The sequence below is a fragment of the Oncorhynchus clarkii genome, chromosome 12, assembly GCF_045791955.1.
Source record: "Oncorhynchus clarkii lewisi isolate Uvic-CL-2024 chromosome 12, UVic_Ocla_1.0, whole genome shotgun sequence".
In the NCBI taxonomy this organism is placed as follows: Eukaryota; Metazoa; Chordata; class Actinopteri; order Salmoniformes; family Salmonidae; genus Oncorhynchus; species Oncorhynchus clarkii.
In genome coordinates this window covers 69,508,504-69,611,391 of record NC_092158.1, presented here as the reverse complement: position 1 = coordinate 69,611,391, position 102,888 = coordinate 69,508,504, and the positions used below count along the sequence as shown (strand labels likewise).

The following is a 102,888-nucleotide window of genomic DNA, read 5'->3' as shown; positions in this document are numbered from 1 at the left end:
ATTTACTGAAAATGCATGGCGTATGGGTCAGTGTGTGTCTACTGTTTTACTATGATGTATCTGTGTGCTGGTAAGGTATGTGGGTCCACTCCTGTCTGACCCCTCCCCTCTCCTGTCTGTCTGCCCTCCCAGTTTATCCCTATGATCGTGGAGATCTGCTGTGGGCTGGTGGAGGACATGGGTCTGGAGTACACCGGCATCTACAGGGTCCCAGGGAACAACGCAGTGGTGTCCAGCCTTCAGGACCAGCTCAACAAGGGGTCGGACATCAACCCTGCAGAGGAGGTGAGCAGAGCAGGACCCCAGTCGCAGGCACGGGCACACACACACATACACACACAACCTAACGTACAGTAAGCAATAGGCACAGTAATCCATGACTGGATTAGATAGACACAGTATATCTAGTCATCTGTGGGATGGTGTTAAACAGCATCAGTGGGGTTTACAAGTGTTCAGCAAAGGGAAAGCATGACATGACCATCAACTATTCTACCCAACCGTGTCTCTGACGGTTGGCCCTTTAGTATTGCCTTTGACCTCTCTCTCCCTGTTCTTACCGCTTCACAGAAATGGCAGGACCTGAACGTGATCAGCAGCTTGCTCAAGTCTTTCTTCAGGAAACTTCCGGAGCCCCTCTTCACAGATGGTGAGTCCCCGTTTCGTTAGATGAACCATCAGCAGAGGCAGGAATAAACTCTCCTTCATCCTCCTTTTAACAGTTACAGTTGAATGTTACTTTTTATTTCAATGTACTGTAACTATTCATATTACTCTCATCCTCACAGATAAGTACAATGACTTCATCGACGCTAACCGGATGGAGAATGCCGGGGACCGGCTAAAGACCATGAAAAAACTGGTATGTGAACGTTGTCTGAACATGTTCTTCTATTTGCATATCCGGTATAGTCTTTCCCTGGAAGGATGATATGTTCAAGGGCTAACAGATTACACAGGATACTCAGAAGTGTTGACATATATCTCTCTCTCTCTCTTTCTCTCTTTCTCTCTTTCTCTCTCTCTCTTTCTCTCTCTCGCTCTTCTCTCTCTCTTTCACTCTCTCTCTCTTTCTCTCTCTCTTTCTCTTTCTCTCTCTTTTTTTCTCTCTCTCTCTCTCTTTTTCTCTCTCTCTCTTTTTCTCTCTCTGTCTCTCTGTGTGTGTGTGTGTGTGTGTGTGTGTGTGTGTGTGTGTGTGTGTTAGATCCGTGACTTACCAGACCATTACTACCACACTCTCAAGTTCCTGGTTGGCCATCTGAAGACGGTAGCTGACCACTGTGAGAAAAACAAGGTCTGGATACTGTTATCGTAGTATTTTAACGTGAACATATTATTATAGGCTTGTGTCCTAAATGGCACCCTATTCCCTATGTAGTGCCCAACGTTTGTCCCGGACCCAATGGCACTTCCTTCCCTATGTAAAGTGCCCTACTTTTTACAGAGTCACAGTTCAGATGTGTTAAACGCGTGGTCGCCACAGTAACAGTCGATTAAGGGAGACTGATTTATAAGGAGGTGTATTGTTTCTGTGCGTGTAGATGGAACCTCGTAACTTGGCCCTGGTGTTCGGGCCCACGCTGGTGCGGACGTCTGAAGACAACATGACAGACATGGTGACTCACATGCCTGACCGCTACAAGATAGTCGAGACGCTCATCCAACACGTGAGTGAGCCTCTAATCCCAACCAATGACAAACCTGTTTACTGGCTTCATGTTAGCTCTCCTCCAATGAGCTGGCGCTACCCTGTCGGAATATCTTCTCACAGATCTCTTCTTTCTCTCTGCCTCCTCTCTCTCTCTCTCTCTCTCTGTTTCCTCCCACAGTATCTCTGGTTTTTCAGTGAGGACCTGGACAAGGATGAGAAGGTACAGTGGGACTTACTCTGCAAACTGTGGAAACTGTGTGGGGACGGCTGTTCAGTTCACACGGTCATGTTGGAGCTCACAGTGTAATCTGCTATGATACCGTACATCTTACCTATGCGTCATTGCCTGCGTCTCATATTGCACCCTATTCCCTTCGTAGTGCACTACTTTTTTTTACCAGAGCCCTATGGGCCGTGAAAAAATAGCGCATTATATAGAGAATAGGGTGCCTTTTGGGACACAGTCACGGATTCTGATGCAGGACTTAAATCCAGTGTTCATGTGTTGTTTATGACTCGATGCCTTTCTCCCCTTCAGACTCCAGTAGACACAAAGGACCTGGTGCCTGCCCCCAATATCGACCACTTGCTCTCCAACATCGGCAGGACCGCTCTGCTAGGGGAGGCGTCAGGTGAGGGCCCGCCCACCACTGCCCAAATGCATCCAATCACAACCTGCACTGATCTACTGACAGCCTGTGCAGACCAATCACGGTTCACACTGTGGCCAAACTGGCCAATCAGTGACTGTCAACAATCATTGACAGCCACACAGTTGAACCAATCCCATACAATCAGGAAATAGGCATGACATACATTTGAAATGATTTGCCCTTGCTGAGTTTCTCTCCTTCCTGATTTGATCACTAGACTGTGTGCTTCTTTCCTCTCACCTGGTTTTCTTTTCTCCTTTATTACTCATCCTTCACTGTCTCTTCTACATCGCTGCATCCCTCTCTTAGCTGAGCCTGTGGAGCAGCCACTGCGGTAGGATGGGACTTCCCCTGCCAATTCCTGTGTGTGTGTGTGTTTGTGTGCGTGAGAAATAGTGAGTTTGGGTGTGATGGTGTTCTGTTAGTAAAAACGTGGGTGGGTGTGTTTGGTATGTGTCACCATCTTCAGAGGAAGTTGCTCTCGGCTTCCTCTCAGTGTCCGTCTGACTAAGGCAGGAGTTGTGTGTGAGGATGACCCTGTACTGTCACCCAGTCTGACTAATGGATTAATGACTTTGTGTTCTCTGTCACTGAGAGAGAAAGCCCCTCTATACTGATCTCTCCATCTGTCTGTCCTGTCTACCTCACCTGCTCCACTCATTCTGTATAGGCCCTCTCGTGTGCTACTCTGGGGTTTTAGTGTGTGTGTGTGGTAAACAAACAAAGAATAGTAAATAGTAAACTAACAAAATATTTGGCCAACTGGGACATTTTGTTGGTCAATGGGGTCAAATGGGGTTTAGGGTTAAGGTTAGAATTAAGTTTAGGAGCTAGGGTTAAGGTTAGGGTTTTGGAAAATAGGATTTCGAATGGGACTGAATTGTCTCCCCACAAGGTTAGTTATACAAGACTGTGTGTGTATTTTGAGTGAGAGCATGTATGAGTGAGACCATTTTAGTGAGAGCGTGTGAGTGAGCGAGTGTGAGTGAGCATGTGTAAGTGAGAGCGAGAGCTAGTGAGTGTGAGCTATTGTGAGTGAGTGAGTGCTAGTGAGAGCTAGTGAGTGAGAACTAGTGAGTGAGAGCTAGTGCGTGTGAGTGAGAGCTAGTGAGTGTGAGTGAGTGAGTGTGAGTGAGAGCTAGTGAGTGTGAGTGAATGAAAGTGAGAGCTAGTGAGTGAGCGGTAGTGAGTGTGAGTGAGAGCTAGTGAGTGTGAGTGAGTGAGCGAGACCGTGTGATCACGACCATGTGAGGGAGACAATGTCAGCTAGTGAGTGAGAGCGAGAGTGCGAGCTAGTGAGTGAGAGCTAGTGAGTGAGAGCGAGTGAGTGAGAGCTAGTGAGTGAGAGCGAGTGAGTGAGAGCTAGTGAGTGAGAGCTAGTGAGTGAGAGCTAGTGAGTGAGAGCTAGTGAGTGAGAGCGAGTGAGTGAGAAAAGTGAGTGAGAGCTAGTGAGTGAGAGCTAGTGAGTGAGAGCAAGGGCGTGAGTGTGTGTGTGGTGATTGAAAAACCCTTTACTCAACCTTGTTTTCTGCCTTCCCTCCTCCCGACTCCTCCTTCACCAGTTGATGTCATCAGTGTTTGCCGTGATGTCATCAGTGTGTGCTGTGATTCCTTAATGCTGTTGTTTTTCCCCACCCTCGCCCCTCTCTCCAACAACCCTTGTCACATACCAGTCAGTTTGATCAACTCCATGACAATCAGTGGTTAGTGATGACACGTTGTTCTGTGTGTTAATGGTGTGTGACCAGTGTCTGTATGGTTCTGTTCCCCAGGGGAAGGTGACGGGTAGAGGGTGGGCACAGAGGATTCACAACTCTCTCCTAATTGGATTGGTGTTGCATTAGAGCAGTCCCTAATATTTCCTGTGTTATAACAGTGTCAAAATGGTGTGTTTTTAAAGCTCTAGCTAGCTAGATATAGCAGAAAGGTTTGTTTTCTGAGCAGCAGCTCTGTGCCCCCCCATCACAGCCATTCACGCTCCTCCTCTCCTCCCATGTAACACAAACCAGCTTTACAGTGTACCTTCCCCTCTGACCCTCTCTCTTTGTCCTCTCTTAGACTCGACCAACAGTGACTCAGCTAAATCTAAGGTAAGGCCTCAGATAGCCAACTATGCTGTTTTACACCTTTAAAAAAAAGCTTCACAGACACAAAACAATCTTCTTCACTACCACAAAAAAAACATTCAAAGAGCTGAAGCAAGTAACAACATTTTTCTTCACACCATCTAGTTATGGTTGATGTTGTGTAAATCCTCCGACCTTTGACCTATGTGACTTTGTTTTGCCTCAGGGCTCGTGGGGGTCAAAGCGAGACCTCACTGCCAAGGACTTTCTGACCCTGTCCATCATGTCCGCCGTCACCGGACGCAAGCGCAGGAATCGCCACAACGGCCGCCTCGTGGGCAGCAGCACAGACGACGACTCGGAGCACGAGCCGATCAAAGCCAGCCACCTGGGGGCGGAGGAGGGAGAAGAGGCGGGGCTGGTGGTGGCAGGAACAGACACCGCCCCACGAGCAGAGGAAGAGGAGGAGGAAGATGAGGAGGAAGAAGAAGAGTCTGTAGTAGAGAGAGTGAGAGAGAAGGTAGAGGAGGTGATAGTTCCCAGCATGCCATGCAGTAGTGAGAAAGAGAAAGCAGGGCAGACGGTGATGCTGCTCTCTGAGGAAGAGGCGGTGACAGCGGAGGTGAAGGGCAGGGTGTGGCGGGGGCCAGAGGATGCTCGCTCTATCGTCTCCGGTTACTCCACCCTTTCCACACTGGGGCGGAGCCTGGCGTCTGAGGGCCGGTGCGATGAAGCTGACGACGAGCGCAGCGAGCTGGTGAGCGAGACGGACAATGAGAGCGGATTCGCCTCACGCTCCCTTACCCAGGAGAGACCTGAGAAACACCCCCCTGCATCTATTACACCCACCCTCACACCCCCAACCCCCACACATCCCCCCACAGCAGCACAACGAAGCTTCCTCTACACACACTACAAACCCCACCCTGTCTCCCCTACGACCCAGCATACCACCCCCACCCCCTCCACACATACTCAGGACCCTGGGGAGAGGAGCGAGGGTGGTGCACGATCCACCACCCCCTCCTCCTCCTCCTCCTCCACCACCCACAGACTACACCCCCGACCCTCCTTCAACTCCCACAAGCTGATCCAGTGTGACACGCTGGCCAGGAAGAAGCTAAAGGACAGAGGGAAGACCAAGACTCATTCTCTGGACCTCCCTGGGCCTTCAGGAGAGGAGGGAGCTGGGGCGCCAGGGGCCCAGAGGAACCGATCCAGGACCAACCCTTCCTCAGGGAGCAGCCAGGAGAGCCTACGTCCACCCCGGCCAAAAGAAGCCCTGCCCCCCAGTGAGGCTGCCTCTTTCACCCCCAGCGGGACAGGGCAGGGTCAGGGGCGAGGGTCTCTGGCTGACCAGGTGCGTGCACGCCTGCTGGGCTCGGCTGATGACCTGCGCATCGTGGGACTGAGGAAGCCACTCTCCCCGGAGACGAGGAGGAAGAGACGGGCCTGGAGAAGACACACTGTGGTGGTCTCACCTACCGAGTCGGGCGACAAGAGGCCTGCGCTAGCCACCAACAAGTTCCCCATGTCGCTGGCCACTTCCAACCAGGGCAAACCACAGGGATCACCCCTCGACCACCAGGAGCTTGACCCAAGACACCCTCTTCCCCTGGGCCAGAATCCCCCCGTCACACGCCGAGTACCCGCCTCCAGGTTCCATCAGTACCTGTAAGTATGGACAAAGACTCATAGGCCTGTAAGTTACAAGGCCCCTGGCCTCCCTCTCAAATTCTCCCTCCCCTGAGCTGCTGAGCCAGGGCTGCTGTGTTAGAGGGTCAGATAGTGCTGACCCTGAGTCAGTTGCATGATGGCAGTGGGTAGTGGACAGCAGAGCCACAGACAGACACAAGGGGTCTTGTGACAGGTCTGAGAACAGTTTCCGGCCTCCAGTCTACTCCGTTTGCATGGCAAGGGGCATTCCAGTATTTGCCAAAGCTTATTTATTTTGTGTGTTTTAAAAATAAAATAAAATAATGCAAAATTGCAATGGGGCAGCAGACGCACAGACAGACAGACATTGATATGACGTTGATATTAAAGCCAAGAACTCTCCCTCATGCAGGCAGCAGACAGACGGTGTGTTACTGAATAATAGGATCCTTCCTGTCCTCTCGGTTGCTTCCTGTCTGACACAGGAAGTGGGTTGTCCTCTCCCAATGCACAGGGAAGAGCATGCCAAACCAAGCCTACCCAGGGTTCCTCACAGAGTGAAACTTTCAACAGGACTGTGAGCTCTCTCTCTCTGTCTTTCACACTCACACACACATACAGACACAAACACACACACACTAGCTGAGAGATCTGCACATACACTATAAGAAGAGTACAAGCAGTATTGGAATGTGAGTTTTAAGGGAGAACTCTGTCTAACCTTTGGCCCCAGCACTGACTTCTATATCAGTCTTCCTTAATATTCTGTTACTATGATGACCACAGAACAACTGGCTCTAACACTCAACTAGTTGCCAACACACAGAAATAACATAACTCTCTCACACACACACACACACACACACACACACACTGTCTTCGTTAATGTTTGTCTGTCTGTACATATGTGTGTTTGCCTGACAATACTTGTGAGTATGTTTGAGTGTGCAGGTGTTTGTGTGTTGAACTATTTTGTAACATTTGTAAAAAGCCTTGTTAAGTTAACCTTGTAAATATATATATTACATGATCTTTATTTTTTTTATTGTTTTATGGTTTACATAAGTGCACACAGGTGCACCATAATTTCCTTCAAGATGTTACTTGAAATGTTTCCCTTAATATATATTTTTTTTGTTTTATATACAGTAAATATTATATATATATATTTTTTGTATGAAAAGAATAAGTACTTTTTATTGTGTTTTGACTTCTCGGATGTACCTGTTTTTAAAACAAACAAAAAAGAAAAATCCTGAACCTGACTTAAAGCCTGTTCCTTGTTTCCTCGTAGACGGCCTTTCTCTGTGACTCACAGTACTATGCAGAAATACTTTCTCTCATTTAGCAAAGATAGAATAACTCATCCAACATTAACACTCTCCAGTCAAAATTCTGGCCGTTGAAATGCCTCTCCGTTTCATGGCTGGATTGGCATCCATTTCCGCATTTGAAGAAGGCAATGGACTCTCCCCTTGCCGACACTACTATCTACCTTATGCTGACAATGCTTATCTTATTTGGCAGCAAACAGGGCTTTATCTACCATAACCTAATTTAAGTCAGAATAATGTGTGTATGCATCTCAGCTCTCTTATCAAATAACGATCATATACTGTCCTTGCATCAACTCTATCATAACTGTCTTTTCAATTGGATGAAGTATTAGTTGGTAATAATTTGCTTGACCAAACCTGCCTACGTGTACCAGAGGAAACATTTGTTTTCATTTTATGGGTGACCGAGAAACCTCGAAATATTGACAACATCAAGGATTATAAATGCAACCTGCATGTATACACAAAGTTACATTTTGTAAAGTCTGTCAATTATATTATATTTGTTATATTATCAGGAATATTTCAAGTATTAAGCCATCTACACATGATTTTTCATGTCATATATTACATTTCCATAAGGTTAGTCTCAATTGAATAACCACTGTGAGTGGGGTGCTTCAGAATTCCTGGATACAAATGACTGATTGCAGAAATCTGGTTACCATAAGTAGCCATTTTTGGGTCTGCTGTGTTTCTAGACTGACATACCATTCTCTTGGCCATGGTCCAAGATGAGTTTCCATTTCCCAAAACTCTTTATTAACTGTCCCTCGACCAATGTCATATGGGAGTTATTCTTTGGTTTCCCCCTTTGCCTGACAGGATTTTTGTCATCATAAAATGTCATTGACTTTTAGTTAGTCTTGTCTTACCTCAAGAGTTGCCCTACAAGTGCCTGATTTCTAGAGTGTTTTTGTTCTGCCGTGCCATGGCCAGTCCTCACCTCCCCATTAACCCTCATTATTCCAGACTCTCAACGCCAGAAGCCTCAACCTTCACATCTAGTTATAAGCCAGACTGAATCCATTCTCTTCTCGTTGCTGTGCTGACATCTTATCCTCTGACCCAAAGACGTGTATCATACATACGAGCAGCCTCTCTGGGAGGCCATTAAAAGCACACTGTGTCTGGCCAAGGACTTGTCTATGCAGTCGGTTTGCATCTAACAAACAGCAGAACACCTGATGCTGCAAGGGGAGGGAAGGTATGGTGCTCTCACCTGCTTTTCTCACACAGAGGTTCTTTCATGAAGACAGTGTTTTGTATGGTTCACATAACAAGCCCTAAGTAAGGGTAATCAATACCTAGAACAAGGTAATATGGTACCAACTCATTTTCATTAGATTTTGTTTGATGAACTAACTGTATACATTTAAACTGTCAGCCAATAGGAGACATGCAGCTGAGCTTAACAGAGCTGAACCAAACTGCTCATGCCTTCATCAAAATGATAAATAAAAAACATTTCTAGAAAATTCTGACAACACTCAATGTGTGTTTAGCTGTCCATTTCTTGAAGTGTGATATACCTTATGTTTGTTATTATGTCTGATAATATTTTGTACATATTGTCTTGATATGTAACATATTGTATTGTGTAAAGTACATTTTGAATTGCTTTGAGTAAACAATCTTATAAGAAAATGGACTGACTAAAGGTTATCCACCTGGAACCATTTCATTTGATGGCATTTTGCTTCAAAGCAAGGTTATATGATGTAAATAAACAGAATTAAGTTTTAAAAATGTTTTGCAGTTGCTTGATAATTTTGGAAATGTTTAATGTCAATAGTATTCTGTGATCATTGCTGACATGTCATTCCAGGCAATAGTTTCAGATATTTCATTGAAATTGGGAAGGATGTCAGTCCACATGAACAAAATGAATTCACAAACAAAAAAAGTGGAACCAGGTTTGTGACACCACTGATTGGTATCCACCCAATGCATCCTGCACCACAATAAAAAATGCTGTAAAAAAAATTCCATCACGGATGAATCTTGGAACTACATTACCCACAACTATTATGCTGTAGAGCACTGTCTTGCACCACACTTCCCTGAATGCATCCAGAGAGGACCTGACAACTCGAAATCGGTGCAAATTATATCAGTAGATTCAATTAAGATTCCTGAAGTTTTGTATACATTTGTTTCAGTGTATTGTATGTCGGTAAACCTCGTTTGATTGGGAGAATTTAAGTGTGTAAATCTGCGTAAAACCTAGCTAGCTAACAAGTTAGCAAAGCCCTGCTAAAAACAAGGAAGTCGTTAGCTGGCCTAGCATGGTAAATATATGCATATTTTGACCAGCCATAAAGCTAGTTACCAAACCTGCGTTTGAGACAGAGGTATGTTAACAATTAGCTAGCAATCTAAGTACAAACAACTCTAGTTGGTAAGCGATTTCATTTGCTCTGCCCACAGCCCACAAAATGTACCATTTTGGAATATATTGACACAGAAGTGTATTTCCAACTTTGTGTCAATGTTCTTGACAACATTGTATCTCTGAGTCTGAAACCAGGCTAAATGGGTCAGCGTTACTTATCTATTTTTATTATTAGCTTTCCTCTCTTTAAAGGGATAGTTCACCCAAATGATATATTGGTTTCCTTACCCTGTAAGTCTATGGACAAGGTATGACAGCAATCCATGCATTGGTTTGTTTTACCTGGCCAGTTTCATACATAAGTAACTTAATTGAGCAACACTCAATGTTGGATACTTTAGAATGATTTGGACCTGAAGAACAAAAATGACTAATTTCATTGACCTGCATTGGTTTTGTTTTTGAATGAATTCAATGTGAATGTTAAGCCTACCAATCTCATTTTATGAGTAATATCAAAATGTAATGAAAAAGTGACAAAGTTCTTCCCTGACATGCGTTGATTACCCTTGGCCCAATAAGTTCCATATCCCAAATTATACCATGGAAGTAGGGCAATGCAACTCCAATAGGACCCTTGCCTTGTTTAGAAAGACTATTTTAGCAAGTCGGAGTCATCTGCTCGATGAGCTTTAGCCTGCAACATTAGGTCCATTTCGCATACCACTGAGACAGGTCAAGAGGTGACCTATTGAGAGTTGGAGTACAAAATAGCTTTTGTAAGGAAATGTCGTGAGACCTCACAAAACCAACAGCTACAGACATATCCAGGGTTGGGTACAGACCCTGATTCGATTCCAGGCTATATCACAACCAGCTGTGGTTGGGAGTCCCTTAGGGCGGCACACAATTGGCCCAGTATCGTCAGGGTTTGGCCGAGGTAGGCAGTCATGGTAAATAAGAATTTGTTCTTAACTGACTTGCCTAGTTAAAATAAAAAATAATTTCTAAATGTCATCCTTTACTAGTTTACCTGTCCAACATTGTAATCAACGTTAACTTTTGGATTACCCAAACTAACGTAATCAGATTACTTCCTAATCAGTTACTCCCCAACCCTGCATATCTAAATATATGGCTGTGTACAGCCTACTGTAGATTCTTGACAGTTGTTTACCAATGGTTGCATTATGCAACCTGCATATCATTTCTATAGTGGTAATGAGTGATGCAGTCACAACTTACCTGATTTGGTAGTGGTTCATCTAAGGATAGTAAGGACATTTGAATGAATCTGAAAAACTAGGCATATTCCATCACTTTACATCTGCCTAAATAGTGAAAAGAAATTGATGTAAGTCGATAGCTGTAAAATGGCTTGCAGATAATAGACAAATACTTTGTTGGTATCAGGCAAAATCTTTATTTACCCCCTACGGAAAAAAAAACAATTGTTTGTGTACATGTTAATTTGCACATTTAATTTTGGGAAAGTTATTTGAAATTCTCAAAAGAAGCATTTTTATTAAACAAATGTTACATTTGGACAAACAGTCCTGCTGATTTAACAAATTGTGGGATAGAGTATTTTAATGCATGCATACCTGGGAAACAAAAACAACGTATTTCCAAATACATTCTCTTTATAAAAAAGAAAATAATTTTAAGTATATACATTACTTATTGAAAAACTTTAAACAGGCGCCTTACAGTCCAAATAGAAAAGAATGCTCAAATTTTGCAACGCAATTTACGGACCGTCACTGAACCTTCCAGAGTTAACAAACCGATTTCATAAAACTGGTGACACTTTTTTAAAGTCCTGTTTAGTCCCCTCGTTTCCATATTTTACCTGGTTCTATCCATTTCTAGTCACCTAATGTGACAATCTGCTCCTTGCTCTGCGGACGTTGCTCACTGTTATGCGCCCTCAGTCTCTCCAATTCACCCTCCAATTCTCTGATCCGCGCCGAATTCGACTGGGGCACCTGGCTATCATCTGTGATGTCCGGGTTGGTTACGCGCCGCAAGCGGGTGTTCTCTTCCTCCAGACGGGACATGCACTTCTCCAGCTCCAGGTATTCTTGAACCAGCTCTTGCTTGGACATGTTTTGAAGACTCTCGATGTGGTATTTCTCGTAGGTCTCGGAAAAGTCTCTCTGAAGAAACTCCCCACCTGCGTTTCCAGGCCTCCCGATGCCGTCGCTGCCACCACCGCTGCCATAGTCCTCCTCCTCCTCCACATCGAAAAGCTCGTCCTCACTTGCGGTGTCCTCTGGGCGAGCACCAGTCCCCAACTGACGTCGGGGACCACTTTCGGTATTCAGATCCGGTTCCTCTCGGTCGTGTTCATCCATAAGGAACTGCGTTGTATTGTAGGGGGCAACGGGCAACCCCTTCGCGAACATCTCTGCTCTCACTCGGGACGCTCGTTCGGTCTCTCGCTCGTCAAGCTTTTTCTTTTCTTCCCAAGAAAGTTTAAAATAGGGCTTCCATTGACGCTTCTTTTTGGATGGTCGACGCCTGTGTTTCTTCTTGCCCTGACGTGCATCTACAGCTGCCCCGGCGCCTGGAGAGCCAGAGTCGGTTCTCTTCCCACACTCGCCTTGCACTTGACTCAGGGTCTCCTCGTGCGGTCCATCTCCACTATTTCCGTGGGCTACGAGGCCACCCTCTCCGGCTGCATCTGCTCCGGGTTCCTGGCAGGGCTGTGTTGCTGCTGGGCACTTAGGAAGTGCATTTCCGGCAACGAATCTTGGGCACACCTCCCTCTGCCCGCCTTGCATTTGCCACAACTTGTCTGCAGGGATAACCCCGCCGTCACTCTCTGCTTGCTGCTGTTTATCTCCATATCGCCCCCTACCGCCAGTCTCAAGTCCACGGCTCTCATTGGTTTGGGGATGCTCCACAACTCTTCCTCTCCCACTTGATGGGGTATCTGAAGTTTTCAGGTGATGGGTCTTCTCAATGCTCGGTTCTGTCATCCTGATGTATGCTGTTGGGCTGTTCGCCTTACCACATGTCAACCGTTGTCTCTGTGCGAATTAAACTAAATGTTAATTAAAATATATTTTGCAAACTTTTGCTAAGTATACTGTTTCTGTGTCTTAATATGAGCAACATTTACTTGACAAGAAATGTTTAGCTAACTTTCGAAACGGTCACTATCGCTACTCTTTAAAAACAAAGTTATGAATGGTAACACTTGTTACTTCTCGAATGATTCGTCAGAGCTACTGTAGCTAGCTAACGAACTAAGGTTAACTATTTCGGTGCCGCTAGTAATCCTTCTCAGGTTCGTATTTCATCTCCACAACAGTGACTGTCTAGTATGCTACCACAGAATGAGTTCGCGGTTTTATATCAACTCTACCACCGCCAGTGCGCATGCTGCTTTTCTTGACTATACTTGTTTTGTGGGATATGTAGTTCCAATGTAGGTAAATTACTAGCGAGACCGTCCATGACCAACTACCTGACCCACAATTCTAGGGCATTTATCGAAAGTTTAAGCCAATCAAGTTTTAGGATATAGGACCACCCTCTCATTGCTGCTATTGGACAACATTGCATATTCACTGTTGCTAAGCTTAAATCATATTATTATTGGTTATCCCGAGAGTCAATCAAGTGCACATTGGGTCCAAGAGGAAAGTAGTCCGAGGCATTCTTTCAGACGCTACCATGTATAAATGGAGGGGGGAATTAGTTCACGTTTTGAAGAGTCTGCCAATTAATCTTCATTAATCGATATTCCACTTATACTGTATGCCACTAATAAATTATGACATAGGAGTATGTCGTGTCTTTTATCTATTAATGATTGTTTTGCTTTGTATCACTCCCACAAACATTGAGACAATCCTTTCTTTCTAAAGGTAATGAACCCGTCATCCTGAACAAACTAGTCCTTTTTTACAGACCGTGTAGAAAAACGATTAACTAACGGCTATGCACTATGTTCATTTTGTTAATATTTAAACATTTATACAGTTATTTTATGTGGTTTTAAATAGTGTAGGGTTTAACTTTATTCGTTTTTTTTATTATTCTCTCTGGTGCGGAGCGATATTTCCCTCGCCTCCCACTAATGCGCAAGGATAAGAGTGTGGAACGACGCGTAAAGACGCGACATTTTATTTATCGAGACCTAGCTAGCCAGTAGCAAGTCCCACTCAATTTTACAGAACAACAAACAATGGTGAAATGTTAAAATAACACAATTGCCCACTTTTTAGAGTTACGTTTAAGCTTATTGTCAACGATTAGTTATCAGTTGATTAAACGTGCCTCTCTTTGACCCAGTTTCTACTTCTATAAAGGCTTGCCGACTGAGGTTAGCTGGCTAGCTAATGTGCTAACTAGTGTCACACATGCATGTGCAGTGAAATATACAACTTTAGATCCAAATATTGTATTGTCTTGGCAAGCGCTTTCATACTCGTATACATTAGCATATTGTAAAGTGTAAGCCTATTGCAAGCTGGTTGAAATCATTAATTAGCATGTGAGCTTGCTCGACCAGTAGCTAGGTACCAAGACCAATAATAACTAGTTAGCTAGCCAATTCCTTATTTTTATGGATGTTACCATAACCAAGTTCTAACTAAGCAAACATCCTGCACTAAAGTGGGAGTATCGATGGACACAGTGTTGTAATATAGCTAGCTGGCTAACAACGTTCAAAACATGCAATCAAACTAAATGTTGAGCTAGCACTGATTTGCTAGTTAGTTAGTAGCATACAGCTACTAGCTAGGATAGCTGGTAGTTAGGTCTCTACTGTGGTTGAAATAGCTAGTCTTTTAAATTACCTAATTATATCTGCATTAATGTAAGCAGCATATATAATTTCAAACTCATAATTGAGTAATTACCTCTTCAAACACGGCATTTGTTTGCATAACAAATACACAGTTGAATGCATTATTTGAAAATCTCACTGAAGGTATGCACACAAGACAGAAATGACAGTGTCTGTATATTTTGACTGATATGCAATGCCCTTATTCTCTGCAGGCTAAAGATTCCTCCCACATGGAGAGGGCACATCTCAGTGGCATTTTACATGGTTCCCACTTTGTGTGTGATGGCTGCTGTAGGCTATATGCATGTAGGTCTACTTTTCGGTGGGTAGGCATCCCCTCCCCCTCATACCATAGACCTTTCTCTCAATCACATTCACTCTTATCCTGATTTTCTCCTAAATTGTCATCTTCAATCATTCCCCCACTCACAACCCCTTGCTCTCTCACATTCTTTTGTCCTCTCTTTCATCTATTATTTTTGCTCCATTGCTTTCTCTTATTGAGCATCTCTCCCTTCTGTCCTCTTTTTTTTCTTGGTCCTTTCATCATCATTTTTCTTGGAGCAGTTGACGCAAGAGTAGGCTATGCCCGAATGTATAGGCCCAAACTAGGAGGAACTTACGCTATGAGGCGCTATTCCTGTAATGTGTTCTCTCAGTCAACCTGGTTAAATAAGGGTTAACTAGTTTGGTGTGAGGTGCTTGCCAGTTATAACTCTCAGAATTAAAGAGACTAATATATAGTACATATGCCCTTGTAAGTTGTGCTAAATACATTTCTACATATGTAGCAAGCTCACAAATACAAAAATGTACCACACACACTCAAAGTAGGCTGACCAGACATTAGTCAGTCCAAGGCAAACTTTTGGCAATTGACAGATACCAGCCAAACTTGTGTATCTATCAGCTGTCATATAACCTATTGTTTACTGAAATGGGAGTGATTGCTGGGGGGACCAGGAGGGAGGGTAGGGTTTGTCAAATGGGGTAGTGGGTGTTTACAGAGGCAGTGGCGTTCGGTGGAAGCTCTAGATGCCTGGGCAGAAGCACAGCAGCTCCTGGATCAGAGCCTCAGAGAGGATTATTGGACATGAGTTAATCTCTCACCCTATATATACTGCAACACGGCTGGGTACAATTGAGAATGGGTCAAAAGATCTATTCTATAGCCATTTGGGACTTTCCCATAACATATCAGAGCCATATACTGTATTTAGATAAATATATGGATGTGCATTATATTGTTCTAACCTTTGTCTCTGTTTTGATATTACACATCAAAGCTTACAGAGCCTGAATGGTTGTTCTAAAATGGATGCCTTTGGATCAGGTGTCATTAGTTATTAGGGGACCCAGTGCCGTTCTGTGAGAGAGAGAGAGCGATAGAGAGAGTGAAGAAGCTTGCATCTATGCTGTAGGGATAGGTCTGTAGATGGTCTGTGAAACATGCCTCTCTCCCCTAGGCCTGGAACCTACAGCTGAGCTCGCTCCTTCTCCTAATTATCCTCTTTATACCCTTATTGAAACCTAATTAAGTCCCGACCCCACGGGTTTGCCACTGCAGTATCGCAGACCAAGACCTATTCATCTAATCCACAGTTAGTGTTCCCCCCCGGCTTACGTACAATGACATATAGCACATATTAACCCAAGTGCCCTTCAAAAGCATTTCTCTTTGCACAAATTGACTTTGTATGTTAATAATATATGGATGTAGAAGTAGTAATACATCAGAACTTGGGCTCAGAGCTATTTGATCATGTTCATCACCACTGCAGCCTGGCTTTGAACAGAACAGCAGGATAGGCTGTAGAAATAGCTTTATCTTCAGAATTAGGCCAGGCTACTTGCAGCCTCTGCGATATTATGAAACCGTTTAGTCAATGTGTTAGAGGCATAGTCAAAGTATACAGTTTATGCGTTTTGGCACTTTACTTGAATGATTTCACTGAATTTGGTTGTAATAAAGCGATAGCCAGATTATCCATTATTCTCATGACAGCGGCTTTCTTACTTTAGTAATTCCGCCTACACCCCACCCACCCGCTAGGCGGCGCCAAATGATAAGACTTTGAACGTGGGTTGCAGGTGGGTGGCGCTGTGTGTATCAGTGAATGTTGTAATGCAAAACAATGCAGTGTGAATGGAGCCTGTGTTTGGAGTGCGAAACTCTGCTTTATGCCACCCGTCATTTTGAACGGAGGAACTGCGCTAAAGAACACTAAATAAATGCAGCTTGTAGGCTGTATATGATTCATTGCAACTCTTCATGAACCATGAAGTGTAGGCTCACGCTATTAGATCGATTCAAATACCATAATAATAGACCCTACCTATGAAATAGGTCAGTGAGATTGTGAAACTTTCTTTTGGCCATGACCACGATGCCCCTGATAGGCTGCTATGTTAGAAGAAAGTAGGCTATACCCTGATAGGCTGCTATGTTAAAAGAAAGTAAGCTATATGAACGTCTGTCTGTGTGACTGTGGGTACAGGTGATTTGATTTGCGTCTGTGGGTATAGTTTTCTAGAGTTTCTGTGCCCCTTGCTGGACTCAGATTACGTACTGCTATGGGAGGGACTTCACATGGAAAGGGAATGAATTACTGTAGTGCGCTATCCTGGTGACGCAACGGAGAAACACACAACTCAAGACTTGCTGAAGAGTTAAAAAACGGCACCTGCACTGGGAATTTGCGCTTCCCCCAATTACATACCCCTGACTTTTTCATATCAGTCAAGAGAACCACAGACAGAAAACTACAACGAAGACGGCATTGGAACTTGCATCATGTTGGGCAGGAGCAAGAAACCTCCTACCGCCGTGCATCATGAACCCAAGGCAGTGGAATCCCAACCCAAGACGCAGGACCCACTTAGGAAACTGGGTAAGAGAATTGCGACTCTCATCGGTTTAAAAACGTTTCTTCTTCTGTCATTATTACTAATTTGCTTCCTTGAATCTTGTTGAACCTGTCTTCTGTCAGTATTACTCTCTTTTATTTCCTTGAATCATGTTTAATTTTGCTACAACAGATATAAGAGCACATAGTTCAGTTTTGCCTGTTGATTGTTTGACAAGTTGTTACTATTATTGTCCGGTGTATATGTGTGTTGCTCTGGTCCATAAGGGGAAAGAAATCAGTGCAGGGTAAGGTTAATGACAGTTAGGCTATTGCGTTCCACATCCATTGGCATTGTTTATTTTTATTTTTCCAAGTTATCAGGAGGCATTGAATGTTTACATATGGACTTTAAGACTTCTTCTGATTGACAACTTATAATGCAAGGAAGATAAATGGAGAACAATATGCCTTGGCGGTAATCAGTTTTGCTAAACGAAATAAACTATTGCTTGAAATCCGCTTATGCAATGGTCTTTGTAAACATACACACGCTACCTGTGTGTGTGTGTGTGTGTGTGTGTGTGTGTGTGTGTGTGTGTGTGTGTGTGTGTGTGTGTGTGTGTGTGTGTGTGTGTGTGTGAAAAGAGAGCTCAACTCAAGTGGAGAGTGTGCGTGGGAGCTGACAAGTGGGCATGTGTTTGTGCGGTGTCCAACAGCTCACTGACCCCCAGGCTCTCCACCCCACTCCCACAGATCCTCACTCACCAACGAACAACTCTGACCCAGTGCCTAGCTCTCCCACCACACACTCACCATGGCCACCACACCCCCCTTCTTCATCCAACCCCCCCCTCCCCCCCCTCCCCCATCTCACGGTCACACCTCAACTAAAATAGAGAACTGCTGAGGATGGACAGAGCACCTGTCAAAGCCTCTGGATATCTGTCAATCTAGACGACAGAACCATGTCATCCTATGTGAGTGTGTGTGTGTATTTATATGTCACACACAAGCTCCCTCTTCTTGTTTTGTGTATATGCTGTATATATTTATTAGCATGTGTAAGTACCATTTCACCACAATACATGATAGTTAAATGATACCTATTACGGTACAGCAATTCAGACAAACAAAAAACAAGCACATCAACACCATTTTTTACAAATGAATAAACATGTCACTCATTATTTATTCGCTCTTATTGCCATGGATGGAATGTGGGAAGGTTATAAAAAAAATTGTCCAAAGGGATGTAGCTAGATATAAAATGTAGCCAGTGTGTTAAAGTAGGAGGAATATCGGATTTAAGAAAAATGTTATGGATTTCTTTGCCGCGAGCACAGACCGATCAATATATTTGTTGATTGTTCCGTGGATCTAGTTCATTAGTCCCAAACAGACAAGCTAGGCATGAGGGCTAGAAATCTGTAAACCTTTTGAAATTGTGTTGATTACTGATTCCCAAAACATTAGAATAAGATTGAATGTGCTTGCTAACCAAAACATGTGATAAAAAGTACTCTTTTGCCTCTCCTTGCACCAACAAGGGAAAGACATTTCAGCATTCATTTTGTGGCACAGTAAACACTGAATGGTTGTAGGAACATGTGTGTGCTTTCAAACAGATTAACACCATTCTCTGCTTATTTCACCCTGCAAATCTTGTTCCCATTTCAATCTAGTAACGTCTGTCTACTAGCATATGATCTAACAACTTTTATAAACTTTAGAAATATACTTGAGTTTTCACGATCATTCAGTAAGACATCAAGCTGAGACCCTTGTTTCAATTGACACATGTCAGACTTGGTTCTATGACCTCTTGTTCTGAAAGCCTCTGAGATTAGCACACTGACCTGTGCTATCACAGAATGTGACTACGCTAAATGTAGAAATATTTAAATGTTCATCCTGATGGGCATATGCCTTTGCCATGGAATGATTTGTGGGGTACTCGGGTACTGTACATGTGAGTATTTGTGTATGCAACACATGGGTGGGTGAAAAACATATTATTTAATGAACTGTGTCATGCACCATAAACTCTCCATGCACAAGGTCCTGTTTGTCATGACAGACCAAACTAACAGTATCAGGTGGGTGTGTCTAACTGGATGGAATGCAGGAGGTCAGAAGTTCTGCTTAGGAGAACCTAAGTCACTCCAAAGGAGAACCTGCATTTTAAAAACGATTTGCTTTGTATTACAATGTCTCTATTAACTTGTACCTTTTGCCAGCATGTGAAATAGCATTCAGTAGAAGTATGAACTCTTTAAGGGAGGGTGATTTGTTTGGGGTGTGTGAAGACACATTTCCAAAGTAAAGTCTCCATAGACTTAGTTCCCAGTGGCCCTGTGTTTATCAAATGTTAAGGGTCAAAGGTTGTCTCCAAATATCATTAACCCAGCAGGTGCATACTGTCTGACTGCAGAGAGACTGCAATATCAGTGTCATGAACCGGCTCGTAACCCGTAACAAATAAGGGAGAGAACGTGGAGATCAAGAAATAACAAATATATGTATTAACTGAAGTAAACTATAAACGAGTAAACAATGGTGTGTGTAAGTGAGGGGTTTCGTGCATAGATGTGATAATGAGGTGTGTTGAAATGTGCCAGAACAACAAAAGAAAAGCCACAAAAATGCCACAATCAGAAATAACTGTCTGCGTTGAGAGAGTCTGCTCAAAGAATGTGGGGGGACACCCGAGCCCAGGTGTGTCCCATTTTGCTGACGACCCTCCCGGCTCCGCCCACCGACATCTTATTAAGGAAAACAAGAGCAAAGAGAGAGCATTCGGGCAGACAGAGTGGGAGGGTCATCACATTTTTATTTTATTTTTTTATTTCACCTTTATTTAACCAGGTAGGCTAGTTGAGAACAAGTTCTCATGTGCAACTGCAACCTGGCCAAGATAAAGCAAAGCAGTGCGACACAAACAACAACACAGAGTTACACATGGAATAAACACATATACAGTCAATAACACAATAGAAAAAGTCTATATACAGTGTGTGCAAATGAGGTGAGATAAGGGAGGTAAGGCAATAAATAGGCCATAGTGGCGAAATAATTACAATATAGCAATTGAACACTGGAGTGATAGATGTGCAGAAGATGAATGTGCAAGTAGAGATTCTGGGGTGCAAAGGAGCCAAATAAATAAATAACAGTATGGGGAGGAGGTAGTTGGATGGGCTATTTACAAATGGGCTATGTACAGGTGCAGTGATCTGACAGCTGGTGCTTAAAGCTAGTGAGGGAGATATGAGTCTCCAGCTTCAGTGATTTTTGCAGTTTTTTCCAGTCATTGGCAGCAGAGAACTGGAAGGAAAGGCGGCCAATGTAGGAATTGGCTTTGGGGGTGACCAGTGAAATATACCTGCTGGAGCGCGTGCTACGGGTGGGTGCTGCTATGGTGAGCTAAGGCGTGGCTTTACCTAGTAAAGACTTATAGATAACCTGGAGCCAGTGGTTTTGGCAACAAATATGAAGCAAGGGCCAGCCAACGAGAGCATACAGATCGCAGTGGTGGATAGTATATGGGGAGCTTTGGTGACAAAACAGATGGCACTGTGATAGACTGCATCCAATTTGCTGAGTACAGTGTTGGAAGCTATTTTGTAAATTACATTGCCAAAGTCAAGGATCGATAGGACGGTCAGTTTTACAAGTATGTTTGGCAGCATGAGTGAAGGAGGCTTTGTTGCAAAATAGGAAGCCGATTCTAAATTAAATTTTGGATTGGAGATGCTTAATGTGAGTCTGGAAGGTGAGTTTACAGTCAGACCAGACACCTAGAATATGTGGACAACTACAAATACCTAAGTCAGAACCGTCCAGAGTAGTGATGCTGGACGGGCAGGCAGGTGCGGGCAGCAATCGGGTGAAGAGCATGCATTTAGTTTTACTTGCATTTAAGAGCAGTTGGAGTCCACGGAAGGAGAGTTGTAAGGCATTGAAGCTCGTCTGGAGGTTAGTTAACACAGTGTCCAAAGAAGGGCCAGAAATATACAGCATGGTGTCGTCTGCGTAGAGGTGGATCAGAGAATCCCCAGCAGTAAGAGCGACATCATTGATGTATACAGAGAAGAGAGTCGGCCCGAGAATTGAACCCTGTGGCACCCCCATAGAGACTGCCAGAGGTCCGGACAACAGGCCCTCCGATTTGACACCCTGAACTCTGTCTGAGAAGTAGTTGGTGAACCAGGCGAGGCAGTCATTTGAGAAACCAAGGCTGTTGAGTCTGCCGATGAGAATGTGGTGATTGACAGAGTCGAAAGCCTTGGCCAGGTCGATGACATCAGCCACACATGTATTAACACATATCGATGCCGGTGTTTGCCAATTGTTGCAGTTTGGTGTATTTTAGTTAGTACATAGCCTATATATTTATTTATTTTTTTAAATTGTTGGACATAAAATACTGTAAAAAGACTGGCAAATTAGCTCCAAGTGATTTTGATTTTGGAAATCTGTTTGGGCTTCTTGTGGTCAGTTTACAGTCTATAAATTATTTGTAATTATGTTCCAGCCCCCTGACCATCCGCTCAAGAAAAAATCGTCTCGCAGATGAATCTAGTTGATGATCTCTAGCCAACATGATCACATGAGAATTGAATGATCGGTTTTGGTTTGGGTGACATCATATGACGTGACCTGCTTTTTAACAAGCTACACACCACAGTAACACCTGCTAAATATGTGTATGCGACCAATAACATGTGATTTGATAGGATCAATGTTTTCTTGCGTGGTCTGTGGCATTTTTCCCTTAGCTCAAAGTTAAACATCACTCACTTTATGCGGTATAACTATGAGGTAAAAAATGTCAATTAAAGTTGTGATCATTCTACAGTGGGTAAGTTGCAATTTATGGTTGTGTATTGGGGATTGGATTTGCTGTGGTAGATATGAAAAGTGTATTTCCAAAACTCTATACCTACCAATTTTTCACATTTTGTGTTTTTACATCATAAATGATTGCTTATAGGTATCTTCATATGTGTGTAAAATAGATCTTAGATATTTTATTCATAAATTTTAGATGTGTATGATAATGTTATTTTTTTTGCCAATCACTATATCCGTTGTTTAGCTAGAATGGAATGCTCGTATATGTGATTATATAGACAGTGGCAAGAAAAAGTGTGTGAACCCTTTGGAATTACCTGGATTTCTGCATAAATTTGACATAACATTTTATCTGGTCTTCATCTAAGTCACAACAATAGACAAACACAGTGTGCTTAAACTAATAACACACAAATTATTGTATTTTTCTTGTCTATATTGAATACATCATTTAAACATTCACAGTGTAGGTTGGAAAAAGTATGTGAACCCCTAGGCTAATGACTTCTCCAAAAGCTAATTGGAGTCAGGAGTCAACTAACCTGGAGTCGAATCAATGAGACAAGATTTTGGTTAGAGCCACCCTGTCCCATAAAAAACACTCACAAAATTTGAGTTGTCTATTCACAATAAGCATTGCCTGATGTGAACCATGCTTCGAACAAAAGAGATGTCAGAAGATCTAAGATTAAGAATTGTTGCCTTGCATAAAGCTGGAAAGAGTAACAGAAGTATCTCTGAAAGTCAGTCCACGGTAAGACAAACTGCCTATAGATGGAGAAAGTTCAGCACTGTTGCTACTCTACTATGAGTGGCCATCCTGCAAAGATGACTGCAAGAGCTCAGCGCCGAATGCTCAATGAGGTTTTAAGAAGAATCCTAGAGTGTCAGCTAAAGACTTACAGGAATCTCTGAAAGACGCTAACATCTCTGTTTACGAGTCTACAATACGTAAAACACTAAACAAGAATGGTGTTCATGAGAGGACTCCATGGAAGAAGCCACTGCTATCCAAAATAAACATTGCTGCACGTCTGAATTTCGCAAAAGAGCACCTGGATGTTCCACAGCGCTACTGCCAAAATATTCTGTGGACAGATGAAACAAAGTTGTTGTTTGGAAGGAACACACAACACTATGTGTGGAGGAAAAAAAGGCACAGCACCAACATCAAAACCTCATCCCAACTGTAAAGTATGGTGGAGGGAGCATCATGGTTTGGGGCTGCTTGGCTGCCTCAGGGCTTGGACAGCTTGCTATCATCGACTGGAAAATGTATTCCCTAGTTTATCAAGACATTTTGCAGGAGAATGTAAGGCTATCTGTCTGCCAATGGAAGCTCAACAGAAGTTAGGCCATGCAACAGGACAACAACCCAAAAGACAGAAGTAAATCAACAACAGAATGGCTTGAACAGAAGAAAATACGCCTTCTGGAGTGGCCCAGACAGTCCTGACCTCAACCCGAATGAGATGCTGTGGCATGACTTCAAGAGAGCAGTTCACACCAGATATCCCAAGAACATTGTGGAACTGAAACAGTTTTGTAAAGAGGAATGGTCCAAAATTCTTTCTGACTGTTGTGCAGGTCTGATCAGCAACTACAGAAAACATTTGGTTGAGGTTATTGCTACGAAAGGAGGGTCAACCTGTTATTAAATCCAAGGGTTCACATACATTTCCCAACCTGCACTGTGAATGCTTACACAGTGGGTTCAGTAAAGAAAAGAAAAGGTATAATTGCTTGTGTGTTATTAGTTTAAGCAGACTGTGTTTGTCTATTGTTGTGACTTAGATGAAGATCAGATGCCAATTTATGCAGAAATCCAGGTAATTCTAAAGGGTTCACATACCTTTTCTTCCCACTGTACACAGTGCCTTCGGAAAGTATTCAGACTCCTTCTCTTTTTCTACATTTTGTTACGTTACAGCCTTATTCTAAAATGGATTAAATAAAAGAAATCTATCTACACACACTACCCCATATTGAGAAAGCAAAAGCAGGTTTTTAGACATTTTTGCAAATAAATTAAAAACAAAAATACCTTCTTCACATAAGTCACATATGTCAGAGTCAAGGCCCGCGGGCCACATCCGGCCCGCAAGAAGGTTTTTTACGGCCCCTGGGATGATCTTGATTTATTATTAGAACCGGCCCGCAGCAAGCCGGCAGCCCGCAGATCTTTTACACGCACCAATACTACATTTCCCACAATGCAAAGGTGACGCACCGAGCAGTAGGCTGCTTCATTTCAATATTTATTGGCACAGCAGTCGTCAGCATCACAGTAAAATTAACTTTCAGATACCCATCAAAAATGGCAAAACGGAAGGTGGATACTGAGAACCGGGGGTTTCAAACAAGGTGGGAGTCGGAGTATATGTTCACGAAGGTAGCTGGAAAACCTGTGTGTCTTCTGTGTGGAGAAAGTGTGGCGGTACTGAAAGAGTATAATCTGAGACGACATTATGAAACGAAACACGCGGACAAAAACAAGAATATGGACATGGAACAAAGGCTACAAAAGGCAGAGGAATTAAAACGAGGCCTCAAATCTCGACAGGCTCTGTTCAAAAAAGCCAAATCACAAGGCCAGGCTGCTGTCAAGGCCAGTTTTATTTTGGCAGAAGAGATCGCTAAATCAGCCCGGCCATTTACGGAGGGGGATTTCATCAAAAACTGCATGATTAAAGTTTGTGACGAAGTTTGCCCAGAAAAAAGGCAACTCTTTTTAAATGTGAGTCTGAGCAGAAACACCATTGCCGAGAGAGTAGACCAGTTGTCCATCAATCTAAAAGAGCAGCTTGTGAAAAAGGGAAAAGATTTTATTGCATATTCCTTGGCTGTGGATGAGAGCACCGACATTTCTGACATTGCCCAGTTGTCAATTTTCATCCGCGGAGTGGACTCCAACCTAAGCGTGACAGAGGAGTTTTTGGCTTTACGTCCTATGCATGGCACAACTACGGGGCATGATTTGTATGAAGAGGTGTCAAGATGTGTAAATGAGATGGAGCTGCCTTGGGAAAAACTCGTGGGTTTGACAACCGACGGAGCACCTGCGATGTGTGGACACAGGAGCGGACTGGTGGCGAAGATACGGGAAAAGATGCAAGAGGAAAACGCGACAGGTGAGCTGACAGCTTATCATTGTATCATACACCAGGAAGCGTTGTGCGGTAAAGCCTTGAAAATGGAGCATGTAATGAGCATCATCACGCGCACAGTTAACTTTATCAGAGCCAAAGGTTTGAATCACCGCCAGTTCAAGGCATTTCTGACGGAGTTAGAAACGGAGCATGGTGATTTGCCTTATCACACAGAGGTGCGATGGCTAAGCCAGGGAAAGGTGCTTCAAAGATGTTTCGAGCTTCGTGAGGAGATTTGTCTGTTCTTGGACAGCAAAGGGAAAGACACAACACAACTCCGAGACGAAATGTTTCTGTGTGAAATGGCTTTTCTGTGTGACATTACGAGTCATCTGAATGCAATAAACTTGCAGCTGCAGGGTCGGGATCGTGTCATCTCTGATATGTACAGTACAGTGAAGGCATTTAAAACCAAACTGACTCTGTGGGAGACGCAGATGCGGAAAGAAAATTTGAGCCACTTTCCCAGCTGCCAGACCATGAAAGAGAAGCTCTCTACCAGTGCGTTCCCGAGCACACAGTTGGCTGATAAAATAGGTATGCTTGCCGCTGACTTTCGACGCCGATTTGCTGACTTTGAAGCACAAAAAAGCAGGTTGGAACTGCTCGGTAACCCATTTGCTGTTGACGTGGAAAGCTCACCACCAAACCTCCAAATGGAGTTGATTGACCTCCAATGCAATGATGCACTGAGGGCAAAATATGCGGCAGTGGGTGCTGCGGAGTTCGCCCGTTTCCTCCCCGGCACAATGCCCCAGCTGCGCATCCAGGCTGCTCAAACGTTGTCTATGTTTGGCAGCACATACCTGTGTGAACAACTGTTTTCTTTGATGAACCTGAACAAAACATCACACAGAAGTCGACTTACTGCTGAACACCTCCACTCAATTCTGAGGATTTCTTCAGCTCAGAGCCTTACCCCGAACATTGATGAACTTGTGGAAAAGATGGGACACCACCAAGTATCACCCTCAACCTCAAACAAGTGAACATTACTGTGCAATCACATATTTAGAGTTTTTACTCAGTTCAAGTTTAAAAGTTAAAATTTAATATTTGTTTTCACTGCATGTTACTTCTCCTTAAACAAAGTGTTGTTTTTGATTAATAGATTTTTGCACTTTATTTTTTTGTATTTCAATCCAATTATATTTTAAAAATATTTCAGTTGAGTGGATGATAGAAAATTGCTATTATTGTTTTTTCTTTGAAGTAAATTTAGCCCACTTTTGCTAAAATAGAAAATATAGTCTACTGATGGTGCCTTGAATACCGGTTTCTTTCATTTAATGTTCATGTTATGGGGATATTTATATAAAGGAAATTTGTCTTTTGTGTCTGTTGAAAATTAAAGATTACTGACAGAGCCATAAGAAAATATTGCTTTATTTATCTGATCATATTGTAATATATTTGTTAGGTTTTCAGTAGGTTCAATTAGGTTCACTAGACTATATGCGTCATTTAAAAATTTTTCAATGAACATTCGAACAGTCCGGCCCTCGTCTTGTAGCTGATTTTTTTATTTGGCCCTCCGTCCATTTGACTTTGACACCCCTGACATAAGTAGACAAACGCTTTTCTATGAGACTCTAAATTGAGCTCAGGTGCATCCTGTTTCCATTGATCATCCTTGAGATGTTTCTACAACTTGATTGGAGTCCACCTGTGGTAAATTCAATTGATTGGACATGATTTGGAAAGGCACATACCTGTCTATAGAAGGTCCCACAGTTGACCGTGCTTGTCACAGCAAAAACCAAGCCATGAGGTCGAAGATATTGACCGTAGAGCTCCAAGACAGGATTGTGCCGAGGCACAGATCTGGGGAAGGGTACCAAAACATTTCTGTAGCGTTAAAGGTCCCCAAGAACACAGTGGCCTACTTCATTCTTAAATGGAAGAAGTTTGGAACCACCAAGACTCTTCCTAGAGCTGGCCACCCTTCCAAACTGAGCAATCGGGGGAGAAGGGCCTTGGTCAAAAAGGTGACAAAGACCTGATGGTCACTCTGACAGAGCTGTGGAGATGGGAGAACCATCCAGAAGGACAACCATCTCTGCAGCACTCCACCAATCAGGCCTTTATAGTGGAGTGGCTAGACGGAAGCCACTCCTCTGTAAAAGGCACATGACAGCTCACTTGGAGTTTGCCAAAAGGCACCTAAAGACTCTCAGACCATGAGAAACAAGGTTCTCTGGTCTGATGAAACCAAGATTGAACTCTTTGGCCTGAATGCCAAGCGCCACGTCTGGAGGAATTCTGGCATCCCTATGGTGAAGCATGGTGGTGGCATTATGCTGTTGTGGGGATGTTTTTCAGCGGCAGGGACTGGGAGACTAGTCAGGATTGAGGCAAAGATGAACGGAGCAAAGTACAGAGATTCTTGATGAAATCCTGCTCCAGAGCGCTCAGGATCTCAGACTGGGGCGATGGTTCACCTTCCAACAGGACAACGACCCTAAGCACACAGCCAAGACAATGCAGGAGTGGCTTAGAGACAAGTCTCTGAATATCCTTGAGTGGCCCAGCCAGAGCCCGGACTTGAACCCAATTGAACATCTCTGGAGAGACCCGAAAATAGCTTTGCAGCAATGCTCCCCATCCAACCTGACCGAGCTTGAGAGGATCTACAGAAGAGAAATGGAGAAACTCCCCAAATACAGGTGTGCCAAGCTTGTAGCATCATACCCAAGAATACTTGATATTGTAATCACTGCCAAAGGTGCTTCAACAAAGTACTGAGTAAAGGGTCTGAATAGTTATGTAAATGTGATATTTCAGTATTAGATTTTTAATACATTTGCAAAATTTCTAAAAAACAGTTTTGCATTATTTATACATTGTGACGTTATAAAAATCAAGGGGTCTGAATACTTTCCGAATGCACTATATTTTAAACAAATACATGTCTGTCATTGAACAATCGCATGCCATGATTAGATAGTAAAACAAAACACACCAATCTCTTTCATAAATTCTTTAAACATCAAAAGCTAATTTACGAACATTTCTGAAAATGGATATATGGGGGTTTGGAATAAAACTCTTCATATCTTTATCGGTGTGATCTCAGAAAATCATTGCCTTAATGTCAACCCTCTCAGCCTAGTTGTCCCGTTTTTGATGTGCTCTCCTCTCCTTATCAGGGTTCAATGTTTTCCTTGGCTTCTGTCCCAGTCTGTCTGAGAGCATTGTTTTGATTGAGTTCAACACTGCTGTTTTGACCTCAGTTGGCTCATTTCTTAGCTAGTATCAATACAACACCAATGTTTACAGCAGGTCCCATTGGACCAGTACTTAGTTCCACAGACAGACATGGAGACCGAGGAAGATAACGTTTCCTACATCAAATGTACTGCATGTTGACTGATACATCCGACCATAATTATATCCTCCTTATTCCTGCTTACAAGCCAAAACTAAACAGGAAGTACCAGTGACTCTCTCAATACGGAAGTGGTCAGATTGCGCGGATGCTACGCTACAGGACTGTTTTGCTAGCACAGACTGGAATATGTTCCGGGATTCATCCAATGGCATTGAGAAGTATACCACCTCAGTCGTCGTCCCCACCGTGCACGTACGTACATATCCCAACCAGAAGCAATGGATTACAGGCAACATCCGCATTGAGCTAAAGGCTAGAGCTACCGCTTCCAAGGTGAGCAACACTAATCCGGACGCCTGTAAGAAATCCTGCTGTGCCCTCAGACTAACCATCAAACAAGCAAAGTGTCAATACAGGATTAAGATTGAATCCTACTACACCAGCTCTGACGCTCGTCGGTTGTGGCAAGGCTTGAAAACTATTATGGACTACAAAGGGAAACGCAGACGCGAGCTGCCCAGGGATGCGAGTCTATCAGATGAGATAAATGCCTTTTATGCTCGCTTCGAGGCAAGCAACACTGAAGTATGCACGAGAGCACCAGCTGTTCTGGATGACTGTGTGATAACGCTCTCAGTAGCAAATGTGAGAACCTTTTAAACAGGTCAACATTCACAAAGCCGCAGGGGCCAGATGGATTACCAGGACGTGTAATCAAAGCTTGCGCGGACCCACTGTCAAGTGTCTTCACTGACACTTTCAACCTCTCCCTGACCGAGTCTGTAATGCCTACATAATTCAAGCAGACCACCATAGTCCCTGTGCCCAAGGAAGCGAGGTAACCTGCCTAAATGATTACCACCCCGTAGCACTCACGTTGGTAGCCATGAAGTGCTTTGAAAGGCTCGTCATGGCTCACATCAACAGCATCATCCCGGATGCCCTAGACCCACTCCAATTCGCATACCGCCCCAACAGATACACAAATGACACAATCTCAATTGCACTCCACACTGCCCTTTCCCACCTGGACAAAAGGAACACCTATGTGAGAATACTGTTCATTGACTACAGCTCAGCGTACAACATCTTAGTGCCCACGAAGCTCATCACTAAGCTAAAGACCCTGGGACTAAACACCTCCCTCTGCAACTGGATCATGGACATCCTGACGGGCCGCCCCCAGATGGTAAGGGTAGGCAACAACACGTCTGATCCTCAACACTTGGGCCCCTCGGGTGCTTCCTTATCCCCTCCTGTACTCCCTGTTCACCCACGACTGCGTGGCCAAACACAACTCCATCACCATCATTAAGTTTGCTGACGACACAACAGTGGTAGGCCTGATCACTGACAACGATGAGACGGCCTATAGGGAGGAGGTCAGAGACCTGGCCATGTGGTGCCAGGACAACAACCTTTCCCTCAATGTGAGCAAGACAAAGGAGCTGATCATGGACTACAGGAAAAGGCAGGCCTGTGGAGCGGGTCGAGAATTTCAAGTTCCTTGGTTTCCACATCACCAACGATCTATCATGGTCTAAACACACCAAGACAGTCGTGAAGAGGGCATGACAAAACCTTTTCCCCCTCAGGACACTGAAAATAATTGGCATGGGTCCCCAGATCCTCAAAAGGTTCTACAGCTGTACAATCTAGAGCATCCTGACCGGTTGCATCACCGCCTGGTATGGCAACTGCTCAACATCTGAACGCAGGGCACTACAGAGGGTAATGCGTACGGCCCAGTACATCACTGGGGACAAGCTTCCTGCAATCCAGGACCTATATAACAGGCGGTGTCGGAGGAAAGTCAAAAAAATGGTCATTACTTTAGTCACCCTAGTCATGGACTGTTTTCTCTGCTACCGCACGGCAAGTGGTACCAGAGCGCCAAGTCTAGGACCAAAAGGCTCCTTAACAGCTACTACCCCCAAGCCATAAGACTGCTGAACAATTAATCAAATGGCCACCAGACTATTACATTGACCCCCCCCCCCATTTGTTTTGTACGCTGCTGCTACTTGCTGTTTATTATCTATGCATAGTGACTTCACCCTTACCTACAAATAACCCTTATGTAGAAATAACTCTAACCTGTACCCCCGCATACTGACACGGTACTGGTATCCCCCGTATATAGCCTTGTTATTGTGTTACTTTTTGTTATTTTTTACTTTAGTTTATTTGGTAAATATTTTTCTTAACTCTTCTTGAACTTCACTGTTGGTTAAGGACTTGCAAGTAAGCATTTCACGGTAAGGTCTATACTTGTACTTGTTGTATTTGGCGCATGTGACAAATGAAGTTTGATTTATTTATTTATGATTTGATTTATTTATTACAAATGAATGATCCCATATTATAATTGGTTCTCTGTTTTACCCTGAGACACCTGGCTGTGTCTCAGGGTATTAGGGAGATTTCTGGGCATTGTTGGACCTATTCTGTATCTTCGCTATCTTCACTTACTTATTTCCCGTCTTGTTCCTCTCTCCAAGTCTCACTCCTCCATTTCCCAACCTTTTATTTCGTCATTCACTTCTTCTGCTGTAGTAATTATCTCTTCTCTTTCCTTCTTTCACTCTCTCTCTGTTCAGAACCCCCATCTTGTTGTGTGCTTGGCTTCACATACCTTTTTTTTATCGTTGCTAGCCAGCCAGGTTGTTATGCTGGCCCAAATGACAAAGTGCGTGTCAACAAAATTCTCCTTGGCTTGCTGTAGGAGCTGTGATGAGCAGGGTACCCAGCTCATGGGCCTCAAATCCCCTTCTTTCTCCCCTCACACCCACATGTGCTTCATTACAGCAGTGTTACCGTATGGAGTGCTTGATCCTAAAACTCTCTCCTTCTTGGCTCGGTTGGCAGTGGGGGTATCCTGCATCCCTGAACATTTGCATATGTACCCATGTGCACAGATTTTTCATATGTATTCCTGGATGGGGAGGTATGGTGACGGGACAGAGAGAAAATAATGGAGTTGAGGTCAGTGAGGTGACAACAGTAGGTCCAGGAATAATAATTTAACAGGCTCAAAAAGGGTTAGGGTTGGTGGTGTGAGGATGGGCAGAGTGAGAACACAACTCAGTTAGGACAGCTTAGCATGGTCACTGACCTGCTGTTAATAGGGTCCTTGTGCTCAGTGCTCAGCCTGTGGGAATTCCTTGCATGTGGTAACAGCTTGGTGACTGACTGTGTCAAAAACACGGTTGTTATGGGGGAGGCTTGGAGTTGGGGAGGAGGAAGAGGAAGGGGGTTCTCTTTGTGTTTGACCAATGGCTTGGGAGAGAGGGAGAGAAGGAGACATGGCTGGGCTCAGTTTGCTTCCCCCCTTTTCTACTTAGGGGGAGAAGAGGAGGGGGAAGGGGTGTGGGTGAGAGAACTGAGCTGCTCATGGATACAGTCTCTCATAGCCAACATCTACGTTCCAAATGGCACCCTGTTCCCTATATAGTGCACAACTTTTGAGCAGGACCTAAATGCACTCTATTCCCAATAGTGCACTACTTTTGGGACTACTATGGGCCCTGGACAAAATGTGTGCACTTTGTAGTGAATAGAGGTCAGCTCTGGAAGCCTGTGAAGAGGTCAGCTCTGGAAGCCTGTAAAGAGCTCAGTCACAGACTGACATGGTATTGGCAGTATGAAGAACTCTGAAAGGGATTTTAGCTGATTCAAGAGAAATAATAGATGAGGGCGTCCATGGCCACAGTTTTTGAAGTAAATCTTTGAGGATATACTTAAGAGACTTAGAGGAGGGAGGATGGGAGAGTTTCTTTCAGAGCACTCCTTTGAAATCCTATTTTACAGGTGAAAACAGAGTTGAACAGTGTACGAGGTCCAATTCACCTACTGCAGAGAACCAAAGAGGCATCCAACTGTCAGACGGAGAAACAGAGAAAATACTATCTCTTTTTTTTAACACATAGAAAAAGAGAACCTAGACCTACGACATAGAATGCCCACCCACATCGCACCCTGACCAAACTAAAAATAGCAACATACAAAGCAATCTACGGTCAGGGCGTGACAATGACGGTGCACGTCTTGTTACAGCTCTGCCCATCTTTCCCCTCAATTTTCCATATTTGTCTGTTAACTCTGCTCTTAACATAGATGATAAAGCTGCTCAACATTTCTGATGTTGGTGGTTTGTTTTTCTCTAAAAGGTCACTTGTGACATGCACATCAGGGATAGCAGGCTTGTATCTGTGAATCACATTAGTATTAAATAACCATTAGCAGTGATGGGTTTCCCTGTCTAGATGAGCTGCTGCAACTCCAGACTGACTGACTGACTGACTGCAGCTCTGTAAACCCCTTTCCGGTACTCTGTTGGACTGCCTCTGGCCTGTGAGGGAGATTAATCTTTGGAATATTGGCATTTGTTCCAAATCCTACCATTCTACTTCTTCCTTTTGTTGTGCAGCGTTCCAAGGTCTGGCTTGGCTTATACCGCATACCGCAACGAACCAAGGAAAATAAACATGTTCTGACTCACATGTAGAAAAGTCTCTACTCTCTCAAGACAGTAGATTCCGTGGTGATTTCCTCCTTCAGTAACCTGAATGTCAACTTTGAAGCAGCGTTGCTCCTTTCAGGGGTTTGTATATGAAACAAAGTCCTATGTTTAGGCCCTAATTATGAGATCATGGCCTGTGTTTGTGAGTCATGGCGGCGGTGCTTCCAAAGGAAGATGACTGCTGTATGTATAAAGGTGAGTGAGTCATCCCTGGAACGCCCACTGCTTCCAAGCCCTCAACACACAATTCAACCACAGTGGAGATATTGAAATGGATTGTGCTTGACTGGTTTGTTAGAATACTTGTTCTCTTTCACAAATAACTCCTAGCCCTCCCTTTTTCATCCTCACATGATACTGAGTGTTTGAGTCCCTGTTACAGTAAAATACACGTCAGTCATTTTACTGTAACGGCATGACGAGGGAAGGCCAAGAAGTAATATGGCTCATAGACTTCTGCTGACATTTAATGACAGTAGATCAGACAGACTGAACTCTCAATGAACAGCCAGTGGAGCTTGGTGTGGATGGCCTACCATTTGAAATAGACCTGAGTGAATGATATAAGGGTGTGTTCAACAATGACATGGTATCAGTGACATACTATATTACATCATACTGGAATATTCACAGTGATACTACACGTTACCAAAAAGGGTATAACAGTGTATCTGACCGTGACCTTTGTGTGTGTGTGTGTGTGTTTGTGTTTCTAGGGGTGCTGGATGATGAGAATGTCCGTGTGATGATGCACGGTTCCAACATGGTGAAGGTACGCTCCCAGAAGTGGCAGAAGAGCCGCAGCCTGCGTCTGCTGGAGGACGGGGTCACTGTGTGGTGTGAGTCCACCAAGAGCTCCCGCAAGGCCAAGGCACAACAGACCTGTGAGTATACAATGGGGGACGGAGGGGTGGAGGGAGGGGTCAGATGAGGGGAAAGGGGAGGTATGGGGAGGGGGAGAGAAAGGAGAGAGCTGGATGAGGAGACAAGAGTAGGTATGGGGAGGGAGAGAGAAAAGAGAGGGATGGATAAGGGGAAAAGAGCAGGTATGGGTGGGTTAGGAGAGAAAGGAGGCATAAGGGAGGAGAAGGAGAAAGGATAAGGGTGTGGATTAAGGGAAAAGGAGGGTAGAGGGTAGGTGTAGATGGAGAAGAAAGTTGGGGAGTGAACAGAAGAGGAGTGGGGATGGGGAGTGGTCACGAGAGGGGGATGTTTTGGTCATTTTGATTTTCAGGATCTGAGGCTTTCGCAATAGTTGGAAAGGAAGCTTAACCGATATCAGATTAGGAGAAGTAGCCTTGTATGAAGGGAAGACTATATACAGGAAAATAATCATGTATAAACAAACGAACAGGACTTCCACAAGCACACTCCCTGTTCTAGTCCATTCAACCCTCCTCTTAGACCTGATTCAGTGCACACAGCGTTTCCACCACCCTCGACAAAACATCAACTGATGGGATTTCTCTTTGAAGAATTGTGTTGTCATCCCTCCAATAGAGTTCCAGACACTTGTAGACTCTATGTCAAGGTGCATTGAAGCTGTTCTGGCTCGTTGGTGGACCAATGTCCTGTTAATACACGTTATGTTGGTGTTTCCTTTATTTTGGCAGTGTCACCTGTAGTAATGCATCCATATAGTACACACATACCTGCTGAAGGTTCACATCGGTCAACCACGGTTACAAAGAGGTGTAAAAAGGACACAAGCTGCATTAGAAACAGTGAACATAGACCTTGTTATCCGTTAGCCTCGACATATTGGTTTACCTCAGCACGCTAACCTTTTGCAGGCAATGAGCCAATCAGAAAGGGAAGCAGGCACTTCATATTAGTGCTCTAATGATCACAACACCCTTAAGGAGAGAGAGGAAATGTTGGCAGTAATCCTAGATGTTTTGGCCCATTTAAACAGTGGGAAAGTTATTTCTAATCATAAACCTTTGACCGCTTCCCCTTCCTCACATGCACACATATGCGCACACTGTCAAACACACACACACACACAGTTTTGTATTGCCATATTTCTGGGGACCAAATAATTGATTTCCTTCCAAAATCCTATTTTCCCTAACCCTAAATCTAACCTTAACCTAAACCCTAAGCCTAGCCTTAACCCCAAACCCCTAAACATAAACCTATCCCTAACCCTAACCATAAAACTATCCCTAACCCTAACTCCTAAACTTAACTGTGACCCTGACCCAATTCTAACCCTAATTGTAAACCTAACCCCTAAGCCTAAAATTGCATTGTTTTCAAATGGGGACTGGCAAAATGTTGAATTTGCCTTTTTTTACTATCCTTGTGAGGACTTCTGGTACCACAAGGATAGTTAAACAAAAAAACACACACATACACACGTTTGTTTTACTGTCCTTGTGGGGAACAAACAATTTATTCCCATTCAAAATCCTATTTTCCTGAACACTTAACCATAAACCTGTAAACCTAAATATAACACTAACTCTTAAACATAACCCTAACCTATAACCCTAATTCTAACCTATAACCCTAATTCTAACCCTAACCTATAACCCTAATTCTAACCCTAACCTACAGTGCCTTGCGAAAGTATTCGGCCCCCTTGAACTTTGCGACCTTTTGCCACATTTCAGGCTTCAAACATAAAGATATAAAACTGTATTTTTTTGTGAAGAATCAACAACAAGTGGGACACAATCATGAAGTGGAACGACATTTATTGGATATTTCAAACTTTTTTAACAAATCAAAAACTGAAAAATTGGGCATGCAAAATTATTCAGCCCCTTTACTTTCAGTGCAGCAAACTCTCTCCAGAAGTTCAGTGAGGATCTCTGAATGATCCAATGTTGACCTAAATGACTGATGATGATAAATACAATCCACCTGTGTGTAATCAAGTCTCCGTATAAATGCACCTGCACTGTGATAGTCTCAGAGGTCCGTTAAAAGCGCAGAGAGCATCATGAAGAACAAGGAACACACCAGGCAGGTCCGAGATACTGTTGTGAAGAAGTTTAAAGCCAGATTTGGATACAAAAAGATTTCCCAAGCTTTAAACATCCCAAGGAGCACTGTGCAAGCGATAATATTGAAATGGAAGGAGTATCAGACCACTGCAAATCTACCAAGACCTGGCCGTCCCTCTAAACTTTCAGCTCATACAAGGAGAAGACTGATCAGAGATGCAGCCAAGAGGCCCATGATCACTCTGGATGAACTGCAGAGATCTACAGCTGAGGTGGGAGACTCTGTCCATAGGACAACAATCAGTCGTATATTGCACAAATCTGGTCTTTATGGAAGAGTGGCAAGAAGAAAGCCATTTCTTAAAGATATCCATAAAAAGTGTTGTTTAAAGTTTGCCACAAGCCACCTGGGAGACACACCAAACATGTGGAAGAAGGTGCTCTGGTCAGATGAAATCAAAATTGAATTTTTTGGCAACAATGCAAAACGTTATGTTTGGCGTAAAAGCAACACAGCTGAACACACCATCCCCACTGTCAAACATGGTGGTGGCAGCATCATGGTTTGGGCCTGCTTTTCTTCAGCAGGGACAGGGAAGATGGTTAAAATTGATGGGAAGATGGATGGAGCCAAATACAGGACCATTCTGGAAGAAAACCTGATGGAGTCTGCAAAAGACCTGAGACTGGGACGGAGATTTGTCTTCCAACAAGACAATGATCCAAAACATAAAGCAAAATCTACAATGGAATGGTTCAAAAATAAACATATCCAGGTGTTAGAATGGCCAAGTCAAAGTCCAGACCTGAATCCAATCGAGAATCTGTGGAAAGAACTGAAAACTGCTGTTCACAAATGCTCTCCATCCAACCTCACTGAGCTCGAGCTGTTTTGCAAGGAGGAATGGGAAAAAAATTCAGTCTCTCGATGTGCAAAACTGATAGAGACATACCCCAAGCGACTTACAGCTGTAATCGCAGCAAAAGGTGGAGCTACAAAGTATTAACTTAAGGGGGCTGAATAATTTTGCACGCACAATTTTTCAGTTTTTGATTTGTTAAAAAAGTTTGAAATATCCAATAAATGTCGTTCCACTTCATGATTGTGTCCCACTTGTTGTTGATTCTTCACAAAAAAATACAGTTTTATATCTTTATGTTTGAAGCCTGAAATGTGGCAAAAGGTCGCAAAGTTCAAGGGGGCCGAATACTTTCGCAAGGCACTGTATAACCCTAATTCTAACCCTAATTCTAAACCTAACCCATAACCCTAATTCTAACCCTAACCTAACCCCTAAACCTAAAATATATTTTTTTCTTGTGGGGACCGGCAAAATGTACCCAATTGTGCTAACTTTCCTTGTTTTGATATCCTTGTGAGTTATGGTCCCCACAAGGATAGAAAAGCCAAAAACACTCACACAAAGTTCAATGGTTTAAGGAGAAGGATAAGTGGGCAGCCGGTGAAGCGCTTAGAGTCCTCAGGTCTCCTAAACCAGTAGTAAATCTCAATATAGTTTAAGACATCTACACCTACAGGGTTGCCTCTCAGATTGCTCTTGAAATATCCCTCCGGTAAATGAGAGGCCATGGCTCTGGCCCCTCTCCATGTTCTATAGGACAAATATAGGGCTCCTCTGCCCTGCCCATAGGAATCTGATGGCACAGGCTAATTATTGTTGTTAGCATGCATGACGAAGGATGTGTGTGTATACGCTTGTCAGATTATAGCCCTATCAAATGGGTAAACCTCTTGGACCTCCCAATTGCAGGGTTTGGCCATGACTTGCCGACCACCACTACACTACTATCTTTGAGATTGTCATTTAATGAGTCTAAACATGTCTCTGACACACATCCTTTTATGAATTAGTGCTGGCGGTGCTTTGGAGTTGCCGAAGTCAATCAGATTTGTTTTTCCTTTCCATTTTTGAGTCATACTGTACAAAACATATTATACTAGTGATCACCTACACACAGAGTGGAAACACACATGCAAACACACCCACCTACACACAGAGTGGAAACATCACAGACAAGTTTATGGCCACTCAATTCCAAAGTCGAGGTAATGATTACAAGGTTTAAGAGATGTTTTGTGACGGGTTAAAAATGCCAAGGTCAGGAGAGCACATTCATCATGTCGACTCAGACAGCATACAGCCACATTGGTTCACTTCAAGTGGAACACAACACTTCCTTAATACCTTCTAACGCCCACTAGTCCGAGTCTGATAGCGCTGCTGCTAACCTAACACACCCTGGGCTGGGAGGCAAGCTGAGGGGCAGCGGTTAAGAATGGGATAATGCTGATGGGAGGTTGTAATTGCATGACCTCCTTCTAACGCTCTCTTTAGCTCTACCTTCATCTCTCTCTTTCTTTTTTTTCTATCTCTTGTTCGCTCTCTCTTTCTCTTTCTCGCTCTTTCACTTGTTGCACAACCCACCCCCACTATGTCACTTCACTAAGGACTATTCATCGGTCATGTAATTCAGATTATGTCCCCAGTTCTCTCCCATCGCAGTCCCTCAAGGACCCAGGAAGCACCCGCTGCTGTGGGAAATGGATACGGACAGATCCATGTGTTTTAGAGAGTTGGGCTAATGCGGTTTCTGCATTATGATGCATTTACATGACACTTCAACATTAAATGGCAGCCATATTAGCTCCCCATTAACATCACATGGGGAATATGTAAACAATGCTATGTAACTGAATGTCTAGAATTCGAGCAATATAAATGTTGTCCATACTCTCTAAATAAACAGTGCCTTCAGAAAGTTTTCAGATCCCTTGACTTGTTCCACATTTTGCTACGTACACACAATACCCCATAATGACAAAGCGAAAACAGGTTTTGAGACATGTTTGCAAATGTATTAACATTTTTAAACAGAAATACCTTACTTACATAAGAATTCAGACCCTTTTCTATGAGACCCAAAATTGAACGCAGGTGCATCCTGTTTCCATTGATCATCCTTGAGATGTTTCTGCAACTTGATTGGAGTCCACCTGTGGTAAATTCAAGTGATTGGACATGATTTGGAAAGGCACACACCTGACTATATAAGGTCCCACAGTTGACAGTGCATGTCAGAGCAAAAACCAAGCCATGAGGTCGAAGGAATTGGCCGTAGAGCTCCAAGACAGGATTGTGTCGAGGCACAGATCTGGGGAGGGTACCAAAACATGTCTGCAGAATTGAAGGTCCCTAAGAACACAGTGACTTCATCAATTCTTAAATGGAAGAAGTTTGGAACCAACAAAACTCTTCCTAGAGCCCGGCCAAACTGAGCAATCTGGGTAGAAGGGCCTTGGTCAGGGAGGTGACCAAGAACCTGATGGTCACTCTGACAGAGCTCCAGAGTTCCTCTGTGGAGATGGGAGAACCTTCCAGAACGATAACCATCTCTGCAGCACTCCACCAATCAGGCCTTTATGGTATAGTGGCTAGACGGAAGCCACTCCTCAGTAAAAGGCACATGACAGCCCGCTTGGAGTTTTTCAAAAGGCACCTAAAGAGTCTCAGACCATGAGAAACAAGATTCTCTGGTCTGATGAAACCAATAACTCTTTGGCCTGATGATGAAACAATGAACTCATGATCTCTTTGGCCTGAATGCCAAGCGTCATGTCTAGACGAAACCTGCCACCATCCCTACGGTGAAGCATGGTGATGGCAGCATCATGCTGTGGTGGTGGCAGCATCATGCTGTGGGGGTGTTTTTCAGCTGCAGGGACTGGGAGACTAGTCAGGATTGAGGCAAAGATGAATGGAGCAAAGTACAGAGAGATCCTTGATGAAAACCTGCTCCAGAACACCACTGAAGGATGTGTTTAGGGTTAGGGGTTCTCTCTTTTCTGGAGAGACCTGCAAATAGTTGTGCAGCAACGCTCCCCATCCAACCTGACAGAGCTCGAGAGGATCTGCAGAGAAGAATGGGAGAAACTCCCCAAATACAGGTATGCCAAGCTTGTAGCGTCATACCCAAGAAGACGTGAGGCTGTAATCGCTGCCAAGGGTGCTTCAACAAAGTACGGAGTAAAGGGTCTGAATTCTTAAGTAAATGTGATGTTTCCAAAATTTTGATAGATTTATAAAAACCTGTTTTTGCTTTGTAATAATGGGGTATTGTGTGTAGATTGATGAGGGGGAAAAAACTATTTAATCCATTTTATAATAAGGCTGTAACCTAACAAAATTTGGAAAAAGTCTAGGGGTCTGAATACTTTCTTTAGGCACTGTATGTCTCTGGATAAGGCCTCATGTACAGTAGGATGAGAGGCCAGGTGGCTGATGTGGGGGGTCAGGGGTTGTGACGTCGTCTTCCCCCAATCAGGCCACAATTAGAGCCAGTGTGGCGGTGTTGCGGTATCATTTCAGTCACACTTGGCTAACGCTACAGAACATCGACAGGCCACAGGACAAAGGCAGGCTGACCACTTCAGCCGACAGCTACTGATAACACAAAAGCGGCTGCGTCGAAGGACGTATGCATGCTCATTAACACACGCGCACACACACGCACACACACACATGCTGACTATAGGTGGTCTCAAGGGCCTTTTGGGTCTGACACCTGCAGCTCAGCATGATCCCCTCTGTTCAGATGGGCTTTAGAGAATATGCACCGCACTTAACACTTTGGCTGTGCCAGTCTCGTGTACACACACACACACACCACACCCCCCCCTACTCTCCGCATTGAAATGTCACTCTTGTCATGGAGCGATGGGGCAGGAATTTGTCAGCGATTTTGAGGAGGCGGAGAGGCGGGGGCTGTTCAGCAGAAAGAGGCCGTTGTCAGAAGAGACAGTTGTCTAGTGGCTGCCCCTGGCCCCTGCCTCTGGCACTGTCAGCCCTGTGGCTGAGCCATCGTTGATCTGTGTGTCACTATTTGCCTGGAAAGCTGATCCCAGTGTAGAAAGGCATTGCTAAATGTACTTAAATCAACTGACTGATTTGAAAGCTACTCCACCAACCCAACCACAATTCCAGCTATTCAATTAATGAAGGGATATGGGGTTTGTCGTTGTAGTGGAGATAGTCTTATGTTTGAAATCTTCACCGGGCTTTATTCTGGATGTGGTGCATGGAGGGTAATGTGGTAGTAGGCTGGTGTTGTGTTGCTGGGCAGAGGGTCAGCCATCACGTGTAAAGCCCTGCCCACTCCCACAGTTGTTACTGTTATAAATAAGAGCTTAAATACATGCTAATCTCTCTAGAAATCAATGAGATCTGAAATGCATGATAATCTCTCTAAAAGTCAATGAGAGCTGAAGTACATGATAATCTCTCTAAAAGTCAATGAGACGGCATCCTTCTTTCTTCCTTTATCTCTTTACACACACAAACACGTCATGGTATTGGGCCAAAGGTCCTGCCTACACTTGAGTTGCTAGTTAAATTTGGACCTTGTCATGCAGATGAATGTCGGCCTGAGTCGCAAACATATTCTGCAGCCGCAGCTGACGCAGGTCTGTGTCTGTACAGGTCGTATTCTTTAACAGCCAAATCAGGACCCCAGCACCGAGATGCCATGTCACACTGCTACGTGGGCGTTACCACACTCCCCCTGAAGTTCACGACCTTTCAGCTCCGAGCCTCCCTCCAAGTTCCACGCGTTTTGGTGCCGTTTGTAATTCTGTTTATTCGTACACCCAGATTTAATGCAATCCCCCTCTCTGCTTCCTCCACCGTCCTCCTTTCCCACCTCCCCTCCCCCACCTCTCCCTGTGCCAGTCTCAGTGACAGAGGTGGAGTGTGTGCGTGAGGGCTGCCAGTCTGAGGCTCTGCGGAGGCTATCCGGGTCGGTACCAGAGAATCAGTGCTTCACGGTGGTGTTCAGAGGAGGCAGGAAGAGTCTGGACCTCCTCTGCCCCTGTGAGGAGGAGGCAAGGCGCTGGGTCCAGGGGATACGCACACTGAAGGAGCGCGTGGCCAACATGACCCAGAAGGAGAAACTGGACCAATATCCTTTACCCCCCCCGTGGGCCTTTGTTGCGCTGTGCCAGGCTGTCAGCTTTCGACTCAAGGTAAATATAGTGCAGGCTGGGCAGCCAGGATCGCTATGGTGACTGACTTTTGAACATAACACTGTCACATGCACCATCCACAGCATACCTAAGATGTGCAGCAATGGCCCAGCAAAAAAGCAGCGTCTAAATATAGTCTGGATATTCTGTCAAACATGATCCCTGGTATAGCCGCTGGGTTGTTAGCGACACGTGGGTACGACAGACACACTTGTGTAAAAGGCAAAGCTAGATCTTGAGAACAGACAGAGCAGTAAGGGCTCTGGGGCATGTCCAGGCTAGTGCGGTGCGGTTTTACACTGGCAGGTCCCAGCAGTGTTTGCAATAGCTCCTATTGTTGTGTGTGTCCTGGAAGAGGGAGGTGTCATAGGCTCCTCTCTCTACGTCAGCCCTGTGTTCTATTCCGCTAGTGGCCTTGGAGGAGGCTTTTAGTATTTTGACTTCAGATGGATGTTGGCACAACAGGACATGTGTATCTACAGCCAACACACATCTGAATCATAGATTGGGGTGTATTCCATTTCAATTCCTGGTAGTTGAATTAGACACCTATCCTTCTCTGAACGGTTGGTTACACAATTGATTCCTGGATTGCTGTAAATTAAGAAATGATGCAATTGACCCTTACCCATAGTTGGATGTGGGCTGTAATGTGCCTATATACAGTATGCATGTGCATCAACTCTGCTTGTATGTATAGATGTGTTTTGTGTATATACCATAGTATATGTACTTTTAAGGATGTGTTTCGGGTTAGAGGTTCAGTATGCTCCCCTGGTTGCTCTCCTTAACCCCCCACACCTGGATCCGTGGCTACCTGAGACGGGCTGATGAGAACGACGATGGGAAGATGAGTTACGACGAGGTCAAACGCCTGCTGCAGATGATCAACATAGACCTGAATGAACAGTACGCACGCTCGCTATTCAAGGTGAGCACATGCTGTATGTGTGTGCAGCATTCAGTATGCTTGTACGTTAATGTTTCATGTGTATAGGCCTTGACTTCATGGGTGTGTGCTTATGTGTGTGAGCAAGATGTTGTTGTTGGTTGAAGGCCATTGTTTACCCAGTGTGCTGTTTGGGGCTGCGTTTCTCTCCCAGCCTGGAGTCTGTGTTCAATTACCAACCCAGTGGCAAGCCAACCAGGAGGCCCCTCGCTCTCTTTCTCACTCTCTCACTCACACACTCATTCTCTCTCTCCCGCCCTCTTCTCTCTACTGCTGTCTTTCTGTCTCCCCTGAAGGTCTTGTCCTCCCCCATCTCCCTCTTCCTCCATCTTCCCCCTCTCCTTTCTCCCCCTCTCCCCATCCCCTTCTCAAATGATCAGGCAGCCAGTCATTTCTCCATAGTTGAGGATTACCGCTAGCTACGTCTCTCAGCTCCCCTCTCTCTTAATGTCCAGTTGTTTTCCTGCTCCTCCCTTCACCATGTGATTCCTTCTCCAACCCTGCCCAGCCCTCTCCTCAGAGACTGAATATCAAACCAACTGCAGTGCAGTAATGTGTGGAGTGTATGTTTGTCTATATGGTATGAATTATGGGAGTGGATGGGGTTGCTGGGCATTTGATAATATAAACGTGGCTCACCTATAAGAATTGAAGATATTAACTTTGATCTAGCTCTCTGTTTTTAGGGAACTACTTTGAAAATGCGTGGAGGGGTTGTGAATGTTTAGTGTTTTTAATCAGATCAGCCTTAACCAAGGTCTCTCTGTCTGTCCGCCCGTCCGTTCGCCCATCTGTCTCTTTGTCCCTCCCTCTCTGTCTGTCCCTCCTTCTCCTCTATTCGTCCGTCCGTCCCTCTCCTCCGTCCCTCTCTCAGAAAGCTGACCGGTCATGTGACGGCCGTCTGGACCACGTAGAGATCGAGGAGTTCTGCAGGGACCTGATGAGGCGGCCGGAGCTGGACGCGGTGTTCAGACACTACTCTGGTAACGGCTGTGTTCTGTCCACCGCTGAGCTGAGAGACTTCCTGGGAGACCAGGGGGAGGACGCGTCACTGATCCACGCTCAGAGCCTCATCCGCACCTACGAGCTCAACGACTGGGGTAGGCCCGAAGGAACACGGGAACATCCTTTTAGCCTTGGATTTTTCTGACCTAACATTTCACATTTTATTCATTTAGCAGACGCTCTTATCCAGAGCGACTAATCCAAAGTACATACATTTTCACATCTTTTTATACCAGATTCCTTATATTCTCTGTGCTTTCATTCATCTGAATGTTTTATGCATTTACGTTTTACATGATTTAAGTGCTGCAAATTCAGGGCCAGTTCCGCACCTGACTTTATTTCCCCACAATCGTATGAGCATGTCTGTACCCGTCTCTTCCTGTTCATAACCCTCAGAAAAGGTTGATGGTTTGATGTGCTCCTCTTCCCTGCAGCCCAGAACAACCAGTTCATGACCCAGAATGGTTTCACCGTGTACATGCTGTCCCAGGAGAACGATGTGTTTAACCCCGACCACGCCAGGGTGCACCAGGACATGACCAGACCTCTGGCCCACTACTTCATCTCCTCCTCACACAACACCTACCTCACCAAGGACCAGGTCACCAGCGCCAGCAGCGCCGAGCCATACATCAGGTATTGAATGCACACACGTGCGCACACACAAACATACATATGCATGCGCGTAGACGCAAAACACATAAACCCGCATGCACGCGCACACTAAGAACATGTACTGTGTGAACCAGAGCTCTGAACCAGGGCTGTCGATGTGTGGAGCTGGATTGCTGGGACGGGGACAAAGGAGAACCTGTCATCTACCATGGACACACCCTTACTTCTAAGGTGCCCTTCAAAGAGGTAATCGAGACCATCGCCCAGTATGCCTTCAAGGTGAGCAATTTATTACAAAAATGACAACAATAAAATAAATACAACAAAAAGGGAGCCCACCTGACCTGTGAGACCCTCTTAGTGGGTTGTGTGGTTTATAGGGAGGCCACCTGACATGTGAGACCCTCTTAGTGGGTTGTGTGGTTTATAGGGAGGCCACCTGACCTGTGAGACCCTCTTAGTGGGTTGTGTGGTTTATAGGGAGGCCACCTGACATGTGAGACCCTCTTAGTGGGTTGGGTGGTTTATAGGGAGGCCACCTGACCTGTGAGACCCTCTTAGTGGGTTGTGTGGTTTATAGGGAGGCCACCTGACATGTGAGACCCTCTTAGTGGGTTGGGTGGTTTATAGGGAGGCCACCTGACCTGTGAGACCCTCTTAGTGGGTTGTGTGGTTTATAGGGAGGCCACCTGACATGTGAGACCCTCTTAGTGGGTTGGGTGGTTTATAGGGAGGCCACCTGACCTGTGAGACCCTCTTAGTGGGTTGTGTGGTTTATAGGGAGGCCACCTGACCTGTGAGACCCTCTTAGTGGGTTGTGTGGTTTATAGGGAGCCCACCTGACCTGTGAGACCCTCTTAGTGGGTTGGGGGAGATGATGGACAGATGGTTGTGTGGTTTATAGGGAGGCCAAATGTTTCTCCTTCTGCCCATATGTCTTCCGTATGTGACTCTTTATGGAAAGCAAAGTATTCCTCATCTCAACAAAATAGAGTTAACAAGTAAATGGCAGCAGGCCAGTGGCTGAAAACCAATCTAGACTGTTGACTTTCTGCCTCTGCCAACATGCAGTTCAAGATACAGTCATAGTCTTGGCTCGGAGTCTAATAAGACTGTCCAACAGCTTCTTGGCCTCAGTGTAGTCCAGAATAAACCCTGGCTTATTTCCTAATGAGCTTATGGTTTCTCTTACATTTTAATGAGTGGCCTCTTATGAACCAACCCTTGTTTCTTCCTTTAGGCCTCCCCGTACCCCCTGATCCTGTCCCTTGAGAACCACTGTACGGTGGAGCAGCAGACAGTCATGGCCAGGCACCTGCGCACCATCCTGGGCAAGAGGCTGCTCACCAAGCCCCTCAAAGACCACCCTCTGAAGGACCTGCCCTCTCCTGAGGTACGACACACACCCCTGTCCCCAGCTCTCTACTCATCCCTGTTCCCGGCTCTCTACTCACCCCTGTCCCCGGCTCTCTACTCACCCCTGTCCCCGGCTCTCTACTCACCCCTGTCCCCGGCTCTCTACTCACCCCTGTTCCCGGCTCTCTACTCATCCCTGTCCCCGGCTCTCTACTCACCCCTGTTCCCGGCTCTCTACTCATCCCTGTCCCCGGCTCTCTACTCATCCCTGTCCCCGGCTCTCTACTCACCCTTGTCCCCAGCTCTCTACTCACCCCTGTCCCCAGCTCTCTACCCTCCCCTGTCCCCAGCTCTCTACTCACCCCTGTCCCCAGCTCTCTACTCACCCCTGTCCCCAGCTCTCTAGGACACACACCTGTCCCCGGCTCTCTAGGACACACACACCTGTCCCCGGCTCTCTAGGACACACACCCCTGTCCCCGGCTCTCTAGGACACACACCCCTGTCCCCGGCTCTCTAGGACACACACCCCTGTCCCCGGCTCTCTACACACACCCCTGTCCCCGGCTCTCTACTCACCCCTGTCCCCAGCTCTCTACCCACCCCTGTCCCCAGCTCTCTACTCACCCCTGTCCCCAGCTCTCTACTCACCCCTGTCCCCAGCTCTCTACCCACCCCTGTCCCCAGCTCTCTACCCACCCCTGTCCCCAGCTCTCTACTCACCCCTGTCCCCAGCTCTCTACTCACCCCTGTCCCCAGCTCTCTACTCACCCCTGTCCCCAGCTCTCTACTCACCCCTGTCCCCAGCTCTCTACACACCCCTGTCCCCGGCTCTCTAGGACACACACCTGTCCCCGGCTCTCTAGGACACACACACCTGTCCCCGGCTCTCTAGGACACACACACCTGTCCCCGGCTCTCTAGGACACACACCCCTGTCCCCGGCTCTCTAGGACACACACCCCTGTCCCCGGCTCTCTACTCACCCCTGTCCCCGGCTCTCTACTCACCCCTGTCCCCAGCTCTCTACCCTCCCCTGTCCCCAGCTCTCTACTCACCCCTGTCCCCAGCTCTCTACTCATCCCTGTCCCCGGCTCTCTACTCACCCCTGTTCCCGGCTCTCTACTCATCCCTGTCCCCGGCTCTCTACTCATCCCTGTCCCCGGCTCTCTACTCACCCTTGTCCCCAGCTCTCTACCCTCCCCTGTCCCCAGCTCTCTACCCTCCCCTGTCCCCAGCTCTCTACTCACCCCTGTCCCCAGCTCTCTACTCACCCCTGTCCCCAGCTCTCTAGGACACACACCTGTCCCCGGCTCTCTAGGACACACACACCTGTCCCCGGCTCTCTAGGACACACACCCCTGTCCCCGGCTCTCTAGGACACACACCCCTGTCCCCGGCTCTCTAGGACACACACCCCTGTCCCCGGCTCTCTACTCACCCCTGTCCCCAGCTCTCTACCCTCCCCTGTCCCCAGCTCTCTACTCACCCCTGTCCCCAGCTCTCTACTCACCCCTGTCCCCAGCTCTCTACTCACCCCTGTCCCCAGCTCTCTACCCACCCCTGTCCCCAGCTCTCTACTCACCCCTGTCCCCAGCTCTCTACTCACCCCTGTCCCCAGCTCTCTACTCACCCCTGTCCCCAGCTCTCTACTCACCCCTGTCCCCAGCTCTCTACACACCCCTGTCCCCGGCTCTCTAGGACACACACCTGTCCCCGGCTCTCTAGGACACACACACCTGTCCCCGGCTCTCTAGGACACACACACCTGTCCCCGGCTCTCTAGGACACACACACCTGTCCCCGGCTCTCTAGGACACACACACCTGTCCCCGGCTCTCTAGGACACACACACCTGTCCCCGGCTCTCTAGGACACACACACCTGTCCCCGGCTCTCTAGGACACACACCCCTGTCCCCGGCTCTCTACTCACCCCTGTCCCCGGCTCTCTAGGACACACACACCTGTCCCCGGCTCTCTAGGACACACACCCCTGTCCCCGGCTCTCTAGGACACACACCCCTGTCCCCGGCTCTCTACTCACCCCTGTCCCCAGCTCTCTACACACCCCTGTCCCCGGCTCTCTAGGACACACACCCCTGTCCCCGGCTCTCTAGGACACACATCCCTGTCCCCGGCTCTCTAGGACACACATCCCTGTCCCCGGCTCTCTAGGACACACACCCCTGTCCCCGGCTCTCTAGGACACACACCCCTGTCCCCGGCTCTCTAGGACACACACCCCTGTCCCCGGCTCACTAGGACACACATCCCTGTCCCCGGCTCTCTAGGACACACACCCCTGTCCCCGGCTCTCTAGGACACACACCCCTGTCCCCGGCTCTCTACTCACCCCTGTCCCCGGCTCTCTACTCACCCCTGTCCCCAGCTCTCTACACACCCCTGTCCCCGGCTCTCTAGGACACACACCCCTGTCCCCGGCTCTCTAGGACACACATCCCTGTCCCCGGCTCTCTAGGACACACACCCCTGTCCCCGGCTCTCTAGGACACACACCCCTGTCCCCGGCTCTCTAGGACACACACCCCTGTCCCCGGCTCTCTAGGACACACACCCCTGTCCCCGGCTCTCTAGGACACACACCCCTGTCTCCGGCTCTCTAGGACACACACCCCTGTCTCCGGCTCTCTAGGACACACACCCCTGTCTCCGGCTCTCTAGGACACACACCCCTGTCTCCGGCTCTCTAGGACACACACCCCTGTCCCCGGCTCTCTAGGACACACACCCCTGTCCCCGGCTCTCTAGGACACACACCCCTGTCCCCGGCTCTCTAGGACACACACCCCTGTCCCTTACTGCATAAGAAACCTGTTGTATTTTTCTCCTCTCTCTCCCATCCCTCGCATGTTTATGGAACGATTGTGGAATACTAACAGGAATATTTACATATGTTTTGAAGCATCTCTTTATTCCCTCTGCAGGAGCTTAGGGGTCGTATCCTGGTGAAGGGGAAGAAGGATGTTCAGCACCTGAACCAGCTGGGGAAGACCAGCAGCTTTGATACCAGCTCGGACGACGAGGCATCAAGCAGAAACAAAAAGGACAAAAAGGACCCTGCCAAGGTGCTACACATTTACCTTCCATGTAACTGAGACGGCACTGTAAGTCTACAGAAATTGATCAGGAACATACAATATATCAAGCTTTTCTCATGTGCACTCTGTGTTTCTGGCTCAGGCGGTCTCATCTAAGCTGAGCCCAGAGCTGTCTGAACTGGTGGTGTACTGTCGAAGTGTCCCCTTCCGCGGGTTCCAACACTCTGCCCAGAAACCACCCAATGAGCTGTCATCCTTCAATGAGAATGACGCCCTCAAACACATCAAGGACACAGGCAAGGGGCTTAGGAAGACATAACTCGAACAGAACAGTTTTCTGTGAATCAGTTCCTGATTAGGTCCGACTCATAGTTCTTACTGGCACTGTAGTTGTAGAGAGAGTCCTTGTATACATGGGTGCATTTGTGCATCATGTTGTCGTGCATATTTGTGTGTGTCTGTCTTTTTTATATGCGTTTGAGGTACTGTAGTGGATCTCTTACCCTGTCCTCTCATCACCTTCCAGGAAAGCTGTTTGTCAGACACAACAGCAGGCAGCTGAGCCGGATCTACCCCTCCGGGCAGCGCCTCCAATCCTCCAACTACGACCCCCAGGATATGTGGAACGGCGGCTGCTCGATGGGTCAGCACTCTGGGCTGGAGGGGGTGTGGGAGGTGGGATGGAGGAGGGAGTTGGTACAGGTGGCTCATTTATTTAACATTATCTAGCCTGGAAGTCCCTGGAGATAGAAAGCTATTTTACATTGGGCCTCCTCTGAGAGCATTGCAAATGTTAGGTATTTGCCTCCTATTCCTCACTTCAGTAGTCATAATAACTAACCTCACACTTTGCTGCTTGGTAAAGTGTGTTCTGTTGTTCACCCCTGTCCCCGGCTCTCTACTCACCCCTGTCCCAGGCTCTCTACTCACCCCTGTCCCCAGCTGCTCTCTACTCACAGGGATGAACAACAGAACACACTTTACCAGGCAGCAAAGTGTGAGGTTAGTTATTATGAGTAGTCGTGAGTAGTTGTTGTCTCTTTTCACACCCCTGTCTGTCCTCTCTCTCTCTCTCTCTCTGCAGTGGCTCTGAATTTCCAGACTCCAGGGGAGCAGATGGATCTGAACCAGGGCCGCTTCCTGCCTAATGGCCGCTGTGGATACGTCCTCAAGCCCAGCTTCCTGTGCAGCCCCAGCTCCAGCTTCAACCCAGAGATCACAGGAGGTGGGCCAGGACACATCCCAACACAGCTCACCATACGGGTGAGAAACCTGCTGGGAATCAGATTCTGTTGTGGTGGTTTATATGTGGCAACTGCCTTGTTGGAATAGTAGGGCACATTTTAGTTAGCAGTGTTATGGAAGCAGACCAAGGTAGTAAACTACTTCACCTTATTAGTAATTTTGCAAAATCATTTGAATCATTTTCATATTAGAGTTTTATTTACAAAGGCAAAAAAAGTAATTGGGGTGATTTTGTGTTCAGATATTATCAGCACAGCAGCTGCCTAAGATCAACACAGACAAGCCCAACTCCATTGTGGACCCGCAGGTGTGGGTGGAAATTCACGGGGTGGCCATTGATAATTCCAGAGACAAAACCCACCGAATCGACAACAATGGTAACCTTCCACTCATCTATTGGCCATCTATTATACTTCCATTCAAGAAATGGATCACGAGGGTTGTATACACCCTTGAGTTCACATATGAACCATATTAGAAATAGAATTAGAAGAACATAATAGTATTAGGAATTATTTTTTACCATGAAATAACATAAGTATTCCAGGGCACCTGTATGACTCCCACCATCTATGGCACTATTCCACACAGGAAATTGATCAGGAACGTTATTCCGTACTCCCATATTTATTTTTACCATAATGATAATTAAACATGATAGATACCCCAGCTACTCCATTATCTTTGCTCAGTACAATTTTCGGAGACATGCGAGTACCAGAAAATGATACTTCTCGTGTAGAGTGCCATTATCCCGGTCTGGTGAGTAGTTTCAGGCTGTGAATGGTGTTGGATGGCAGTGTCTGACAGCTCTCCTATGCCCCCTGCAGGTTTTAACCCACGCTGGGACAGCACTTTGAGCTTCCAGCTGCAGGTTCCTGAGCTGGCCCTGGTACGCTTTGTAGTGGAAGATCATGACCACAAAGCCAAGAACGACTTTGTGGGCCAGTACACCTTGCCCTTCACCAGCCTCCGTACAGGTACTAGGATACTGTCTCTGTATTGTAGGGGTGTTTGTGTAGCTAGTGTGTCTGTGAGGTGACACTGACACCAGTGAGTCTATTTCTCTAGGTTACCGCCATGTCCACTTGCTGAAGGCAGATGGCTCCAGCCTCTCTCCATCCACCCTTTTCATCCATGTCAAGGTGTCCGGTAAGGGGGTCCCCATCAAGACTGTGTCCGAGCGCATGGCCTTGGCTAAGAGCAAGGGCAAAGCATGACGCATATCTACCTGAACTAGTGCCGCACTTATCTGATAAGCGTCATGCTTCTCTTTTTTGGGGGGGGAAAGTCTTCCTAATTGGGGTGAAAAGGACAAGCTGCTACCTGCCTATGTCCCAGTACTCTTTTCATACACCCAATTTAGAATTGTCAGGACATCTACGGTTCCCTGGCTACAGAGAGGAAGACATCATTCCTTCTCAGTGAAACCTGGATGATAGTCTTGCCTGTTGATGAATAGTGTTGGCTGGGAGAGAAAGTCACTGGCATGTTGCTGTTGTGAGAGTATTCTGTACTCTGTCGTCAGTGCATTGAGTGTTCGTGTCTGTTTCCATAGAGACATGACTTTGGCACTGACCTGTTTTACACCAGAACTCTACCTGGCAGCCGTCTGCCTACTATGAAGCCAATATGGAGTTTTTGTTTTTATATTCAAAGCCAGATTTGTGTCCTGGAGTCCCTGGAGCAGATCATTTTTTACATATTTAAAGTTAAGAAATATTTAACTTTTTTGCTACTTTTAGCTGATGTGTGGTGAGCGTTCTGGCACAAAAATGGTCACCGGGCATCACCCAGGTGGGTGCCGCACATTGATGGTGGATGAGGTGAGTTTTCCTCTACTATGTAAAGCTCTCGGAGTACCTCGGTTGGTAGAAAAGCACTATATATATATCCAATCAATTATTCAAACTTTTTTACTATTACAGAATATTATGGTTGAAACTTATAGAAGTGTTTTATCAGGGCAAGACTTGTAGTTGTGCTCCTTTTTCCAAGACAACGATAGTGTTTATTGACTCAATTTTATCTGTAAATTAAGTCTAGTTGTCGTGGTATTGGTCTGTCACACTTGGCATGACACAGTCCAAAATACTGAATGAATGCCTTAACCTTAGTGACAGAATTAATACATTTCAACACTTAATGTTTTTGTAATGTGTTTGCAACAAATTGTGTTTGTTGCAAATGATGAAACACACTACTTTCTGTGTGAAATTGCTGATAGAAGTTTTTAGATTATATTTAACATTGTTGTAAAATGTTATATTCTAATGTAGTTACAGTATTCTAATTCTCTCAGTGAAATGAATTCATTTGCATACTGCATGTACTTTCTCTGACACTAACTTCCTTTTGCTAAATAAAAACAGCATCAAAGTTAGAGGGTCAAATCAAGACTAATGCAATTGACCACGATTATGTTGAATACAGTGCCTTGCGAAAGTATTCGGCCCCCTTGAACTTTGCGACCTTTTGCCACATTTCAGGCTTCAAACATAAAGATATAAAACTGTATTTTTTTGTGAAGAATCAAAAACAAGTGGGACACAATCATGAAGTGGAACGACATTTATTGGATATTTCAAACTTTTTTAACAAATCAAAAACTGAAAAATTGGGCGTGCAAAATTATTCAGCCCCTTTACTTTCAGTGCAGCAAACTCTCTCCAGAAGTTCAGTGAGGATCTCTGAATGATCCAATGTTGACCTAAATGACTAATGATGATAAATACAATCCACCTGTGTGTAATCAAGTCTCCGTATAAATGCACCTGCACTGTGATAGTCTCAGAGGTCCGTCAAAAGTGCAGAGAGCATCATGAAGAACAAGGAACACACCAGGCAGGTCCGAGATACTGTTGTGAAGAAGTTTAAAGCCGGATTTGGCTTTAAAAAAAATTCATTTTTTCATTTCGAAGCAGTAATCCATAATGCACTAGTAGAATGTATTGTTACTAGACGTTATTATTTGTGTTCTTTCTTCTGGTCATCTAAATTTAAATTCAAAGTCACTTTAATTTTGAAAACCGGCAAATGGTTTTGACAGTTTGAAATGCCTTTATTTGCCTTATTTCAATAGAAACAGCTGTTAGTATTCTTTCTTGTAGTTGCTAAGACAGTATATTCTTACCTGTTTACCTTGGTGTCTCTTTCATTGTGTACTTTGTTGACTTTTATTTCTGTGGGCATCAGATTCATATGGGTCAGTGTTAAATCCAGCCACCAAATCTGAAAGGTCTCCCAGTCTATTTAACAACAAAAAGCACTTGTACCATCTTCAAAGTTTGGATTCGTCTTTATAGTACTATAGAAACAAATCATTTCCCTGAGCTTCAGGAGCAATATTCTCATTGACATTAGTAATAGTAAGTGACATTAGTACAGTATTTATTTTGTCTGTGTGAAAGCCAAGAGTAGCATGTTCAGTTTTTATAAAAACTATTTTAACCCAACTGTGCCCTTCTGTATTTTCAAATTTGGCATACTATTCCAATGTTTTTGTGCTTGAATGGTGTTTGTGTGAGAAAACAAATTTATTTTTGAGGGAAGTGAAGTAGGAGATGGTATGCACAACATCCTAACACACAACACACACAGAGCCTCCTTCTGCCGTATAAATGTCTAGTTCGTCTGTAGTGCTGGATTCATTGGAGAACACCAAACTATCACAACTCATTTAGTATCAGTGTAGATGATTAAAGCCCCATTTGTAAGTTTTACTCGTTTCACCTATCCAGATGTTGTAAAGATGTCTGAGTAATGTGAAATCAAAAGACAGAAATCAGTGCATCATACAGTGGTGGAAAATGTACCCAATTGTCATACTTGAGTAAGGGTATAGATACCTTAGTAGAAAGTTACTCAAGTAAAAGTGAGTCACCCAGTAAAATACTACTTGAGGTAAAGTCTAAAAGTATTTGGTTTTAAATATATTTAAGTATCAAAGGTAAATGTAATAGCTAAAATATGCTTAAGTATCAAAAGTAGAAGTATAAATCCTTTCACATTCCTTAAGCAGGCGGCACCATTTTCTTGTTTTTTAAATGTATGGACAGCTAGGGCATACTACAACACTGACATTATTTTCTAAAGTTTCATTTGTGATTTAGTGAGTCAACCAGAACATAGGCAGTAGGAATGACCATGTGTTATCTTGATAAGTGTGTGAATTTCACAATTTTCCTGTTCTGCTAAGCACTCAAAATGTACTTTGCGTTGTCAATGAAAATGTATTGAGTAATAAGTACAATATTTCTTTAGGAATGTAGTAAAGTATAAGTTGTCAAAAATATAAATAGTAAAGGCCAGTAACACAAGCCTACCAGACGAGCTGAACTACTTCTATGCTCGCTTCGAGGCAAATAACACTGAAACATGCATGAGAGCACGAGCTGTTCCGGAAAATAGTGTGATCACGCTCTCCGGAGCCGATGTGAGTAAGACCTTTAAACAGGTCAGCATTCACAAGGCCGCAGGGCCAGATGGATTACCAGGACGGGAACTGCGAGCATGCGCTGACCAACTGGCAAGTGTCTTCACTGACATTTTCAACCTCTCCCCGTCCGAGTCTGTAATACCAACATGCTTTAAGCAAACCAACATAGTCCGTGTAACCCAGAAACACTAAGGAAACCTGCCAAAATGACTACTGACCCGTAGCACTCATGTCTATAGCCATGCAGTGCTTTAAAAGTTTGGTCATGGCTCTTATCAACACCATTATCCCAGAAACCCTAGACACACTCCAATATGCATACCGTCCTAACAGATTCACAGATGATGCGTTCTTTATTGCACTCCACACTGCCCTTTCCCACCTGGACAAAAGGAACACCTACAGTATGTGAGAATGCTATTCATTGGCTACAGCTCAGCGTTCAACACCATAGTGTCCTCAAAGTTCATCAATAAGCTAAGGACTAAACACCTCCCTCTGCAACTGGATCCTGGACTTCCTGACGGGCTGCCCCCAGGTGGTAAGGGTAGGTAACAACACATCCGCCATGCTGATCCTCAACACGCTGATCCTGAGCACGCACCCTGCTCAGTCCCCTCCTGTACTCCCTGTTCACTTATGACTGCACAGCTAGGCACGACAGAACAGTGGTAGGCCTGATCACTGACAACGATGAGACAGCTTATAGGGAGGAGGTCAGAGACCTGGCCATGTGGTGCCAGGACAACAACCTCTCAACGTGATCAAGACAAAGGAGATGATTGTGGACTACAGGAAATGGAAGACGGAGCACACCCCCATTCTCATCGACGGGGCTGTAGTGGAGCAGGTTGAGAGCTTCAAGTTCCTTGGTGTCCACATCACCAACAAACTAACATGGTCCAAGCACACCAAGACAGTCGTGAATAGGGCACAACAAAACCTATTCCCCCTCAGGAGACTGAAAAGATTTGGTATGGGTCCTCAGAAGGTTCTACAGCTGCACCATCGAGAGCATCCTGACTGGTTGTATCACTGCCTGGTATAGCAGCTTCTCGGCCTCCAACCGCAGGGCACTACAGAGGGTAGTGCGTACAGCCCAGTACATCACTGGGGCCAAGCTTCCTGCCATCCAGGACCTCTATATCAGGCGGTGCCAGAGGAATGCCCTAAAAATTGTCAAAGACTCCAACCACCCTAGTCATAGACTGTTCTCTCTGCTACCGCATGGCAAGCGGTACCTGAGCGCCAAGTCTAGGTCCAAGAGGCTTCTAAACAGCTTCTACCCCCAAGCCATAAGACTCCTGAACATCTAATCAAATGGCTACACAGACTATTTGCAGTGCCCCCCCCCCCGTTTACGCTGCTGCTACTCTCTGTTATTATCTATGCATAGTCACTTCATAACTCTACCTACGTGTACATATTACCTCAATTACCTCGACTAACTGGTGCCCCCGCACATTGACTCTGTACCGGTACCCCCTGTATATAGCCTCGCTATTGTTATTTTACTGCTGCTCTTTAACTACTTGTTACTTTTATTTCTTATTCATATTTTTTAAACTGCATTGTTGGTTAGGGGCTTGTAAGTAAGCATTTCACTGTTGTATTCGGTGCATGTGACTAATACAATTTGATTTGATTTTGGATACCCCAGAACTCTTCTTAAGTACTACTTTAGAGTATTTTTACTTAGCTACTATACACCACTGGTATCATATGATTATACCCAGGTCAGGTGACAAGATTTGCTGGCACCCCCATACTGTCTATGAATGGCACATATCAACACAGGTGAGTCCAATGATGTATCTAATCCCTGGATTGCTGATGCCATAATTTGTACTTCCCAGAATGAGCCGTCCTTCATAGAAATGAATGGAAGTCTACAGTATTACAAATTACATGTATTTAAGTAACTTTTGTTGTAGTGGGGACAGTAAAAGAGGTACTTTCTAAAAACAATAGTTAAAGGAAATTTGTTTTATTAAATTGTTTCAATTTTTATTTTTAGTTCACATCTGAGCGATCATCTAGTGTGTATTTATAAATCATTGAGTGAGTCACAACTACGTGACATTGCTCAAACCTGTTTAGGGACTTGTACCTTAGGAAGCCTTATGCATCCATTTGCCTGCATCGAAAGTGTTGTTAAAATTAAGATTTCACAACCTGTCACATGAATGACTACAGGAACCAGAATGCACCACAACAGTCAGCCAATAGTATCGCAGGTTGTGTTGAGGAGTTGAATGCACGCGGTGTTTCTTCACTTCCTGGTTTAAAGATGGCGGATGAGAATGAGACAGCACCGAAGCCGGAGAAAGAAGAGGTAGAAGAAGACCATGGACATTGCAGTGATTGCGAAAATGAAGAGCATCACTTTGATGATGGGTAAGGGTGCAAACTTATTTTTGTAGCATTATAGAAAATGTGTCATGCTCTTACGCTCGTTTTAAAGATACGATGCAACCTAAGGTTGGGCATACCAATTCAACTAATCCCTCCCACTTTCTTTTGAACGATTGGTGATAACGGTTTACTAATTACCTGCTTTTCGCTCTGATTGGATCTAAATAGGGTATTTTCCTGTTGTAGGCGGGGTTTCAACCCATTCCTCCTTATGCTTTTATCGCGAGGCTTAGTTAACTACCTTTGGTCACTGTACAAGAAATTGAACCCATTATTATGATAAATTAAATACAGTTATGCGGTGAAGACCAAAACAAATCAGATTGCAGTAAAATATTAAACTGGAACACCTGGCATTCGAATCGAGAACAGCGCCCAAATGTTAAATACCACGTCCTAACTCAAATGCGAAACTAATAACGTTAGCCAACTAGCTAGCCAGCTATGACTTTTTACGACGTTGACTTGTTAGCTAGCTGACTCCCGAACTTATGACAGTGTCTGTCAAAAACAATCAACATATTATTTACTCTGATGCATCGTCTGTTTTCCTTTTCAGCACAGCAACACCAGCATGATGGGTGCTAATTTATTTAGTATATTTGGTTCATTTCTACCATGCGCTGCATGTTCTGTCCCCAGGAAATGTCACTTCTTATTTAGTGTAAAATGTGGATTCCAAAAGGCATTAAATATATGGTCAGGTGTACTTTACCATAACGCACAAATATGGCTATTGAAAGGGAATGTTATGCTTTTTAAAAAACATTATTTATCAACTTCCATGAAATATAAGCCTGATAATATTTTAAATATACATTATTTTATAGTCCTTGTTAAATTCTCTTATCAATAACGTTTTTTTCATGGTTATTGTATTTATCATTTAAGATGTTCTTTGTCCCTGATAGTTTGTTGTAATTCTCCATTTACGAAAACAATCCCTTTCTAAAATGACACCACATTCAGGAAGTTGCATAATTTCTTTGGTGGAAAAACGGTGGTGCAGAGGTACAACAATATAAACACAAATTTTTGTTATCTATTTTTCCATGTTTCATGTTGTTAGTCTGTTTGGCCCACTCATACATTTCTACCCTGTTAGGCTAAATTATAGAGAAAATTAACCACATTTCATATGTTTGATAGAGAAGTTAAAATCCTGTTCAAGTGATCACTATTATGCTACCTCATTCTTGCTCACTCACAGAGCTACCCAGTTAGGTTCCACCCTGTTAGTTGGAAAATGCACCCCCCCCCCCAAAAAAAACATAAATAAGTGCCAGAGTTTGAGCTCTAAAGCGCCCTTATTTTGCCAGGAGAAAATGAAAGTCACTGCTCAACATTCCTTCTGTAAATTGCAGGGTTGGCCTAACCATATAGTGACATGTAGCTAGCTTGCTATTTGTTTAGCTGGGATGCAACCATTGTTAAAACTCTCTTGCTTGCATTGAAGCTATATTTGTTCTTTCAACAACAACTGGGTGTGGATTACAGTCCTTGTGTGGCTTGACGATGTCAGCGTGTATGCGAGCATCTGGAACCCTGCTAGGTAGATAAATAAGTTAGCTATCAAATCAAATATTCATGTTAACGTTAGTTAGCTAAATGAAACGAAAGGGTGAATGGTTCTGGATGGTAGTTAGGCTCGACTGCTAGAATGGAAGCCTGTCGAATAAGCCATTGAATGCCATTGAATGCTTGGTCGTCTATTGTTCCCTCATACACACGTACACACAGACACGCATAGCCACACATACTCCCCCTGGGGGTCATGTGATTCACCATCTGTCCTGGTGTTACAAATACAGGCCATTCCCTAGCCTCACTCCCCTCTTGGACGCTAATGGGATTATCCCCTGTTCTTGTAAGTATACTGCTGTCTCCCTGTCCTGCCCAGGAAATGGGCCTTGGGGTGGGGGTGGGGGGCTCTTCTAGAGTCATTGATCAGGGGATGGAGGAATAACTCCAACCAATTTAAACTAGCTTAGGGATGAACTTTAAGTTATGTGTATTTGAGACAAAAGGTCACCACATGTTTGTTGCCAACCTATCTTAAAAAAAACTGGGTATTCTAGGATGGTAGTGAAGAGGACTGAAACAGTTGTGGCATTCTCCTGGCCTATGGAAAGTCTTATAGTTACATGTTTTTTTGTTGTTGTCCTATGGTAGTGACAAGGTCCAGGGAGATGACAGTGGTGCCAAGAAGAAGAAAAACAAAAAGAAGAAGAAGAAGTCTGGGGCAAATAAAGAACCTGCAGAGGAGGATCCGCTAGGCAAGGTAGATGTATGTACATGTGTGTAGGCCACGTGAGTGTTGGGGCAAATGGTTTTGCTTTGTGTTTGTGTCCCTCTGTTTGTTCCTTTTGCGAGAGTAGTGCTAGAAAGACCGACATTGACTTATTGTTCTGTAACTTTTGAAAACTGCCTCTACAAAACTGAATGGAGATTAGTGGGTGTGTTTGTCTGTGCAGACGTTGTTTTGCATTTGGCAATTTATTTCCTTTTCAACCCTACATTAGTCTTTCTCTCTCTCTACACAGGTGAACTCGCTGCCTGCTGATAAGCTGCAGGAGATCCAAAAGGCAATTGAACTTTTCTCTGTAGGCCAGGGCCCTGCCAAAACCATGGAGGAGGCAAGCCGACGCAGCTACCAGTTCTGGGACACACAACCCGTCCCCAAGCTAGGTATGACATTTGGCAGGGGTACAGAAATGTCTCCACAACCTCACTGTAGTGACTAGTAGGGATTAACACGGGTAACCGGGATCCCGGGACTGTACCGGGACCACTCTTCACATTTCCTGAAAAGCAAGAAATTACATAATTTTCCCCCAATGTCGCACTAATGCAATTCCACAAAATACACATGGTCCACAAAATACACTTGTGCAGTAGCAGATTGTCAAAAATAAAATAGCACAATATCCAAGCAGGTTGTCTCATGGAAGCCTTGAACCTAGCGTATTTACTTCACAAAGTCGCCATAAATTCACTGCCGGACTGCAGACGAGACCGGAATGCAGTTTAGATTTCTTATCAGAACTGAAAATTTGATTCTGGTCTGACCAAAGCTCGGTGAGCTGAAAACCTGAGCCCTGGTCCGACATCACAGAAATGAATCAGAATCATAAAACACAGGACGAGATGTTAAAACTGTCCATTGTGCCAATAGATGGTATGCGCTCACATGAGATTTGCAGTGATGTTGACAGAGTGGCATGGGAGGTTTATTTCTTAGACTGGGTTAAGATGTCAATTTTGGGACACATCCTCAGTAGTGTGCCTTCGAATCAGTGGGTGTTTCGGCCTTTAATCACTAAACACCCTCATCAAAGGTGACCAGCTAAATGGTGATCAAGCCTTAGCTTGTATCCCATGCCCCATTAAGATTTCCCACTGGACTATGCAAGGCAGAGTCGTCCTCTTCCCTGAGCCAGCCCAACAGCTGACCGCATACCTCATATGCCCTCAAGTTGGAGGGATCTGAATTGGGTTCTCAGGTGGGGGTGGGGGGTCATGAAGTTATAGCCCAGCAAGGGTCCTTCCGTTTGATCCAGATCCACTGGCTGCCTCTTTCAGCTGCTTGAGAAACTGCTCTGACGATCTGCCGCAGAGCCTGTCCATGGATTCCAAGTTCTTTCACCAACCTGATGGTGGAAGAAGCCACGAATCCTCTGCATCCCACTTCAACTGGCCAGACTTTTGCATTCCAGCCACGCTGAGTTGCGTCTGCTGCCAACTCTGTGTAACGCAGTTTCTTACGCTCGTAGGCCTCTTCAACAGAGTTTTCCCACGGGACTGTGAGCTCTATGATGTACACAGCCTTTCGTGAAGGGGACCAGAGTACCATGTCTGGCCTAAGGTTGGTAGAAGCAATCTCAGGTGGAAAAATGAGTTGCTGGCCAATATCGACAAGCATCTTCCAGTCCCGGGCCATGGCTAGGTGTCCAGTTTCTGGCTTCGTAGGAGGATGCTTGGGCCTTTTCTGTCCCTCCCGGATGAATATTGTTGTTTTGACGGGATTGCTTGTTTTTGGAGGTAATGAATTGGTTGCACTCCTCTTGATCTCAAGTGCTGCAGCCAGGCTCTTGGGGACCTGATTGTGCCTCCAGGTGTAGCGACCTTGTGAGAGGCTGGTCTTGCAACCTGTATATGCCTGAGAGTCCCTGGAGCTGGGCAGGACGGCAGGACATACCATTGATGTAGGTTTTTTGGTTATGGAAGCACATCATAAACAGCTCTTATGATGAAGCTGATGTTGCTTGCCTCCATTTGCCAAAGCTCACTCCAGTTGATCTTTCTCCTCTCCAGGCCTTCCCACCGCGTCCATTGCCCATGGTTAGCAAGAGAGACAGCCTTTGCACTTCTTGCAGTCTCCTCCTGTCTGCGCACCTCCTCGACCACCAGCTTCCTGCGTTCAGATGTTGTTGCCTTTGCTTGCTGCCAGGCCAAAGCCTCCTCTTTCATGCTGGATATTCCCCACAATGTCTTGGTGTCTCAGGGCTGATGTTGCTTGCTGCACAGCCTTGGATGATGTCCATTTCTGTCCAGTTTGTAGGGGAGGTGCAGCCTTGCTAATGGTCTGGTCTTTGGAGTCCTTCAATGTCATCTGAAGTCTTACTTTAGAGCACTTGTACTCCTCCGTTAGACTTGTAAGAGGTAGTTCAAGGACCCCTTTGCCATAGAGGCCGATGTTACTCAGGCATCGTGGGACACCCAGCCATTTCTTCACGTATGAGGTAATGGTTCGCTCCAAATGAACCTGGGGGGAAAAAGGCAGATTTCTAGAAAACAGTAGCGGAGGCGGGCGGAAGCGGAGTAAAAAGAGACCAGGAAACAGACATCGGGCCTAGAAAAAGTGCAGAGCGAGAACACACCATGCGCTGAATTAGTTGAGGAACATAATAACTCTCTGTATTAATGGAGGGCCTGTTTCGCAATTCAAAATAACGTCATTGGCGATCAAAGTCCCATACACACTCGCCCTTGTTAGATAACCTATGTCCTCGACAATTTTGTCTGTCATCCCATCTGGTCGTGCCTGTCTTGACTGCATCAATTTGATTTCAATGTTAGCCAGCTCATTTTTAGCTAGCTACAGTGCATTTGGAAAGTATTCAAACCTCTTGGCTTTTTCCACATGTTGTTATGTTACAGGCTTATTTTAAAATTGATTAAATCGTTTTTTTCCCCTCATCAATCTACATACAATTATCCATAACGACATTTAGAAATGTAAATATCACATTTACGTAAGTATTCAGACGCTTTACTTAGTACTTTGTTGATGCACCTTACGCAGCGTTTACAGCCTCCAGGCTTCTTGGGTATGACACTACAATCTTGGCACATTCTTCTCTGCAGATCCTCCCAAGCTCAGTAATTTTTGCAATTTGTTCCAGTCATTGGCAGCAGAGAACTGGAAGGAAAGGCGGCCAAAGGAGGTGTTGGCTTTGGGGATGATCAGTGAAATATACCTGCTGGAGCGTGTGCTACGGGTGGGTGTTGCTATGGTGACCAGTGAGCTGAGATAAGGCGGGGCTTTACCTAGCAAAGACTTATAGATGACCGTGGGTTTGGCGACGAATATGTAGCGAGGGCCAGCCAACGAGAGCATACTGGTCGCAGTGGTGGGTAGTATATGGAGCTTTGGTGACAAAATGGATGGCACTGTGATAGACTGCATCCAATTTGCTGAATACTGTGTTGGAGGCTATTTTGTAAATTACATCGCCGAAGTCAAGGATGGGTAGGATAGTCAGTTTTATGAGGGTATGTTTGGCAGCATGAGCGAAGGAGGCTTTGTTGTGAAGTAGGAAGCTGATTCTAGATTTAATTTTGGATTGTAGATGCTTGATGTGAGTCTGGAAAGAGAGTTTACAGTTTAACCAGACACCAAGGTATTTGTAGTTGTCACCATATTCTAAGTCAGAACCGTCCAGAGTAGTGATGCTAGTCGGGCGGCCGGGTGCGGGCAGCAATCAGTTGAGGAGCATGCATTTCGTTTTACTTGCATTTAAGAGCAGTTGGAGGCCATGAAGAAGAGTTGTATGGCATTGAAGCTCGCCTGGAGGGTTGTTAACGCAGTGTCCAAAGAAGGGCCAGAAGTATACAGAATGGTGTCGTCTGCGTAGAGGTGGATCAGAGAATCACCAGCAGCAAGAGCAACATCATTGATGTATACAGAGAAGAGAGTTTGCCCGAGATTTGAACCCTGTGGCACTCCCGTAGACTGCCAGAAGTCTGGACAACAGGCCCTCTGATTTAACACACTGAACTCTGTCTGAGAAGTATTTGGTGAACCAGGCGAGGTCGTCATTTGAGAGACCAAGGCTATTGAGTCTGCCGATAAGAATGTGGTGATTGACAGAGTCAAAAGCCTTGGCCAGGGCAATGAAGACTGCTGCACAGTACTGTATTTTATCAATGGCAGTTATGATATCGTTTAGAACCTTGAGCGTGGTTGAGGTATACCCATGACCAGCTTGGAAACCAGATTGCATGGTGGAGAAGTTACGGTGGGGTTTGAAATGGTCTGTGATTCCATTTAAGAATGATGGAGGCCACTGTGTTCTTGGGAACCTTTAATGCTGCAGACATATTTTGGTACCCTTCCCCAGATCTGTGCCTCGACACAATCCTGTCTCAGAGCTCTACAAACAATTCCTTCCAACTCATGGCTTGGTTTTTGCTCTGAAGTGCATTGTCAACTGTGGGACCTTATATAGACAGGTGTGTGCCTTTTCAAATTGTGTCCAATCAATTGAATTTACCACAGGTGGACTCCAAATGATGGAGGCTTATGGTAGAGAAATTAACATTAATTTATCTGGCAACAGCTCTGGTGGACATTCCTGCAGTCAGCATGCCAATTGCACACTCCCTAAAAACTTGAGACATCTGTGGCGTTGTGTAACAAAACTGCACATTTTAGTGGCCTTTTATTGTCCCCAGCACAAGGTGCACCTGTGTAATGATCATGCTGTTTAATCAGCTTCTTGATATGCCACACCTGTCAGGTGGAAGGATTATCTTGACAAATGAGAAATGCTCACCAACAGGGATATAAACATGTTTGTGCATAACATTTGAGAGAGAGAAGCTTTTTGTGCATATGAAACAATTCTGGGATCTTTTATATTTCAGCTCATGAAACATTTGACCTAGACTCTGCATGTTTATATTTTTGTTCAGTGTAGATGAATTATATTTAGACAGGCTTTTCATTGTTAAAATAGGCCAATGATTGTATTTGTTTCTTCTAAAAAGCGGTAGTGACCTGAAGAGATTTGATATGAGTAGTCCAATTGGGCACTCTGTTTTTGGACTAAACCTCCTATAATGGCTCCCGAGTGGCGCAGCGTTCTAAGGCATTACATCTCAGTGCTAGAGGCGTCACTACAGACCCTGGTTCAATCCCATGGTAGGGTTTGGCCGGGGTAGGCCGTCATTGTAAAATAAGAATTTGTTCTTAACTGACTTGCCTAGTTAAAGGTTAAATAAGATGTATGCTTTGTATCTTTACATTGATTATGCAGATTACTAATATCCTCTTACATTGCGTTTTGTTGTTTACCTTAGGGGAGATGGTGACATCACATGGTTCCATCGAGCCTGACAAAGACAACATCCGGGAGGAGCCCTACAGCCTTCCTCCAGGCTTCACGTGGGACGCCTTGGACCTGGGCAACGCCGCTGTGGTGAGCAGGCTCCTCTACAACCCCTCCACCCCAGAGTGTCCCAAAACAATATAGTGATAGCAATCAAAATACTTCACTTGTGGTTATTCCAACAGCTGACCCCACTTTACCCTACTCAATTTAACCCTAGACCTTTTTCCCATGGCTCAGTCTGTTACTCTTCCTCCTCTTAGCTGAAGGAGCTGTACACTCTGCTCAATGAGAACTACGTGGAGGATGATGACAACATGTTCCGCTTCGACTACTCCCCAGAGTTCCTGCTCTGGTAACCCTTTATTACTTAGCTACGTCACCTTTGTTACATAAATGAGACTAGACAGCTATTTTATGTTTTATCTTTTAAAGGCAGGTTTTTTCTTTCTGACCAGGTAAACCTGGCCCATAGTTGGGAACTGACCTGTAATTGTAACGTCTCTCTCCCTCAGGGCTCTGCGCCCCCCCGGCTGGCTGCCCCAGTGGCACTGTGGGGTGAGGGTAAACTCCAACCAGAAGCTGGTGGGCTTCATCAGTGCCATCCCTGCCAACATCCGCATCTATGACCAGTCAGTGAATATGCATCATGCTCCCATACACTGTAGTATTTTAATATAGCTAACAATAGGGATGTAATATTCATTTGCTCCTTGACTATATCATTTATTGTGTTCATTTGCTGTAAGAAGGCAGACATTAAGAGGCCTTAGTCACTTTAGACTGTTTTTGTCATTTAGAGATAAGAAGATGGTGGAGATCAACTTCCTGTGCGTCCACAAGAAGCTGCGCTCCAAGCGGGTAGCGCCAGTCCTGATCCGAGAGATCACCAGACGGGTCAACCTGAAGGGCATCTTCCAGGCTGTCTACACCGCTGGTGTGGTACTGCCCAAACCTGTGGGCACCTGCAGGTGGGTCACTGAGAGACACACCAACCACACCAGACAGATACCCATCCAACCAAATTCATATGCTCTTAAACACAAAAAGAAAGTGATTATAAAATCTGTTATCTGTATAGGTACTGGCATCGCTCTCTGAACCCACGCAAGCTGATCGAGGTGAAGTTCTCTCACCTGAGCCGGAACATGACTATGCAACGCACCATGAAGCTGTACCGTCTGAATGAGGTGAGTCCGTGAGCAAAGCGCCATTAGGAGGCTATCCTCTGCACAACGCCTGACTGCTCAGCCATCACCGGATGCCTCTATTTGAAATGTCTATTGTGTTGACAAACTCTCCATTGAAAATTATTGCCATGACCTTCCATCTCCTTCTCTCCAGTCCCCAAAGACGTCTGGCTTGCGGCCGATGACCAGGAAGGATGTCCCGGCCGTGCATCGCCTGCTCCTAGAGTACCTGAGCCAGTTCCACCTGGCCCCTGTCATGAGCCCCGAGGAGGTGGAGCACTGGCTGCTGCCCCAGGAGAGCATCATCGACACCTACCTGGTCGTAGTCAGTACCATTAAATAAAACGTACACTACCGTAGACACCCATAACATTACAACACCTTACACGCTTAGTATATATGGTATACACTAAGTAGACCATTACACACGACCATATATGGACAGCTACCCAGATACCCTCTACTCTTCTATCTCTTGACAACATTGTTCACATTATGTCAGTGCTCTGGAAATGCATTTCACACAAATCTAAAATAGAGTGAATGTAAAGTTGGAGGACGTGTGTCTTCTCTCTGTGGCAGTCCTCTGGAGGCAAGGTGACGGACTTCCTGAGCTTCTACACGCTCCCCTCTACTATCATGAACCATCCAGTGCACCGCAGCCTCAAGGCAGCCTACTCCTTCTACAACGTGCACACCACCACCACCCTGCTGGACCTGATGTCTGACGCACTCATCCTGGCCAAGTCGGTGAGTTGGTCCTCTTCAGGAGGCTGGGGATCGGCGGTCAAATGGGAGTTGGATTTGGGTACCAGGTCAAATATTTACTGTGTAAACTGAGTATACCAAACATTAGGAATCCTCCTAATATTGAGTTGCACCCCCACTTATTTGCTCTCAGAACAGCCTCAATTTGTCGGGCTATGGTCTGTACAAGGTGTCAAGTGTTCCACAGGGGTGCTGTCCCATGTTGACTCCAATACTTCCCACAGTTGTGTCAAGTTGGCTTGATGTCCTTTGAGTGGTGGACCATGCTTGATACACACAGGAAAATGTTGTGTGAAAAATCCAGCAGCATTGCAGTTCTTGACACAAACTGCTGTGCCTGTTACGTACTACCAAACCTGTTCAAAGGCACTTAAATATTTTGTCTTGCCCATTCACCCTCTGAATGGCACACATATCTTAGTTGTCTCCTCCCATTGATCTACACTGATTTGAAGTGGATTTAACAAGGGACATCAATAAGGGATCCTAGCTTTCACCTGGATTCACCTGGTCAGTCTGTCATGGAAAGAGCAGCTATTCTTAATTTTTTGTATACTCAGATAACGATGAATTATACACAACTCAATCCCTCTCCCCCATCTCTCTGTATCCCTCTCTTTCATCCCTATCGTCAATATCCAGAAAGGGTTTGACGTTTTCAATGCACTGGACCTGATGGAGAATAAGACTTTCCTTGAGAAGCTCAAGTTTGGCATCGGAGATGGGAATCTACAGTATTATCTGTACAATTGGAAGTGTCCTAGCATGGGATCAGAGAAGGTGCGTCATGGTTCATATTTACTGATAGTTCAGTCAGTTCCTAGAGAGATGACTATTTTTCACATTGATATAAATTATCCATGGTAATATGATGATATTGAAACAGCGTTTTGTGTTCCCTAGACTGTACTGTAAACCAATGGGTATTTAGATCATGCCTATGGAGATATCCACCACTAAGAGCTAAATAGTTATTTTTTCTAGTACAAAAGGAGGAAGTGTGATGAGAGAGGGAGGGAACCATTGAGTTGATTATCTTGCTATCACAGTTAAGCCAGGCAGAGAAGTATACAGGCCTCACAGAACTCATCGTGTGTTTTCTCATTTTAGCTTCTGGTGCAACTATCATAAGCTTCCTTTTTCTGTGGTTCACAGGTTGGCTTAGTACTACAGTGACATCCTCCACCCCCCCACCCCCCCACTGAGCGTCACAGTTAGGCCAGGAGACCACAAAACGCACTGACCACCTGACAGATGGACCGATGGACTTCCTGCTTCAGGAAAGAGAACCCACCGCCCATTTTTACTTCTTGACCTTTGACCTGCACTACTACTACTGCTGCCAGGCAGGGAGTCGGGGAAGTTGGTCCTTCTCCACGCTCTCTCTCTCTCTCCCTCCCATCACATGGACCTTAAGCCATTTTAGTTACCATCCCAACTGAAGTCTGTCATGATTGTACTAGATATCTTATACACACACTGCACAATTCGCCAAATAACACACACGTGTAACTACACAACATACATGTACAGTAAGACAGACATGACAGGAAAATTATACTAACACATACTGACCCAGGGGTAGGCAACTCCAGTCCTCCGGGGCCTGATTGGTGTCACATTTTTTCTTCATCCCTAGCAAACACAGCTGATTTAATCAAATTGCATTCTAAACTGAAAATCGTGATTATTGGAGTCAGGTGTGTTAGCTGTGGCTGGGGCAAAACTGGAACACCAAGCAGGCCCTCGACTGGAATTGCCCACCCCTGCACTAGACGCTAACATTTTATATTCATTCATGTGTGCAATGCGCTTTTTCAAAACAAATCTCTCATCATCCCCGAAGTACAGTGTTGGAGAATAAAAAATCAAAACGATCAAAAACATTTAAAAAGGAAGAACTAAAAAAAAAAAAAAAAAAGATAAGGTAATTAATATCCAAAGTGGACACAAGACAAGGGCTTCTGTCAATGTTTTTCTTCTTTTGCTATTGAAGCTTGAAACTGCAGATTTACTATCAACCCCTCCATTTTCTTCACTGTACGCGTTCTAGACTTGACTCTGTACACAGCTGACCGAGGGGTAAATGAGGGGTTTTATCCTTCATCTTTTTCTTTTATATATATATATATTTTTTGTCCCATCTTTACTAACTGTCATGACCCATTCAGAAGCCCTGTTCAGAAGAAAATACAACGATGACCGTTTAAATGGAACAGCTTTCAACAAGAACTTAACAAAGTGGAGTAGTTCGGACTGTTATTTTTAAAGTTCTTTTTTTTTAAAGCTGCGGCCGGGAGAGCAGTTATTTGGAGTAGGGAAATGGTTGGGTGGGGGCTGCTGAGACGGGGCACGGAAGGGACTGGATACTGTTTGTGGGTAGAACACCTCTGAAATTGAGAATCAAAACTGTCAAGGATTTGGGGACTTGGGCCGGGGAGGGGGCTGGGTAACACCCCAAGTAAACCTATTTGTTTTTATGTAGAGTGTTGGATGGGATGCAAACCGAAATGAATAACGGGTCTCATAGTTTTATGATGCAGGAAAACAAATGTGAAGATGCAGGGGAATTTTTGTGCAAAATAAAATATAGAAGTTGCTGTGAGGTTTTGTAATGGTTGATCTCAGGTGATTTCTATCCTTTCGTTTATCATGAAGATATTCACTGACTTACTTCTGCCTTACCCATCACCTCTTCGGCTTAAGAGGTGTGACTCCAAAATCGGTCCAAATAATTCATTTGGATTCTGTGCTGCCCTGTTCTAAGCCAATTGTAATTTTCCTAAGTCCCTCTTTGTGGCATCTGACCACATGACTGAACAGTAGTCCAGGTGCAACAAAACTAGGGCCTGCAGGACCTGCCGTGTTGATAGTGGTGTTAAGAAGGCAGAGCAACACTTTAATATGGACAGCCTTCTCCCCATCTTAGCTACTGTTGTATCAATATGTTTTGACCAATCCAGGGTTACTCCAAGCCTTTGATGACCAATGAGGAGCAACAGGGAGGTGAAGGCCCCCAGCAGCTTCTACACCAGGGGTATTCAACTCTTCCCCTACGAGGTTCGGTTTTCTGTTCAACCTGGAGCGGAGACTTTGAAGCAACACAAAACCTAGGCACAGATACATGCATATACATACACATAGATTTAGTACTGTAGATATGTGGTAGTGGTGGAGTAGGGGCCTGAGGGCACAAGCTGTGTATTTTTAAATTGTATGAACTGTCTTCATTTTGCTGGACCCCAGGAAGAGTCTGGCAGCAGCTAATGGGTATCCATAATACATACGAATAATTAAGTGCACCACAGGTCTAAATCAGTCCCTGATTAGAGGGCAAACAATTAAAAAATGCAGTGGAACTGGCTTCGAAGTCCAGAGTCGGGTTCGACACCTTCTCGTGAGTGTAGTGTCCTATGGTAAGGAAATATTTTTGTCTTTAAACCTCTTCACCTCTTGAGCATATTATTGTTTTCCAAGGATTTTCTTGCAGAGAGGTTTGGCAGCATCGGTTGCTCTTCACTTCACAGGATTGGTCTCACTGATTCATGGAGAGGGTACGTGGATCTGGGTGGGTCACACTCCCTTAGATTAAGGGCTTACAATCGGTTAATCACTATCTATAATAGCTTATGCTTGACTATTACAGAAAACCATTGGGCCAGAGCCATACATTTAAAATAAATATATGTATCTGAGTTTGCAATAAAAGGCTGACTGTTCAATCTTGTTATTTTACGTTTTTTCCGGTGGCTGGGGGAGCTCTTCAAGGTTGTGGCTGTATCCTCCAGATGACTGTCTGAAACAACCCACAGGGCTGTCTTCCACTGGTAGATTTGTCCTGCCTCTGCTGAAAAGAGCATATGCAAAATTATACGTTTTTACTAATAGTGTTGTGGGAGTCTTCAAGACACACTTCAAGAACTGGAAGGAAAGTCGGCCAAAGTAGGAATTGGCTTTGGGGGTGACCAGTGAAATATACCTGTTGGAGTGCGTGCTATGGGTGGGTGCTGCTATGGTGACCAGTGAGCTGAGATAAGACGGGGCTTTACCTAGCAAAGACTTATAGATGACCTGGAACCAGTGGGTTTGGCGATGAATATGGTCGTAATGGTGGGTAGTATATGGGCCTTTGGTGACAAAATGGATGGCACTGTGATAGAGTGCATCCTATTTGCTGAGTACAGTGTTGGAGGCTGTTTTGTAAATGACATCGCCAAAGTCAAGGATCGGTAGGATGGTCAGTTTTACGAGGGTATGTTTGGCAGCATGAGTGAAGGATTCTTTGTTGTGAAATAGGACGCTGATTCTAGATTTAATTTTGGATTGGAGATGCTTGATGTGAGTCTGGAAGGAGAGTTTAGTCTAACCAGACACATAGAACATGTGGACAACTACAAATGCCTAAGTCAGAACTGTCCAGAGTAGTGATGCTGGACAGCGGGCAGGTGCGAGCAGAGATCGGTTGAAGAGCATGCATTTAGTTTTACTTGCATTTAAGAGCAGTTAAGGTCCACGGAAGGAGAGTTGTATGGCATTGAAGCTCGTCTGGAGGTTTGTTAATACAGTGTCCAAAGAAGGGCCAGAAGTATACAGAATGGTGTCGTCTGCGTAGAGGTGGATCAGAGAATCACCAGCAGCAAGAGCGACATCATTGATGTATACAGAGGAAAGAGTCTCCCCGAGAATTGAACCCTGTGCCACCCCCATAGAGACTGCCAGAGGTCTGGACAACACGCCCTCCGATTTGACACACTGAACTCTGAGAAGTAGTTGGTGAACCAGGCGAGGCAGTCATTTGAGAAACCAAGGCTGTTGAGTCTGCCGATGAGAATATGGTGATTGACAGAGTCGAAAGCCTTGGCCAGATCGATGAATACAGCTGCACAGTATTGTCTTATCGATGGCGGTTATGATATCGTTTAGGACCATGAGCGTGGCTGAGGTGCACCCATGACCAGCTCGGAAACCAGATTGCATAGTGGAGATGGTACGGTGGGATTCGAAATTAACGGTGATCTGTTTTGTTAACTTGGCTTTAGAAAGGCAGGGTAGGATAGATACAGGTCTGTAACAATGGGTCTCAGGATCTCGTCACGGTATCTCTGCATTCAAATTGACATAAAATGCAATTGTTTTTGTTATCCATAGGTTATGCCTGCCCATACCATAACCCCACTGCCACCACGTTGAAATCCGCAAACCGCTTGCCCACACAACGACATGCACGTGGTCTGTGGTTTGACTCAGTTGGCCTTACTTCCAGGTTCTCTAAAATGGCATTGGAGGCAGCTGAGGATAGATAAATTAACATTCAAGCCTCTGCCAACAGATCTGGTGGACATTCCTGCAGCCAGCATGCCAATTGCATGTTCTCTCATATTGAGACATCTGTGGCATTGTGTTGTGTGTTAAAACCACACATTTTAGAGTGGCCTTTTATTGTCCCCCAGCACAAGGTGCACCTGTGTAATGATCATGATGTTTAATCAGCTTCTTGATATTCCACACCTGTCAAGTGGATGGATTATCTTGGCAAAGGAAAATACTAACAGGGATGTAAACAAATTTGAGCACAACATTTGAGAGAAATAAGCATTTTGTGCAGATGGAAAATTATTTCAGCTCATGGGACCAACACTTTACATGTGGCGTTCATATTTTTGTTCAGTGTATTTTGTCAGCTCTTTCAACACTGTCAGGGGGCTGGTCAGAGCTATTACATTTTTATATTTATCCATTAAAAGCAAAGGGGTTGAGTCTCTGGGGAAACAATTATCTTTATGACATTTCCTCTCTGCGGTGTGTAGGCAAATGTTATGTGTAATTGGCACCATTACTGCCGAATAATTACAGTCAAATCTCTGTACACTGACTGGCCTCACACCGTTCTCTTTTTTTGACGCTTGCGGTCTCTTGCTGATGACGTTTTATTTAGGGGACGACAGTTAGCTAGATTCAATAGCTAGCTACAACGTTTCAAAATGTATATATTCATGTTTTACGCATTGTAGCTTTGGTTTAAAGTCCCAATCCCGCGTAGACTTCAAGTATTGTTTCGATCATTTTCAGTGAAATGTTGGTGACGTTAACTAATTTAATCGAATAATTTACAGAGATAGCTTGTAGGAAATGATTAGCTAGCGACCTTGTTTTGTTGATAGCAAGAGTAATGGGAGCAACAATGGGAAAAGGGGATACCTAGCCAGTTGCACAACAATGTATTCAACCGATATGTGTCTTCAGCCTAATTTGGTAGTAATGTAACTAGTTAGTGATCCAGTATCTACTAGCTATGTTGACATTGTTTTTTGAGTTGCCAAGATAGCTGTAGTTTTAGGGTAATTAGCTAATATGATTGTTCTTAGTAAAATTCATATCACTCAGTGTGTTTCTCTGGTTGACGCTCCAAGCGAGAGAGGCTTCGAGATGTTGTGGTCATATCAATTATCAGAGAGGAAGAAATTAAACAATAACTTACACTAGAAAATCTTTGACAATACCCAGTTTTGGTGTTTTTTAATAGACTAGCTAAAAACAATCCCATAGAGCTCTAACCTGTGGTTGGTGTCTAAAGTCACCGAGACAACCAGGTAAAGCTGTGCCAAAATGGATGTCCAGTTGTCCATCAGCTTCCTGAGGGACAGACTGGGCGGGACCATTGACGAGGCAGTGCGTACAGCAGTGGAGTCTGTGCTGTGTGAGACTGTGCGTCTGTTAACCGGGCTCCAAGGGGACCAGCAGCATGGACTTTCCTCAGTGACCCAGAGGGACCAGGACACCCTGGGACTGAAGCAGAGGTTTGAGGCCCCCAGCGGGGGTGACTGGAGGGTGCAGGCTGGGTCTTCGGGGGCATTCTGTAACACAGGACCGAGGGTTAGTAGTGGGCGCTGCAACACTAAGAATCCAATGGGTCAGACCACTTGCTCAACCTCCCAAGCATCACAAAGGACCACCGTGGAGCCCCATCCCCAGGAGGTGGTGGAGGACTGTGCTGGACTGCCTGACCCGTTTGACCTTGTGTCGGCTGGGCCAGTGATGGTGGACTATGAGGAGGGTCAGGGCATGGGGATCCCAGAGGAGTGGGAACTGATGAACAGAGTGTACAAGACGGAGCACAATGAAGACATGGCCCTTATTGATGGGGGCGGTACCACTCAATGTAAGTTCTGACTCAATGTAGTGAAAGATGGTTGTGAGGTAGTTTCACAGAGAAAAGGCAGCTTTAGTGAGAGCCTCTCTTGATGTCTTGACTTGCAGTATTTTCATGTAGCCTCGCAAGCTGCCTGATATCTCAAGCTTACATTAATGGTATAACCGTACAGCGAACCATTCATGTAAGCTCGCGAGGTCTGGCGGCTTGCTAGGCTACCTCTCATGCGCTTCCCCATTATCTCCCCTCTGCAAATGTTCAGTTGCAGATGACCACAGGCTGCATGAAGGAGACCAGAGGACTGTGGCTGTGCCCCTGGAGGGAGAGATGGCTGCCAAGCCCCAGGACGCATTGCACCCCTGCTTCAGCCCAGCCAACATCAAAACAGAGCGACCTGAGATGGAGAGATGCTGCATGGCTGAGGAGGCCCTTGCTCTGCCTCTGGCTCATCCTGCCAATGTGAGTAAAGCACATCTACTCAGTCCTCAAACGCCGACCTCGCAATCTCATAAACAATATAAGGCACTAAATGTTCACTGACATAATGTGCGCCTCAGTCCTTATCTAAACCTGTCATTCTCAGAGTGGTGTGGAGGCCGGTGAGTTTGGGCAGGAGCAGGTGGAGGCTGGTCCACAGGACTTTGTAGGTCGCCTGCGCCTGTGGCTGGAGCAGCTGTGTCCTGAGGTGGTCCGGGAGTACGAGAGGGAGGGCTGTCTGTGTGAGCTGTCCCGCAGGAAGCTTATCAAGTTCTCTGTGTCCTTCATCGTGGAGGAGTTTGGATTGTGAGGAGCTGATTGTATGTGTATTTGGGCTGAGAAGGGACGTGACTGAGAGAGCAGAGATTTTGTTTTCTATTTAGACTCAATGTTTTGTGAGTGTTTCTGACGTTTAATCTCCTGTCCTCTGCAGCTACCCTACCTCTGCTCAGAAGACCATGCTGGCAGAGCACATAGTGGAGCTCTTCCCAGGACTCAGGCTCTGTGCACCCTCTGCTGGCATCAACGGCATAGTGAGCTAGTAAATTGATTAGTAGTGTAAGATTCACATAATTCTCAGTTACTGAGAAGACGACTGTCCTATCATTTTTTCTCCCTGTGTAGGAACACTTGTACGACCCTTTGTCCCGTACGGGTTACATTGAGACGCGCCTGCGCAACTCTCGACGCACCCTTGAAGACCACAAGAAGAAGTATGTGCTGAAGAGGCGTCGGCCAGAGCCAGGCTTGGCGGACCCTCCTGTACCTAGATTGGGGTCTGGGCTCCTGGAGAGACAGTCCAGTGAGGAGACCCAGAGGTGGATGGAGCTGATGAAGAGAACCAGGCCCCTGACCAGGAACCTGCCTGCCATCCACAGTGCTATGGACCTCACATTCAACGCACGCAGGAGGTGGATCAGCAACACACGGCCTAGTATGAGGGCTGTGTTGGCCGAGTACCCACGTTTTCTTGACGTTCCCACCACGGTGAGTCCAGTCTTCATGGAGAAAACTACGGATGCTCACAAGACTAGAAAGGCCACAGATAAACTTGTATTAGGGTCATTCCATGTCATTTTAGCCAGATATGACACCCACCATCTCAAATTGATATTGAAATTGTTTCTGAAGTTAGAAACCGATAAGATCAGCATTCCTGCAACATTATTTTGATGAAATATAATTCAATTTCTGAGAAAGTAAGCTAATTGATTACACCCAAAATGGCCCTTTTTTTGATTTATAGGATTCATATAATATTCCAATATTCCATTCTAACAATGAGGTAAGATACTGTATGAGGAATCAAAGAAGTGGTCAAAGCCACCCACTGACCCCCACACACACACACACACACACACACACGCCCAACAGAGTATACCGTATCAGTTCTCTATGTCTGACAAGTAGTATGGAGCTGCGGCCCAGAGAATTGTTTCTTCATCCTATGTAATCTGATCCCCCCCCCCCCCCCACACATCCTACATACCGATATTACCAGATTTGACCACTAGAGGGTGCTGCTCATTTTATTAGATGATAACCCCCCCTTCAATGTTAATGGGATAGTTCACCCAAATTACAAAATTACACATTGGTTTCATTACCCTGTAAGCAGTCTATAGACAAGGTATGACATCAGCCAATTGTTTGGTTTTGTTTACCTGGCAAATGTTTAAAATGCTAACTTTTCAGCGTCGGTGGCACAAATCCAATGCAAGTCAGTGGTACCTAATTTGAGCATTTTTGCGTTTCCTATCCAAATCATCTACAGGTAACTGCCAAAATAAAGGAAATACCAACTTAAAGTGTCCTAATAGGGTGACCAGAACAGCTTCAATGCTCCTTGGCATAGATTCTGGAACTCTATTGAAGGTATGCGACACCATTCTTCCATGAGAAATTCCATAATTTTTTAAAACCTTTATTTAACTAGGCAAGTCAGTTAAGAACAAATTCTTATTTTCAATGACAGCCTAGGAACTGTGGGTTAACTGCCTTGTCCAGGAGCAAAACAACAGATTGTTACCTTGTCAGCTCGGGGATTCGATCTTGCAACCTTTCGGTTACTAGTCCAACGCTCTAACCACTTGGCTACCTGCCGTCCCAAATGGTGGTGGAAAACGCTGTCTCAGGTGCCGCTCCAGAATCTCCCATAAGTGTTCAATTGGGTTGAGATCTGGTGACTGCCATGGCATATGGTTTACATCGTTTTCACGCTCATCAGACCAATCGTGCCCTGTGGATGGGGGCATTGTCATCCTATGGGGGCTTATCCATGGTGGCCAAAATAATGGCCTGCCCAGCATTTTTATATATGACCCTAAACTTGATGGAATGTTTGTTGCTTTTACTCAAAAACCACACCTATGTGGAAGTACCTGCTTTCAATAGACTTTGTATCCCTCATTTACTCAAGTGCTTCCATTATTTTGACACTTACGTTATAAGTAACATCATTGAGTTACACAATAAATGTTAAAATACTGATTTTGAACATGAAATGCTAATATAGGTACCATTGACTTGAATTTGATTTTTGCCACAACGGCTTAAAAGTTCGCATTTGAAACAGTGGCCAACAACCAAAGCATGGGTTGCTGTCATACCTTGTCTGTTGACTGCTTACAGGGTAAGGATACCAATATAATTTTGTAATTTGGGAACAGTTCATTTAAACATTGAGTTTGGGGGGTGGGTAGCTTCAAAATTGTTTTAAAAACCTAATAGCAGGAACAGCACCATCTAATGGTCACCCTGGTACTATCAGTACATAGGATGGGATATAAACATAACTTCAATGACAAATTTCTCTGAACAGGGGGATAGAAAACGTCACTAAATTCTCTGAGAACACATTAGATAGGATGAAGAAACAATACTCTGTTCCGCAGCTCCATACTACTTGACAAACACAGAGAACTGATACTATATACTAGTTGTTGGGGTGGGATTGTCGTGGAGGGTCCGTGTGTGGCTTTTGACTATTCCTTTGGATTCTTCATGTCTATTTATTGAATGTTATATGAATCCTACAAATTCAAATGAACAATTTGGATGCGATCAATTACCTTAATTTCTCAGAGATCAAATTATATTTAAACAAAATAATGTTGCAGGAATGATAATCGACTAAGTGTATTATTGCGATCTGAAGGTGTTTGTTTGTTCAGATTGACCTGGAGTTTGAGAGGATGTTCCCAGGTAAAGGCCACTCCTTCCTGGCCCAGTGGTCGTCGTTCGTGTTGCCCAGGCTGTACCAGATTGCAGAGTGTGAAAAACACCCGGACATCTCTGCACTTCTCCAACTGGCTGCCACACAGCAAGGAGGTCAGAGGTTAACTACACTGAACAAAAATATAAACGCAACATGTAAAGTGTTGGTCCCATGTTTGAGGAGCTGAAATATGAAATCCCAGAAATGTTCCATACGCAGTTTATTTCTCTCAACTTGATGCACAAATTTGTTTACATCCCTGTTAGTGAGCATTTCTCCTTTGTCAAGATAATACATCCACCTGACACGTGTGGCATATCAAGAAGCTGATTAAACAGCATGATCATTACACAGGCACACCTTGTGCTGGGGACAAGAAAAGGCCACTTTAAAATGTGCAGTTTTGTCACACAACACAATGCCACAGATGTCTCAAGTTTTATTGGAGCCAAGCTGACTCCAGGAATATCCCCCAGAGCTTTCTCTACCATAAGCTGCTTCCAACGTCGTTTTAGAGAATTTGGCAGTACGTCCTATCGGCCTTACAACCACAGACCATGTGTAACCACACCAGCCCAGGACCTCCACATTTAAAAAAAAAAAAAAAATGTTTTAACCTGTGGGATAATTTGGTTGGGGTGCTGAGGAGTATTTCTGTTTTATGTGGGGAAACGAATTATGTTTGGCTGGGTCTGGCTCCGCAGTGGGTGGGCCTGGCTGCCATCCATGGCTGCACCCCTGCCCAGTCATCGGAAATACATAGATTAGGGCCTAATACTGATTTCTTTATATGAACTGTAACTCAGTAAAATATTTGAAATTGTTGCATGTTGCTTTTCTTTTTTTTCACCAGAATACACGGAATAGACACTTTACGGTCAACCTCCTGATCAGCCATTAACAGACTGACTGAAAATGATCTGTATGATTTACTCAGTGGTTAGAGTAATAGGAGAGTAGATTGCTGTGGTTAAGTTTTTTTACGTATTTGTTCCTCTCTGATTCCTCTGCAGACTCCTACACCATGACTATGCTGAAAGTCCTGATCTATGTACTACCACCAACAAACACCAGTAGAGCCTCCTTACCCTCCAGGAGCAGTGTCAGGCAGGCCATTCGGTATCTGGTGGACATTGTACCGGTGAGCAACACAGTATTTTTCTTCCTGGTCAGACTGAGCAGTAAACCCAGACATTTCCTCATTGCCATATAGATTAAGTTTGTGAACTAGTGGAATTTTAGAAGATACGGTAACAATTTATGTTTTGAAGGAATGTAATTGAAGAATCCCCTTGAAAGACCTTTCCTCCTTTGTTCCTCTACAGATAGACACCATGGTGTCCTCCTTATTCTGTGACCTTACCTCCTTGGAGGGCCCAGAGTCTGTGTCCCACGCTCAGCCCTACATATTGAGCGTGGGGCCCCTGGAGGCCCCTGGCCGGCAGCTTTGCATCGTGTTCCCTGTTGATAGGATTGCAATCCCCCTGCCTCAGGAGGGCCTGAGCAATGCACTGGACAAGCTTTTCAAGCTTCTGCGTGTGTTTGAACTGGGGTACCCAGATCAGCTAGCCTCCCTGTATGGCTTCCTTGAGCACCTGTATGGGCTGGAGATGACCCCACAAGATAACCATGACTCCCCCAGTGGCAAGGGGTCAAAAGTGCTTGAACTTTTATCACGGCTCCACATGCCCTCCTGACAGAAGGCATAGATCTATACAAGAATTGAACTCGCCCCACAGACTTACCTTTTATTTTTTTAACATTTTATTATAGCTGTCCTTTACAGAACACCTCCTTTACTATGTTCTGGATTTGCCCCAAAATTAAAGTATGTCAGACTGAACTGAGCAATGCTGATGGATCACTGGTGTTATACCTTCATTATACAGTACCAGTCAAAGGTTTGGACACACCTACTCATTCAAGGGTTTTTCTTTATTTTTTAATATTTTCTACATTGTAGAATAATAGTGAATACATCAAAACTATGAAATCATGTAGTAACCAAAAAAGTGTAAAACAAATACAAATATATTTTAGATTCTTCAAAGTAGCCACCCTTTTCCTTGACAGCTTTGCACACTCTTGGCATTCTCTCAACCAGCTTCATGAGGTAGCCACCTGGAATGCATTTCAATTAACATGTGTGCCTTGTTAATTTGTGGAATTTCTTTCCTTAATGCTTTTGAGACATTTCTTTCCTTAATGTATTTGAGCCAATCAGTTGGGTTGTAGGGGTGGTATACAGAATATATACCTACTTGGTAAAATACCAAGTCCTTATTATGGCAAGAATAGCTCAAATAAGCAAAGAGTTAGCAAAGAGACAGTCCATCATTACTTTAAGAAATGAAGGTAGGTCAATCTGGAAAATTTCGAAAACTTTTAAAATTACTTCAAGTGCAGTCACAAAAACCATTAAGCGCTATGATGAAACTGGCTCTCATGAGGACCGCCACAGGAAAGGAAGAGTTAGAGTTACCTCTGCTGCAGAGGATAAGTTCATTAGAGTTACCAGCCTCAGAAATTGCAGCCCAAATAAATGCTTCAGAGTTCAAGTAACAGACCCATCTCAACATCAACTGTTCAGGTGAGACTGCGTGAATCAGGCCTTCATGGTCAAATTGATGCAAAGAAACCAGTACTAAAGGACACCAATAAGGAGAAGAGACTTGCTTGGGCCAAGAAACACGAGCAAAGGACATTAGACCGGTGGAATTCTGAGTCCGAAGTTGAGATTTTTCGTTCCAACCGCCGTGTCTTTGTGAGACGCAAAGTAGGTGAAAGGATGATCTCTGCATGTGTGGGGGTGCTTTGCTGGTGACACTGTCAGTTATCTATTTAGAATTCAAGGCACACTTAATCAGCATGGCTACCACAGCATTCTGCAGCGATACGCCATCCCATCTGGTTTGCGCTTTGTGGGACTATCATTTGTTTTTCAACAGGCACAACACACCTCCAGTGTTATTTGACCAAGAAGGGGAGTGATGTAGTGCTGCATCAGATGACCTGGCCTCCACAATCACCCAACCTCAACCCAATTGACATGGTTTGGGATGAATTTGACCAGAGTGAAGGAAAAGCAGCCAACAAGTGCTCAGCATATGTGGGAACTCCTTCAAGACTGTTAGAAAAGCTTTCCTCATGAAGCTGGTTGAGAGAATGCCAAGAGTGTGCAAAGGGTGGCTACTTTGAAGAATGTCAAATAAACAAATAGAAAAATATTTAACATTTTTTTTTGGTTACTACATGATTGCATATGTTAGTCTTCACCATTATTTTACAATGTAGAAAATAGTAAAAAGAAAGTCAAACCCTTGAGTGAGTAGGTGTTTCCAAACATTTGACTGGTACTGTATATTCACTGAGCTTCTCATTGACAATGCAAATACTTGCATAAAACTAACATCTTGTATGCATTTTCTGTGGGGGGAAATGATACTGTATGTTGTACTTTAGGATACCTTTTCAGTTTTTGCTCAATTGCTTTAGTATTTAACTTGCTCATGATACTGTTGTGGTTTGCTTTTTTTTTTAATAAAAAAAAAATGTGAATGTGAAAAACTGGTGAGGTATGTAATGGTATAATTTTCTGTCCTGTCAACACATTTAAGTAATGCATGACTAAGTGATAGACTATACAAAGAGCATATATTTAATCGGTGGCAGCAGTCTAATATGGCCTCGGATGAACCTGCCTATGGGCCATCACTTCACCAGGTGAAGCCAGTGAGGGAGGAGTGCGCAACAATCTGCGCCACTCCCTTATGTCGTCAATGAGGCAGCATGATCCATCGTTCAGAAACATCTCTTTTCCATATGTTATATGTTCAAATTTTCAAACTAGTTTTATGTGGAAGGCAGATACGTTGTCAAAAGCAAACACTTTTGCAATTGAAAACAGAATCCTACTCATTACTCCACGTGCTGACCTACGTCACTTTTGTTTTGAGACTATTTATATTGAACAGAAATATAAACGCAACATGTAAAGTGTTGGTTTCATGAGCTGAATTTTTTCAGATGCACAAAAAGCTAAACAAATTTGTTTTACATCCCTGTTAGTGAACATCTGGCTTCTTCACCTGTGGGGTCGTCTGAGACCAGCCACCTGGACAACTGATGGAACAGGAGTATTTGTGTCTGTAATAAAGCCCTTTTGTGGGGGCCAGTCATGTGAAATCCGTAGATTAGGGTCTAATTAATTTATTTAAATTTACTAATTTACCTATATGAACTGTAACGCAGTAAAATCTTTGAAATGGTTGTGTCTATATTTTTGTTCAGTATATAACTATTTTCCTAACCTCAACCTAATCATCATAACCTGCTACGTGAATTATCCTAACCTGCTGCGAAAAGTCAAATCTGACGTTAATTCGACTAAAACTGAGTTGTACGTGCAGCCGGCTAATGCCTGGGAGGCAGCTTGCTTTTCACCCGGTGGAAACTACGCGCGTTGAGCCCGGGTCACTTTAATAGAATCCTCATTATACCGTCTGGGCGAATCAGCTGTGGGCGTCGTTTTTACACTATTTAGTAATCCTGATGTTCTTTGGTTGAAAACGACGGAGATACGACCATAAACACATGTGCTGTCTGTCATGCGTGGAAGGGTTCCAAGTGGCTCTGAACCACTTGTTCGCACGCGGAAGTGTGTGTCCACTTCGAAAAGTGAGAAGGTGCCCCGATTAAAAATCGTAAAATGTGGATCATTGTAGCAATCATTTGTGCTGCTCTAGCTGCATTACTATACAAATATGTGTTCCGTGCATCCGGACCAAATCCTTTCGATATCGACACTCGTGAGCCGCTTAAACCACTGGTCACCCAAAAGAAGGAGAAAAACAAAGTTCTGAAGCAGGGTGAGTCTCGTGGACACAAGGCTTGACCGATCACCAATGCATGCACAAAATATAGTTTCCTAGGAATATGTGCGCAAATAGATTTACATTCTGTAAATATTTTTGGGGCAGTCACCCTTGTCCTGTGTGTGTTTCGAAAGTTATATCTTGTTGCATAATTAAATGTCTTTGTAGTTCACATGTATCGCAAGAGTATTAGCATTCATTTGAAGTAGGAAAGCAGGTCAGGCAAATATTTCGTCTGTTAAACCATGTCAATGGTTCTACAATATCTTATGACTACACTGATTGTCACCGACGGTACTGGGTCACAAGCTGGCCAAAGCTGCTGTACTGCACTCGTGACTAAACTCATTCTTGAAACGAAATCCACCCCGCACTATATCATGTTTATAGCTGCTACACAAACACCTGTTTCAGTACCACTAGCTAGGTTTTCATCCAATTTGGAACAGACTTTCATTCGAATATTCAAAAATCTGCATAAAACCACCAGACATGTGTTTCCATCACTGACTTTTTTTGCGGATAAAACGCGGTGTGTAATTACGTAGTGCACATAATTAATTTATAGCATAATTCATTTTACCGACAAAGATCCCACCATATCGAACGAACAAATGAGAGTTGCATTTATGCCTATATAATTGTACTGCATTTTAATGTTTCCATGAAAATGCGGTCGTAACTTTTTTTTTCATGGGTCAGGTAATTCATCCGCATGAAATGGTTAGATGGAAACGTGGTTCTAGGCTGTCTTTGCACAGTCCGTGGGATAATATTGCTGGAACACATCGTTATTTGTTTCATGTAAGAAGATTTAACTGACAATATCTGTGTTAATTGTATGTTTTTATTACTCTTCCTTACCAGGTTTCTTGGCCAGTAAAGTACCTGAGAAACTAGATGCCATTGTCATTGGCAGTGGAATTGGTGGTCTTGGGGTGGCGGTGCTGCTGGCTAAGGTTGGAAAGCGGGTCCTGGTTCTGGAGCAACATGATCGGGCTGGAGGCTGCTGCCACACCTTCACAGAGAAAGGCTTTGAGTTTGACGTGGGTGAGAAGGCTCTTATCAGTTTACCTTCCCTTACCTAGAAGGCAGCTATCAGTTTACCTTTCCTTACGAAATGTGGTAGATACCTTCCTTTACTCAGAAGTGGTAGTGGCGACGAACCAAGTCTATTTCTGTTGGTGACCTAATCCAGGGATGGGCAACTTTTTCTTGGTGGTGGGGTTCTGCATAGTGGCTTGTGGTTCTGCATTCCTACATCAGATACACACTCATGCAGACAGAGCCAGCCCTAGCCTTTTGAGGGCTCTAAGTAAAATTTCCCTACACATTTTAGAGCCCTCCCCCTCTTGACAGCGAAAAGATAAAAAAATGAAATTTTCCTGCAGTTTGACACTTTGCCATGGGGCACAGAGAAAAATGGCACCTTATGTATTCTACTATTCCAACTCTCAACAGTAAGTTGAGACCCTGAATAAGTTCCTAAAAAAAAATTGAATGCATGTCCTGACCACATGTCCTGGGCTGACCCTAGCCTGGTTTTGTCTCAACAACCCAAAAATTGTGAGTTTGTGTCCAAGTGTGAAACACTGTAAATGCAAACTATGTATCAATAATACTGTGGTTTATAAGCCCATGTGATGTGAGCTAGACATCCTAAATATATAAGACGATCTAATAATAAAATACATCTATCAATCATGCCTCCACCTCAGGTATCCACTACATCGGGGACCTGTTGGAACATAAGCCCTTCCGCTGCATGCTTGACCAGCTGACCAATGGTCAGCTGCAGTGGGAGCCACTGGACAACCCCTTTGACCAGGTGGTGTTGGGCCCTCCTGGAAACAGGCGCACCTACCCCATCTACAGTGGCAGGAGCCGTTTCCCTGACGAGCTGAAGAAGTTATTTCCTGGGGAGGAGGCGGCCATCGATGAGTATATGAGGCTGGTCAAGGTATGGTGCTGTTACATGATGTCATCAATAACTTCATACCGTAGATATCAGTTGACAAGTGTTTGAATGGAACAGTAATGGTGATTGTTTATTTGATGTTTAAGGTCAACTAAGTATTCATCTTGCAAAGCTGATTAGACTGCTATGCTTGTGCTAATGTTGCTGCTGTTATTGGAAATTGTGGTTCATGCTAACTGCCTTGTGCTGTTATCTGAGCTCAGAACCTTTTCCCTACTTATGCATTATATGCCAAATGCAAGGAATTGTGAGATTGCACTTTGGAAAAGAGGAGCTACCATCTGGGGACTGGTCTGTTTGTCATCTGTGTTGAGGGCAAGGGTTGTGGAGTCAAGTGTGTGCAAAGCTGTCATTATGGCAAAGGATGGCTACTTTGAAGAATCTCAAACATAAAATATATTTGGCTGATGGCGCCGGGAGGTGAAGGCTGCTGTCTTATCGGCTCTTAACCAACCATGCTATTTTGTTTGTTTTTTTGCGTTGTTCGTAACTTGTTTTGTACATAATGTTGCTGCTACCATCTCTTATGCCCGAAAAGAGCTTCAGAACTGCGATTGCTCACCTCAAACTGGATGAAGAGTTCTTCTTCAATGAGTCAGACGGGAGGGATATAATACAGACACCAGGCCCAGATCCCCGTTATTTGCTGGAGAAGGAAACAGACTTCGCATTAAGAGATCAGGGTGCCTTGTGAGCATCAGGGGGCGAGTGGCTAATCTGCCCTTGCCTTCCATCCTGCTAGCTAACGTTCAATCGCTGGAAAATTAATGGGACAAACTGAAAGCACGGTTATCCTACCAACGGGCTGAACGACGACATTAAGAACATACAGCTGGCAGGTTATACACTCTATCGGCAGGACAGAACAGCAGCCTCTGGTAAGAGCCGGGGCCTACGCATTTATGTGAACAACAGCTGGTGCACGATATCTAAGGAAGTCTCAAGGTTTTGCTCGCCTGAGGTAGAGTATCTCATGATAAGCTGTAGACCATACTAACTACCTAGAGTGTTCATCTGCATTTTTTGTAGCTGTCTACCTACCACCACAGACCGATGCTGGCACTAAAACCACACTCGATGAGCTGTATACCACTATAAGCAAACAGGAAAACACTCACCCAGCGGCGGAGCTCCTAGGGGCCGAGGACTTTAATGCAGGGAAACTGAAATCAGTTTAACCTAATTTCTACCAGCATGTTAAATGTGCAACCAGAGGGAAACAAATTCTAGACCACCTTTACTCCACACACAGAGATGCGTACAAAGCTCTCCCTCGCCATCCATTTGGCAAATCTGACCATAATTCTATCTTCCTGATTCCTGCTTACAAGCAAAAATTAAAGCAGGAAGCACCAGTGACTCGGTCTATTTAAAAAGTGGTCAGATGAAGCAGATGCTAAACTACAGGACTGTTTTGCTAGCACAGACTGGAATATATTCCGGAATTCTTCCGATGGTATTGAGTACACCACATCAGTCACTGGCTTCATCAATAAGTGCATTGAGGACGTCGTCCACACAGTGACTGTACGTACATACCAAAGCCTTGGATTACAGGCAGCATCTGGACTGAACTAAAGGGTAGCGCTGCCGCTTTCAAGGAGCGGGACTATAACCCGGAAGCTTATAAGGAATCACGCTATGCCCTCCAACAAACCATCAAACGGGCAAAGCGTCAATACAGGACTAAGATCGACTCGTACAACACCGGCGGATGTGGCAGGGCCTGCAAACCATTACAGACTACATATACCCAGTGATATGAGCCTACCAGATTAACTAAATAACTTGTGTGCTCACTTCAAGGAAAGTAACACTGAAACATGCATGAGAGCATCAGCTGTTCCGGACAACTGTGTGATCACTCTCTGTAGCCGATGTAAGACCTTTAAACAGGTCAACACTCACAAGGCCGCAGCGCCAGACGGATTACAATGACGTCTACTCCGAGCATGCGCTGACCAACTGGCAAGTGTCTTCACTGACATTTTCAACCTCTCCCTCTCTGTCTGTAATACCTAAATGTTTCAAGCAGACCACCATAGTCCTTGTATTCAAGAACACTAAGGTAACCTGCGTAAATGACTACTGACCCGTAGCACTCACGTCTGTAGCCATGAAATACTTTGAAAGGCTGGTCATAGCTCACATCAACACCATTATCCCAGAAACCCTAGACCCACTCCAATTTGCATACCGCACCAACAGATCCACAGATGCAATCTCTATTGCACTCCACACTGCCCTTTCTCACCTGGAAGGAACACCTACGTGAGAATGCTATTCATTGACAACAGATCAGCATTCAACACCATAGTGCCCTCAAAGCGCATCACTAAGCTAAGGACCCTGGGACGACACACCCCCTTCTGCAACTGGATCCTGGACTTCCTGACGGGCTGCCCCCAAGTGGTAAGGGTAGGTGACAACACATCTGCCATGCTGATCCTCAACACGGGGGCCCCTCAGGGGTGTGTGTGTTCAGTCCCCTCCTGTACTCAAGAACGCATGGCCAGGCACAACTCCATCACCATCATTAAGTTTGCTGATGATGCAACAGTGGTAGGCCTAATCACTGACATCGATGAGACAGCCTATAGGGGGGAGGTCCGAGACCTGACCATGTGGTGCAAGGACAACAACCTCTCCCTCAACGTGATCAAGACAAAGGAGATGATTGTGGACTACAGGAAAAGTAGGACCGAGCACGGCCCCATTCTCATCGACGGGGCTGTAGTTGAGCAGATTGAGAGCTTCAAGTTCCTTGGCGTCCACATCACCAACAAAATAACATGGTCCAAGCACACCAAGACAGTTGTGAAAAGGGCAAGACAAAACCTATTCCCCCTCAGGAGACTGAGAAGATTTGGCATGGGTCCTCAGATCCTCAAAGTTCTACAGTTGCACCATCGAGAGCATCCTAACTGGTTGCATCACTGCCTGGTATGGCAACTGCTCGGCATCCGACCGCAAGGCACTACAGGGGGTAGTGCGTACGGCCCAGTACATCACCGGGGCCAAGCTTTCTGCTATCCAGGACCTTTATACTACGCGGTGTCAGAGGAAGGCCATAAAAATTGTCAAAGACTCCACCCACCCCAGTCAGACTGTTCTCTCTGCTACCGCATGGCAAGCGGTACTGGAGCGCCAGGTCTAGGTCCAAAAGGATCCTAAACAGCTTCTAACCCCAAGCTATAAGACTCCTGAACATCTAATCAATTGGCTTCTCAGAGTATTTGCATTGCCCCCCCCCCCCCCCCCCCAGAACGCTGCTGCTACTCTTTTTTTTATTATCTATGCATAATCACTAACTCTACCTACATACATATTGCCCCGCACATTAACTCTGTACCGGTACCTCCTGTATGCATTGTTGGTTAAGGGCTTGTAAGTAAGCATTTCACTCTAAGGTGAAGGCTGTATTTGGTGCATGTGACAAATAACATTTGATTTGTTTAATGCCTTTTTTGCTTACTACATGATTCCATGTGTGTTTTCATAGTTTTGATGTCTTCACTATTCTACAATGTAGAAAATAGTCAAAATACAGAAAAACCCTTGAATGAGTAGGTGTGTCCAAACTTTTGACTGGTACTGTATGTATTCCATCTACAGAAAGCAGGACACAACATTTGGTTCCTGGGTCTGCTAAAGCTCATTCCTGTCCCCCTGGCCAAGTTCCTGGTGTACACAGGCCTGGCCAATCGTCTGTCATTCTTCTTCCGCATGGCGTCTCGCAGCGTGACAGAGGTGGTCAACGAGCTGACTAAGAACAATGACCTCAGGGTCATCTTCAGCTACATTTTTGGCACTTACGGTAGGGTAGGCTGCTGTAGTTCCTGATAGTGGAGAGCATAACCACAGCCATCTCAAATGATAGACTGTGTCCCTATTCCCTATGTGGTTCACTAATTTGTGCCGTTTTGGGGGACACACATTCTCTCCACGTGGAACAAATTAATTGCATCAATTTTGTAGAGTGTGGTTTTTATAGGACTCCATTTTGTTGTGTAACTGCAGGTAACATGCCCAAGGATGCCAGCTTCTCCATGCACAGCCTGATGGTCTGCCACTACCTGACTGGTGCCTGGTACCCAATAGGAGGAGCCAGTGAGATCGCCTATCACATGATCCCTATCGTTGAGAAAGCCGGGGGGGCCGTACTCGTCCGCGCCCCAGTCAACCGCATCCTGTTCAACGACAACAAGGAGGCTATTGGTGAATAGGACTGGTTGAAACATGAATTGATTGATCACACAGATGGTCAGATTTGACCACCTCTGGTTCCCATGATTTCAGGTGTGAGCGTGATGAAGGGTCAAGAGGAGGTCCATGTGCATGCTCCAATGGTCATCTCCAACGCCGGCATCTTCAACACCTACCAGCAGCTGCTGCCTAAGGAACTCCAGGACATGCCAGGTGGGTGAGGGTATTAAGGTGTATGTTCAAGATGTCTGCGTTTAAGAAGACTGAATTGTTAGTTGACACTTGTCTAGATAATGTTTCTTGTGATGCCTAATCATTAATGATGTAACAGTTCACCACTGGGCATCGGTCCCCGGTTCAAAAGGTATCTGTGCATCGAGACCCCAGACCGATTCAAATGTAGCATGCATCGGTCAGAGAATCACTTAAAATGTTACAAATTGCAGGTACAGGAATTTTTGGGCTCAAATTACTTTCTACCTTCTGAAAATACCTACATTTTTTTACACTTGTTTCCTCTACTTCAGTGTCAAACTAAGGCAATGTCAGTAGCCTAGTTAAACTGCATTCTGTCCATAGCATTGACAAATAGCACTGACCAATGAGAGGTAGGCCTATTCCTAATCATACACCATAGATCTATACATCACTTACACACACACAGCTCCATCAGCTGCAGATTTGAATTTAAAATTAATGTGTTTATGCAAGAAATGTTAGTGCATCGCATCGATTTGTTCCTCTTAATCAAACCAAATCATTTCAAACTAAAACTTAGTGTGTTAGAGCCCATTTATCTTGATACATATAGAATCTTCTTGAAAGGGAAAGATGCACATCCCTACTAATCATGAATGTTGTATGATCTTGTGATGCCCTTCAGCCATCCAGAAGCAGCTTGGTATGATGAAAAACGGGGCGGGAGGTCTGAGCATCTTCCTGGGCCTGACTGGAACCAAGGAGGACCTGGGCCTCAAAGCAGACAACTACTGGATCTTCACAGAGCACAACATGGATGAACTGTAGGTCCTTCCTCTCTTTGTTTAACCCTAAATGTTTGGCGTGTCCCCGTAGGCCCCACTGTCTAATGACTTGTCGATTTTATTTTAATTTACACCTTATTTGTCCTTATTAACATATATCGGATGTGTTGCATAGGCAAATATTGTGTAAGGTATCGTGGTGTGGGCTTCGAGAGAGAAGTGACATTACATAACCTATGGTACATGAGACTGTGATAGTGAGTCTATGTAGTCACATTCTGTATTTCACTACCTTTTACTGTGTGCATCAAAGATTGTGCTGTTACAGTAATCTGTTTGGTATAAACTAAAATGTGGTGTTGTCAAAATAGATAGTATCAGTTTACACTCACCACTACACTAATTTCACATGTTGGAACCTCAATAGATATTCACACTGTTTAACAAGCACGGTCTACAGTGCATTCGGAAAGTATTCAGAACCCTTCACTTTTTCCACATGTTGTTGTTACAGCCTTACTCTAAAAAGTAAAAAAGAGAGAAAAAATCCTCAATCTATACACTATACCCCATAATGATAAAACGAAGAAAGGTTTTTAGAATTTTTTGCAAAAGTATAGAAAATACAATACCTTATTTTACATAAGTATTCAGTCCCTTTGCTATGAGACTCGCAATTGAGATCAGGTGCATCCTGTTTCCATTGATCATCCTTGTGATGTTTCTACAACTTGATTGGAGTCCACCTGTGGTAAATTCAATTGATTGGATATGATTCGGAAAGGCACACACTTGTCTTTATAAGGTCCCACAGTTGACAGTGCATGTCAGAGCAAAAACCAAGCCATGCGATTGAAGATATTGTCCGTAGAGCTCACAAGACAGTATTATGGTGTCGAGGCACACTTCTGGGGAAGGGTACCAAAAAATGTCTGCAGTATTGAAGGTCCCCAAGAACAGTGACCTCCATCACTCTTAAATGGAAAAAGTTTGGAACCACTAAGACTCTTCGTTGAGTTGGCTGCCTAGCCAAACTGCGCAATCGGGGGGGGGGGGGGCCTGGCCTTGGTCAGGGAGGTGACCAAAAACCTGATGGTCACTCTGACAGAGCTCCAGAGTTCCTCTGTGGAGTTTGGAGAACCTTCCAGAAACACAATCATCTCTGCAGCACTCCATCAATCAGTTTTCTTTAGGGTAGAGTGGCCAGACGAAAACCACTCCTCAGTAAAAGGCTCATGACAGCCCGCTTGGAGTTTGCCAAAAGGTACCTAAAGGACTCTCAGACCATGAGAAACAAGATTCTCTGGTCTGATTAAACCAAGATTGAACTCTTTGGCCTGAATGCCAAGCGTCACATCTGGAGGAAACCAGGCACCGCTCGTCCCCTGGCCAATACCATCCCTACGGTGAAGCATGGTGGTGGCAGCATCATGCTGTGGGGACGTTATTCAGCGGCAGGGACTGGAAGACTAGTCTGGATCGAGGGAAAGATGAACAGAGCAAAGTACAAAGAGGTCCTTGATTTAAAAACCTGCTCAGGACCTCAGACTGAGGCGACGGTTCCCCTTACAACAGGACAACTACACTAAGCGCACAGCCAAGACGACGCAAGACGACGTGGCTTTGGGACAAGTCTCTGAATGTCCTTGAGTAGCCCAGCCAGAGTCTAACCTTGAACCCGATCAAACATTTCTGGAGAGACCTGAAAATAGCTGTGAAGCGACGCTCCCCATCCAACCTGACTGAGCTTGAGAGGATCTACAGAGAATAGGATAAACTCTCCATATACAGGTGTGCCAAGCTTGTAGTGTCATACCCAAAGGTGCTTCCAGAAAGTACTGATTTAATGGATCTGAATACTATGTAAAGGTAATATTTTATATGAATACATTTGCAAACATAACAAAAATACAAAATTTGCTTTGTCATTATGGGGTATTGTGTGTAGATTGAGGGGAAAAAACAATTGAATACATTTTAGAATACGGCTGTAACGTAACAATGTGGAAGAAGTGATCTGAATACTTTCCAAATGCATTGTATATGAGCATCAGAATCTGAGAACGGTGAAGTGTTCTTTAGTGTAGGCTCTATAAAAACTACAGCATCTTACTATACCCATTTATCTGGATGTTACAGGGTTGAGACCTATCTGAAGGGTAACAGGGAGGAGTCAGCGAAAAGTGTTCCCATCCTCTTTGTTGCCTCTCCATCAGCCAAAGATCCCACCTGGGAGGAACGATCACCAGGTACAGAAACGAGACTAGTGTTTGCACTGAGTCACCATAATAAATAATTTTATCCTTGGAAATGAATCATCCACTGACTGACTACTTATTTAAACATTTGGCTCCTAATAAGGAGTATAATCCATTGACTACTGTCCTACATCTTACTTGGTTCTGAGGTAAGTTTTTCCAGGTTGTGCCAGTTGAGGCTGCTCTCGCCTGGACATTTCTCCTCCAGGTGTTTCTAGGTTGCCCCTTTCCCCTGAGGGTTGTCGTGTTAGATGTTTGTTCTAGTTTTATTCCTGATGTGAGACTGTCTTTTTTTTTTTTGTGTGTGTGAAATGTTTTATGAATGGAAACACAGACAAGACAACAGTTGGAACAAAATACTAAAGACAACATAACTACAGAATCCTGTTTCTATTAGGTACCAGATGGTTGCTCTGTCCAGGCTATCAAATGCCTTTTCAGAGTCTTTTCAAAGTCTTAAGTTGATTAGTTCCATTCTATTGACTGTTCAATGTTAATGCATTAGTGTTGCAATGTGTTCCTAAACCCAGCCTGCTGGTCTCTGATCTACACCATACCAAAACATTTTGTAATATAGATTCTTGGAAGTGCACACGACTAACTATATCTGATGCCATCAGAATGAAGGCTGAACAGACATGTTTCGACCCCTTTTTCGTTTCCCATTCTCCACAGGCAAGTCCACCCTGAGTCTGGTGAGCTTTGCTAACTATGAGTGGTTTGAGGAGTGGAAGGATGACAAGGTGACCAACAGAGGGACTGATTACAAGGAGCTGAAGCAGATATTCTGTGACTCGATTCTGGAGGTGTTGATGAGCGTCTTCCCCAAGATTACCAGGGACAAGGTAGAGCATTTAGCCCATTCGTACTAAACTCTGCTAGAATGCTTTTTCCAGGAAACCTAACATCTCAATGGAGGATGCACTAGTAAGTTGTAACATAGACACCCTTCCTTTCAATTTTGACAAATGGTGTAACTTAATACCTCGCTGGAAACATGCGTCTCCCTTGTCTCTCTCGGTCTGTCTTTAGGTTGAGTTCATCGAGGCTGGAACACCCATAACAAACACACACTACATTGGAGCCCCAAAAGGGGAGATCTATGGAGCAGACCATGGCACAGCTCGTTTCAGCGCTGAGTGCAATGCCACCGTGAGGCCCCAGACACCCCTGAAGAACCTCTACCTCACAGGTCAGATACTTATATGGCTGATAGGGTCCAAGGATATATCATAGAGAAGCTAGCTATATGTCTGTTTTCGATAGGCTAACTAATGGCTTAGCATTTGGATAAGTCATACGTTTGACTTCAGTATTAAAGGGCTATCGGCTCTGGTTTCTACTGCGCGTTGATGTTTGTATTCTGTGTACAGGTCAGGATGTGTTTGTGTGTGGCTTTGCTGGTGCACTGGCTGGGGCTCTGACCTGTGGTTCTGTCATCCTCAACCGTAACCTGCACCTGGATGCCATCGCTCTGGCCAAGAAGACCAAACGTGTCGACACTAAGAAGTTGAAGTAGCACGCTACTGACCACCTCCCTCAACCCGTTGTTGCTCCGGGTGAAGTTTCCCTTAAGTACAGATCTAGGATCAACTTCCTCTCCCCAAATCCACATTAGTGGGGGAAAATACCCAGGATCAGCGTCTAGGGGCAACTTCACCCTACTCCATCCAATTCACCAAAGCTACAATAACACAAGCGCAGGGACAGGCTTCAATCTCTGGTCCTACAGTCAACACAGTGAAAAGATGCCTCAAGATGGTTACTGTGTGTTTGAGTGTGTAACTATTCTTATCAATAAGTGTAGAGAACTCTGCTCTCTCTCACTGTTAAGGGAAAACAAATTTGAAAGTCGAGGAATCTTTCAATCAAATGTATTTTATAAAGCCCTTCTTACATCAGCTGATGTCACAAAGTGCTGTACAGAAACCCAGCCTAAAACCAGAAACAGCAAGCAATGCAGGTGCTGAAGCACGGTGGCTAGGAAAAACTCCCTAGAAAGGCCGGAACCTATGAAGAAACCTAGCGAGGAACCATGCTATGAGGGGTGGCCAGTCCTCTTCTGGCTGTGCCTGGTGAAGAGTTATTAAAAAAACATGAGCTGGCGCACACCCAGAAAAAAATGTGTTGGTGTGGAGGTTCTGACTAACAGCATATAAACTCCCAGCAATTTAATGGGTATTTACCAACGTTTCGGCATCACTGTGCCTTCCTCAGGGTAAGAAGGCACAGAAACTGTTAAAAAATAAATAAAAAAAATGTATGGCATACTACATATTACTATTAATACTGCTATTATCATATAGAAACATAATTGAATATTATACATATTAGAATCAACATACATTACTGTTGAATTCAAATTCACATTGTTTTGTATTTTATATTTGTTACATGTAATCTTTTGGTTCAATCTTAATGTATAATGAGCGTCATCAACAGGGGGAACATATTAGGTGTATGGGGGGGAAGGGGAGCCCATGGCTACACTCTGAATTTGAAGGAAAAAGTCTTAACTCAAAGACAAAGTAGTTCTTGGATAATACCGGTTCAGTAAGATGCAATCATTGGATGGAGCAAGGGTAGAGTCTCTCTGCTGAAGGAAGTGTTGCAGCGCCTGCAAGCCTCCAGTGTGTGGGATCTTAGTGTACAAGCTCTCCACATCAAAAGTGGCCAGCAGGGTGCCCTCTAGTATCCTTCCTAAGCCCTCTATCAATGAGATCATGTGACTAGTGTCTGACGTAAGATGGGAGATTCTCACAGAAGAGATTATAACAGAACATTGCCAAGATGTTCATTGATGACCAGCAGGGTCAGATAATAATCTGTGGTTTTAGAGGGTGCAACAGGTCAACACCTCAGGAGTAAATGTTAGTTGGATTTTCATAGCCGATCATTCAGAGTATCTCTACCGCACCTGCTGTCTCTAGTTGAAAACAGCAGGTCTGGGACAAGGTAGCACGTCCAGTGAACAGGTCAAGGTTCCATAGCCGCAGGCAGAAGAGTTGAAACTGTAGCAGCAGCACAACCAGGTGGACAGCAAGGAGTCATCAGGCCAGGTAGTGTTGAGAGTGAGCGAAAGAGAGGATATACACACAGGACACCGGATAAGACAGGATAAATACTCCAGATAGAAGACTGACCCTAGCCCCCTAACGCATAAACTATTGCAGCATAAATACTGGAGGCTGAGACCGGAGGGGTCTGGAGACACTGTAGCCCCGTCTGACGATACCCCCGGACAGGGCCAAACAGGCAGGATATAACCCCACCCCCTTTGCCAAAGCACAGCCCCTGCACCACTAGAGGGATATCTTCAATCACCAACTTACCATCCTGAGACAAGGCTGAGTATAGCCCATGAACATCTCCCCCACTCTATGAACCCGAGGTGGGGTGCCAACCCGGACAGGAAGATCACGTTAGTGACTAAACCCACTCAAGTGACACACCCCTCCTAGGGATGGTATGGAAGAGCACCAGTAAGCCAGTGACTCAGCCCCTGTAATAGGGTTTGAGGCATAGAATCCCAGTGGAGAGAGGGGAACCGGCCAGGCAGAGACAGCAAGGGCGGTTCGTTGCTCCAGTGCCTTTCCGTTTACCTTTACACTCCTGGGCCAGACTACACTCAATCATAGGACCTACTAAAGAGATGAGTCCTCAATAAAGACTTGAAAGGTCGAGACTGAGTCTGCGTCTCTCACGTGGGTAGGCAGACCATTCCATACAAATGGAGCTCTATAGGAGAAAGCCCTGCCTCCAGCTGTTTGCTTAGAAATTCTAGAGATAGTAAGGAGGCCTGCATCTTGTGACCGTAGCGTACGTGTAGGTATGTAAGGCAGGACCAAATCAGAAAGATGGGTAGGAGCAAGCCAATGTAATGCTTTGTAGGTTCGCAGTAAAACATTGAAATCAGCCCTAGCCTTAACAGGAAGCCAGTGTAGAGAGGCTAGCACTGGAGTAATATGATCATATTTTGTCTAGACAAGATTCTAGCAGCCGTGTTTAGTACTGAGGTTTATTTTGTTCTTTATCTGGGTAGCCGGAAGGTAGAGCATTGCAGTAGTCAAACTCTGAAGTGACAAAAGCATGGCTGAATTTTTTTGCATAATTTTTGGACAAAGTTTCTGATTTTTGCAATGTTACATAGATGGAAAAAAGCTGTCCTTGAAACAGTCTTGATATGTTCGTCAAAAGCGAGATCAGGGTCCAGAGTAACGCCAAGATCCTTCAGTTTTATTTGAGACGACTGTACAACCATCAAGATTAATTGTCAGATTCAAAAGAAGATCTTAGTTTCTTGGGACCTAGAACTGGCATCTCTGTTTTGTCCGAGTTTAAAAGTAGAACATTTGCTGCCATTCACTTCCTTATGTCTGAAACACAGGCTTCCAGGAAGGTCAATTTTGGGGCTTCAGCATGTTTCATCGAAATGTACAGCTGTGTGTTGTCCGCATAGCAGTGAAAGTTAACATGTTTCCAAATGACACCACCAAGAGTTAAAATATATAGTGGTCCTAAAACGGAGCCTTGAGGAACAATGAAATTTACAGAGACAAACTGATATCTTTCTGACAGATAAGATCTAAACCAGACCAGAACTTGTCCGTGCAGGCCAATTTGTGTTTCCAATCTCTCCAAAAGAATGTAGTGATTGATATTATCAAAAGCAGCACTAAGGTCTAGGAGCAGATGCAGAGCCTAGGTCTGACGCCATTTTAAAGGTCATTTACCACCTTCACAAGTGCAGTCTCCCTTTGCGGGATGCGCGGGGGATATGGTCACTAGTGTAACCAGGAGGAGAGGCGTCATTTAACACAGTAAATTCATCAGGTTCAAGCCATGTTTCAGTCAGGCCAATCACATCAAGATTATGATCAGTGATTAGTTCATTGACTATAACTGCCTTTGAGGTGAGGGATCTAACATTTGAGTAGCCCTATTTTGAGATGTGAAATATCACAATCTCTTTCAATAATGACAGGAATGGAGGAGTTCTTTATTCCAGTGAGATTGTTAAGGCAAACACCGCCATGTTTAGTTTTGCCCAACCTAGATCAAGGCACAGACATGGTCTCAATGGGGATGCCTGAGCTGACTACACTGACTGTGCTAGTTAGTGGCGGACTCCACTAAGCTGGCAGGCTGACTAACAGCCTGCTGCCTGGCCTGCAGGCTGTGGATGCTGTCAGCATCAGATCTGTAAATTGGTTGTAAACTCAATCGACATTTGGAAATTATTGCCCAGGGATAGATAGCTTTAAAAAATAAAATAAAAAATTCAGAAATCAAGTGTTCAGATAGATGTGATTAGCACATTTCATATTTTCACTCTTAATATATTGAGAACAAAAGTGTTGGGTGGAGTAGATTAAGTTACCAATACTTTTGATACCAGTACCAATACAACTGCTGCACACATGTTAATAATGTGTCATAACTCAATATACTGTGGATAACAGTGGCTTATGTCTTAAGTGTTCAGACAGTCTTCCAACCAGCTATGCTAAATGCTCCTACACAGTAATGTAGGGTGAAACTGTAACTCTCTCTATTGGTGCAAAAAAGCCATAACACAACAAAATTGTGAACCAGGTTTAAAAGCGCTGTAACACTAACCATTGTGTTCAAACGGAGGCATTAGACATTTACAATGTACAGACTGGATTGTTTTGAATCAGCATGCTTTGCTTCAAATGTACAAAGTTAATTGCTCATTACTAAACATTGAATACAAAAACATATTCACGCTGATCGTTGTAAAAATTAATTATTCCACTCTAAATGTATGGGGAGACTTTGTAACAATAGCACAAACTGTGATAATGAAGGAATCAAGAGATTGAATAGATTTTTTCCCCCAACCTTTCTGTCATTATTATCCCTTAGAATTCTATTGATACTGGCTGGCCTGGAATATTGATTGATTATGATGATAAAAGTAACAAAATATCCCATGAATAAACTGTGGTGTATATATTAATAAGAAAACGCTCATAATGTGCAAGACATGATGGCACGCGCACAGAGGTCTTCTGCAAGATGTCTATCGGATGGTGATGAGAGATCTGATTAGTTGAGGAGAATTAGGGGCCGTACCAGAATGTGGTCCCATCATTTATAAGCATCTTGAAAATGTATATCATATCTCTGCAGTTTATGGTGTGAGAAGGTAAGTTAATCACAACTAATTAAATATTAGCTAGCTAAGTGTAGCTAACCACACATTGCACAAAGCATATTTTAAGATTCCCCTTTGATTAGCTAGCAAGTGGTTCCTAAGTGGTTGCTAGGTGGAGCTGGAGGAAGATTGCTGGCTACTTAGCTGCTGGCTAGCTAGCGAACGTTAACTATGTCGTGGCAATGCATAACATCGTTGTTTCGTGTAAAGCGTACTAAACTGTTCAATAATGAACTTCTCTCTTGCATAAGTAGTTACTTTAGCTAGGTCAATAAGTATCGGGAACTTATTCACCTCCCAGGCCTCTGGCTAACGTTACCAGTAAAAGGCCTAGGCTTGTGGAAGCAGTGTATTACTTGACCGCGTGTTTACAGGCATTTACGCATGGTCTATTCCATCCTAGTTGCAACCAACTACGAAATCGGCCGGTCATGGAGGTCAATGGGTGCGATGAACATCAGAATTATGAAATACTTGCAGAGATAGGCGAAGGCGCATATGGCAAGGTGTACAAGGCCAGAGAGGTCCGCGATCAACAGCGACTCGTAGCGGTGAAGAAGTTGAACATACCCGGACACACGGAGAGTGGGATTCCTGCTTTCATGATCCGAGAGGTGGCGCTCTTGCGTAAGATCGAGTATTTCAACCATCCCAACATTGTAAAGTAAGTACATTTTTCTGGAATGTAATTATATCTGAAAATGTTTGCATAGCCTATGAATTATACATAATTATCTTTAGGTTTAAAATCAGTTTGATGGCGTTTTATAATTGTATACCATGGTGTCATGCCATATCATTAGCATAAATGGTTCACAATGATTGACCTTAATTGCTGATCTTACTGAAAGGTTGTTGGACGTATCTGCTGGTCTGAAGAACAGGAGTTTGGACCTGACGCTGGTGTTTGAGTACATCGACCAGGACCTGTCTACCTTCCTCACCACGGTCCCCAGCACTGGACTGAGTCTTGACAAAATTAAGGTGTGAATTCTCCCCCTTATATACCTGCAGCTGAATAAAATCGCAATGATTCCAAAGCATGACATTAAGAATTAGTATAACATTTTACTGTACTCTCTTTTGAACTTTTCATAACAAATGTCCTCATATCTTTTCAGAATAAGCCACAGTCAGAGAAAGTGTTTGAGCAATGCTGTCATGCTGCTTCCTGTCTGTACAGGATGTGATGGTGCAGCTGCTGCAGGGGCTGGACTTCCTGCACACCAACATGCTGGTGCACCGCGACCTGAAGCCGGAGAATGTACTGGTTAGTAGCCGTGGAGAGGTGAAGATCGCTGACTTTGGGCTGGCACGCATCTACACCTATCACATCGCCCTTACACCCTGTGTAAGTCTACAGAGTAGAACATCCTCCTTTCAATGCACAATCTGTTCAATTGTCACAGTGCCATTGTCCCCCAGCCTAGCTAAGGTAAAGGAACTATGCATAAAAGTAAAAAGTATCTTTCTCTCTATGTCCTATCCAACGTCTCACACCCTCTCTCTCTCTTCAGGTGGTGACACTGTGGTACAGGGCCCCCGAGGTGCTGCTCCACTCTGGTTACATGTCCTCCGTGGACATGTGGAGCGCTGGCTGCATTTTTGCCGAACTGTTCCTTTTGAGACCGTTGTTCCGTGGATACACTGAGGCTCAGCAGCTCCAGAAAATCTTTGAGTGAGTTTTGTTCTTCTACAGTGCCCAACTTTTGATTTGAATAATGCATGTTGTGCGTTTTACCAGTGCCCTGTGTTGGGTGTGTGCCTGTGCTCTTCCCCATGTCCCACAGGGTGATTGGCTTGCCCAGCGAGGAGGACTGGCCCAGGGAGAGCCCCATCTCATACTCCCGTAGCTGGTGCCCCAGAGACCCCTGCACCCAGCTCTTATCCAACCTGGGCCAGGAGGAGAACAACCTACTCCTTGTATGTACAATATACACATTTTGAGTCATGTTTCTGTTACAAGGCATTTTCCAAGTTAATGAATCATTGAATTCTATTGTACTTTTAAAGCACACACTTGCTCTCTGCCTGCCAGCAATGTCTAGAGTTCAGCCCGACCAATCGCATCTCAGCTTCCAGAGCCCTCTCCCACCCTTTCCTAGTGTGCGCCTGAGGACTGATAACCTGGCAGGATGTGGAGAGGATGGAGGAGAGCTGGGACAGAGGTTCATTTCCCTTGGAATCCTTTTACCTAGCCTATAGAACACTGAGGGTTCTCGTGCCGTAAGATCCAATGTACCTATATCGAAATGTAGAATTTTTTTAGAAGGTAAATCTGCAGGTTAAGCAATAAAGTGGGCACCATGCCACTGTTTTGGTAAAAGGTTGAGAGACGGGGGGGAGAGAGAAATTGAACTAATCTCAAATTAATAGACAGCTGAGGATGCATGATATCAAAATTATAGAAAAAAACCATCCATGATATCAAAATTATAGATTTAACTGTGTTTTAAAGCTATACAGTGTTTGTCTATAATTACATTATGTACAAACAATGATGTTAAACAGGCTTATTTGTTGGATTCCGATGGGGTGCGACAGTTGAACTAAGCTAATTAGGTATTTATAAGTTATATTCTTTAACAATCAATGGGTATAGATCATCAATTTAAAAGTAAAAACATTTATGTAGCGGCCCTTTTAAAGGTAATTTGTTCAACATGAATATCCAAATCTTGACTGGTTTTATCTGAAATGCATTTCTGAAGGCTAGTTTCGTATTATGAAAAAACAAATTCATATCAAGCGATGTCGAAACTGCAGTTCTTATGGCATGAAAACCCAAAGTGGAAGGAAAAGGAAAGTTGACAGTAATTTAAATTACAATAAATATATTGCTTTACTACAACATATAGCTACTTAATTGCTAAATCATTTTTTTTTAAACTTATAAATGAATAATACATACCCATTCATTCTTGAAGAATATAACTTTATACATGCCTCATGAGCTTAGTTCAACTGTTGTACCCCATCAGAAACCAAAATATAAGCTTGTTTTATTCCAATGTTTGTGAACGATGTAAATGTAAACAAACACTGTATAACCTCAAAACATGTTTAAACCGATCATTTTCATATTATAGATGGTCAGTCCTTGCATCCATAGCTCTGTCTTTGAATTTGAGAGTGGTTACATGTCCCCAGGCCCATCCCTCAGCTTTTAACCGAATCAGAGGTGGGGTGGCCACTTTTTTATTGTTTCAACAAAACAAAAACAAATGCATTGTTGCTTGATTTGTTTTCCACTCTGTATTTGACACCAGGAAGTAAGCATGCAGTAACAAGAGCTGCTAGAACATTTTGCAGGAGAACAAAATGTTAATAATTCAGAATGTGTATGCTTTACTTTATTACTGAGGCGTATTGTTGTTACAAGTGATATTATTCATCTGAAGTTGCTGCAAGTGGATGACTGCTGTATGAGCATATAAGTGAATGCATTATTTTTTATATTGTTCCAACTGCACCTTTGGTTCTTAATGGCCCTTTTTTTATTTAATATATATTCTCTGTTTAGATACTTGGAAAGGTCATACCTGTGCATCTGTTTTATTGGCCATAACATACACTTTTTTCAGTTTTGAGGTGCAATTTTAATGTTGGGGGCATTTTGTTTCAGGACAGAGAACATTCTGTGATCTTGTTTTATTTGATCAAATGTAAATTCATTTGATTATTAGTACTTTCGACAGTGTTACTGTCTTCATTTCATTCATTCAATTGAGCGGTACCTGTTATTGGACTTGGTTTGATTTCACCCACATCTTACAAGTATTTTAATGAAGATATTTTCACAATATCATGTTACCAAATGTCTGTTTTACTATTTTGTACAAGAAACATGGCTATAAGGTTGTCACACCTCCACGACCTTATGTGGTTACAGCCACAGTGCTATTTACCCTTTCCTTTCATGACCGTTGACCTTAGTATGGCCACACAGGGTCAAGTGCAATGATGTTTATAAGGTCAGATATATTTGTATTGTTCAAGGCCTGAAGTGGTCCAAGCTAGAGTATGAATCAAACTTCAGACTTCCTCTGGCATACTGCACTTAGGGAGAGGTTATTCTAAGTAGTTATCTGTGACTTGGTGTTATTTTAGAAGTTGTATCTTTGGCCTCTTCAAATGTGAGACTGCCAGTGCTGCATCCTGCCCTCTCCCTTGTTGCCTAATTTGTACACGGGCCTCTGTCCCAGCTCTCTGATCTGATCCCCCCCTTTCAATATATTCTGGGCCTTGTACTCTGTTAATTTAAAGGCAGAGTCAACGATATGACGTGGATGCACAAAGTAAACAGCATAGTGGGTCAATTTCCGCAACAACGAAGAGCATTGGAGCACAATGCTAAACTTCACTGTTTTGGTCCCGTGGCTTCCACGTTGTAAGCGTGTGATGCGATCCTTTGCGCAAGCGCAGTTACAGTTTTTATTTAACTAGGTAAGTCAGTGAAGAACAAATTCTTATGTTCAGGGGCAGAACGACAGATTTGTACCTTGTCAGCTCGGGGATTTGCAACCTTTCGGTTACTAGTCCAACGCTCTAACCACTAGGCTACCCTGCCGCCCTAGTTAGACTGTTTGAAAGCGAAGTCTTGCATCTCACTCATTCCAATATTTTCGTTACTGCTTGTGCAACGACATTTCGCTACGGTTAAGTGAAATGGCAAAGTGCCTGTTTGGGCACTGGAGCCAGT

The 102,888-nt window shown here is 44.5% G+C and overlaps 7 protein-coding genes across 13 annotated transcripts in view; 6 read left to right on the top strand and 1 right to left on the bottom strand.

Moving 5' to 3' along the window:
* Nucleotides 1-8,936, top strand: part of LOC139421131 (rho GTPase-activating protein 23-like) — a 45,158-nt gene extending 36,222 nt beyond the window's left edge. The window contains exons 16-24 of the mRNA XM_071171727.1: nucleotides 133-285; nucleotides 571-649; nucleotides 789-862; nucleotides 1,205-1,294; nucleotides 1,542-1,667; nucleotides 1,830-1,871; nucleotides 2,190-2,283; nucleotides 4,363-4,394; nucleotides 4,597-8,936. Of these exons, the coding sequence (XP_071027828.1) occupies nucleotides 133-285; nucleotides 571-649; nucleotides 789-862; nucleotides 1,205-1,294; nucleotides 1,542-1,667; nucleotides 1,830-1,871; nucleotides 2,190-2,283; nucleotides 4,363-4,394; nucleotides 4,597-6,048 (2,142 nt within the window). The 3' untranslated portion in view covers nucleotides 6,049-8,936. The remainder of the gene's footprint in view (nucleotides 1-132; nucleotides 286-570; nucleotides 650-788; nucleotides 863-1,204; nucleotides 1,295-1,541; nucleotides 1,668-1,829; nucleotides 1,872-2,189; nucleotides 2,284-4,362; nucleotides 4,395-4,596) is intronic.
* A 2,161-nt stretch (nucleotides 8,937-11,097) lies between these two features.
* On the bottom strand, nucleotides 11,098-13,028 carry LOC139421128 (protein HEXIM1-like). The gene has a single exon (XM_071171723.1). It carries the CDS (start codon nucleotides 12,680-12,682, stop codon nucleotides 11,567-11,569), a length of 1,116 nt encoding a protein of 371 aa, XP_071027824.1. The 5' UTR covers nucleotides 12,683-13,028; the 3' UTR covers nucleotides 11,098-11,566.
* Nucleotides 13,029-16,903: 3,875 nt separating this feature from the next.
* On the top strand, nucleotides 16,904-53,893 carry LOC139421127 (1-phosphatidylinositol 4,5-bisphosphate phosphodiesterase delta-3-A-like). Of its 2 annotated transcripts, XR_011635593.1 has the most exons (17): nucleotides 16,904-17,396; nucleotides 33,927-34,094; nucleotides 41,912-42,140; nucleotides 43,006-43,135; nucleotides 44,028-44,253; nucleotides 44,596-44,797; nucleotides 44,911-45,055; nucleotides 46,017-46,169; nucleotides 49,080-49,220; nucleotides 49,336-49,489; nucleotides 49,720-49,836; nucleotides 50,278-50,456; nucleotides 50,680-50,815; nucleotides 51,269-51,418; nucleotides 51,510-51,590; nucleotides 51,997-52,870; nucleotides 53,311-53,893. XR_011635593.1 is itself a non-coding variant. In XM_071171721.1 (15 exons), exons 1-15 carry the CDS (start codon nucleotides 17,300-17,302, stop codon nucleotides 51,656-51,658), a joined length of 2,376 nt encoding a protein of 791 aa, XP_071027822.1. In that variant the 5' UTR covers nucleotides 17,083-17,299; the 3' UTR covers nucleotides 51,659-51,863. The 2 variants fall into 2 exon arrangements, 1 of the variants encoding a protein (XP_071027822.1); XM_071171721.1 differs by lacking the exons at nucleotides 51,997-52,870; nucleotides 53,311-53,893 and having other exon boundaries at nucleotides 17,083-17,396; nucleotides 51,510-51,863.
* A 3,255-nt stretch (nucleotides 53,894-57,148) lies between these two features.
* Nucleotides 57,149-68,788, top strand: LOC139421126 (glycylpeptide N-tetradecanoyltransferase 1-like). Of its 5 annotated transcripts, none has more exons than XM_071171718.1 (12): nucleotides 57,149-57,273; nucleotides 59,464-59,578; nucleotides 59,835-59,979; nucleotides 64,876-64,994; nucleotides 65,168-65,259; nucleotides 65,420-65,536; nucleotides 65,705-65,875; nucleotides 65,986-66,094; nucleotides 66,249-66,419; nucleotides 66,677-66,844; nucleotides 67,505-67,642; nucleotides 68,018-68,788. In XM_071171718.1, the coding sequence occupies exons 1-12, from the start codon at nucleotides 57,167-57,169 to the stop codon at nucleotides 68,036-68,038; spliced, it is 1,473 nt and encodes a 490-aa protein (XP_071027819.1). In that variant the 5' UTR covers nucleotides 57,149-57,166; the 3' UTR covers nucleotides 68,039-68,788. The 5 variants fall into 5 exon arrangements, with proteins under 5 accessions (XP_071027819.1, XP_071027821.1, XP_071027817.1 ...); XM_071171720.1 differs by having other exon boundaries at nucleotides 57,157-57,273; nucleotides 59,464-59,572; XM_071171716.1 differs by having other exon boundaries at nucleotides 57,157-57,273; nucleotides 59,464-59,572; nucleotides 59,814-59,979.
* Nucleotides 68,789-72,783: 3,995 nt separating this feature from the next.
* LOC139422194 (uncharacterized) lies at nucleotides 72,784-79,887 on the top strand. The gene is made up of 8 exons (XM_071173361.1): nucleotides 72,784-74,021; nucleotides 74,275-74,471; nucleotides 74,596-74,795; nucleotides 74,923-75,022; nucleotides 75,114-75,476; nucleotides 77,663-77,819; nucleotides 78,720-78,847; nucleotides 79,032-79,887. The coding sequence occupies exons 1-8, from the start codon at nucleotides 73,469-73,471 to the stop codon at nucleotides 79,401-79,403; spliced, it is 2,070 nt and encodes a 689-aa protein (XP_071029462.1). The 5' UTR covers nucleotides 72,784-73,468; the 3' UTR covers nucleotides 79,404-79,887.
* Nucleotides 79,888-82,147: 2,260 nt separating this feature from the next.
* Nucleotides 82,148-94,278, top strand: LOC139421125 (all-trans-retinol 13,14-reductase-like). The gene is made up of 11 exons (XM_071171715.1): nucleotides 82,148-82,574; nucleotides 83,448-83,630; nucleotides 84,299-84,540; nucleotides 88,174-88,375; nucleotides 88,579-88,776; nucleotides 88,858-88,977; nucleotides 89,648-89,786; nucleotides 91,887-91,996; nucleotides 92,681-92,850; nucleotides 93,038-93,197; nucleotides 93,379-94,278. Exons 1-11 carry the CDS (start codon nucleotides 82,415-82,417, stop codon nucleotides 93,522-93,524), a joined length of 1,830 nt encoding a protein of 609 aa, XP_071027816.1. The 5' UTR covers nucleotides 82,148-82,414; the 3' UTR covers nucleotides 93,525-94,278.
* Nucleotides 94,279-98,288: 4,010 nt separating this feature from the next.
* On the top strand, nucleotides 98,289-100,549 carry LOC139422193 (cyclin-dependent kinase 21). 2 transcript variants are annotated; one of them, XM_071173360.1, is made up of 6 exons: nucleotides 98,289-98,850; nucleotides 99,038-99,170; nucleotides 99,370-99,537; nucleotides 99,704-99,864; nucleotides 99,977-100,109; nucleotides 100,225-100,549. In XM_071173360.1, the coding sequence occupies exons 1-6, from the start codon at nucleotides 98,618-98,620 to the stop codon at nucleotides 100,300-100,302; spliced, it is 906 nt and encodes a 301-aa protein (XP_071029461.1). In that variant the 5' UTR covers nucleotides 98,289-98,617; the 3' UTR covers nucleotides 100,303-100,549. The 2 variants fall into 2 exon arrangements, with proteins under 2 accessions (XP_071029461.1, XP_071029460.1); XM_071173359.1 differs by having other exon boundaries at nucleotides 100,200-100,549.
* Nucleotides 100,550-102,888: the final 2,339 nt, after the last annotated feature.

Excerpts from the sequence above, each read along its gene's own strand:
- LOC139421128 (XM_071171723.1), bottom strand. The coding sequence starts at position 12,682 with ATGACAGAACCGAGCATTGAGAAGACCCATCACCTGAAAACTTCAGAT.
- LOC139421127 (XM_071171721.1), top strand. The coding sequence starts at position 17,300 with ATGTTGGGCAGGAGCAAGAAACCTCCTACCGCCGTGCATCATGAACCC. Across the intron at positions 49,221-49,335 it reads ACAAAAAGGACCCTGCCAAG|GCGGTCTCATCTAAGCTGAG; the intron begins GTGCTACACATT and ends TTTCTGGCTCAG. Across the intron at positions 49,490-49,719 it reads CAAACACATCAAGGACACAG|GAAAGCTGTTTGTCAGACAC; the intron begins GCAAGGGGCTTA and ends ATCACCTTCCAG.
- LOC139421126 (XM_071171716.1), top strand. The coding sequence starts at position 57,167 with ATGGCGGATGAGAATGAGACAGCACCGAAGCCGGAGAAAGAAGAGGTA. Across the intron at positions 65,876-65,985 it reads AAACCTGTGGGCACCTGCAG|GTACTGGCATCGCTCTCTGA; the intron begins GTGGGTCACTGA and ends TTATCTGTATAG. Across the intron at positions 66,845-67,504 it reads CACTCATCCTGGCCAAGTCG|AAAGGGTTTGACGTTTTCAA; the intron begins GTGAGTTGGTCC and ends GTCAATATCCAG.
- LOC139422194 (XM_071173361.1), top strand. The coding sequence starts at position 73,469 with ATGGATGTCCAGTTGTCCATCAGCTTCCTGAGGGACAGACTGGGCGGG. Across the intron at positions 77,820-78,719 it reads GGCTGCCACACAGCAAGGAG|ACTCCTACACCATGACTATG; the intron begins GTCAGAGGTTAA and ends ATTCCTCTGCAG. Across the intron at positions 78,848-79,031 it reads ATCTGGTGGACATTGTACCG|ATAGACACCATGGTGTCCTC; the intron begins GTGAGCAACACA and ends GTTCCTCTACAG.
- LOC139421125 (XM_071171715.1), top strand. The coding sequence starts at position 82,415 with ATGTGGATCATTGTAGCAATCATTTGTGCTGCTCTAGCTGCATTACTA. Across the intron at positions 88,978-89,647 it reads GGAACTCCAGGACATGCCAG|CCATCCAGAAGCAGCTTGGT; the intron begins GTGGGTGAGGGT and ends GATGCCCTTCAG. Across the intron at positions 89,787-91,886 it reads GAGCACAACATGGATGAACT|GGTTGAGACCTATCTGAAGG; the intron begins GTAGGTCCTTCC and ends TGGATGTTACAG.
- LOC139422193 (XM_071173359.1), top strand. The coding sequence starts at position 98,618 with ATGGAGGTCAATGGGTGCGATGAACATCAGAATTATGAAATACTTGCA. Across the intron at positions 99,171-99,369 it reads TGAGTCTTGACAAAATTAAG|GATGTGATGGTGCAGCTGCT; the intron begins GTGTGAATTCTC and ends CTGTCTGTACAG. Across the intron at positions 99,538-99,703 it reads ACATCGCCCTTACACCCTGT|GTGGTGACACTGTGGTACAG; the intron begins GTAAGTCTACAG and ends CTCTCTCTTCAG.